The sequence below is a fragment of the Armigeres subalbatus genome, chromosome 2 (assembly GCF_024139115.2).
Source record: "Armigeres subalbatus isolate Guangzhou_Male chromosome 2, GZ_Asu_2, whole genome shotgun sequence".
Classification (NCBI taxonomy): domain Eukaryota; kingdom Metazoa; phylum Arthropoda; class Insecta; order Diptera; family Culicidae; genus Armigeres; species Armigeres subalbatus.
Window position 1 is genome coordinate 42,616,642 of NC_085140.1, and position 116,618 is coordinate 42,733,259.

Genomic DNA, 116,618 nt, shown 5'->3' on the forward strand with positions numbered 1-116,618 from the left:
GTCCATCTGACAAGAAACTGTTGCCATCAACAGCAATAGGCCCTCATGATTTAGACCCCACGTCTCAAGTCATTTCACAACCCATACAAGGGACCGAAAAACTAACACGTGTGAAAAGAGTCATCATTTTCCGGCCCTTGTTTGTCTATCGCCAGCAGCAAATCAAAAAGCAACGTCTCAAAGAAATGAGAGAACAGCAGATGCAACAACAAACGGCTACCCAAAAGCCTAAATATGCTGGCAGCTATCCATACTTCTAAGTATGACGCCTGTCGAGTTAAGTCTGATTATCTGACATTATAGTAAGACAAAATAGTCAACATATTTTTAGAATCAGCAATTGCGCAGTGCAAAAATTAGTTATAGATTTGCCCTCAGGCTGAGCTATAGGACTAGAGTCCTTCATAATATTATATTACATAATTTCCTGAAACTCAGATATTGATCGAACGAATCTACGACAGTTAGAAACAGGGACTATGATTAGCGTAGTGCTACTAAAAGACAAATAAGCTCTCAAACGCTCAAGGATGCCTATTCGTCGCTGGCGGCGCCAGATATTGATGTTTGCTAGGGCACCACTTGGTGCAAGATAGCTGCCTTTGAGAAAAGTAACGTGCAAGCGACGTGTGGTGCTACACAGCACTATTCGTTATATAGAGGCAGGCCGAAGGTGTAACTTTCAATATAGACTAATAAAGCTACCTGAAAGGGCTAGGCATCAATTAAAAACAACATTCAACACATTTTAAAACTTAGGCCCACAGCAGATATGCGCCTATGAAAATGTCAGTTTTGGAAACAGACTAATAGAATAGTGCGAACGAACTCTGGCGAAAGCTTGCCAAACGAAATTTATATTTATAAATGAGCTGTTCAAATGGACAGCCCTAAGGAATTATTAGCCATGACGCCACTATTGAGGTTTACGATTTATTCTAGTTAACACATCAGCGTGAAATAGTTCACTATTGAGATATCATAATAGTTTTAGTGAATAAACAGGAAAAGCAAACTTCTGATCTAATACCCATGGCCTCCAAGTTTACCGACGTTTATAGTAGCTGCTATATACACATTTTTTGATATTGTTTTGTAATAAAGATAATAACGATAGCTGGTTTTTGTTTTCTGTATCCGAAATTTTCTTGTCAGCTCAGCACGAGTTGTAAGTTTATCCTCGTTGTCTTGCCAAGTTGGATAAATACAACGATTACTGAAAAATCAAGTTTTGCAACGAGTTGCATACGCTATTTTCTGCAATTACGAAAAATGGGCTTGATTATGATAAATCTGCACCAAAATTGTACAGTCTAGTTTACTTCACATGATCATTCTTGCCAATAAATCGAGAACAATCAGATTCTATGTTACCGTGCCACATTGCATAGCCCGATAAACTATAAAGCGATAGATGAACTTGCCTTTGGAAAATTTTGATGTGATATCCATCAAACTATTTCATTTATTAGGCGACACAGAGAATACATTATTTGAACCCTAACTAATTCAGCAAAACGTAGTCATGTAACTACTGTTCCAACGTTGGGTTTATATTATAACATCCAAATGAGTGTTATAATGGATTTTATGCAATTCATTTGAGTCGCATAATGCTCATGAAACCCATTTCATTAATATGGAAGAGTAGGACGTTTTATCACTCAAACACAAACTGTAAACCTTTTATGATGATCAGAAATTGCAAGAAATATGTTTGAACTTCTGTATTGTTGTCAATTTTCATAAACTGACATGAAATTTAAAAAAAATAAGGGAATTTAAATTTTAATTTATGCCAATCAAATAATTATTATCCAAATGGATAAATGCATATGGATAGGTAAACGAAAACTGAATTAATCTACATAGCGATTATGATGCCTTTCTCGTGTGTTTAAACTTTTGTCTGTGCTCTGGGGTCAATGTGACCCCAGGCCACTTTGAAAGGCAGTTTTCAACCGATTCTCCTAATGTTTGGTAGTTTGGCAAAATTCGGCAAGATCTGTGCCCTAGGTGCAAATTCGCTCGAAAAATCTTAAAAATAAGCGCTAAAGTGTACTTTTACCAAAATACTTACATTGTATTCTCTGGGGTCATATTGACCCCAAATTGAAATCGTTATAACTTTTTTTGTTGTTTGGCCAATTTCAGATTTTTTGAGCTTTTTCGAAAAGAATTTAAGAAAGAATTTAATCATCTTTCAGGACGTTACCTAAGCTTAATCATATGTGGGCGGGTACCTCACAAAGAGTGGTTTTTGTAAATAAGGGTACAGAAACAGTGACTTTTCATGCTTTTTTTTTTACTTATATCTGAATATCTTACCCATTTTGAACTGCATCTTTTCAAAAAGGTTATGGAGGTTGGCGTGTGCTTCGACATGAGGCATTGGTTAGTATAGAACTTGGCCGCTAGATGGTGGTATATAGGGAATCATAATTTTAAACTAACTCAAGATATTCCGATGTATGGAATTTTCCACATTGCAAACATTCTAATCGCACAAATTTGTAAAGATAATGTCTTTAGACTGTTTTGTAACGGAAAAAATAATTAGAAATTTTACAAATTGGCGGCACTAATGTGCCTGCCGGGGCCCTCCTTAGCCGTGCGGTAAGACGCGCGGCTACAAAGCAAGACCATGCTGAGGGTGGCTGGGTTCGATTCCCGGTGCCGGTCCAGACAATTTTCGGATTGGAAATTGTCTCGACTTCCCTGGGCATAAAAGTATCATCGTGTTAGCCTCATGATATACGAATGCAAAAATGGTAACTTGGCTTAGAAACCTCGCAGTTAATAACTGTGGAAGTGCTTAATGAACACTAAGCTGTGAGGCGGCTCTGTCCCAGTGTGGGGATGTAATGCCAATAAGAAGAAGAAGAATGTGCCTGCAATATTCTTGCATTTGTGAAATATTGCCTAATATTGTTCGCCAAAAATACTAGGCATAAAAATAAATCAGATCTCGCATGGAACAATATACTCAAATATAACTGCCCACTAGCGCCACCCTTGGAAGAACTGCTCATTACACTGAGCACCGCTTTGGAGTCTTGGACATCATGAACACTTTTGACTAATACAACTTGGGTGTAGGTACGAAGGATCTAGAGCAATATTCCATACATGCATGAATATTGCAAGCACACTAGCGCAAGCTAATTGTAAAATTCCTAATTAATTTTTCCGTCGCAGGGCAGTCCATTCCCACCAGAAGAACTTTGCTTAAGACACATTTTTTTAACAAATTTCAAATTTGTGTGATAGGAAAGTTTAAAATGTAGAAAATCCCATGTATAGAAATATCTTGAGTTAGTCTAAAACATCCATCCAGTTTTACCAACAGCGACACGAACAATCAATTTCTTCGACCAACAATATCACACACGAACGACCGAAGCACCAACTCGAGCACCAACCATCAAAAAATATATGGGGGTTTGTGCAACTTCACTACAAATGCTCATACATGTTCGGCGAACCTTGACTCCACCCCCGACAACTCAAACCAAAATCAAACCGTTTTAATTTTTTCCAACCGAGCCGCCAACTGTCAAATGGTTGTTCGAACAACTTCATGCAACGTACACACCAGTCAAGCAGTTTGACGAACATTGACTCCGCCCCCAAGAAAACGCTTCGGTTGCTGGTCACACACGTTCCAAAAAGCAGCAACCGAAGCGTTTTCTTGGTGGTGGAGTCAATGTTCGTCAAACTGCTTGACTGGTGTGTACGTTGCATTATGCAACGTCAAGGTTCGCCGAACATGTATGAGCATTTGTAGTGAAGTTGCACAATCCCCCATACATTTTTTGATGGTTGGTGCTCAAGTTGGCGCTTCGGTCGTTCGTGTGGGATATTGTTGGTCGAATAAATTGATTGTTCGTGCCGCTGTTGGTAATACTTGATGGATATTTGAACAAACGAGAGGTGGAGTCAATGTTGGTCAAACTGCTTGACCGTGTGTACGTTCCATAATGCACGAGAAAGGCACAAACACCGGACAACATGGACATGTAAAAATAGTTTCTGTGTGGAGCAGAGAGAGCAGAGTGTGGAGAGAGCAGAGTGCCTACCAAATAAATAGACGAATAAAAAAAGAAGGCACTTCATCAGCACCTTTTTATATTCCACATTAGTCATAATGCTCAGAACGGTGAGTGCAATTAACATCCACAAAGTCAAATCAGAGACTAGCCCACAGGCAAGCTGGCGGCCATTACAGCTCGCGGAAATCTGGATAGCGGCTACGTTTCAGGCTTTCGACGTTTTTCGTAGCACGCTTAAGTCTTGCAGCTTACAGGCACGGACAACACTAGCTCTGTACACGTTTTTGATTTGCCCAGTTGCCCTATACGGCCATAAAACGTGGACATGGAAGAAAACGCCTGTCCATCAAATTTTTCGAGTTTTTGATGGCGTGGTGGAAAACAATTAATGGCACATACGACCTGTACAGAGCTGTATACGGAAGTATACGACCTGTACAGACCTGTATACGGAAGATTACAGTGGGCTACACATGTAGTATGTATGTCAGAGGAGGGACAAGCAAAAGGGTTGTTCAAAAAAACTGGCGTTGACTGTGTGCGAATGAGGCCGGTATGCAAAAAGAAAGTAACGATTGGCGGGAGTAAAAAAGGGATGATAGATGGATAGAGAATAGATGTGAAATAGAATAGAAAAATTAACATTTGTTTGGAAGATGCCTTAGCGTGTCAATTTTTTATGCCAAAATACTGATGAATACTGTTGAATGCAAAATAGAAGCGCGATCCTCCATATTGCAGTAGTCATCGGGAATCCATTGTGTGTTTGCCTTTTTTCACGTCGTGGAACACAGAAGGAAATTGACTAGTGTAGTTGAAAAAAGCACAGGGCTCCTCCTTAGCCGTGCGGTAAAACGCGCGACTACAAAGCAAGGCCATGCTGAGGGTGGCTGGGTTCGATTCCCGGTGGCCGGTCTAGGCAATTTTCGGATTGGAAATTGTCTCGATTTCCCTGGGCATAAAAGTATCATCGTGCTAGCATCATGATATACGAATGCAAAAATGGTAACCTGGCTAAGAAACCTCGCAGTTAAAAACTGTGGAAGTGCTTAATGAACACTAAGCTGAGAGGCGGCTCTGTCCCAGTGTGGGGATGTAATGTCAAGAAGAAGAAGAAGAAGAAGAAGTTGAAAAAAGCGCGATGCATAAGGTACAGCATAATGTTGATATTACGATAGTATTGTTATCTCTATATATTAAAATTAGTTTTTATTTCCTTTGAGGCATTATAACTCACAAACAGGATGACCGGTTTGCAAGATTTCCTCAACAATCGATTCGTATCAGGCTCTTCTGTGTTCTTTATATAAACTGTTTTAAGAAGAAAGTTGAGAAATTATGAAAATACAATGTTGAGGCGTAACCCAGTACGATCGCGCAAAATATGATCTAGAGTGCGGCGTCGCAATCAACGCAGGTAATGACATTTCGAGCATGAGTATGAGCATGATTGACCGCCCACGGTTGCTCCTCCGTTATTGCCAGGTCAGCTTTAATTACACAGAGAACCAATAGATGATATTTGGGACTAACATCATCTTCAAAGTGTAGGCACTGGTGACTAGAAATTAAACAATACCAGCGCCGGCCGTGTCCGAATGCAGGTCAATTAAGGAATGGGTAGAAAGATGTTGACGAGATACTCGCTTTGATGGAAGCTGACGAGTCATCTGATCTTCCACGAGAAATCACAGAGATGTTGGATATAAGGGGTAGGTGATGTAGCAGGGTTCGTTTTGGTTAACGGAATGCGGGGTGTGGCGTATAGTTTGACCAACGTTAGACAAAAATACAATCGAACGCGCACTAATTAATTGAACTATCGACCGCACAAAGCTGAACCAAATATTTCGATGATCGCGCGATCGTTCTGGGTGGTCAACTAAACACGATAGGACACGTCCTGATTCTTATTAGCTGTTTTATTAACTCACTCGCACAAGGCAGAACAAAGTATTCCGATGATCGCGCGATCGTTCTACGTGATCAACAAAACATGATTCCTATCGCACTCACTTAAGTTAGTTACAGATTATCATCTATAAAAAAACTGCAAAATTAGACACAAATCATCTATAAATTCATTTTTTTTAAATTTTCTGACTTTTCCTTTCCGGATCACGGTGGCGTAGTCTAAGCCAAAACTATAATAAAAAGTAAAAAACGGTTTATGCTGAAATTTGACGCGAGAAAAACAAAACATATCATTACTGAAACGGGGTACACTTCGATACTCCATTTATACGATGTATTCACTCATTAAACACAGAAAAAATAGAGAAAAACGTGATATGATGACATGAATTTACAAGGAATAAAATTAATATATAATAGATACAAAGGAGGAAAGAAGTATAACAGATATTGATAATGTAGAAAGGGAGATCTATAACGATATGTTCCCTAGTAACATTTTGGTTTTATGCTGGTTTTATAACATTCTTGAAGAGTAAATTATGGTCTTCAAGAGCGTGGCATCCATGAATGAGTGGCATCCACATATAGTTACAAATATAATCCAAGTATCCCAAAATAAATTATTTTTTCAAGTGATGTGAAAATTTGATGTGTGTGACTAGGACCAATCTGGGTGCTGGTATAGCGAATCTGCACCTGCGAAAGCACAAATTGCTGGTTTTGGGAGAGTTGATAGTTATTATCAGTGCAGAATTGAGACCCATCTGGGCGCAAGCAGTGTGACTTCGTACCCGCGAGAGCAAACAATGCTGGTTTTTGGGTGAGTTGATAGTAACTGCGGGAGATTAACTATTGCGGTATGGCAAACTATTTTTTTCTCACATTCAAACATATCGCTCAGATAGATGAAAATAAATTTTTCCATTTGGTAAAGCTCCTTAGTTGTACACCCGGTTCTTTTTTTACACGGGTGGGTTTTAGCTGATTACGACCTTCAGCGTTGATGAAACTATGAGTTAACCCCATGAAAAAAATCACAAAAAATCAAAGAAAATTCAGGTGGTATTTCAAAAGCTGTAAAAATCAGGTTAACCGGGAAATTAAAGAATACCAACCGTGTAAAAAAAATATTGGGTGTAGACTAATCGTGACCAAGCAGGACGGCAGGGCTGGTTACAATAAATACACCCACCCAACATCCTCCAGACCTCCCTCCACAACTCCGAACAAGAACCCACAAAAATTCATATGTAAACCAGGCACATGCGAAATTTCTAGACTCTTGTTCAAATATTGTATCAGACCTACAATCTTGCAACAACTTCCCCACATGCTCAACTCCCGCACAGACCCCTGCAGGCTCCGACACAGAACCGCATGAAAGTCCAACAGTCCGCTGGTTGGCTGTAGCATTAAAAGTAGAATATTGGATTGATCTCACTAAATTGCGGAACGTTCAGTAAGTACGAAAAATCGGGTATTGAGCGGCTGCTTTCTACTGCAACTGGAAACTCATTACATAGTACGACCGGACAAGATACACTAACGCCAGAACACTTAAACTACGCGAACTTCTTCTATGTCCTATCTATTGAAATGTGAAGAATCTGTCCACTTTGACTCAATCAAATTGAAAATTATCAGCTTGAAAAAAAACGTCACCAAACACAAAACATAACCGATCGCGATCAAAGCGTAGAAAGTAAAAAACCCCGAGCAATGCAATGGGTACGTTCTGCTAGTTGTATGATATTGTGCCTTGAAACAAAACGACAACTTCCAAGGCTCTCATAGATGTATAAAATTTCTCCGCAGAACAAAAAGCACGTGCTCTTGGACTTCACTCATAGCTCCGATATTCATCCCACGAAAAACAAAGCAATGAAAAGGTATTTAATTTGTTTCTTTTTTTTGTGATTTTTTAAGCAGTGAGCACGCATGTTTGCAAAAAGAAGCGACGAAATTAGTGCCGTATTTCTTTATTTCCCATTTTTTTAATGCATTTTTGAAACAATTTTTTATGCATATGGTTTGAACAAACAATCGTCAAAGCGTTACAACTTTTTTGTGAACGTTCCAGCAAAGTTTCTTCAGCAAAGTTTTTTTTTTGTTTTTTGCATTAACTTCAGCATTTTTTTTCGATTTTGAATTCCGATGAGGACCCTTGGGGAAAACCTTGATTTTTCAATAATTCCGAAATGCAATCGGGCCAATTTTCAATAGCAAACAATGGGATCGCATTCCCCGTCTAATGGAACTTGTTTCAAGTGAATCGAGTAAGTTCCAAAAAGTGTGTCTACAAAATATGTACACATACACACACGTACATACATCACTTCAGTGCATCGAGCTGAGTCGTTCAGTAAATAACACTATGGGTCCCCGGGCCTTCTATCAAAAGTTATTTTTTGGAGTACTCCTATAATAGCCTTTCGATACAATTTATTGTACGAGAAAGGCAAAACTGTTGTAATAAAATTGAACATAAGTACTGTGTCCCTATTTATCGGAAAAATGCATCAGTAAAGGTTTACCTGTTATAGGGCGAAGTCCAACTATGCAATAACAAATAAGATTTTGTCATACTCGTCATTTTACTATTGAATAAATATGAATAATCCATCATGCGTCACACAGAATCTTGCTAATTGGATGAGCAATAATTCGATTTTCCGGTGGAAGTAAGACGAACTCTTCCTACAGGTTTTCCAGCCAACTGAGTCAGTAGTTATCTACTGCTAGAAAGAAGTTACTGCTAGAACTACGCATAGCATTTTTAAATCCGGTAAAAAGTGGATTCTGGTGGGGTGATCTACAAAAGTGCGAAACACGATCCTCTGCGATAAAGTATGTATAAAATGGAGGGGACACACTACATAGCAGTTAGTCGTTGAATAATAATCTCCGGAAGAGATACTCAGCCAAGCATAGTGAACGAAAACTTATCGAACGAGAATACAGATCAGAACGAAAACGAGATAGTGATTTTCTATAAACGATATATTATTATTTAAATTTTCCAATACAAACAGTGCTGTGAACATAAACATGAAAGCAATAGCAAAGGTAAGGTCCGTAACATAAAGGTGCTAAATTTGAGGTGAATAAAGTGATTAATTGACTTTGTGGTATTGAGTAATTTCAAATGGATTAGAAAAATACTTCTGCCAGATACAACGATCAATTATGTAAAAGTGTGTATGCTTTGCCTAATGCTAGACGAGCTTCAGTTTTATCTGCTTCGAATCCAAGTATGATCAAGAACATCTGGATAAATCTGGCTGCTTAATATAACAAAATTATTCAGACTTCGATATGACATCATTTTCAAAATACTCCGTTTAGCACCTTTTTAGCATTCATCACATCTCTTCAGTGGAATGCCCCTTTCTGATCAAATTTTATATTCATTTCTTCAACAGGTCATCATTTTTATAGCAGGCGTTTCGCTAGTAGCATGCATCGTCGGTGCTGCCATATATATAGAAAAACATGGCCTTCCTCACACAGAACTGTTTACGCTCAACGCATGGAAACACAACGGCACTAATCAAGAGCCAAACGATACAAGTGGACGCAACGGGACAACCCAAATGCCGAACGACACGAGTTCAGAAATAGAAGTTGCTGAACCTACCACAACATACGATCCGGAACCCAGTCAGGAAACAGAACATCCAAGACGTACAAAACGAGCCATAATTTTCCGACCCTTATTCGTCTACCGTCAACAGCAGGTCAAGAAACAACGCCTCAGAGAAGCGCGAGAAGAGCGAAGAACCACAACCACGACTACACGGCCGAGAACGCAGAGACCTAAATACGCATCCAACTATCCATACATGCGGATGCGATAACCTAATCTAACGCGCCTCGCTATGTCATACTTCCCGAAAACATGATAAGTACATAATGCCAAACAATCCATAAACAGGGAATATGATTGAGTTAGTGCTAGGGAATAGATTACGTAACCATAGAAGCTCTCAATCCACCAAATCACTTCGTGTGGAGCCACCCAGACTGTTTTGTTGTGCTTGAGTTATCATATCCTAATTTGCGCATTCGTGTGAACCGGTTGAAAATCTTGCGATTAAGACGTTTTCCATGCCATGGTGGCGATTAGCATATGCGGATAAACAAGTATGGCGGAAATAGTGGCTTGAAATGTGATAAATATGTACGTCAGTGACATTACTTTTTACACTTCCTGGTGTTCCTTTTATTTATTATGTCTTTTTTAAATTTTTGTAATAAAACTGTTTTGTAAAAAATAATGATTCCTATTAATAGTATCCGAAATTATGTAAATATTTGATACAAAGGTGACAAAAAATGAAAAGAAAGCTAATAATAATTATTATTACTAAAGAACCATTATTATTACGAAAATGGTCCTTTATGTTTTTTGTCCTTGCTCGTACGGCAATCCAATCCAAAAATTTATGGTGCGAACATTGGAAGTCAAGATTCATAAATAGTTCATATCTACTACTTGAGATCATTGTAATTGAATCTGTAAATAATCAATTGAAATACGTATTGAACCCGATTGTGAAATTGGCCTGCAAAGTTTCTTATTCAGTGCCGGGATGTCAATTGAGTAACATTTGTCTACTAATTGATATGTACCAACCAACACTGTGTTAAAGTGGAAAAGAACAGTGTAAAAAATTGCTGACCGGATTTATTTCACATTGTTCAAATGAATGACTCAAAAATAAATTTTCCCATTGAATTATACTGTTTTTTTCTAGAATCGGACATGTTTATTTAATAGAAGGTGAAAGTAAGCAGAAGGCCATCAGAGAACAATTTGAAATCGCAACATAACAGCCAAACGTCCACGTAGGAACAGCGCACAGCGAACAGGGTCCCATTCTCGGTGTAGGTTCAAAATTATATTTATCAAGGATCATCCGCAGGCTAAACATCTGATCCGTCGTTGATCGACCCTCACGAAAACCTGCCTGGTATTCGCCGACGAAGGACTCCTCAAGCGGTCTCAGTCTGTTAAACAGGATATGCGGCAGGATTTTGTACGTCGAGTTCAGAAGGGTGATCCCTCTGTAATGAGTCTGTGCCCTTTCTTATAGATTGGGCATATGAGGCCATCCAACCAGCCGGCAGGCTGATCTTCATCCTCCCATATTTTCTGGATAATGTGGTGGATTGATTGATGCAGCTGCTCACTTCCGTGGTTGAGAAGCTCGACCGGGATCTCGTCCTTCCCAGCAGCTTTACTGTTTTTCAGCTCGTTTAGAGCCTTCTTTACCTCGTCCAGCGTTGGTTGTTCCACAGTTTGACCGTCGCCGACTATGTCCATCCTGCTCCTTAATCAGGGCTGGTAGCGACCGAAGCCTCTCAAAATAGAGACTTTAGGGACCAAAGATGACGAAAAAAGAGACCAAATAGTGACTTTCAGTTGCAGAAAAAGTGACCAAATAGTGACTTCCAATTTCAATTGCAAGTTCGATGAGACGAAATCGAGCGTTTTTGAGTTGCAGTTAAATATTATTTTCGTAATTTGTGGCGGAAAACATCTTTCACTCACCACTCTTTTCTCTTAGAACGAACTCAGAAGAGAAACGTAAATCATACTCGCTAACTTTTATCTACTCAGTGACTAAGTAAAATTATTGCCCTCTCTTTCAACCCCACGGAAATTTTACTCAATATCAGTAAAAAACAGGACAACTCAAAACTATGAGTAGTCTGCAAGCAAATCAATTTTTTACGCCACTGGAAGTGAGCGAAATATGGTTATCACTCTTAACACCTGTTTTTCTTTCCTGAAAATTATTTCTCGGCGAAAATCTGCGTGAATGAGCATTCTCTTCTCGTGAGAATGAGTGAAAATTACGATCATTGGATTAGCTGAACACCTACTTAAGAAAGATGCAGAGAACTCAACGATTTGTCATAGGTGCCACGGATGTTTTTGGAATTTTTAGTGAGACAGGAACAACAGTAGGATCGTTTTGGTAGAAAACGATACAAAAATTATGAAGATTCATGTACAACGAGCCTGGGATTGAACGCTCGACCTCCTGCTTGTAATGAGGACCATGTTCTCTGAACTTTTAAATATTTTTACTCCAAAATATGCAGATTTTCCGACTTGCTGTGTGAATACGCAAAACCAATTTTTGCTATGGAATTCGACAGCGCATGCGATCTTCAAAATTGTTGAGACTTGATCGCCTTTCTATGATATCTACTCAATAAATGTAGAAATTTTGGCTATCTCAGTCTTTAAAACCATTAAACGATTAGCGTTTTACTCTGCCCGACGTTTCGGCCATTGGATGTGGCCTTTTTCAAGGGAAAAATTGGTCAATCGTTTTTGTCCTAATTTACAGTCGTTGTTATGTCGAGCACTGTGACCGTTGATAAAATATCAAATTGTAGAACAAAACCACCGCAAAAAAGCCAATACTATGACCATACGACACCCAGAACGACATGTAAATTAGGACAAAAACGATTGACCAATTTTTCCCTTGAAAAAGGCCACATCCAATGGCCGAAACGTCGGGCAGAGTAAAACGCTAATCGTTTAATGGTTTTTAAGACTGAGATAGCCAAAATTTCTACATAAAAACTATTTCCAGTCGTTTCCAATACCATATCTACTCAATAAATCTCGGGTACTTATTCAAAAGGACGTATGTGATTTTGTAAACAAAGATTCAAACGTCGATTTGTCCAATCTGATAGTACTTCCACGCAAACCATCACCACAGACAGGTAGGGGAAGCCTTCGGCTACCTGTTGGTGGTGTTGGTTTACGTGGGAGTGCTATCAGATTGGACGAATCGACGTTTGAATCTTTGTTTACAAAATCACATACGTCCTTTTGAATAAGTACCCGAGAAATATTTGTTTAGAGCAAACCCTTCATTACATATCTGTCAAAATCTACAAAAAATAGCCGCTTGAGAAAAAAATATATTTTCTGGATTTTTGCCTTTCTCGTACAACAAAGTTGTACCGAAAGGCTATCATTTCACTCTGAAAACAGGAACTTTTTACAGGAACATCTGATAGTAAAGTTTCTTAAACCATTCGACTCAGTTTGATGATTCGAGGTGATGTCTGTGTGTGTGTATGTATGTGTGTGTGTCTGTATGGCCACTTTTCAACCTCAAAAACTCACACGATTTTCATGTACGTAGACTTAACTGATTGTATCGCAACAAGTTGCATTCCGCAGAGCCACTCTTCTAATTACATGCTATTTAATTTCATCAAGATTGATTAATGCGTTCGCAGCTGACAAGGAAAATGGTTTAGGCAGTTTTCCATTTTTCCCATATAATCGGGACTACGAGCATTGGGCAGCTACCATGCTATAATATAAATTACGTTCGCTCGATGGGTTAGAAACCTCGCTACGGCAATATCGATAACGCTAACGCAACGAGCAAAGCTTTTTAAAGCTTGCAATGTGGAACGTGTTGAACACGAAAACTAATCGACGAACAACGTACGCGCTTTTAAGTTTAGAGCCGACTCGATGATGTTTATTGCCATTATACTTTATCGAAGCATTCGCACCAACACAGTTGTAAGTTTCATCGTTGGCAACAGAAATTGCACTCGATAGCGACACGATTAACTGCTGGTTCGTACGCTCGTGGCCATGGTGGTGTTTGCGTTTGTTTTGTGTCATACATTGAAAGGGGAAAAAGAGGGGTTTCATTGATGCTTCAACATGCTGTTTGGTTTGGGTGGTGTGGAGTTATGGTGAAGTTTGTGTGATTTCAAGGGCAAATTTGAATATAGTTTTCGTTTTATACATCTCCTTATTTCCATATTATATTATGTATGCGGTTTTGTTTGTCTTCTAAAAATATTTATGAATTGTTCAAAAATGGCATCGTGGCCTTGGCGAAGGGGGGTGGGGGTGTCGTTGGTTGAATAATCTTAAATGTATTTGACGTCATATTCTAGTCGGCCTTGAGAATTATTGGCTCAATTTTCAAAATGTTCGTGTACATTTCACTCCGAAATCGAACCTTTTATAGAAGTCTTGGAGACACATGATGTTATATACCAACCCGACCAGTTAGTCATAACAATTATATCAATATGTGTTACAAATAACAATACCGTCGTCGGGGTGACAATGGGTCAAATGGGGGTGAGAATGGGTCACTGTTTCAAGTACTTAGAATGCTAGTAGAACAGAATGAATGTATCTGACGGCAAGAAGACTAAAATATAAGAGACCTTTTTGAACAATTTTGCTATCCGACCTCCAGGCTGCTGGTGAGAGCGATGACCCATTCTCTGTCAAAAATGGATGCAATAAAATTTTACGATCGTCATAACTTGATTATAACATAATGTATTATGCTTATTTTACAGAAAAACAAAATTGCCAACATTTTTGGTAGATAGGAATTGGAAAAAAACGAAGTTACCACCTTCAGTATATCTTGATTTAATCGAGAAAGGCATCGTCACCGCTAGGTGGATTAATTTGGGTTTTTTAGACAAATTTTCATATGGATGCCTAATGAGGGATAAAGTCTCCTCAAATTAAGGCAACAACTCAAAATCCAAATATCCTGAAATTGTGGTGGAATGATGGCATTTTTATCAGTGAAGATCATTTAGGATATTTATGGATTTGTGCTGTGAAAAAATGATAGCATTTGGTCATTATTGGGAGAAGTTGTTCTAATTTTGTGTGGCCACTAAAAAACATCTTCAGGTGGAACAAAACACAGTAAATAATAGTGTAAATAAGGTTGTCAATTTAAAAAATAATGCCACATAACGATCATTTATCTAGATCTATCCTCCCCACAAACTCAATCATTTCCAGCTTACCACAGATAAGCAAGATAGTAAAGCCTATTTCACTGTTGTGGGATTAGATCCATTAAATTGAGCTTTGTGAACGATTCACAGGCTTTTTACAAAATGAACAAAAATGCGAGTGTTACAAATATGCGATCATGGGCAGTTTAGTTCTTGGTAAAACAGAGAAGAATCAAGTCTCCCAAGGAATCAAGTCTCCCCACCTTCCCCTACTGCATAAAGTTTGAGTTAAAAAAAACTCGAAATCGACAGGTCTCCTGCTTGCATGACTGTATACCAATTTATGAATTGTGACGTAAAACACCTTTAATTAGCTACTGGTGAAATGCCAATAAGAGCAGCGAGTTAAATGGCTGGCGATGTTTCAGAGTGATCTTTTTTCCAGGATCCGTAATTTCAATTACGCCATGAAAAAAGCATCTTCCGATGGATCTTCTTCTTCTTATTGGCATTACATCCCCACACTGGGACAGAGCCGCCTCGCAGCTTAGTGTTCATTAAGCACTTCCACAGTTATTAACTGCGAGGTTTCTGAACCAGGTTACCATTTTTGCATTCGTATATCATGAGGCTAGCACGATTATACTTTTATGCCCAGGGAAGTCGAGACAATTTCCAATCCGAAAATTGCCTAGACCGGCACCGGGAATCGAACCCAGCCACCCTCAGCATGGTCTTGCTTTGTAGCCGCGCGTCTTACAGCACGGCTAAGGAGGGCCCATCTTCCGATGGATACATAAAACTTTATAATAAAATCTTAGTCAATAGTTTCAAAATTGTTGAAAATAGTGACTTTTTGCGAGAAAAAGTGACTTTAGTGACTTAAGGTCGAAAAAAGAGACTTTTTAATGACTAGCCCGAAAAAGGTGACCAAGTCACTAAAAAGTGACCCGCTACAAGGCCTGTTAATACACCTTCATTTTCACCGTTCAACAAATCTTCGAACTGCTCATTTTACCTGACTGCCACCATAGTCTTGTCTGTCAGCAAATTCCCCTCTCGGTCATTGCACATGACGGGCACTGGCGCAGTCTTATGCCGCGCGCCATTGGCAGTTGCGTAAAACCTCCGCATATCGTTTCTATCCATGTTCTCCTGCGCTTCAGCTATCACATTCTCTTCTCGTTGCCTTTTTTTCTGCGGTGGATTCGTTTCTCTTCTGCCCTTGCTACACTGTACCGCTCTCTGTTGGAACGGGTACGAGCCACTAGCATACGACTCCTAGCAACATTTTTCTCGTCCGTCACTCGCTGGCACTCCTCATCAACCCAACATTTCTTGCGCTGATGTAGTCACAGGTTCGTGGATATTTTCCCACAATCTGTTGACGTCGCCAGATCCGGTGGTATCTCCTATCCGCTCGTCCAGCTTCTGGTGGTACTGTTGAACAACTCCTTCAACCAACAAGCATTGGATATTGAAACGCATCGTTCTGTTGTTTCGTGAATTCGTTACGGTAGAAAGTCGCGCCCGAATTTTTGCAAATACAAGATAGTGATCCGATTCGATGTTCGGATTTCTGAAGGACCTTGCATCTATAACATCCGAGAAATGTCGTCCGTCGACCAGCACGTGGTCTATCTGTGAGCAAGTGTCTCCACTCGGATGTTGCCAGGTGTGTTTGCGGATATTCTTACGTGCGAAGTAGGCACTGCTTATTACCATTCCTCTAGCAGCAGCAAAGGTTACAAGTCGCAGACCATTATCGTTGGTAGCGGAATGAAGGCTTTCCGTACCAATGCCAGGGCGAAAGAAACTTTATCTCCCGATCTGTACATTTGCATCTCCGATGACAATCTTTACATCGTGTGTCGGGCACTCTCCTTAGGCCTTATCATAGGCTCTCATAGAACTCATCTTTCACGTCATCAGGCTTATCGTTCGTTGGGGCATAGATGCTGATCAGGCTATAGTTAAAGTATTTGCCATTTATTCTCAACACGTAAATGCGGTCGCATAACGGCTTCCACCGGATAACACGCTTTATCTGCTTCCCGATCACCATGAAGCCAACTCTACGTTCTGTTCCGCCGCTATAGTAGATGTGGTACTTGAATGAAGTGTTCGTTATTGGATTCACCGCCCGGAATTCATGTTCTCCAATATTGGCCACCGTATTTCCTGGATTGCTACCACACTCACGCCGACCTTCTACAGCTCACGACCAGGAGCCCAAAACGTGCGGGTTCATTTAAAGTTCTCACTTTCCTATGGTTGTCCTTTATTCGTTGCTGGGTCTGTTGCCGTTGAATCAATCCGTTTGCTCTACTTTTGCCTTTCTTGGTAACTGTAGAATTTTCGGTAGGCTACCTTACCAGGGTTGCTCTACCTACATCGCGTTGAAAAGGCTGGCTTCTCGATGCTGACACGATGCAACATGGTGTGCACAGTTTAGTTAAGAGTCCCTCGCTAACACTCGGACGATGATCAGCCGACCCCAACATGGAGAACAGACGCTCGATCAGAGGAGCAAATCCCCCCTTCCCTGTCAGCATACAACCATAGTGCCCACCGGGGTTGATTACCCGATCTTCCCTAATGTTGCTCGTATCCCGGCCAGCGCCACGAGGAGGTAGGGATAGGAGTGATTGAACCATTACGAACTTTTAAAAAAAAGTTCTCCTGAAATATCTTGAAAAATCATCAGGAATTATATCAGAAATTCATCCTGAGTGATTCTTCCGGAAATTTCTTTACAAATACTCCGAAGGAAACCTTTAAAAATACTTTCGAAATATTCTTCGGGAATTCCTACTAAAGTACCTACCTTTAGATATTCTTCAAAAAAATATTTCTGGAAATCCTCCGAAGAATCCATTTCCACGGACATTCTGTTCTTTAGGAAATTTTCTCCAAAAATTCCATAATTATTTTAAAAATTTCCTTATAAGTTTTTAACGCTTTCTTTCTCACGACTTTTTTCAAAGATTTCAATAGGAAGGAAACTCCTATAAAAAAAATACTAAAACAAGAGTTATTTGGCATGGCTTAAATTAGTGGAACACGAAAAAAAAATTGATTCTAAATCAATAGTTACTTAACTGTTTTCAATAGTTTCACTACTTTTACTCAAAATTGATTATATTTGCAGTCTGATGAAACCATAAAATTGTGTCAAATACTGTTTTTTATTGTTGAAATAATTTGATGAATGTTGGAAGGTGCAAAATGTTATGGAGCTCTACCGCTACCGTGGGAAGGAAAGGGTTAAAGGAATTTCAGAATAAATTCCTCAAGAAATTTCAGAAAGGATTCCTCCGCAAATTTTCCCAGAAATTCCTTTATATTTGTCTTCAAATGTTGCTTCGAAAATTCTTTTAGGAATTCCATCAAAATTTCCTTTAGGAACTCTTTCGAAAACTTCTTTGGGAGTTTTTTTATTGTCTTTATTAGGGAAACATTCAGCCCGAGGCTGGCTCGTCTCCGAAGTTCTTTAGGAGTTCTTTCTGGAATTCTTTTAAAGTTTGCTTAAGAAATTCCCTTAGGAATTCCATCAAAAACATTTTCAGGAAATTCTAAATGACTCTGCGAAAACTTCTTTAGGAGTTCTTCGGGAATTCTTTTAAAGTTTGCTTCAGAAATTCCTTAAGAATTCCATCGAAAACATTTTCAGGAAATTCTAAATGACTCTGCGAAGGGATTTTTAGTACACCAATATTTTTTTCGCACTGGTGGAATTCGTTCATTTCTCGCTTAACCCGAACTTTCACAGCTTTTTATATACCACCTGAATTTTCTTTGATTTTCTGTGAATTTTTTCGTGGGGTCAACTCATAGTTTTATTGACGCTAAGGTCTTAATCGACTAACACTCATCCGTTTAAAAAATGAACTGGGTGTATATTTGGAATGTCTTTCAAAAGAAATTCCTGAAGAAATTTTAGAAAGATTCTCTAAAGGAATATCCGAAAGAATTTCTGAAGTTAAGATTGATACAAGGTTAAGAGCCAGTTCGCGAGAAGCGCGACCCCCTTTCCAAGGGAGGTTGCAACGATGTTCTCCGATTTGGATGAAATTTTCAGGGTTTGTTCATATATGTAAGAGAAGGAATTTTGCAAATTTTCAGATTTTTTCATTGAGGGGAAGTGGGGTAAAACGGCCCTTCAAAAAATATTGTTCAAAAATCGCCCAAACCAAAAAAATGCAATAACTTTGGCAATGAGTGACCGATTTTGTTTAAATTTTGCACGTTTTTTCTACTTAATTAGTACTTTATACCAAGTGGTTAATAGGGTTATAAAGTTGTTTACTTTAGGAGAAAATTGAATTTTTCGATAAAAAATGGTCGTTTTTCCAAAGGGAATATTTTTCACCAACAGATCTAGGATAAAAAACTAAACCCGTAAACCGTCTAAGACGAATTAAGTACTGTCCATTTAATTCCACCAGTTAATTTTCGTTATCTTTGCAGATACGTATTTCGACCACAACTGTGTGGTCGTCTTCAGTGTCTTGTACTTGACTCGACTTCCAAGTCGAAAGTCGAGTCAAGTACAAGATTGAAGACGACCACACAGTTGTGGTCGAAATACGTATCTGCAAAGATAACGAAAATTAACTGGTGGAATTAAATGGACAGTACTTAATTCGTCTTAGACGGTTTAATACATTCCACTAAACGAGCTTAATATATTTTTCTAAACCCGTAAGGCAATTAAGGAACTAAAGAGCTTTCATCTCATATATAATTCAGAAGCGCCAGCTCAAGAACTTCTTAGAAAATCGCAATTTTCTGCAACACTGTTTATTCTTAAGAAAGTTCGCACAAATTTCAACCCTACTTATGTTGATGTTTTCCGATCTGGTGAAAAGTGTCCAAACTTTTTTGTCTCAATTGAAATTAAAAATCAGAATTTTCTATTAGGGGAGTGTAGGGTAAAATAGTCCCTTAAAAATTAATGTAAAAAAATACATATTTTTTTTATATGAGTTCTAGCAGACAATACATAAGTTTAAAAACACTATTTCTTCTTCCTTTCAATTCATCTATATTTTTCGTCTCAATAGATACGTATAGTCTTCGCTGATCTATATTAGATAGCAAACTATTTGCTGAACAATTTTCAACAGAAGTAAAATAGGTCCAAAATAAGTGCCTTAAACATTAGCACGTCTTTCGCAAACTGAAACAAAAATGAACGAATTCGGCGAACGTTCTTGTTGATATTTTTTTGAATAAGCTACAATTAATTTGGGTACCGGTAGTGATGTTGCTTTTACATCTATGCGAATAAAAAACAATTATTCTTAACGACAAATGAGCAATTTCGGTAGATTGGCTAAAATAGCCTTGTGAAAATAAAATGTCAAAAATTCATAAATTTTTATATGTGAGCTCAAGCAGAATATACATCAAACTTATTGAAACTTATTTCAGTGCGCCGACTTAAGGTCACTCCTGACGGAATCCAATTTTCAAAGTACTCGCGTTTTCAAGGGCACACCATTCGATACGGAAGCAACGCACAACTGTCATTTTTATTTTTTCACGCATGCTGCGACGCAGCAAAGCTAAAAAAATAAAAATGACAGTTGTGCGTTGCTTCCGTATCGAATGGTGTGCCTTTGAAAACGCGAGTACTTTGAAAATTGGATTCCGTCAGGAGTGACCTTAAGAATAATCAATCAAATTATGAATTTCTGCACATTGCACTGTTTGTTTGCAAGCCAGTTTGTGAGAATCGCAACTCCATTTTATCGATGTTTCAGCATCTGGCTGAAACTTACAAGGTTTATTTCTATATGTAGATGAAACTATTTGGTAAAATATTGGGATGGGGAGAGAGGGGTAAAATAGATCTCCAAATATAAATAATGTCACGAAACAAGATATTCGTAACCACACTTCTTAGATTTGATTATTCCGATCCAACTGGCAACTAATCTAGTGATTTTGCTAGTTTGCTTCGAAATTCTTCCAAGCTTAGTATTTTTATGGTTTTCTATCTGTCAACAATTAAATCCTTCACAATCTCTCAATCTCAAAAAATAACGTGAACTAGTCAACTAGTCATGTCATTTCTATAATATTCCGGCGGAGGTATTGTAAACTTTGCGCTGTCTTAAACTCCCGTTCAAAAATATTGTTCCACCAAAATATACTCCCACCAGTGACGCCCCTCCATGGTGACGTCTTAATTGCAAGAACGATGCATGGTTCAAGAACGACGTAAAGCAAAATCCAATGCTTTAGCTAGTTTCCATCCATTCGGAAGTGAGAACATTTGTTTTGGTACTTTGTTTGTTACACTGGTACTTCAACACGGTAGTCTATTCCTCGGTGAAAAAAGCAATAGATAGATTTCTCAAAAAGTATTGCAAGCTGTTACTACCCAAGTACTACTTCTTAGCAAACCACACCTTATGGTTGGATGGAAATATGTTCATATAAGCAAGAGAAAAAGGCTGACATTTAAGGCATCCTTTTTACAATCAACTACACAGTTTTGTTGAGATACTCAAGCACTTTCAGGTGGTGTAAATTGAGCCGAGAATAAAACAGTTTTGCTTGGTAATCTCTTAATTAATTGATTAAGCGATCTACAATTTACATACTTTATCTATAAGTGTAGAAACGTGTATCCTAAAATTTGAAGTATTTTCATGAGGGGTGTGTTTTTAAATCGTCAGACAATTGATACTCTATCCTATTCAATAGTATACACATTACATTGTTACGCTCTCCTTGTAAAAAATCAGCTCGTTGTAGAAAAAAAAGGTTTCTCCCGTATTGTGCAAAATGAATGCAACTTTGTTAAACTTTGGAGTGTTTTTCACACAGTTGTGTAAACATAGAATCGAGGAAATTCCATTACCTATGAGATAAAATTGTCCAACTCTTGAAAATATATACACCCGATTAGAACTGGTATAGTCCATTCAGTCAAACATTTTGTTTAGATTGTATCTCTGTAATATTAGCTAGCAGTTTGAAGGTTAGTAATTCAAAATGTATGAATGGTACACGGTTTGACGTTTTTGCACAATAAACTTGCAGAATTTGGTTTGAATTGATAATGATGGAGGATGAAAGAGAGTTATGAATACCACACAATCGTTACAAGCTACAAAAATAAGCCTATGGTAACCTGATGCAAGTAGGTACAAAAGAAAAATATAATCTGAGAAGTAGCTCCACCAACAAGCTATGTTTAAACGTTACGAAATTGCTCATTTGCCGTTAAAAGCAAAAGCAACATCAGTACCGGTACCCACAGTAATTGTAGCTGATTCAAAAAAAAATATCAACAAGCACTTTCGTCGAATCCGTTCATTTTTGTTTCAGTTTGCGAAAGACGTGCTAATGTTTAAGGCACTTATTTTGGTCCTATTTTACTTCTGTTAAAAATTGTTCTGCAAATAGTTTGCTATCTAATATAGATCAGCGAAGGATATACGTATCTATTGAAACGAAAAATATAGATGAATTGAAAGGAAGAAGAAACAGTTTTTTTAAACTTATGTATTTTCTGCTAGAACTCACATAAAAAAATGATGTATTTTTTGACATTTATTTTTAAAGGACTATATTACCCTACACTCCCCTAATTAAAAATTCTGATTTTTAATTTCAACTTAGACAACAAAGTTTGGACAGTTTTCCCCAGATCGAAAAACATCAACTTAAGTAGGGTCGAAATTTGTGCGAACTTTCCTTTGAATAAACAGTGTTGCAGAAAATTGCGATTTTCTTAGAAATTCTTGAGTTGGCGCTTCTACATTATATATGAGATGAAAGCTCTTTAGTTCCTTAATTGTCTCACGGGTTTAGTTTTTCAACCTAGATCTGTTGGTGAAAAATATTCCCTTTGGAAAAACGACAATTTTTTATCGAAAAATTCAATTTTCTCCTGAAGTAAACAACTTTATAACCCTATTAACCATTTGGTATAAAGTACTAATTGAGTAGAAAAAACGTGCAAAATTTAAACAAAATCGGTCACTCATTGCCAAAGTTATTGCATTTTTTGGATTTGGCGATTTTGAACAATAATTTTTGAAGGGCCGTTTTACCCCACTTCCCTCAATGAAAAATCTGAAAATTTGCAAAATGCCTTCTCTTACATATATGTACAAACCCTGAAAATTTCATCCAAATCGAAGAATATCGATACAAGAGGGGGTCGCGCTTCTCGCGAACTGGCTCTTAAATAAATTAACGCCGGATGTCACCCAAAAAACAAATCTAACAATTATTGTATAAAATCTTGGCATATAGAATTCTGTTAGCTTTTTATACAGATATTGTATTAAAAAATAAAATCTGTATAATTTCAATACAACAATTGTATTAAAATCTTCCCAAATTGTATATGCCAAATTATTATACAATTTCTGTAAGGTTCTTATGCAGAATTGTATAAAAATCTGCCATCCGCTGGTTGGGTATAGGAGCACCAAAGTATTTGATACTTATCAAGACTGCTATCGCCGAAAGAAATTGATGTTAAAAGCAAAACTTCAGTCGCAAACTCTCAGATAATGAATTTCTAAAGTAATTTTCCACTGAATGTAGCGAATACCTGAAGAAGAAACTACGAAGGAATTTCCGGAGGATTATACAAAGGGATCGTTGAAAGAATTTTCTAAATTAGTTTAAGTAAAATTCAGGAGTAATTCTTAAAAAAATCCAAGAGGTATTCCAAAAAGAATTTCTGTCGGATTGTTGAAAAAATTCTTGATTCTTGAAGGAGAATCTGAAGGGATTTCCGAAGAAGTTCCGAAAATATTTCTAAATACGTCCAGGAATTCCTACGTCAATTCTTGCAGGAATTTCTTCAAAAAATCTTACAAAAAATTATTATATTGGTGAACATCTTTTTTTTTTCATAGAAATCTTGGCGTACCTACTCAAATTTGAAGAAAAATATTCAATTTGGTGGGTCAAGTGCCCCAGTTAAACTTCGCCAGTGTTCAATCCCAGAAGAAACAAATTCTTTTCTTCTTCAATTTTAAGGCGAGTTGTTTGACAGCTTGTTTGTGAATCACTGCCGGCCTATGACACATGCATTATTTATTCTTGCATTAAAACGTGTATTTACGACTCCTCAATCGAACATTTGAATAAATTATGTGAATACTACATGTAGGGGAAAGTGGGGCAAGATGGCCATACTAAGCGGTAACCCTTGTAAAATAGTGACACCGCTTCAAATTCTGCTGATTTCTCCATGAAACACCTTTATGATGACCCGTCTTTGACATAAGTATCAATAAACACTGATTAATAAAGTTTCACTATCTTATAAACGGGTTTTAAAAATGCTGTTTTTATGATGCCTATATTTACCATATGGGGCAATATGACCACCCCCTCGGGGCAAGACGAGCCTGGACCAAAAACTATATCAAAAGTGTGCTAAATTTATTTAGAATAGGGGACACATTTCTTGCACTTCTATGGATTATATTCAAATGATGCTTCGTTTAAAAATGTCGTATTTCATGTTGATTTCTTGACAACTGGCACTACGACAATATCAGAATTTGCCTAACACTAATTTCTACTGTTAAAACCATATCCTTTGTTTTAAATCATCTCTAATTCACGCAGAAACTATTTTGATCATTTTTTAAATGCATTTAAGTGTTAGGCGACTCTTAATCCTGGAGATGACCTTGTTCCTATACAGTTGGCAATACCGCCCCAAGCCGACGTATATCCAAAGATTTTTATCCTATCAAACCTAATTACTGTGAATCTCCTCAAATTATTATTGTATATATGCTATAGTTATATAAAAGCTTTGGTAAATATAAATTTGTCCTGAAAAATGAGTAATTTAGGCTTCAATTGTTAAATTATGTAACTAGAAAATTATAAGAAAATTCGAATTTCAACTAAACCATCTTCAAATCAATATTACAAGAACAAGTGAGGTTGTCAAAGTGCATTTTTCAGTTGTATAGCCCTTTTACATTATTGTGAACCATCCCTTGTAATAATAATGTGAATATAATGCTCACTTAAGGCATAATTAACGTTGGCTGTCTTGCCCCATATGGCCATCTTACCCCACTTTCCCCTACACTTTGTCACTTGCTGATTTCCCTGTTTTTTCCAAGAATTCTCTGAATATTGCTGGTTGACAATAATTCCCTCAGAAAAAATATTTTAAGCTCCTTTTAGTGAAATGTATTCAACCGTCTAAGACGAGTTTAGTACTTTCCATTTAATTCCACTACGTTTTGTTATCTTTACAGATACGTATTTCGACCTCAACTGTGAGGTCGTCTTCAGTGTCTCGAATAGTTCAGCGTTGACCGTTGACCGATTTGTCCAGAGCCTTTATGACTGTGTTCTACAAAATACAACAGGGCACGTGTTCGAGTGTTCAATGTTCATGCACGAGCAAAATAGAAAACCGGAATCCAAGTTATTTGTTTCGAAGCTTCCATGATATATAATAGACAATGGATGACTTTTGTTATAAAAGTTTATATGTAGTTTTTATTTATTCATCTTTGTGATATTTTCTTATCTGCAATCTTTATACAGCAAAATTAATACCTCTTACTGCTATCCACATTTGTTTGTTCCTAAATAACCAATAAATATTTAAATTTATAATAATCTATGATTGAAACTATGTAAACGATCGAAAATCTTCAATCGATTCCAACAAATTCATATGATGGAATATATTATCCAAAATATAGTAAACAAAACTTTTCTTTCATACAATATATGTGCTCCTGCCGATGCTTTCTAAAGCCAAAAGAAAAAAAAACATTGCAGTCTATAACTCCTATTTCTATTCCTCAAGAAAGGGGACAACTTTCGGACGAATGAGAATCGGTATCGGCTTGAGCTTGGCTATTTGCATAATATAAAACACTCATTCAAAGGACACTTTCTCGCTTTCTAATTTCATCCCTTGCCACCCATCATACTGCCGCTGCTAAAACTCACTTAAACGCCAAAACTAGACGCAAAAAATTTACAGGAAGAGGAAATCTTCATGGTAATAACCTTTTGTTCAGTTATCAAATTGTTTCTAAATTTACACTAAAATTAGTATCAGTCCTTAATGAGTGTTTTTTCCTATGTTTTCCAACTCAACATAAACCCATGTTATGTTTCTATGATTCTATGCACTACTTCCCTGGTAATGGTAAAATGAGTTTTAAATAGACTTATGGACTCAGTCTGGGTGCGTACCGTTAGTGGATTTTACTTATTTACAGATACGGTCGATGGCTGCGGGTGTGATGTAGGATATTGCGGTCTCAAACACTCTAAAACTGTGTTGGGATAGATTTGTCAAATCACCTCACGTCCATGTTACATGGATAGTGCATGCCACCCGATGCGGGATTTGAGAATACGTCATTGCGCTTTGCAATGGGCGCATTTGGCTCAGATCGTGGCACCTTCACTGATGTCATGAATGGTCGAAATGTAGAGGGGGAAGCTGGGGTTGTCGCGAACAACCCCACCGGAACTTAGTGTTGTTCCATATTTGCGTGTGATATTGTTTTTTTTCCTAACCCGACCACGGCTATCACTAATCGGAAATGGAGGAATTGGATGTCGAGCTATCCAAACGGGCTGCGGACGAACTGGCAGCTTGACTTTCTGTAAGAATTATCGAAACATACATTCAGTTAGAGAGTTGATTTCTAAAGAGTGGTAATGGAAGTAATGAGATGATAGCAAGCACAAAAAGCACGATGTTAAGTAATATCATGAATATTAGCTCAAATATGTAGTTACAGAACAAATTATTAATACAACAATTTAAACCAAATGCAACTCTGCTGCTTAACAACTTTCATTTCGGTTCATACTCGGGAAGTTTTAGTTTAGAGACTATTTTTACTTCCTCCATAAAGGCAAACGTATATAAACAACTTTACTAATTTAAAAGGTGGGAGGAGGATTTGAAAACCCAGAAAAAAAAATCTTCACATAATTAGTTTATCGCATTTTAGCAAGTATCATTGAATATATGTGAACAATTTTTGCTAAACATATTATATAATAGACTTGCCGAGTTATCACAAAAACGATACAAACATAAAAACACGAAGAGAGAAAACACATATCAACGGCACACGGCAAACAGGTAAAACGAACCACACAAACAGAATGAAAATTTATCGCTAGTGGTTGTTCACACTAACCTAAATGACTATAATGGAACAATGCTTGACTTTGGTTTGATTCTGGTTGATGCCATTGGACCCTGTGACCAGCGTGAGCGGAAGATTTATCTTCCAGTTTCAGGATCCAAATGACACTACCAATTAAATTATCTCAATCGGCGGTTGCTGTTAGGGTGAGGATGGACGAATTGCCCCCGAGTGTTGACGTTGATGATGATAATGATGGTCCCGATGATGGCCATTGTGCTGCGGTCGGCTACTATGATGCACCGATGTCGACTGATTCGACCGTGGCTCTAGTGTTTCCGAACCGGATGAGCTTTCGCTGAGTTCCAGTTCGCAATCTTAGCACCATATGGGTAGAAAAGCAAACGCACATTTTTCGAATGAGAATAACAAGGTTTTTTTATACGTTAGCGACTAAAATATGAGAAACACCGACCGATACGAACGAATGGTTAGCGACATTATCTAGAATTCTGATAAGGCGGCGAGAAAGCGTTCTTGAAAACTTGATATGGATGATTCGTTGCGAGAAAGCGTCTTCTTACCTGCCACGGCTCGTTCGACGTTCCTTCGATCTTGCAAAATGTACATCGCCGTCATAAGGAACATTACACCGCCAATTATTTCCACGAAACTAGTCGAAAATAGGGCGTACTGCAGAGCACGGAACTGGATGGAGGCCGAGTCTTCATCGCCTAAGTGTGGAAGAGGGCTGATGGTAGTGGTGGTCGTTGTACTGGTTGACGTCATCGTAACATTTTCCGCTAGTTGCGAGTAGCTTGTTAGATCCGGCGGGAAAACGGCAGCAACGCCGACGGCCGACAGCCGTAGTAACCGTTTGATGGCCTCTGAAATCTATAGAGGAAAAACATATTTGATCAGATATTATTTTGTAAAAGATGAGAAACGGAAACGAAATTAGAAATACAGTGTTGACCCGATTTTGTCACTCCCCGATTTTGTCTACCCCCGATTTTATCACGTTTTCGACCCGATTTTGTCACCCCAAAAAAATTTGTCATTCTTTTTATTTTCGTAAATAATACCACAAACAACATTGATTTTCATGAAATAACTTTCACCGCCTGTAGTTTATTATGAACGACTTCTGAGTACCTGGGAAATATTCTGTAAGCAATTTCGACAAGAAAAAACAAGTACCGTTCACTCTTTTGATCTTTCCAAGGCATAAAATGATTCATATTTGAGGAATGAATTAAAAAAATTCAAAATATTTTTTTTCCAATTTTGTCACATACCCTGTTTTATCACCCCAAAATTCACCAGGGGGGTGATAAAATCGTGATATTACTGTACAACTTAATCATAACCAGTCTATGGTCGCTTTGCATATACATAAACGCATTATTTACCCCTCTAAAATATTGATGCGACTGAAGCTTTAGAAAAAATCCCAAATCATCTATTAAAAAGTCAATAAGAAAATTATTTTGAGCTTTTTAGTGGAATGTTTTCACCTGTCATAAGACGAGTTTAAACAATCCCATTGAATTCCACCACTTAATTGTATCCTGACAGATACGTATTTCGACCTCAACAGTAAGGCCGTCTTCAGTGTCTTGTACGTCGAGTCTTGTAAAGTCGAGTCAAGTACAAGACACTGAAGACGGCCTTACTGTTGAGGTCGAAATACGTATCTGTCAGGATACAATTAAGTGGTGGAATTCAATGGGATTGTTTAAACTCGTCTTATGACAGGGGAAAAAGTCAATCCCAATATTTATTCCTAACAGCATTTGAATCGCTGATTGATCCACCTGTCAAATCCCAAATCGCTTAGTCTTATTTCAAAATTCCTGATTCTGAGTACAGCTAATAAACTTGTTTTATTACACAAAAATGATTAATTATACAAAAAACGAAAAGGAGAAAATTTTCGTAATGGTTCCACGGTCCCCTTGGCACGGTCTCGCGGCCCCCAGGGAGTCGCGGACCACCGGTTGGGAAACACTGAGCTAATCGATGGTTTCCTCAGTCCCTTCAATTTACATACATTTGGCCTTTCTATATCTTGATAACCTCCTTATCTCGATATCTCTCTAAATCAATGTGTTCTGATCACATTTTGTTCAGGATTCACTATCCTTATGTCGATATGTTCAAATTTTTAGGCTACTAGCCCATCTGGAAGATAACAAAACCATTAACAACAGGATACGACATTATTTTGTTTTGTTGTCGTTTTTCATTGCAACGAGCTTTTTTAAATCTAGTACTCATTTAAATTTTCCTTACATTCCTCGATCTCTCTCTATCTCGATGGTCCCTTCAATATCGAGATGTGGAGAGGCGACTGTACTTGAAAGTAAGCATTTGGGATATTGAGATGAAAAGTAGGCTTTGAAATTAATACAACACAAAACCCAAACCAAACGGCACCCTCCAAACGCGACGTTTTTGGCGCCATTTGTTTGCGTGTAGAACATAATTGAACCAAAAGTAAGTGTGTTTTAATTGCAAATTGTGACTAATAAAGTAAGCTGAACGTAATACAAATCAAAGGGGTCGCTTCTCAAGGTCCGTAGTTTACAGTGGTTTAGTCAAACAGTATACCTCAATATAAACATTTAACAGGGCTGGTAGCGATAAATGCCGTTCAAAATAGTGACTTAGTAACCAACGATGACGAAAAAAGTGACTTTCAGAAGCAGAAAAAGTGACCAAATAGTGACTTTTGTATGAAGTACTAACCAGATAGTGAGCTGAGTTGCATTCGTATTGTTAATGTGTAACTCGTAGTAGATCGGAAACTAGGGATATCATGTTTTTTCAAATCCTTATTAAAATGCTATCAGAAATCAAGATAAGACAAAAATTACAAAATCATGAGGATTACTACTGCTGACCTTGTGCATCTTCACCCTAACTAGGGAGAGAATGGATCTTAGCAGGGGACAACCGACTTGGCGAAACCATCATAAATACCACAGAGTTGGATATTGAGGAAGGTATTCGTTGGGACATCCAGAGGCTAGCAATATGACCATGGTAAACCTTATTCCGCAATACACGGGAGCAGGTAACGAGTTGTTACACTAAACCATGCTTATAATTTCAACAACGATTTTGAAGCAGTTCTACAGCATTGTGGTAATAAAGTTTAACATGAGCTCGAAGTTTTTCGTGAAACTGCAGTTTGTGTATGAAAAAGGCAGAATGAAGTATAACAAATTTTGCAAATATATTCACAAAAGTTTCACCATATATAGATGATTCAGCTGCAAGACAGTATGAAAAAGTGCTCGAACGATGTTTTGGATTGGGCTTTCGCTAATTTTTATGTAGTTAGGCGTGTGAACTTTCGTTTTGGCACGTTGAGAAATTAACATTAAGGTTTGTCGGCAAAAAAAGAAATAAAATGATCTAATCAATTACTAGACAGATAATTATTTGGAATCACAAAGCTTATGAATCTTTATAAGGAAACATTGTTAAAAAAAACTTAAAGAATCCAAAATTATGATGACATTTTTAAAATACGATTTTTAATAATTAAAAATAACACTTAAAAAAATAAAAATGACAGTTGTGCATTGCTTTCGTATCGAGTGGTGTGCCCCCGAAATCGCGAGCACTTTGCAACTTGGATTCTGTCAGGAGTGACCTTAACTCATATATAACATGAATTTTACCGAACCCAAGTTTCCTAAGTTTCAAGTTTCAATGTGATCCAAAATCTTGAATTTGATGCAGAAATTGCTTTGGAAAACTCTGAAATTTTTTAAGAAATTTCAGCGGAAGTTGATTTTCTGTGGAAAACCTTGTGAAAATTTCTAGGATTTTTTTTCAGAATTTGTGCAGAAAATACTTCAATCCTTGTGAAATCTTTCTCCAGGAGTTCAAACGGAAATTCCAACATAAATCCGATGGCGAATGTCAGCACAAAAACATCCGGAAATTCTTTCAGCTTGAGCTTGATTGACTGCTCGTAGTTGCTACTCCATTATGACCAGATCAGCTGTTCTTGCACAGGGAACCAACAGATGTTTGCTTGGGACTAGCACACATCTTCAATGTACAAGTACTGGTGATCTCATTTGTTAGGTCATACTGGCGCCTGCCACGTCAGAATGCAAGTCAATGTAGGGAAGGGGGAGAAAATGATGTGCAATCACTCGCCCACTGCAAGCCGAATATACCTCTGCACTTGCCACGAGTTCATGCGGAATTTGTTGGAATTTCTGGGTTAGGTTGGAGAGGCAGAGGTCCGTCTTGGTTAACGAGCTGCCAATGTGATAGATAGGAGAAGGTAACTGATGGAATTTCTAATTGGATTTAGGAAACGAGCTCTATACGTTCATTTCCAATTCTAGCAGATTAATGTTAGAATGCTCAAATTGAAGGTATAGGAATAGTAATGGAAACGGTAGTCCATTTCCAGTTCTAGCGATTGCTAGAACATGAGGAATAAAGAGAAAGATACAAAGTAGGAGAATGGAACGGACCTGGGATTGAACCCACGACCTCCTGCGTATGAGGCAGAAGCAGTAGCCATATGACTACCAAGCTCGCTCAAAAACATCCGGAAATTCTTTCATACCATAAATTCAAGGCAGAATATTTTGTAGACATTCCTGCTGTCTTTCAGGAAACTGGACGTCAATTACTATAAAAACTTCTCCGCGAATCCCTGAAAAGAAAATATCCTTCAAATACAAGCGGATTTTTTCATGAATTCCGGTAGAAATCTTTTTGAGAATTCCTGTAGATATTGTTTGGTGAAAAGAAAAACCTTCCGAAAATTATTTCCAAATTCAAGGCGAAATTTTTACGAAGTATAAAGATATTGTTTGGTGAAAAGAAAAACCTTCCGAAAATTATTTCCAAATTCAAGGCGAAATTTTTACGAAACATAAAGATTTATGCGGTCACCGCTACAGAAATTACAGTGGAAGTTCCTCTAAGAGAAACAAAGTTAGGAAGCTTTTTATAACGAAGGTGGATTTTTCTCTAGATACAGGCAACTTACCCAACTTAGAAAGTAGTGCGCTAGATTCGCCTAAAGATGCGCTAAACAACGCATCAATTAATTTGACAGATAAAACTTCGAAAGAAAGTTCAGTTCGGAAGTCCCGATGTCCGAATTCTAATGTGGTGCTACGCCGACAATATCATGCTGTGTGGTTCGTCGTAGAGGGGTTAATCAATCAGTAACTAAGAAGTATCTCGGAATTATGGCAAAATTGACGTGACAAAAAATGGATATTCAGAAACGATGAGAAATGACAACAAGTGAAGTTCTTACCCTTATAATGCTTGTTAAACGAGTGCTCAAGAGTATAATGCATTCAATAATGGCTTGGAAATATGGGTAAGCATAGACTTCAAATGTGAAGTCCCTTCTCAACGACATTTTGCTATCAAAAGCAAAACCCTACGCTCCTTATTTATGAAATTTCCACCCAAAACTAAATCCGCGCGAAGCCTCCACCGTTACGTAAATCCGCAAAAAAATAGCGAAAACCGCGAAATCCTCGTAGTCGTAACAATCCTGCGCTTTATATACGGCGTTGTTTAAACGTATGCCCAAGCTTCGCTGTGTGGTCTGTCTGTGTGTCTCTCGATCCCGAAGTCCATGGTTCGAACCCATTCTGCCTTTCATAAGACGACCTTGGAGCAATTTTTAAAACTTTATATATTTTGCTAACAGATTTACATTTGATTTGGTTGATGATAATGGTAGGTACAAATGATTTTTATTTTGAACTTTTTTTTACAAACGGTGGTGCGAAAATAGTGACTTTAGTGACTTTTGGATGCAAATAAAGACTTTTTAGTGGCTCAAAATAGTGACCAAGCCACTAAAAAGCAGGCTTGACAAAACTCCTCACCCTCGCTAGAGTCAAATAAAATCATTATCAGCAAAATGCTGCCTTCGCATCCTCACAATTGAGTGGAAGCGTAAAAAAAAGGAAAAGCAAAATAAAAACACATGTGAGTGAGGCGTCGGGCAAAAGAGCACTCATTGAGCCTCCGGAGCGAAGCTTTGTATATGATTAAAATCTTGGAGGCTGTTTTGAGTGTGAGTATGAATGAGTGACGTACCACAAGAAAAAGATGAACAGATAGACTCGCTCTTGTTTTTGACGCACAAGCTCGAATTAAAGATGCACAATGTTGTGAGTTTTGATGCGTATTTCTGCTCCTCAAAAAAACTCTTGCTCTTGCTCATTTTCTACTCGGCGAGGAGTTTTTGGCAAGCTTGCTAAAAAGTGACTTGCTAGAAGAGTTCAGTGCGTGATCTCTCTTGTTCCAGACAGCAGAACGATCGCGCGGTCGGCCGAATTATTGTGTTCTGCATTGCGCGGCCGGTAATAAAATTAATCAGTTCAGTGCGTGATCTCTCTTGTTCCGGACAGCAGAACGATCGCGTGGTCAGCTGAATTATTGTGTTCTGCATTGCGCGGCCGGTAATAAAATTAATCAGTTCAGTGCAAGTTCTATCATGTTTCGGACAGCAGAACGATCGCGCGGTCGGCCGAATTATTGTGTTCTGCATTGCGCGGCCGGTAATAAAATTAATCAGTTCAGTGCAAGTTCTATCATGTTTCGGACAGCAGAACGATCGCGCGGTCGGCCGAATTATTGTGTTCTGCATTGCGCGGCCGGGAATAAAATTAATCATTTCAGTGCGTGATCTCTCTTGTTTCGAGGCGGGCTTGGTAGTCATATGGCTACTGCTTCTGCCTCATACGCAGGAGGTCGTGGGTTCAATCCCAGTTCCGTTCCATTCTCCTACTTTGTATCTTTCTCTTTATTTCTCATGTTCTAGCAATCGCTAGAACTGGAAATGGACTTCCATACCGTTTCCATTACTATTCCTATACCTTCAACTTGAGTATTCTATCAGTAATCTGCTAGAATTGGAAATGAACTATAGAGCTCGTTTCCTACATCTAATTAGAAATTCCATCAGTTAGCTTCTCCTATCTATCACATTGGCAGCTCGTTAACCAAGACAGACCTCTGCCTCTCCAACCTAACCCAGAAATTCCAACAAATTCCGCATGAACTCTCTCGTGGCAAGTGCAGAGGTATATTCGGCTTGCAGTGGGCGAGTGATTGCATCATCATTTCCTCCCCCTTCCCTACATTGACTTGCATTCTGACGTGGCAGGCGCCAGTATGACTTAACAAATGAGATCACCAGTACTTGTACATTGAAGATGTGTGCTAGTCCCAAGCAAACATCTGTTGGTTCCCTGTGCAAGAACAGCTGATCTGGTCATAATGGAGTAGCAACTACGAGTAGTCAATCAAGCTCAAGCTCAAGCTTGCTAAAAAGTGACTTGCTACCAGCCCTGAATTAAAAAATAGTTGTACGGATAATACTCCTTTGATTAGAAATCCGTCCATGGTGGGCGGTGCTGGAGTTGTTGATTTAATTCATTAATTTATCATACTTTTTAATGTGTAAATGCGGAACACTTCAAAAGTAGAGGCCTTCGTCCTCCTGTATCAACGATAAACTCTTCTCTTCCGATTCATATTTTCTAGAGACTTTTTCATATACTTTTATATACGTGTTTCGATGCCACACGGTACTAGAGTAAAACTAAAACATAAAAAACATCAGGTGTTCTGCTTTATTCACTCTGCTTTCAAGTTGCTGGGATCGAGGAGAGTTCCATACTAAATTTTCCTAATGTCTGAAAAGATTTTTCAAACAGCAAGCGGTAACAACTCATTGTTGAGCAACCAAGTGATTTGCTTCGCTCAATTGTTTCCCACGGGTGAGCGATGAAGAACTTTTAACTTTGATTCAACGAACGCCAAATTTCAACGATCTAGAAAGCATCATCGATTAGGCCGCAGTAGAGCACCAAGCGGATTTTTAGCACCACCAAGATTTTTACTCATGATCTGTTTTTTTTCTAATGCCTAGCTTAGGGTGGCGATCTTTCCCTGCCTTCCCCTATGTATTATTAAAAGGTTGACAATGGAACATTTGTTGGTCTGATTCTTTGTGATAATGAAGGAAATTATTTAAATCACCCAAATCAAATCAAATCAAATCAAGATAGATACTCGTTATCAAGTAATATAAAAGCTCACAGTATAAGCAAACTAGAGGAGAGCAAAATAATCATTAGAATCAGATGCACTTGTTTTAGAGCTCGATGATTGAGTTGAGTTCAAAGAATGATTTTACCAACACGGTGGGTCACTGGTGTATTAAATTAATTAAGTAACTAGCTCTATCGTCATGATTTTAGGTTTAGCATTCCATCAGCCACGCCTACATAATAATCTATTAATTTCTTTCTAATTTGTCTTATTTATACTCAGTCAATCCCTGATTTATATACAAATTGTTATCTCTTATCTATTACATTAATGCTCTATCCATTACTTACCAATCCAACAAAGTATGGACTGCCGGCATCACCGAAGGCATGGGAAATCAAAATTTGGAAGGCTTCTGCGGTGGAGCGGCGTGTGGGCACGACAACGTACTGTTTGAAACGATGAATGGGGGAGAAAGAAAACGCAAATCAATATTAGTACCCGGGCGATTCGTTCCAGTGTGCAAATGGTAGTTGTCGAATATTCTCACAGAGGGACATATGCAGCTTTAGCACGAAACAAAATCTCGATCGATATGCACACGGAAAACGTGCGAAAATGGTTCGGCACTCGGCTGCTGTTTCGCAACTAGACGAAAACAGATACCGCTAGTGGTCATTTAGCGTAGCAAGGGGCGAAATTAGTGTCGAACAGTTTCGGGTTTAATAGTGGTTAGTGCAATTAAGTAGGTGCTGTTTAATCGTATCGGAACAGTAGTTTGTTAGTTCTGGTTCTGAAACATTAGGATCAAATGTTTTTAAATCGTTTTAGGTTACTTTTTACTAAGTGTTAGTATCTTGCGTTGACTCTACTATCTACGTTAACATACGATTCTAGGATTTTTATTTGCAATTCAACTTAAAGCTAACACTGTAACCTATTAGCTTTAATGCAATCAGTTTGCCCCCAATTGGACAAAGGTGCAAGATACTTTACCAGAGTTCTCTTTTTGAATGAACTTTGAACAAATTTTGAAATGCAATTTAACATAAGGTTCAAAAAAGCGTGCCACACACGTTGATAGGTAACACAATTAGCAGCGAAGTTACAAAAGTTAGCAACGAGTGGTAGAGTTTAAAATGTAAAAAAAATGAATGTGCAATAGTAAAACATTCTCTAAACGCTGTTGTGTTGGTGTTGTGGTGGTTGTTTGGTGGGTTATTGTGAGCTGATGTAGTTTCAGTTCTTCTAACGACTTGAAGTGCATAATGTCTTTGTCTGGTGCCAGTCGTCTGGCAATGAAGACCATTCCTCAACGCAAAATGAAACGGATATAGATTCTCGTATTCTGCTTTGTCAGTAGACTTCCTTTTTCAGGCATGCTTGGGATTGGTATGAAAAGCATAGCAGAGGGATCTATTATCGTTTGATAGTTACACGCGACGCGTACATTAGTCTTGTCGTCGAGGATGATGTAAATCGAAGGGGTAAAGGAAATGATAAATTTGCGTTCTTGACTGTTGAAGTAGAGAATGAGGGGGTTTTGGTAAAGTTCGGTTGTGTGAGCGAGCGCCATACTTTTTTATTTAGTACGAGGTCAGTACTTGCTAAAGAGCACATAGAGTATAACTTATATTGGCGCCGGCCGGCAAAACCATGCGATTTCGATTGGAAGGTAGATTCGAAAGGATGAAACACCAGTGAAGTTTATTGGGAGGTGAATGTTAGCGTGATTGCTGAAGAAAATTTAATATGGTTGGTTAGATGAATTAATCGGAAGTGGCTGCATAATTCCAAACAATGTAAACGGAAATTTCGTAATATTTAGATTGCCGATAAAATAAAATTCTAAACAAAATGTTTCTGAGTTGCCGTAATCTAGAAAATATCGTGGCCAATATTATTTTGTATGCAGAACATTGACTACATACTGCATAATATGTATTACAAATGCTGAAGCAAGAATTTAATTAAGAAATTTTGCAATTTAAAACTGCGGGAATTGTTGCGACTCGCGAGGCAGTTGAATGCGATGCGAAAGACGAAATGGTGTTTAATCAACGTAAAACCTATTAAAAAAATCTTAATCATTTTTTTTAAATATTTCGCACACAAAATAGGGAATCAACGAATTTTTGGTTGTTTTATGATATGAATCGAGTATTGTTATCGTTTCATGGGTCAATTTGCGTTTTTTACTACTATTTGAATAGTCTAAGACTTCAATGAGAAGATGCAGTAGGAACAAGAACATGTGAGTAAACTTATATCAATGATAAGGGATGATAAATGAGATTTTGGCATCAGGTCAATTTCTTGAAATTATTTACATTTGTAGGCATTATGTACAATGAACAAAACAATTCAGTTAGTCGTACCATCACCAACAGGTTTAGAGAAAGCAACAGAAATTATACATACAATTTTGACAATAGGATGAAAGTCACAACATTTTCCATAAAACAGACAAACAATTGCCTCGGTAAACGGCGCAACTGTTCATCGATTTTTGTTGTGAACGCCGATCTAAATTACATCACACCGAACCACTTGCGCACGGAAGCTTCAAATCATTTTTGTTAATTAAGTGCATTTTGTCTTCAAAAGCGATGCAAAAAGTTCTGTGTGCCGAAAGAAAAGTCACATCGCAAATCAGCGGCTATCCGCGACTGCAAGTGCCTCCTGCCCTCTCTCTGTGAATATTTGGCTGGGATCTGGTTACCATTTGAACGAAGCATTCTCATAGTCATTTTCATCGCTGAGGAAACTATTTGCTTGCTCCGCAACGCTTTCTTACCAGCAAAATATCCGCCACAATTGCCCAATTGAGATTCAGTGTTAGCTCTGCGAAAAATACTAGAACGTACGCCAACGTCGTGTTGACGTTGACCGTGAGCATCGCGCCGGCCAGCAGCGGGGCACTCAGGATCAACCCAATGGCACAGATGTACGCATCCGCTCGTGGATACTTGCGGTTGTAGCGCCGCGACAGGTACGATCCCAGCGGCACACCAATGATGCCGGTCGCCATCGTGATTGCACCGAAGTTAAACGATACGCTAGAGATTATCGGAGGGAAAAAGTAGTTCAAATGATTAATCATCTCGATTGAAATGGCTTGATCTTTTTTAAAATGAGGAAAAAGATATAAGGATTTGCGAAGCGAGTTTGTCCATGATGTCTGCGGCTGCCTCTGTTGGCTTGGAGAAAATTCGACGTATATGGCAGGGTCTTACCAGCAGCATATCGGCCACAATCGACCAGGTCAGATTCAGTGAAACTTGTGCGAAGTAAACCAGAAAGAAGCACCAAGCTCTACTGTATTTGGCCAAAACCAAGGCAAGATAGATGAGAGGTGAGCTGCAGAACAATCCGGTCGCGCAGATCATCGGGTCACATGAAGGATACCGTGGACGAAGCCTATTTGCTATGTAGGATCCCGCTGGAACACCAATCAGACCCGCTAACATTGCTATTATACCGAAGTTATAGGAAACGCTTCGAGAAGGATAATTGTTACATCCTGAAATGGTATTGGAAATACGGTAAAGGGAATGGTTTGATACTTACTCATTGAGCGTGATGTTCTCATTGCCCGGCTGGGAAACCAATCCTAGGTAGATGAACTTTGGCCCCCACCAGGCCAGCGCTCCGGCGACGAAAGCAACGCACGTAAATCCTGCTGTGGAGAGCATGAACGAGGGGTTTCTCACGATGTCTTTGATGTCTTCTCTATAAGATGTCGCTTGCATGTGATGAGATCCTTCGCTTTGCCCTCGCTCTGGATCCCGAATGAGTCCGATTAGAACAACGGCAATCAATCCCAACAGGGGAGTGACACGGAGGGCATAAGCCCAAGAACCGAAGAATTTGGCCGTTTCAGAGCCAACGATATACCTGTACGAGCATGACAATTTTAGTTTATTGTGGTATGTACCCAAAGCAATGTCATTGACACTTACCCCAATCCGGAGCCCACTGGAATGGCAAAATAGAACAGGGCCAACATTGCCGATCGCATATCTCCGACGAACAGATCGGAGATAATCGTCGGCGCTATCGTACTGTACGATGCCTCGCCGATACCGACCATGGCCCGAAACGTGATGAACCATCCGTAGCTGGTCATGAACGAACCGAGCAGGGTCGTCGTACTCCACAGAAGCACCCCCAGTGCCATTATCCACTTGCGCGAGTACCGGTCGCCCAGGTAGCCGAATAACGGCGCGAACAGCATGTAGAATATGACGAATGCCGTCTGCAGCAGACCGCCCTCATCGTCGCCAATCTGGAACTGGTCTTGGATGTCTTTTAGCACGCCTGCGAATAAGGATAGGGACAAAAAATGGACATGCATTAGATCTTGAATTGTTTGGACTTATTCAACACATATTATTTAGGAATGAAATAATCAAAGGCAAACGGTTTCGAATATCGAAAGGAGTCAAGTGCTTGGGTAATTTCAGGCCAGATTTTATTTAGAAAATGTTTGTTTCCGTATTTTCACCTAGAACTCCTGCTAGCTGCATTGTTGATACCTTGAGTAGTTCCATTGCTCGTACGATCTGCGATCAATGTCGCTGTAGCGAAATTTGCTATAGTTTGGCTCAAATACAAGTCTAATACAAAACGAGTTATTTGTGAGCTGAACGAAATAATAGGGATGAAGTAGATAAAGGTCCGATTGTATACCAGGGGTGGCATTTCGATTCGATCTCAATAACGACTTATCGTTCGAGTATAGGTCGATCTCAATAACGACTTATCGTTCGAGGAAGTACAAGAATATCGAGGGGTTTTGGCATTATGGATACTCGATAACACATTAAAAAAATACTCAAGTAGAATGCAAAACGACACCTTCATTGCTTTCAAGTGTTGTTCGAGAGTTATTTCTGGTTGAAAGTTTTTATTTATATTTGTAATTATTTCTGTACGTGAAGAGAATAAATGTTTTATTATTGTATCTCGAATGAAAGACTGTCATTAGTATACCTACTTTTATCGTTTCTAGACAATATGCTATCTCTAATTACCCAGAAATCTACATAAAAATGGTTTCTCGCAGTTTTCACGTATTCCTCGACACGTAAAATATTTCTAGGGAAAATCCACGTAAAAAAAGTCACGTAAAATTGAAGATAGAAGCTCAGGGGGAATAGAGTGAAGACCAGAATTATTCCGAAGAAGACGAATAATACGATGAAGACTCCGAGGAGAATAGCGCCGAAAAAGAAGGAAGATCCAATAGGAATAAGAAACAATATTGCAAAGTTGTTGCACACGGGCTGGGGCGTCAAATTGCAAGACCTACAAATGAACAGATTGTAGCGCGTAATGGTATCTCCAGGAAGCTTCCAATGTTCTCTGGAAAATCAGAGGAGTGGCCGCTGTTTATTAGCAGCTACGAGGCGTCGAACGAAGCTTGCGAATACAATGATATCAAGAGCCTTGTTAGATTACAGGAATGTCTCAAAGGCCCGGCACTAGAGAGTGTTTGTGGAAAACTGCTTTTGCCCAAGTCGGTAGTTACGGTGATCGAGAAACTGCGTCAACTCTATGAACGACCAGAACAGCTTCTTCAGTTTCACTGAGGTAAGGTAAGCCGTATGGAACCCCCGAAATCCGAAAAGTTGAGCTCGTTTATTCCGTTCAAAAACGCAATCGAGCAACTGCGCGACCACCTCGAAGCCGCGAACTTGAAGGAACACCTAGTAAATCCATTGCTACTACAAAATCTGTTGGCCAAGTTGCCGTCCTCAGAAAAGTTTGAATGGGTACGCTTCAAGTGCAACAAGAAAAAAAGTGAACTTACGAACCTTTTCAAACTTCGTTTCCAAAATTGTTGCTTAGACTTGCGAGGAAACGCATGTGTTGCGGCCAAAACGAGCAACACACGCTGCAGCAGAATAAAAGAGGGATGCACGACAAAGGAGCAGCTTACAGTCATAGTATACCTGTGAATCCAAGAGTCACTCCTGTTGGACATGTTGCGGAAGGGAATATGAAGCCTTGCAGAGTGTGCAGACGCACAGACTACCGATTGCGATTCTGTTAAGATTTCAAAGCAATATCGTTGAGTGAACGAATGCAGATCGTCGAGAAGTGAAATCTGTGCAAATTTAAAATCCGTTGTGATATCGGAGACTGCCGGAAACGTCACCATTCAGGTCGAGGGTCGTTATGAACACTCATTCCCAAGTACAAGGCACCATTCTATTTCGATTGATTCCAGTATCATCATAACACTGTGGCAACAGAGTAGTGAATACGCTAGCATTTTTGGATGAAGAAGCGTTAATTACTTTGGTGGAGAAGTAATTGACCGGTAAATTAGGTATTAGAAGGGGTGCATGAGCCGCTCACGATCACCTGGACTGCAGACGTTACACGAAGGGAGCGAAATTCGACGAAGATGAATCTGTTAGTATCATCGTGTGGAAGCGAAGGAAAAATACTATTGAAATCCGTACAAACGGTAAAGCAGCTCCTCCTACCCAAGCAATCCGTTAATGCCATCGAAATTAGAAAAGAGTATCAGCACCTCTGCAATGTACCATTCTCGTCTTATTCGAGCCAACCACCTGGTATGCTTATTGGGTTGAACAATCTCCACGTTATCGTACCGGTGGAGGCTAAGATTGGTGAAATAGGCGAACTGATCGCTGTCCGATCTAAACTTGGCTGGGCAGTCTATGGCATGACTAGAAAACATCGTATGAGTCAGCATGTTGTCGCTCATCACCACGCAAACTCCAATGAACACTTCCATGATCTGTTGCGAGAGCATTATGCGATTGAGGAGTCAGTTGTGATCGTGTCACCAGAGCCGAAGGATGAGAATAGAGCACGTGAGATCATGGAGCGAACTACACTCCGCGTCGACGATCGTTTTGAGATTGATATGCTGTGGCAAACAGAAAATGCTAGGTATCCGAATAGCTATTCTCTGGCGGTGCGCCGTATGAAGCAGCTGGAGCAAAAGTTAAGAAAGAATTCAGAGTTGTTCGCTAATGTGCGCAAACAAATCGATGAATACCGGCTGAAAGGGTACACGCATCTGGCGACAACAGAAGTATTGATGACTTTTGAGCCAAACTCTTCCTGGTTCCTTCTCCTCAACTTAGTGTTAAATCCAAGCCTGGGAAAGTACGATTCTCGCTTTGTTTTCGCTCCTTTTGTGTTGGTTACTGCACAGCTGTGCAGAACAAGTTGGAATACATCATCAGAGCCAGTGCTCCCCGCATTTGGAGCTTTCTAAAAGAAATTTATCATGGGGTATAGCCTCTCGAATCAGTTCTCTATCATGACAGCTTGCGAAAAAAGTCTCTCGCGGTATGCTACATATCGTATATGTGAGAGACTTGCTCTTTCTCTTTAGGATTCAATCCCTGGCCGAGTGTTATACACTCAGGTTTTTTTTACACGGTTTGGTTTTGGTCATTTAAGACCTTCAGGGTCAATGAATCAATGAGTTAACCCCACCAAAAAATTCACAAAAAATCAAAGAAAATTCAGGGGGTATTTGTAAAAGTTCAGGTTAACCAAGAAATTAATGAATTCCAACCGCGTAAAAAAAAACCTGGGTGTAAATCGATTTCGTGAACGCTCAGTAGCCTTCGGTGGAGACATACGTGAAATGTTCCATTAGCTTCTGATACGACTAGCTGACAAGAAGGTTCAGCAGTTCCTATTTAGACACTCTCCGAATGAAGCTCCAAGCGTGTGTGTAATGGACGTCGCTACATTTGGATCCAAATGCTCCTCTAGTCAAGCACAATTCGTGAAGAATCGAAACGCGATGGAGTTTTCCACTCAGTTCCCAAAAGCGGCAGAGGCGATTATAGAAAAAACATTATGTCGATGACTATTTCGATAGCGTCGATACAGTTGAAGAAGCCATCATCAGAGCGAAAGAGGTGCGTCTGATACATGGAAAAGACGGCTTTGAAATAAGAAATTAGATTTCGAACTCTGGCAACTCGAACTCTGCTATACTAAAGAAAATTCAATTCGGACTGTACCAGACACTTGTACATATACATATTAAAGATAATAATCACAACATTTCTTTATAGATCCCAAAAGTTTTGTACGGTAACGAAATTCTTAATAGCCTAATCAGGCGACAGGTTTCATCATCTATGATTTCATTCAATTCTAGCGAGTTCGAAGCGTTTTGTCAAGTTGGGTATTTTGATGTCAAAGTTCACATTTATTTTTGACGTAGACTACGTCTAAGGGGAAGACTCGGATACAGGGTGTAAAATGAAAATTTCAAAATTGTGGACCGTCACGAAATCATGTAAGATTTGTAACATTAATAGGTCCTCTATCTTTCAATGGATTTTAAAGATTTATATATCAATATCAATCGATTCGCAAACTCTCCACCAATTTGCCAGTACTATTAAAACTTTTGAATATTATTGCTAAACTATTGAAAATTTCAGTTTTTTCATGCATCATGCATTCCCTATGCAGGTAATTGCCTACTTTTAGGGTATTATTAATTGTTGAACTGGGAAGTATGAATGGGGTGGCCCAGCTGCTAGACAGTGGGTTCCCTACTCCCTCACAGAGTTGGAGATGCTGCTAAAGCTGGGTAGTAGTGGGTAGTGATGGTTCCTTCTCTTCTAGAGCGGAATAATTGGTTCAGTGTACTATATTTGGTTTTACGTAGTTTACGTCGAGCGGTCGTGTCTTGTATACAACCCTTATTTTTTATTATACCCCCCCTCTTGACCTCTTGTAGGCCAGTAAGACATAATTTTAATAAAATATTTGTAACGGCCTAATAGCATTTCATCTTCACATCTTTTAATTCAATTTTTAAACCGGAATCTTCATAGGATATAATAATTCCATAACAATCGTAATATGTACATTGGAATTGTATTTAAACAGGATAAACTAAAGCACGGATCTTGCAAGAGACTTAAGATCAATAATTATTTTAAAACCTAAAGCTTCGTTTTGGGTTCTAAAATACCTCGATCAAAAGTTTCTTTGAAATATTAACATCACAAATGTGGTGAGACAGATTCAAAATTACCAAAATATTTGAAAAACAATTCTCCTTATTGGAATCTCTGAAGTTTATAGAATTTTCAATGTCAAAATTGTCATCAGAATCAGGGACAGAAAAAGTCACTTCAATTACACTCAAACAGTTGACATCCAACACACAATCAATTCACCAGTCTTTCACAAATTTGAATGTGCGAATGAATAGGACGGCATGTGCGTGAACAATAGCAAGCGTCGACTATACTAGGTGTCAGTATTGGTGTGTGCGGTGTGAAAATGGATCTTCAACTTGGCATATTCATATTTAATTTAAAATCTCAAAATATGAACATCATTACATACTGCATGGATTTATTTTGAAGCCAGATTTATAAAAGATATGCATCTGTCTAATATATAAAATAAAATAATCATTTATCGGTGAATATCAACAGCAATTCAAAATATTCATTTCAGCCCCGATAGATATTCATTTTTTTACGCTCGATGATCATCCGGCTATTGAGGATCAGGCGGCAAATTTGGCTTGGAAGTCTGACAGCATGCGCGAGATATTGCCGAGCATCTGATCAAAACAAACACGAGTCAATGACGAAGCTGTCTATTGAGAGTCGATGCAAGTGATAGTAAAACGAAGATTTCCGTCCCTGAATTCAGAATATATTTCGAACAGTGTAAGTAAATTGGGTCCATGTAGCATGTCTCACAATATCAGAAATCATGAACAGTGACATATAACCACTCTTATTAATCACTGTTTAAAAGCTAATAAAAAATCGAGTTAGAAGGTCAAGTGTAAGTTAAGCTTTGAAGCATCTTTAAGGCTAACAAGTTCCAAGCTTTCAATTTCCTAGATTCGCCATTTGATTTGAGCAACATATTATTCGACTGGTACATAATAAAAAAAATATATTTTTGCCTTTCTCGTACAACGAAGTTGCACCGAAAGGCTATCATTTCACTCCTAAAACGAACTTTTTATAGAAGCCTCTGAGACCCATAGTGTTGTATACCAATCGACTCAGCTCGACGAACTGAGCACATGTCTGTCTGTCCGTGTGTATGTATGTGTGTATGTGTGTGTGTATGTGCGCGCACAAAAGCTATAAAAAACATTAGACAACTTTTCGTATAGTTATTCGTATAGTTATCCTTAATTTTCTCGCAACAAGTTTTATTCGACAGTGGACAAAGCCTTGTTGATCACTATTGAATTTCATAACGATCGGTTATAAACCCCATATAAGGTTGGTGTCTCAACTAAATACGAGAAAGGCACCACCAACGCTAGGTGGATTAATCTGGGTTTTTCAAATGTAATCCCTGAATTTCGATCAAAATTGTTGAAAATAGTGACTTTTGACGAGAAAAAGAGACTTCAGCTCGAAAAAAAAAGACTTTTTAATGACTGATCCGAAAAAGAGTCACTAAAAAGTGATCCGCTACCAGGCTTTTGGCTTAGACTTACACGCAGGGGTCTGCGAAGCGGCCATGTTTCTGATGCCAGCATTAAAATCATCGATTAATTTAATACGAAGACGTAACCATAGTCGTTGAAACCTGCTATAGAAAATATGTTTTAAATATCACGAGATTTTGGCGAAGTAGAGCGCTTGGTGCCGATTGAAATTTTAAAAATTATTAAAAGCATCATATTTTTGTTGAAATACACCTCGCATTCATACTTTCGCACAAGTTCTTAAAAATGATGAAAATAATTACGTCTATTTGGAAAAAATCAATTCGGAATAGTTGTTTGTTTATAAAATAGAATTGTCAGTGGGAAACCCAATTTCAACCGAACAATGGGAAACTCAAATATGTTGGCTATTATGATATGGAAATGCTAATATCATCTTCCAAACTTGGACGTACATGTTCATGATAGCATTAGAGGCGAAAGTATAGAATTGATAGTTCCGTTAGGATACGGCAGGCATGAAGAATGTTTTTATAGAAGTCGATTTGAAAGCGAGCGGAGGGCAATATTTGTGATGGCACATATCACACGACCTTCCTTCTGCCAAGCTCCCGTATGAAGGGGGAGGGAAGAATATCAGCTTCCACACTGATATTCTTCCCTCCCCCTTCATACGGGAGCTTGGCAGAAGGAAGGTCGTGTGATATGTGCCATCACAAATATTGCCCTCCGCTCGCTTTCAAATCGACTTCTATAAAAACATTCTTCATGCCTGCCGTATCCTAACGGAACTATCAATTCTATACTTTCGCCTCTAATGCTATCATGAACATGTACGTCCAAGTTTGGAAGATGATATTAGCATTTCCATATCATTGTAAATCGTTTAACTTCACGTAGAAGTAACACACACGAAATCATTAATTTAATGTTGGCTATTGTCAAACGTAGCGGGTAGGATTGGGGGTGCCAGATACGTGCTTACACGGAACCGCGAAACAACTCAGTTTGCGGTTCCTTTCACTCAAATTTGCCCTTATGTGGAAGAAGCCAAAAATAAGTAAAATGCGAAAAAAATTCGGTAAGAACTTTACCTTTACTCCCGTGTTAAATTTTTATCGACTATGAGGTTTCACCAACACCAATTTAAGTTATTTTAACTCATCCGAGACTATGGTGAAAATAACTCAAATTTGTCTTCTTCCACGGAACAGCACACGTTGAGTCGATGCAGCTCTCTTTGTTTATACTAACATTCAAGAGAGAGTGAGAAAACTACCTACTATTAAGTTAAAAATTTGAATTTCATACTCAAAGTTTAGTTCTTTAAACTTTTTTTAGGTTCTTTATTTTTTCTGTGTACTGTACTTATGTCAATGGTTGCTACTCCATGATTGATCAGGTCTGGTGTAAATTGCACTACGATCAAAGTGAATAGAGGTTGGGATTGACCAGGCATTGAAAGCATGAGTGAAGTGGACGAGCATTGATCTAATTGAATCATATTATCCTATGCCAGTGAGTGAACACTGAACAGCCTTGCTCAGATGGATACCAAACAATAATTATTCCCAATCGTTGCTGCGTAAACAACGAGCAACAGGGTTCTACTACAATAAAACCAAAACACATAAGGTGTTCTGCTTTATTCACTCTGCTTTCAAGCAGCTGGGATGGAGGAGTGAAAGTATCGAAGCCTTCGATGCAGTGTATAAGAGTTCCATTCTCATATCGCACATAATTTTCCTCATGTCTGAAAAGATTTTTGTAACAGCGTGTGGTAACAAAACTCATTGTTAGGTTACCAAGTGATTTGCCTCGCTCAGTTGTCTCCCATTGGTGAGCGATGAAGATCTTTACATTGAATCAACGAACGCCAAATTTCAACGATCTAGAAAGCATCAACGATTAGGCCGCAGTAGAGCATCAAGTTGGCATGAATTTAGCCGATTTTTACTCATGATCTGATTTTTTTCAATGCCTGGGATTGACCACATATTCTTGAAGTACACGTTTCAGCAGCTCATTAATTCAGTTCATTAACGGCGCCGGCCAAGTCCTTACAGTTAGTTGGGAAAGGAGGGGAATGCCAGTGTGTAGTTTATTGTTGCTAATAGAGACCGAGAATACCTCTGCATCTCCACAATACCAGGAAGTCTAATAATACGAACGCGTTCAATCATGCAACGCGTTTAATGCGTCCTAATACGAACGCGTTCAATACATGCACTGCGAGCATGCCCAATCGCGAACTATTTTATTTACTCACCGTCCGCACACGGCATAAACTAGGATTTTGCGACAACTGTAACATTTACCTTAGAACCCTATTAAATTATTTAAATCTATTTCGCCTTCAATTATACTATAATCGTAAACGACTTAAGCTACTCGAACCTACCAATACTTTCCCATCCCAAACTGCTCGATAAGAATAGTCCATATGTGTAGGCAAGAGAATTGAAACTAGATCTAAAACTTTAAAGAGCACTAAAAGAGGCCAAATAATCGTTCAAGGACACGATCGAACAATCTATAGGTACAAATTTTTACAGCACAAATACATTTGATTGGTGGATGAAAAACCAAATCACTTTTATTGGAGTGCTTGGATGAAATAGTTCGGTATCGCAGATTATAAATTTTATTATTCGCAGTGAATAGCTGATGGTGAAATTCAATTCTAAAAATCAGTTGTAAGTGCCTAGTAGCTAGAAAACCAGAACCTAATAATTTAAAATGTTATTCTTCACTAGCCTAATTAGACGCTAAATCCTTAATTGTCGAATAAGAATAGGCACGAGTGTAAAATAGTTAGGTCAAGATCGAGGTAAGACCACATGGTGTCAAGATTTCCGAATATTTCCGAAAAGTAAGACCCTAAATCACGTTAACAGGTTTCCCATTAACGTGGGTGCTCGGTCGGAGCCCATTGCCTCTAGGAAAGAGAGCAGGAAAGGCTAGTCGTCGGTGAAAAGTTTTTGTGAATCGCCTTCGTGAAACCGTTTGGGAAATCGGTAACCCGTACTACCCTAGAAGGGAGAAGCTTTCAAGGCAGCCTCGTCGAATTGCCACCCCCCACCCGACGGAAAACTCGATAGCTTAACGTTAAGCTCGATTGGCGGCTGATTCTAACCTCTCGTCAACGGACCGAGAGTAACCGAGTCGTGCACGTGTAACGCATGCAAAGCTTCCTAGCCAGAACCTCAACCAGCCTCAGGTGTCGCATCATCGCCCGTCTCGCCGTAGAGGAAAGCTCACCGAATGCATCGGCGTGGCGTTAAATATAAAGGGTATCGGAAATCAGGTCAGTGATCACTGTTAACAAGAAAAATGAGCTCAATAAGTTAAACTGAAACAAATCCCGGGTTAGGTATTGAATAGATCCATGAAGTAAATTCAATGTGAATACGCGAATCGATTAAAGCCTTGTGATTTTATTTTGATTAAAGTAAGTTTTGCAATCCTATACGAGTAGTTTGCGTTCGTAAAAATTTAAAATAAAGGTTTTCGAAAATGAGCTTGATTGAGATTTTCAGTTAGTAGTTTTACGAAATTGGTAAGAAAGCGTTTCGATTGACTCGCCCACAGATTGGGAGTTTCAGGCCGGGCATCCCTAAAAAAATCTCCGCTAACGACCTCCTTTAGGAGTGGCGCGTAAGTCGTTTGCAGGTTCAAAAAGAAACTTTTCCCTCCGTTATTTTAGGGACTTAGCAATGCAACGCTCAGTTCGTAGGTAAAAGGTGAGCGTTACATTTTGGCGCCCAGCTTCTGGGTCTTAGGCTGAACAAATTTTCAAAAGAGCTCAAATTCGTTTTGTATATTGTGACTACTTACGAGTAAGTTTAGTAAGATTAGTTTTATTGAATGAAGATGAATGATTGCGAATGAGTGATTGAGATTTAGATGAGAATTAGTACGTTATAGATTTCCTTTTGTTTCAATAGTTAAGTAAGTTCGCTATGATATAGAAGATTTAGGGTTAGTTTTTTCTCCTTTTTTTTTATTTTTTTTTATTATTCAATATTTTATATAAATTGTATATACGAACCATGGATAATTTTCTTAGAATTAATTTGGACGATCTTGAATACGAAGAACTGACGTATGAGCTTGTCCTTAGAGGAATTCCGGTAACAGGATCCATAGATGCTCAAAAAAGAGAATTGCGAGCCAGAATGCGTAGCGAAGTTAAAAATAATATCAGACTAGAGAGCTTTCGATCATTAAGAGAAGAATATGAAATAGTTCCAGAAATATTAGATCAGATGGAGATCAATCTTAATCTGAATTCTGAACCAACATATGAATCTAGACTTTACCATTACCTTGAAAGAGTAGCACGTGCAAAGGAAATTGATGATGTAGATAGAGATAACAAACGGATTTTGCTTGAAATAATTTGTGAAATGGTCAAATTGCATTTTAGACGCGATATAAGCATAGATGAAGATTCATTAGAAGATCCGCAGGAGGTAGGTGCAGTTGGTGGACACAGTTCAAACAACTCGCTTAACAACGTACAACTCCCAACAGCGCGGGAAAATACTCCAATTCCAACAGGAACAATCCCGAAGTCAATCAGAAATCGGCTAGGAAACCCAGACCTTGAGGGGATAAATAAGCCAATAACCTCAAAACTTCATAGTATGGTCGCAAATCGAACGACAACTAATCAGAATAATATACCTAAACAAAACATAAATAAAGAACCCCGTGAGTACTGGCATATTTCAGAAATTGAAAGTTACATTACTGCGTGTGTGCAACAAAAAGTAAATGAACAATTGGCAAAGCAGAAATCAGGAAGTCGAACAGTTGAAGAATTGACAAAAAGATTCAGAACGGTAGAAATACAAGACAAGCTAAACAACAGAGATTCTCCACCGAATCGTCAAGGCTCCAATGAATTCAAATCTGTTATCCCAAATAATTTACAAATGCCAGAATCAATAAGAGCAAAATTTCGAATTCATTCATTAAATCATTCCATGGGGAACATGAACAATAACCCGCAAAACAGGCAAACAATAAATCCAAACAAAAGCTTTGACAATACTTTCAATCAATTTCAGCAAATACCTAGATCTACAGATTTCGGATGTCTACCACAGCCAGGTTCACAATTCAATCCGAAAATTCATAGTCCACTGCGGACTCCGAATAGATATTTAAATTTGAATCAGGATCAAAATTACTCGCGAAGGCAACCATATCACACTTGCAACATAGTGGAGAAATGGCCGAAATTTCACGGCGATTCAAATTCAGTACCATTAGTTTCTTTCCTGAGAAACATTGAAATACTATGTAGGTCTTATGGAATTGACAAAAATGAACTAATTAAGCATGCACATTTGCTGTTCTCAGGAGATGCTAGCATATGGTATACTACCTACGTAGAGAAATTCTTAGATTGGGATAGTCTAGTATATTACCTAACTCTCCGCTACGACAACCCGAACCGCGATAGGTTCATAAAAGAAGAAATGCGTAATAGGAAACAGAAACAAAATGAGCTTTTAGTGCTTTTCTAACAGACATAGAATCTCTAGCTCAAAGGCTAATTACGAAAATGAGTGAGGAAGAAATATTCGATATAGTAGTAGACAATATGAAAATGACATACAAAAGAAGACTAGCCCTTCATCAAATAGCCTCCATTGAAGATCTTGCGAATATGTGTTACAAGTTTGACGCACTGGAAAGTTCATTGTATGCACCTAGAGGTAAACCACTTGATATACACAACATCGAAAATGTGGATGAGTCAGACTCAGAATCGGAAGAAATCAATGCCTTGCAGAAAATACGTCCAGGAAAAATACAAAATACACCAGATTTCAGAAATAGAACAGAGCAAGAAAATTCAAATGATGTAATATTTTGCTGGAACTGCCGTGCCAATGGTCACTTCTGGAAAGATTGTTCTAAGCAGAAAACAATTTTCTGTCACGTGTGGCATGGTAGACAAAACAACAACCACGTGTCCTAAGAAACATCCGCCTTTTGACCTGACAGTAAGGAATTCAAAAAACTTGTAGAGGGATGGAGTGTTCGGAATCGTCCTCTTAAAGCTTCCCTAACAGAGATTCCACAAAACGATTCATTTTCATACTTCAACCAAATCTTTCAAATTAATATTGTTCCTTCCCGTTGTCCGCATATAAGCGTCAAAATACTTGATTGCGAAATTGAAGCACTTCTTGATACAGGAGCTGGAATATCGGTCATTAGCTCAATTTCGTTAATTGAACGACTAAATCTTACTATTCATAAGTCAAACTTGAAAGTATCGACAGCTGACAAAACATACTATAAATGTTTGGGATATGTCAATATCCCATACACGATAGATTCAATAACCCGCGTAATACCTACAGTGGTTGTTCCAGAAGTATGCAAAGATTTGATTCTAGGGGTAGATTTTCTCCATGCTTTCGGATTCAATTTATCAAGAAATCAAAGTGATGAAATAACGATAGAAAATGGAGAAATAGACATTTTAAAAATAGGATTTGCCGAAAACTACTTTTCAAACAATAACGACATTTTTTCATTGACAGTCTCGCCAATGAAGACGGTAGTAGAAACAAAGACCGGTGATCTTACAGAAGATGACAGTTTAAACATACCAACAGTTGAAATCCCAGAATCGAAGATTGAGACACCTGAAGATATTGAAACTGAACATGAGTTACAACCAGAAGAGAAAAGGCTACTGTTCGAAGCAGTTCAAGAGTTTCCAATAACTGAAAATAGCAAATTAGGCCGAACACAGGTACTTGAACATAAAATAGAACTTTTACCTAATGCTCAACATAGAAAGTTACCAATTTATCGACAATCCCTTCAAAAAGAAGAAGGAATAGAACAAGATATACAACGAATGCTTAAGTTAGGGGTTATAGAGGAATGTGAAGGAACAGTAGATTTTTTAAATCCTATACTCGCGATTAAAAAACCAAACAACAAATGGAGAATATGCTTAGATAGTCGAAGATTAAATTCGTGCACAAAAAGGGATGATTTTCCATTTCCGGACATGGTAGGAATATTGCAACGAATACAAAAATCGCGGTACTTCACTATAATCGATCTTTCAGAGTCGTATTACCAAGTACCTTTAGATAAAAACTCTAAAAACAAAACTGCGTTCAGAACGAATCGGGGATTGTACAGGTTTACGGTAATGCCTTTTGGGCTTTGTAACGCCCCAGCAACTATGGCACGATTAATGACGAAAGTACTCGGTCACGACCTTGAACCTTTCGTATACGTATACCTTGATGATATCGTGATAGTTTCAAACTCGTTAGAAGAACATTTAAAACTGATTAAAATCGTAGCTAAACGCCTGAAACATGCAAATCTCACGATAAATGTATTGAAATCAAAGTTTTGCCAAAAGCAAATTCAATATCTAGGATATATCCTTTCGGAACACGGCTTATCGGTAGATAGTTCAAAGATTAAACCAGTTTTAGACTACCCTCATCCACAGAATATTAAAGATGTGCGTAGGCTATTAGGACTTTTAGGATTCTATAGGCGATTTATACCAAATTACTCAGATAAAACTGCTAAAATCTCAGATCTTTTAAAAAAAGGAAAGAAAAAGTTTATTTGGACAACGGAAGCAGAAGAGTCCTTTAAACAGCTTAAGTCAGCTTTAGTAACAACGCCTATCCTAGCGAATCCAAATTTTTCGTTGCCTTTTGAAATAGAAACCGATAGCTCTGATCAAGCCATAGGCGCAGTGCTTACACAATATCAGGAAGGGGACCGTAAAATAATAGCATACTTTTCGAAAAAGTTATCAAGTACGCAGCGGAAATATAGCGCGACGGAACGCGAGTGCCTTGGAGTTCTCCTAAGTATAGAACATTTCAGACAATTTGTCGAAGGTACGAAATTCACAGTTAAAACCGATGCGATGAGCTTAACGTTTCTCAAAACAATGTCGATCGAATCAAAATCCCCGCGAATAGCGCGATGGGCACTGAAGTTGTCGAAGTACGACTTGGAGTTACAGTATAAGAAAGGCACGGATAATGTAACCGCGGATGCACTTTCGCGAATCGTCAATGTTATTAATCCTCTTTACCGGACGAATATACAGCCGCATTGACAGAACAAGTCTCGAAATTTCCCGAAAATATAAAGATTTTCGAATTGTAGATAATAAACTTTACAAATTCATAACTAATACCTCACAATTGGAAGATGCAACGTTTAAATGGAAATACGTCGTTCCATTATCAGAAAGACTAGAAATTATTAAACAAACTCACAATGAAGCTCATCTCGGGTTTACCAAAACATTAGCCTCGATTAGAGAACGAAATTATTGGCCAAAAATGTCTACAGATATTAGGAATTTCTGCGCGTCATGTATAATCTGTAAAGAATCAAAAGTAGATAATTCAAATCCGTTACCTCCATGCGGAAAGCCTAAACTATGCTCGAGACCATGGCAAATGATCTCATTGGACTTCCTTGGGCCGTACCCGTGTTCGAAACAAGGAAACGTATGGGCATTAGTAATCTCAGATTTTTTCTCTAAATTTGTCCTCATTCAGTGCATGCGGAATGCAACAGCCGGACCTGTTAGTCATTTTTTAGAAAATATGGTTTTTCTTTTATTCGGGGCCCCGCAAATATGCATAAGCGATAATGCAACGGTTTTCCTATCAAAAGAATTTAAAAAACTCCTCGATAAATACAATGTGAGCCACTGGAATTTGTCGGTATACCATCCGGCACCGAACCCAACAGAACGGGTTAACAGAGTTATTGTGACGGCAATCAGATGCGCTCTAAATGAAAGTTCATCCCATCGTGATTGGGATAAAGAAATTCATGTCATAGCGAAAGCTATTCGTACGTCGGTACATGAAAGCACAGGATTTAGTCCATACTTCATGAATTTTGGAAAAAATATGATCAGTTTAGGAAACGAGTATGAGCATATGAGAGAATTTGAAAATGCGGAACAAATGGCAGGGAAACAACTGAATGATCGATCTGAAAAACTATGTGAAATTGCGAGAAAGAATATTTTGAAAGCATATGAAAAATATTCAAAGTCATATAACCTAAGAGCAAATTCAAAAAAGGAATATAAAGAAGGTGAAATTGTATATAAGAAAAATGTGAATCTATCGTCAAAGGAAAAGAATTGGGTAGGTAAATTTGCTAAGAAATTTTCCAAGGTAAGGATTACGAAAAAGGTAGGATCGAATACATATATTCTCGAGGATATGGAAGGAAAAAGGATCCCAGGAACTTACCATGGTTCGTTTTTAAAAAAGTCATAAGTAATATTTATTAAAATAGCTATGATTGCACTTCTGCCGAAAGTGCAATTACAATTCAGGTTTACACAAATCCAATAAGAAATACTCTGAAGAGGTGTAACGGTCAGGCCACGTCAAATAGAATCGATTATCCCTTCATTCATTGTCGGTGATGGTCCACAATGACCTAAAATGAAGCGAGAATTATTGATATTGAACAAAACACCGCAATGTAGTGACGTCACACAGCTGTTTCCACTCATTGTTGGTTGAAACTGAAAAGAAAAAAATATTAATTTCTCGGGTTCGGTTTGATAAGCTATGTACATAAACAAATGCACAACGAAAGTAGTCGCAACAAAAACAACCATAGATAGGTTTATTGCCTCATAAGCTTCTCGGAAGTTTATTGTACATAGCACTATAGCAGTATATATCGCAATTTAGGATAGGTTTAGAATTTACTGATTTACGATACGTAACATGAAGCACTTTCCTTTTTCATAATCCGGTCCAAATAGGTGATGCTGTGTGTAGTATTTACGGAGCTGCATCGAATAGTCCATCTCATATTGTCCATTTCAGGCCGTATTTAAATGCAGCAGAACCAGATAGATTAATTTTTCACTACACCAATAGGATCGAAAATACTTTACGAATAACACGATTAATGTCGACTGGAATGTAAATATACTTTGACAGATCGCTCCGTTAGGAAAGAGTAAGCGAGATGATTTCACTCTCGTGAGCAAAGCTACTCGCGGAAATCAAAACGTTACATGCGTTAGTGAGAATAAAAGCACATAGGTAGGCATCTTATGGTAGGCGTAGTATCAGCGGCATATAAATTACATAGGTGAGCATAGGGCGTGAATGAGCGTGAGAGTGGTTTTGAATAAGGTATTAGAATGTATGAATGAGTTTAGATATGACTTGAATTGTTTTACCAGTAGTAGCTGGTGTCATTAGTAAATGCGTTCGAATAATATATTTTTCGTAAGTTTACGGAGTTATCATTAGGTATATTTTCCGTTGTACTACGGAGTTAAGATTTGCATACTGGAATGAGAGATAAAGATAAAATAGCTACTTGTCTGAGACAAAAGCAGAACAAGTAGAATGGGCATTGAAAGTTCATGAATGAAAGGATGTTTTAATAAGCTAATCTTACTACGCAACCATTAGAAGCATAGCATAATTTAGATAACATAAATAACATCGTGAGCCATATTTCGAAATAGAACTTAGACTAAAATTTAGATTGATATTTAAATATAGAATAATTTAATAATGGTTTACCGATGTTAACTAAAGTTTAATAAAAATTTTGAAATATTTATTTCAAAATTTTTATTAAATAACAATGGTCGAATGTAACATTTACCTTAGAACCCTATTAAATTATTTAAATCTATTTCGCCTTCAATTATACTATAATCGTAAACGACTTAAGCTACTCGAACCTACCAATACTTTCCCATCCCAAACTGCTCGATAAGAATAGTCCATATGTGTAGGCAAGAGAATTGAAACTAGATCTAAAACTTTAAAGAGCACTAAAAGAGGCCAAATAATCGTTCAAGGACACGATCGAACAATCTATAGGTACAAATTTTTACAACACAAATACATTTGGTTGGTGGATCCAAGGTCATGGGACCCTAAAAGAGAAGCCATTCGAAGAACCAAATCACTTTTATTGGAGTGCTTGGATGAAATAGTTCGGTATCGCAGATTATAAATTTTATTATTCGCAGTGAATAGCTGATGGTGAAATTCAATTCTAAAAATCAGTTGTAAGTGCCTAGTAGCTAGAAAACCAGAACCTAATAATTTAAAATGTTATTCTTCACTAGCCTAATTAGACGCTAAATCCTTAATTGTCGAATAAGAATAGGCACGAGTGTAAAATAGTTAGGTCAAGGTCGAGGTAAGACCACATGGTGTCAAGATTTCCGAATATTTCCGAAAAGTAAGACCCTAAATCACGTTAACAGGTTTCCCATTAACGTGGGTGCTCGGTCGGAGCCCATTGCCTCTAGGAAAGAGAGCGGGAAAGGCTAGTCGTCGGTGAAGTTTTGTGAATCGCCTTCGTGAAACCGTTTGGGAAATCGGTAACCCGTACTACCCTAGAAGGGAGAAGCTTTCAAGGCAGCCTCGTCGAATTGCCACCTCACCCGACGGAAAACTCGATAGCTTAACGTTAAGCTCGATTGGCGGCTGATTCTAACCTCTCGTCAACGGACCGAGAGTAACCGAGTCGTGCACGTGTAACGCATGCAAAGCTTCCTAGCCAGAACCTCAACCAGCCTCAGGTGTCGCATCATCGCCCGTCTCGCCGTAGAGGAAAGCTCACCGAATGCATCGGCGTGGCGTTAAATATAAAGGGTATCGGAAATCAGGTCAGTGATCACTGTTAACAAGAAAAATGAGCTCAATAAGTTAAACTGAAACAAATCCCGGGTTAGGTATTGAATAGATCCATGAAGTAAATTCAATGTGAATACGCGAATCGATTAAAGCCTTGTGATTTTATTTTGATTAAAGTAAGTTTTGCAATCCTATACGAGTAGTTTGCGTTCGTAAAAATTTAAAATAAAGGTTTTCGAAAATGAGCTTGATTGAGATTTTCAGTTAGTAGTTTTACGAAATTGGTAAGAAAGCGTTTCGATTGACTCGCCCACAGATTGGGAGTTTCAGGCCGGGCATCCCTAAAAAAATCTCCGCTAACGACCTCCATTATGAGTGGTGCATAAGTCGTTTGCAGGTTCAAAAAGAAACTTTTCCCTCCGTTATTTTAGGGACTTAGCAATGCAACGCTCAGTTCGTAGGTAAAAGGTGAGCGTTACACAACTTTTAATATAAAGAAATTATATCTGAAAGGGCCCAAAACTCCCATGTTACAAAGCATAAAAGCATAAAAGGCAATGAATTAATTTGGCAAACTGGCTTTGTTCCCGAAAGAGAATATAGCCGTCACAATTATCGCGTATCCCAAAAGACCAGTCATCGTACGAGAACACGAGGTAGGGCAGATACGACACCGAAATTTAAATTGCTAATATACTTCCGCTTTTTTACCCATAGACAACGACAGCGTTAATGTTTTACAAATGCGAAAAATAAACGATTATGTAAAAAGAGCCAGTGCGAATTTGAATATGCACTCGATAACAATTTCTCAATAGATGCGTAAGTGGTGGCAAGTGTGAACCCCGTGTTCGTCGATTTTAGATGCAATTAGCAGCGCAAGCCGTGCTGACGCTGCTGGGATCATCGAACGTTACGTTCTGATGTTCCAATTCCAATCACAAGGTGCTTATGTAATGGGGAGTTTTACGTCTTCGCTGCCATAAATTTACAACCATAACGAATGGGATTGGACCTAATAAAGAACGGGGATTGATGCATCCGAAAGTGGCTGCAACTGTTTCTGGTTAACGAATTTATTGGCCGTCATAAAGTTAGCCTACGGATCCGATGCAGATGAGCCGAGAAGAAAAGTGTGATCGGACCAAACATTTTTACAACCCACTACTTAGTCTTCGCTGAGACGTTATGAGGAGCTGATGGAATCCAGATCATAGGCTACATTTGCATTTTCAATGATTTATCTAGAAGTGTGGTAATAGCTTTCAGCATACTATAGAAGAAATGTGCGTTTTATGATGGTAAATGAAATTGCTCAAATTTAACAGACGATGGCCATCGATATCATCATAACCAGGGCGCATAGTCTTTCTCTAATACTATACTCAACTCCAACATTCTACCAATCTACCCATTTACATCATTGCCGCATTCGAATGCAATGGAATGGAGACCATACGCCAACGCACGATTACTGTAACAGGCCGCCCGGAAAAAATCCATTTTTCACTTGACTTTTGAAAGGATCAATTTCAGATAAGTCAACAGAACGAGACAGTTCATTAATGAAAAAACTAGCGCTTGAAACCGCCAGGAAGGCACCTCATCATAAGTGCTCCGTAAACCTCCCACCATCATTCTCATTTGTGTTATTCTTTATGAGTGGGATCCAATTTTATTGAATAGAGGAAAAAAAGTCTACACCACTAGTCTTTCTCTATTTGTTAAACCAACGAATCCACCCAGGTTTCGGTTTCTGTTTGTGTTGTTCTAGTTGATGTTGTTTGGACGATTTGGAGAATGCATTTCAAGCATGATGCGGACCAGGCCTCCACCGGAACGAGGAGTGATACCGTATCTTGTTGCAACAGCGTGTGTCGTGTTTTCTAGCAATAAATTAGCCTTTAATATGTTTGGACAGATTAAGTTATGCTGCTGGAGGGCCCACTTAACTGAACGGACTGACGCTTAGATAGCATCAAAGGGTTATCGATCTGAGTGTTTTGAATTATGACGGGTTGAAGTTTCTCCCCAGATGAAATTTCCCACAGGTGGCGGCTGCTGCAAAACTTTTTAGGGATTACGTTGAAAGCATTTTGCCTGAGGCATATGGGATCTATCGCCATCACGACATACTTTCATTCAATTAGGCTATCGATGTCGCCTACTTTCTTTCAGCCGGCATATGTCACTCAGTGTGCCACTTAGCATAGGGGCCTGTCTTCAATAGTCACCATTATTCTATACTATGCATATCTTCGCCTGTCAACACTCATCTCCACACCACGATTATATCTCTTGGAACGAATGCATAACCGCTTGCACAATCTCTCAATATTCTGATCCGTCTTTTGTCGGAGATTCTTTTTATTACCACCACAAATTTCGGCGTGGCGAAAGGTCGTAAAACAGCATCTTGTTAGATTTGGTTTGCCGTGATAGTGGCTTATGAGGCCCGTTCTCAAAATGTTTATTTGTTATTGAAATTTCCGGCTTCGGCCTGGGGGAATCTTGTTCTATCCGAATTGCGAAGAGACGATGTAACTGACAAGTATGTTATTATATTTTAAATATATCTAGACCAACATTTGAAAAGGGCGTAACAGCCTACATTTATTCCTTCTGATTCTTCGTCCACATATATAGCTGTATATGTGGACGAAGAATTAGAAGGAATAAATTTTGGCTGTTACGCCCTTTTCAAATTTTGGTCTAGATATTAGACAAACTCGAATGATGTAGCAGTGGCAATAATTACAAATTTTAAACAGCAAGCAACATTACACCAATACAATATAATGATTTTAATAACTTGAAAATCTCTAAACAAAATAAATAATGCTTATTAAGCTTCATCACTGTTGACGACTTCTTATCAATTCTCAGGCGAGTTTATTTTGATTATTTTCTTATGCATATAAAGCACTCGTAACGAATTCAATTCGGGTAATTGTCTGACATCTGAACTGGTTCGACCGGTGGATCAGTGTTCGATTGAAAACAAGTGTGTTAGCAACTGACTGAACGGTTGCGAATCACAGCTGGATTGCTGAAAATGGTAATTTAATTGAACAATCAATTATAAATTGAAATTCGAATGCAGTTTTGATTGTTGCGGTTGTAGTTGACCTCAGCCAAAAGTTTGATGTTCGGTAGGATGGTTCTGAAAACTATTGATACATTTATTTCAATCAGGAGTACAACAGACTGATTCTCTGAAAAAATTGAATTGAAACTCCAAATTGAATTGAGATTGAGATTTCAACCTGTGCCATGCGAATAATCATTCACTCAATTTAGCAAACGCAACTCTCACACGCTACGCCGAACTAACCTTTTAAACTAATCAAATCATCACAGAGAGCAGAGATGCTCTACTAATGGAATCAATTAGATCAATGTCGCAATTGAAATCACTTTTCGCGAATCGCCAATTGTCAATTGACTTTTAGGGTCACCTTTGGAGAAATCTTGAGAACATTGTGAGCTGTTCACGGTACGTATCTTTTGGACTAACCGGAATGTCTCTACGACGGCGGCAATGATATCAGCCCATAATTGTACCATTTTTTTCAAATCGAATTGGCAAGAATTTGATAACGCCATTTATTACATTTTTGCACACGAGTCCCACGATAATGTGGGTGCTATTTAAAGCTGTGGGTTGAAAATAACCATCAAGTTTGGCACACTTTCGAATAGGAAATGGGTATTGTTATGTACAGTAAAACGGGGTATGTAGTTTATCATTTCTTTGCTACTTTATTGTTACAAATGAATTGAAAATTTAAGTTTGTGAATTACCCGAAAAAGCTGATACAACTTACAAATAGATACTTGAGTTGTAAATACGTCAACTTGCGTTTTAAAATGTGTAACTCAAAAACAAAAAAGAGTGTTTTCGGACACAAATGTAACAAAGTCCAAAAATTCAACTTGACCTCGGATTACGGCACACATATTGCCTTAAGTAACGCGGATTAAATTAGATCGGTAGCGAACCGTACCATACTCGTGTTTGGCAAGCATGCTTGGAATGAGAGATTACATGATCGATCGAATCTTCGCGCCAGTTAAATCAATGTTTACCAAAAACGATGATTACAAAGTACAGCATCGATTAGATTCTAAAGAATTCGCCGCTAGATAATGGCCAACTCCCACCTAGTGGTAAACATTCTTTTACTTACTAAGTGGATAAATGTGAAACCCCAGCTTTAACCGGAATAGCGCAGAGTAGCTCCAATAAAACAAAATGTTATCGCTCCCTATCGAAACGCACCAAAATCCTTATCTTAACCTCGCCATCATCAGAGGTCCGTTTCTCTACCATGACGCCGCAATGTTCACCCGTAAGGTAATCTAATCTGATGTTTTCGGTTATAGTAATTATCGCAAACAATGTACGAATGCCCAAATTACAGCTGTCCCAATCGTTCCAAATATAATCGACATTCGGATCACGCCACCAACCCGGTCGTGAAATTGTTGTGCTTTGGTGATGCAATATGAGAAATGTTGCTATTACCTTCGAAGTAAAGTCATCTAATCTGAAATTCTTATGAACTGTGCTCTCCCAACGCATGTTCAGATGTATGAAGCGACCGGTCCGTATATTAATGGATACTAAATTGACCGCCTTTGAACCCAGCTTGACGAGATTGTTTCGTAACTTTTCGTAATGTGACTCTCGTGTGCACTTCAAAAAGGCGTTTTCTTACGAACATATACTGATAGAAGTTGGTAGATATACAGCAGACAAGCGGTAGTTTGGTAGTTTGGCCTTCACGTCAACGAGCGTCGCTATCGTTCGGGCACTTGACATCTGGTTGCAGCGAACAGTGGGGTAGTCGCTCCTATCAGTGCGCTGATGAACTTGGATCTATCTCGAGATTATTATCTTGCACAGTTACGCTGTGTCAAATTACATGCTCTACTAGAATATTGATGTCCAACCTGATTTCTGAGAACACTTGTTAATATTGGTCGGAAAAGATTTAAATTACTTTGATATTATTAGACACATGAAATCTACTGAGCCATCTTACTTTATAGTAATATAAATAACCGCACCCTAATCTAGGGGTTATTAATTAAGATCGAACTTCAATTTCCTCTGTTTTTCTCGAAAGTGAACTTCGATTTCCATCACCAGAGAGAAAAAAAACTCTGGTCAATTGAAAAGAATAACCTTGCTTCGATCGTGGTCGGCAATTAGACTATTCGTTCCGATGGATGGAAATTGGTACTGCATGGAGCGCTTTCCAACCGATTATGTCATGCGCTCCGAGGTAGATAGATGGCGCGGTGTGTTTCTAGCGAATGGCCGAATCAGGCGACTTTAACAAGCGTGTATTTCTAAAATCAATCTTTGGTTCATTTACTGTCCTCACGGTGCATCATGAAAGTGTACAGAAATAGTTTCACGGTCAAATTAAAGCCTTCGTGGGCAACGTTTGATTGTTTGTTTACAATTTGCAAGCAGATTGGAAGCAGATCTGCAATGGAATGAAACGTCCCACACGAGCCAAGAATAAGTACATTAATGGATGTTGTTTACGATTCGATATTGGTATGACTGTTTATTATTTAAGTATATAATAGAAAACAATCATAGACAATTTGTCGAATAACGTAAATTCAAATATAGAAGGAAAGGAAAAACGAATACACACCACAATTTAAGTTTTCACATGAAATCATGTAAGATATCAAACTTACTGGAATGGATTCAAAACTAAAGTAAATAGGATTCATTCTATTATTGATACCAATGAAGAGTGGAAATGTTTTCGTTGCAATTAATCCATTTTTTCGACCTTCCAGAAAATTCAACACTATCAACGATAAATCAATCAAGTCAGCCTAAAGAAGATCGCGGGAGCTGTATACAATGATGCAGTCGTGGTACAGGGCTAAGAAGCCTAAGCTAAAGGCAGACTCTATAGATATTAAAGTGAGGGCAGTTATATGGAAAAACGCAAACTTCATCTAATAGTCAAGTGAAATCAAGATTTTTCTGAATCGTTTTGGGACTCCAAGGTGAACTCTACAAAGAATGGGATCGATTGGTTGCGTCCCCGCTTTCCGCAACGCGTTTGAATTTTAGATAAAAACTAGCAGACCCGACAAACTTCGTTTCGCCTGAAATTGATTTATTCTCTGATTAGTTTTTGAGTTATGCCGAACTTTATGTTTCATTTGTATGGGAGCCCGCCTTTACAAAGAAGGGAGGGGTCTCGAACTGTCTTAAGAACCTTCACCACCCCTAAAGGCCTCTGCATACAAATTTTTACGCCGATCGGTTCACTAGTTTCCGAGTCTATAAGAGTCAGTCAGATAGAAATTCATTTTTATGTATATAGAAGATTAAGAAGATTATTATGGGAAAACGTGAAATTTGCCAAATGCCGAAAAACTTTGCCGAATAAGGTACGTGGTTAGAGCGTCTACAAAAAAAGTTATAACGCTTCGAAGAATAATTCTACAAGCCACATGCAAGAAATCAATGTTCCTGCCAGCACTACCGGCATACCTATTATAGTTAGAGAGCAATACCCTTTTTCCTTTTTGTTCGAATTTTTACTTGCAGAAATGATACCGCTTAGTGAACCTACATTAAGAGATGGGCGAATTCTTTTCCAGATGATTTAGCGACGCTGGTAATTTCATAAACAAACGCTGTCAGCACTTGCCATAGCGTAAAATGTTGGAGCTTTTCCCAGACTTTGCAATTGATGACACTTTTCGATTATGTTATCTATTCTCCAAACGTGCATTTTCGCCAAAATAAAAGTGCAGTACGAAAGAATAAAATACAATACATAACCTAGACTACTTCTACTTGCAGAAGAAAAACAAATTATTCATTCGATAATTTTTTTTGACAAATCTATTTCTTTTTTCTCCATTACAATTGCAATACCCCTCAATCTGCCGCAATAACGATGTTCATTTGGCTCAGATTTTGACAGTTCTCAATGCTCGATTGGATCAAAATGGCCGCTTTCGCATTTCTCTAAATGTGGGATGCCTAATACCGAGTAACTCCAAGAAGCACTCCAGCCCAATAAGATAAATAATTTAGAAATAACATTCAGTTGAATTATTGGTCCAGGTAGTTGAGCAGTGCTGACAGAATAAACGATATTTTGCATATAAGTGGCATATAAAGCTTTGAAGCGTTATATCTTTTTTTTGTAGACGTTCCAACAACATACCTTCTTCAGCAAAGTTTTTAGGCATATTGTGGGGGATAATTTAACGTAATGTATCACTTGGTTTACGATGGACTGGAACCTCCAAGAGTAAAAATGTGAAATACTAATTTCCACACACACTTTAAACGCGATGGGAAAGCTAGGATGCAACCAATCGGGTTGAAGCTATGTACAGCTGTTTGGGACTCAGAACGGTTTCGAAAAATCATTGATCTGAAAAACTGACCTTGATACCCCACTCTAATAGATATAGATTCCTGGATATAAAATGGCAACCAAAATAAATATTTTGAGGCATTAAATTATCAGAGTTCGTAAAGTAAAGTTTACACAACCAAGTGACTTAGAAGCTGGTTGCAAGGGACGTCAACAGCTCCGAGTATGAATCGAATGAGCAGCAATCCAGCGAGAGAAAATTTACCACGGATTCAATCCATGCGGAAAATGAACACAATAAGTTTGTGGAAGCTGAGACGTATCGTATACCTACACATAATTTTAACACGATATTTTACTGTTATATTTCAATACTCCACTAAAATCTTTGTAACTCGTCTTAAAACATCTCAAATAATTTCTATTTCATGTTATACGCTTTTGAGATGAGTGTAGTTTTAATCGTATAAAAAGAAAATTCTGTATATTATAAGTTTGTGAAATGTAAGAGGCTGATTGACGAAAGAGGTGGATAGATTGCATGCAAGATTAAATCAAGGTTATTTGTATTACTTTTTCTCTGATTCATATAATAATGTTCCTTTTCTGACAATTTGCTGATATTAATTTAATTATTCAAACATATGGATTACATAAACTTGCTACATAAACATCAGACAACTACAATAATGTGATCAAAGGACAGAAAAATAACTGATTAATATTTTCATATCGTTATCATTAAAAAAATATGATTCAAATCACCAAGATAATGCAAATTGATTTAATCGTGTTGCACACTAGCACACTTCCACGAACCTACAATATATTTTTTCGAAGTTGTGAATGTAGTAATCAGAGATGTTGTTCTTTTTAATAAAACGCTACTGTTATAATGTTTGATGCTGCTTCTGTTCTTTTTATCTCATCTTTTCAGGATTACTAACTTGTATTTTTCAAACATTGAATACGTTCTGCCTCAAGATATTGGCTCTCCAACAATCAATTCGGAAACATACTGATATTGAAGAAAGGATTCCGTGCATCCTGGACAAACAAATAAAAATTTGGTGAGAGAATTCCATTGTATATACAAATAATTGAATTAAAGCTATTTTATCAACTGCATATGAAATAACCATCAGGGCACCCGATTGAAGCGATTTGGATAGGAAGAGTGGAATCGCCAACTTCCTATTGTTAACATTTCGTGGATAAAGGGCGGGCTCTTCTCCCCATCTATTGGGTCAATCTGGGAAACGAGGGCGTGTTTGTATTATTATTTGTACGAACTTTCTTCTGGAAGGAGATTCTCTATTCATCCCGTGGATTTCGCATAAGTGTCTCTGCTTATGGAACCACCCCACCCATTTTTGGCCCTTCATACAGGAGTTTGATGAAATGCAAACAATAATATAAACATGATCAAATCGTTTGTCAGATATGGCCAGTGCTATCGGCAGGTGCCTTGCTACAATAGATGGTAGTATTATCATCATCATCATTAAATTATCAGAGTTCGTAAAGAAATATTTAGTATGGCAAGCTATCTAGACAGAGAAACAGTACGGCAAGCAAATAGAACTTTTTTCAAATAGGCTAGCAGTCCTCAACCTGGGGTACATGTACCCCTGGGGGTACCTTCACTGGCCCTAGGGTGTACCACGGACAGAAATGCGTAATAGCGGATGTATTACAATTCCAATCAAAATTTATTAATAAAGTGTAATGTTTTTAATTTTAAAACATTCTCTTGAACATAATATGCATAACGATCAGTAATTCAAAGCCTATTGAATCCTGCCCTCCACAACTCGCTCAGTGTATGAAGGACTGTGGACAACAGATCAAAAGCACACAACGTCGAATGAACAAATTTTGAAAATTTCAATGCGATCTACCTGATTGAAACAAAATGTTGAATAATATGTTAAAAATATGCTTCCAAACTAAAATCTCGAAGGTCCGGAAGCCACAATTTAAGAGGCATGAAGTTTTTTTTTGAAAAGCTCAGTTGCTTCTTTGCAAGAAGATTGGAAGCATCTTTCTACGCTTGTCGAGACTTCTTTCCAGCAGTTCAGAAGCCTGCTTTCAAGAGGCTCGGATGACACCTTTTAAAAGATTCGGAAGCTTTCTTTCTTGAGTTTTGGAAACCTCCTTTCAAGAGGCCCGGCAGCCTCCTTTCAACAGGTCCGAAAGCCTTATTTCAAGAGGTCCAGAAGCCTCCTTTCAAGAGGCCCAGCAGCCTCCTTTCAAGGGGCTCGGCAGCCTCCTTTCAAGAGGCTCGGCAGCCTCCTTTCAAGAGGCTCGGCAGCCTCCTTTCAAAAGGCTCGGCAGCCTCCTTTCAAGAGGCTCGGCAGCTTCCTTTCAAGAGGCTCGGCAGCCTCCTTTCAAGAGGCTCGGCAGCCTCCTTTCAAGAAGCTCGACAGCCTCCTTTCAAAAGGCTCGGCAGCCTCCTTTCAAGAGGCTCGGCAGCTTCCTTTCAAGAGGCTCGACAGCCTTCTTTCAAGAGGCTCGGCAGCTTCCTTTCAAGAGGCTCGGCAGCCTCCTTTCAAGAAGCTCGACAGCCTCCTTTCAAGAGGCTCGGCAGCCTCCTTTCAAGAGGCTCGGCAGCCTCCTTTCAAGAGGCTCGGCAGCCTCCTTTCAAGAGGCTCGGCAGCCTCCTTTCAAGAGGCTCGGCAGCCTCCTTTCAAGAGGCTCGGCAGCCTCCCTTCAAGAGGCTCGGCAGCCCTCTTTCAAGAGGCTCGGCAGCCTCCTTTCAAGAGGCTCGGCAGCCTCCTTTCAAGAGGCTCGGCAGCCCCCTTTCAAGAGGCTCGGCAGCCTCCTTTCAAGAGGCTCGGCAGCCTCCTTTCAAGAGGCTCGGCAGCCTCCTTTCAAGAGGCTCGGCAGCCTCCTTTCAAGAGGCTCGGCAGCCTCCTTTCAAGAGGCTCGGCAGCCTCCTTTCAAGAGGCCCGGCAGCCTCCTTTCAAGAGGCCCGGCAGCCTCCTTTCAAGAGGCCCGGCAGCCTCCTTTCAAGAGGCCCGACAGCCTCCTTTCAAGAGGCCCGGCAGCCTCCTTTCAAGAGGCCCGGCAGCCTCCTTTCAAGAGGCCCGGCAGCCTCCTTTCAAGAGGCCCGGCAGCCTCCTTTCAAGAGGCCCGGCAGCCTCCTTTCAAGAGGCCCGGCAGCCTCCTTTCAAGAGGCCCAGCAGCCTCCTTTCAAGAGGCCCGGCAGCCTCCTTTCAAGAGGCCCGGCAGCCTCCTTTCAAGAGGCCCGGCAGCCTCCTTTCAAGAGGCCCGGCAGCCTCCTTTCAAGAGGCCCGGCAGCCTCCTTTCAAGAGGCCCGGCAGCCTCCTTTCAAGAGGCCCGGCAGCCTCCTTTCAAGAGGCTCGGCAGCCTCCTTTCAAGAGGCTCGGCAGCCTCCTTTCAAGAGGCTCGGCAGCCTCCTTTCAAGAGGCTCGGCAGCCTCCTTTCAAGAGGCTCGGCAGCCTCCTTTCAAGAAGCCCGGCAGCCTCCTTTCAAGAGGCTCGGCAGCCTCCTTTTAAGAGGCCCGGCAGCCGCCTTTCAAGAGGCTCGGCAGCCTCCTTTCAAGAGGCTCGGCAGCCTCCTTTCAAGAAGCCCGGCAGCCTCCTTTCAAGAGGCCCGGCAGCTTCCTTTCAAGAGGCCCGGCAGCTTCCTTTCAAGAGGCCCGGCAGCTTCCTTTCAAGAGGCCCGGCAGCCTCCTTTCAAGAGGCCCGGCAGCCTCCTTTCAAGAGGCCCGGCAGCCTCCTTTCAAGAGGCCCGGCAGCCTCCTTTCAAGAGGCCCGGCAGCCTCCTTTCAAGAGGCCCGGCAGCCTCCTTTCAAGAGGCCCGGCAGCCTCCTTTCAAGAGGCTCGGCAGCCTCCTTTCAAGAGGCTCGGCAGCCTCCTTTCAAGAGGCCCGGCAGCTTCTTTTCAAGAGGCCCGGCAGCCTCCTTTCAAGAGGCCCGGAAGTCTCCTTTCAAGAGGCCCGGCAGCCTCCTTTCAAGAGGCCCGGCAGCCTCCTTTCAGGCCCGGCAGCCTCCTTTCAAGAGGCCCGGCAGCCTCCTTTCAAGAGGCCCGGCAGCCTCCTTTCAAGAGGTCTGGAAACCTCTTTTCAAGAGGCCCGGAAATCTCCGTTCAAGAGGCCCATAAGTCTCCTTTCAAGAGGCCCGGAAGCCTCATTTCAAGAGGCCCGGAAGCCTCCTTTCAAAAGGCCCGGAAGCCTCCATTCAAAAAGTTCGGAAGTCTCCTTTCAAAAATCTCGGAAGTCTTCTTTCAAATGGCCCGGAAGCCTCCTCCCAAAAGGCCTTACAAAACGCCTGTAATCCTACTTTCAAAAGGCTCCAAAGCCTTCTTTTAAGAGACTCGGAAACATTCTATTAAGAGGCTCGGAAGCCTTTTTCAATGGCTTCTTTCAACGTGCTCGAAAAGCTTTTTTTAAGAGGCTCGGAATCCTCATTTCAAGCGGCTCAAGTGATTCGAAAGTCCCCTTTCAAGAGGCTCGAAAGACTTCTTTCAAGAGGCGCCGAAGCCTCCCTTCAAATGGCTCGGAATTCATCTTATAAGAGGCTTTGAAGCGATATATCAAGATGCTCAGAGGCCTCCTTTTAAGTGGCTCGAAAGCCGCCATTTAAGAGGATCGGAAGCCTTCTTACAATAGGCTCGGAAGCCTCCAATAGTAATGAAAGTCCTGTAGAAAGCTTAATCTATAAGCTTACGGAGTAATGGTTCAGCCAACTTTTTAGAGAGCCATACATCCCCCCAAGCAGCACGCGCAACATCTTTCAAATAGGCGTTTGTTCCTAATAAATTGCATTGAAGACACTGGCAATACATCGAGTCACATTAAAGCCACTTCCCAGTTTCAGAAAATCACAATGTTTCATTTCCGTTTAAGTGGCGTCGCAATATTCTACCCATCTGACTGCTTGGGTGGTTTAAAATTCGATGTGTTACATATCAGAAACAAAACAGATAAGTTGTAGAATTAATAACACTTCGGTTCATTGCTGTTACGACATTGTTTCTGATATGTTGCAAAACATTTCGTGCTCAGCTGAGCAGTATTTTATTTTTGACAGTCCTCTGTCCTCTGCATGTTCCCTATAAGATACAATGAAGTTACAAATGACTTTGTTGTTTATGTAGTGCACTTGTAGCAGAATCTCCAAATAGACTTGTTGGTGTGATTGTTATAATAGAAGGATGCAAATCTCAAGGTCCATGGTTCGATTCCCGGTTGGTTTTTGTGTTTTTATATTCATTGTAGCCGCAAGATGTTGCAAATAGGCTCCACCTCTTGCGCTTTTTGTGTCACAAAGGAGTTCCAAATACGACGCATTGTGCATAAGTCAGACCTTTAGTAAGTCACACCAAAGTTGTTGTTACTCACTGAGAAACAAGAGGTGTTGCTTGGGCCGTTGGGTTTCAGGTCCATTTTTCATATACGTTATGATATACTGAAAAAGTTCGAAGGGGTACTTCGCAAGTAAAAGGTTGAGACCCGAAAATGTCATTTTCATTGCCACCCTAGTCCTCATCTTCAGGATGAGATCCGATTAGCCAACCAGATGGCTGAACAGGGTCTACCGAATGATGTTTTATGAATAGCTCTGCTGAGCCCTGATTGGTTGGACTGGAATTGATCTGGAAAAGTGACGTATGTGCCAAATTACAACATACAGGTTTTCCATTTTTTCTGTTAAATAGCTCGATGAGCATTACTCATTAACAATGTTTTTGGAAAATGGCGTAAGCGTCACTTTTCCAGATTACGGCAGTAGGGCCGAAACGTTGACATGGGACAGAAGTTAAGCGCTGAGGTGATGAGGAGCTGCCGATTAAGGTAAAACCTGTCCTTCAACTCTCTTGCTTGCCCTATATTTAGTTGATCATGAATATTTACTAAAACGCAGAACATCTTCTTCTTCTTCTTATTGGCATTACATCCCCACACTGGGACAGAGCCGCCTCGCAGCTTAGTGTTCATTAAGCACTTCCACAGTTATTAACTGCGAGGTTTCTAAAGCCAGGTTACCATTTTTGCATTCGTATATCATGAGGCTAGCACGATGATACTTTTATGCCCAGGGAAGTCGAGGCAATTTCCAATCCGAAAATTGCCTAGACCGGCACCGGGAATCGAACCCAGCCACCCTCAGCATGGTCTTGCTTTGTAGCCGCGCGTCTTACCGCACAGCTAAGGAGGGCGCAGAACATCCTGGACTATTATTGTCCGGACAGAAGGGCAGATAGTGATCGCCTTTCAAAACTCGAGAGCATTTTTTTATGCCTCGGGTAATTTTTCGATTACATATTGTGCAGTGGCATACAAAATGGAAATCTTGAATTCGGTCAGACGAACATGTGAACCAAACAATTCATGTGATGGGACAGAAAAGCAAGTTGAAGGAGCTCTCCACAGAACTAACCATAGAACTGTAGTAAATTATTGTTTGATAGTTGGAAGGGTGCACACTTATTATTTTTTTGCCGGAATCTCAGCAAGTTGTTACACTTTTACCGAGATTTGCATAGCCGAGCCTCAACAAACTTTTTTTTGCTGAAATTTCGCTGCGGCGAAATGACAAGATACCTGCCCCACGCCATGCATATTCGGCAGATGTGCGACCGAGGAACGAAAGACTCCGTCCGTGGTTTCCGATAAAGACTTGAACGAAATGTTCGCTGAGGAAGCTCCCAGCAAAAGTCAGAATATTGCCCGATAATTCCTATTCGCTAAGATGCTGAAATACTAAAAGTGTCCACGTACGATTGGACACCTTTCAGATGTCAAGGCAGAGATGCATTTTAAACACGAGAACGCGTGTTCGTCTTCACAACATTCTGAGCACAGCTCACTGTTCAAGAGCACTGACCTAACATAGCAACTCGTATCTTAGGAAAACAAATTCTAGCAACGGCATGGCACTCTCTAAATTTCATCTACTCAGTGACTGAATAAAATTGTATTGCCGTCTCTTTTCTTCCTACGGAAATTTTACTCAATTTCCGTCGAAAGCAGGGCTGAGTTGTGGTCCCGCTTTTGACGGAAATTGAGTAAAATTTCCGTGAGAAGAAAAGAGGGCAATACAATTTTACTCAGTCACTGAGTAGGTTAAAGTTAGCGTGTGCAATTTTTTTTGCTGAATAAAGAAACATATGGGCTGGGCATCTAACGGATATAAATCAATCATGCTCGTACGTTTTAGCATATGCCCAATACTAGGGAACCTTAGTTACCACGATTGTTTTTGCTTTCGTATCAACCCAGTGTACATTGAACTGTGTTCAAAGTTTAAAACGAAGAACACCAGCCACGCTTTTGGCTCATGTTCTGTTCAGAATGCATCTCTGTGTCAAGGGATACCAAGTCAGATGTTTATTGTCCATTCTGTTTTGCATTTATAACTTTTAAATTCAACCAAAAATTGTATTCGCAGTTTGTTCAGCTCACTGATCGAGATAATCTTGTGTGCGCTGCGAATAATGAATCATTTATTTGCCTCATTCACTTCACTGATTCAGCAACTGATAAGAACCGTAACATCCCGCTAGACTACATGCACACAAGAATTTTTCATCGGAAATACTCGATAAGCATCTACCTACGATGCAACCCTTACATGCGTGTCATACCTACAAGCAACTTTAATAATCACTAAAACAGACAAGCCCTTCTAGTTATAATTTATTCGTCCTAATTGCATTCACTCTTTTCAAGGCGATCAACAGAACAAATTCTTCCCCTGACATGTTAGGTAGTAGAGAGAAAAATTCTCGTTGCGGTGGCCAATATGAAACGCCCACCTATCGTGTCTAAACGATGCCACTAGAATAAATAATCTTAGGGAAGGGCTCATCATCACAGAGCGGGTCGACACTCGGACGGTGATGATGGCATGGAGATGCATTTCAACGTCAAAGATTGCTACCCTCAGTTATGGTACTCAGCCACTTGAAGGTTCGAGGTAGGTAGATATAAATTATAATTTTCTTTAAATTAAATTGTCTAGTTTAAGTGGCATCCCGTTGAGGTTCGGTGTCGCCTCGTCACAAAGAAATAACATTTAGGATCAAAGCCCTCGACTCGCCCTGTATAGAAAACCCGGGTCATAAACAATTCTAATAATTACGCTGGAGCTCATAGGCATCTTCGGCCCAAATCGCCGCCACGCCGTATTAAATGTCGTACAGCATGTGTGCCTTCCCAACATTGATTTATGGTTGCCTAAATACCACGTGTCATAAGTGTTTCCATTCAATTTCTCCATTTACGTATGCATAGTTTGTTTTTCTGGTTTGAAGCCTTCCTATAATCGTCAGCGGACATTCGAACGAATAGTTCGGCTAGATTCATTATCACTGGAATGCTAATCCGACGAGAAGAAGATATGGCCGCCATTGCACTAAGGGCAGTATCTGTACAAGCTGGCGGTCAAAATTGTTACTTGTAACCTGAATGCCCTGACTTAAGGGTGTGCAAGTACGAAGGCCTCTAATAGCGATAGTACATTCTATTTGGCTAGATTGATTTCTACATAACATTTTAACATGTTTTTATTTTACAAACATCATACTCAGATCGAAAACAAATTTCATGTGATAAAACTTCACAATAAATGTATATTTGTTGTATAATGTGGATTAGTTTTAGTGGTTTTAGAATCACCTTCTAAGTACATTCCAAGCAATATCCCGTGGAAATGTTTAGCTATTTGCCATGTTGCTTAAACATTAATTAAGGTTAAGGTCTATTTTTATAATAACTTTTTTCAGCGCAAGACTGGTTCATCTCTGTTAAGGTTTAGCTTTTAAGTGCGGTTTTGATACAAGTTTCAAGCATAACTGTTTATTTTTAAATATCACAAATAGTCTTGCGAGAAAGGGTAAAATTAAACATCATTTGGGGATCATGAAGAAAGTTCAGCTCACGATTTCTTTGACGTGACGAATCTTCGAGTCAAACCAAAACATTCCAAAGAATATTCCGAATCAAAGGATAGCTTTCTTCTATAAGACTGGGTCAAATGTATCATTTGTCGAAAGGTAATGCACCAAGTTGTTTTTTGTTTTTGCATGAGTCATGCACAGGAAAAAACCTATTGTATTTGTCCACCAGTCACCCCATCGTGCGTCGATCAGGGAGAAAAACAACCAATTACGCGCTTGAAAGAATCACGTTTCCTACGAAATTGATTCAGCGACGTAGTCGCGCCGCGGCTCATGTTCCGTTATAATCACCAACAGCCAACATAGATCACGATAATGAGACACGTGTCCACGCTGACTGGTGGAACCTGACAGGTGACTGTGCCACATCCTAATCCAAACAATTTCCGAAAAATAAAATAGACAAACATACCCCCGTGGTACGAAATGATGCGTTTATGTGGCGTTTGATTCGTTTGTTTCGATTTGATTTGTTTTGCTTGGTGCAGTCGCGGCAAGTGGTAGTCACAACAAATGCTGGCTGTCTGTAGGCCTGATGTGGTAGAACGCATGTAGAAAGGCGTAGTGAAGTGTCAATCCCACCGACTGTGAGACACATTACTGGAATATCACGTTACATGGCTTCGTCGGTGGTTTGTATTACCTTTGCTTAGTTATGGAGAACAGCAAACATTCCTGATATTTCTCGGTAACAGCGGCGCTTACAGCAACTGCTACGCTTTCGAAAAAAAAAAATGCTAGTAATTGGTTACAGGCAACCAGCATTAGCATTGGGATTGCTGGAAATGTGATTGATTTACATTTTTGTTGCTTTCTATAGCAGACATATTTTGCTTAGAACAAATTTAAGCCGGTTGAATTACCGTCTGCATTTAATAGAGTAGGCGCAATAGGAGACTTTGTTTAGTCTTATTATCAGTGGACCACAAGCGTTGGAAAATCGATACGTATAAGAAACAAATTTACTTAGACATAAAACAATAAGATTCAAAAAGCAACAATTGGGTAGATTTTCAGATTCCTACAATCCGATAAAACACACATATGGTATGGTTTTCTTACCAACGAACCACTTTATATAGGATGTTTCAATTATACGTTTTATCTTTGAGTAAAGACTGCATTCGGAATAAAATTTTGACTGAAACTAGCTAAGTATGTAATGTTTACGATTGCCGGATTTCATCACAATATGACAAGTGATTACCAAGATGTCATCGTATGAAGAGCAGTTAAAAAAATCAAATGTATGGAACCTTGGGATCTATTATTCGACGATGTCAATGGTGGTGAGATCGTTTAATATCAAAAAGGCTTAGATGACTCAGCGGTGGGCAGGTAGAGACAAAAATCGAAGAGAGTTTAAGCGGTGGAGACCAGAAAGGTGTTGAGTCTGTTCATACGTCGGCTGAATTTTCTAAACAACGTGTCTAGGAAGAAGTCAAATGTGTCCATCTGCTGGGCCCTCCTTAGCCGGCTACAAAGCAAGACCATGCTGAGGGTGGCTGGGTTCGATTCCCGGTGCCGGTCTAGGCAATTTTCGGATTGGAAATTGTCTTGACTTCGCTGGGCATAAAAGTATCATCGTGTTGGCCTCATGATATACGAATGCAAAAAAGGTAACTGTGGAAGTGCTTAAGTGAACACTAAGCTGCGAGGCGGCTCTGTCCCAGTGTGGGGATGTAATGCTAATAATAATAATAATAATAATAAGAAGAAGAAGAAGAAGAAGAAGAAGAAGAAGAAGAAGAAGAAGAATAAGAAGAAGAAGAAGAAGAAGTCCATCTGCTTTGTTCAAGAAACGATTAAACGTACTACATATTATCCACGACTACGTAATCCGAAAGATACCGAACCGGACGAACAAAACAAGGTGATCAAAATCTCCGCAGGCAAGCTGAAGCAAAGATTTTAAATATTACTAATAATATTTGGCTAAAGTATGACGCCGAGTTCAGAAGTATAATCCTTCTGTAATTGGCACACTGTAGTCTGTCACACGTCCAACCAGCAGATAGTTCTTCATCCTCCCATAATTTTCGAATAATGTGGTAGCAGGTGGCATCAGAACTCTTCAAAGTTTGAGAAGCTTGACCGGATTTTGAATCTTTTTTCTACTATTTTTTTAGCTCATCTAGGGCCTTCTTATCCTCATCCAGCGTTGGTGGTTGCACGGGTAGACCGTCGTCGACTATGTTCAAACATATCTATGCAAGGACATAAAACTGTCTAGTTTTAAATAAACGTAAACTATTTCAGGGTCTTCAAAACGTCCTGGAGCTTAAAACATGTGATCTATCCGGTAAACCAAGTCCTGAACGATGTATTCGTTCAACGCTAAATATATCAGCAGGTCCATTGAGCCGATAGGATTTCACTCATAACTTTCACAGGCTACTACAGACCTTTTCGGTTCTCCGAAATGTCCTGGACATACAATCTAGCTGATCAACCAAGTGTTGAATAATATATGCATGTATCGCTAAATATCCAACGAGTTGATAGCATTCAACTCAATGGTTTCACAAGCTATAACAAACCTTTTTTCTGGAAGAACTTCCGGAGGAATTCCTGGAGGAGCTTCCGGAGGAATTTATGAAGGAACTTCCGGATGGTTTTTTTGGAGGAACTTCCGGAGGAATTCCTAGAGGAACATCCGCAGGAATTCCTGGAGGAACATCCGCAGGAATTCCTGGAGGAACATCCGCAGGAATTCCTGGAGGAACATCCGCAGGAATTCCTGGAGGAACATCCGCAGGAATTCCTGGAGGAACATCCGCAGGAATTCCTGGAGGAACATCCGGAGGAACTTTCCGATGAACTCCTGGAGGAACTTCCGGAGAAATTCCTGGAGCAACTTCTGGAGGAACTTTCGGAGGAATTCTCGGAGGAACTTCCGGAAAAATTCCTGGAGCAACTTCCGGAGGATTTTCTGTAGGAACTTCCGGAGGAATTCCTGGAGGAGCTACCGGAGGAATTCCCGGTGGAACTCCTGAAGGAACTCCCGGAGGAACTCCTGGAGGAACTCCCGGAGGAACTCCTGGAGGAACTCCCGGAGGAACTCCTGGAGGAACTCCCGGAGGAATTCCTGGAGGAACTCCCGGAGGAACTCCTAGAGGAAATCCCGGAGGAACTCCTGGAGGAACTCCCGGAGGAACTCCTGGAGGAACTCCCGGAGGAACTCCTGGAGGAACTCCCGGAGGAATTCCTGGAGGAACTCCCGGAGGAATTCCTGGAGGAACTCCCGTAGGAACTCCCGGAGGAACTCCCGGAGGAACTCCTGGAGGAATTCCTGGAGGAATTCCTGGTGGAATTTCCGGAGGAATTCCTGGAGAAACTTTCAGAATCTTTCGGAGAATTTCCTGGAATATATTCCAGAGAATTTCGTGGAGGAACTTCCAGAAGAATTCCTGGAGGAGCTTCCGGAGGAATTCCTGGAGGAATACCTAGAAGAACTTCTGGAGAACTTGTTGAAGGAACTTCCGGAGGATTTCTTGGTGGAACTTCCGGAGGAATTCCTGGAGAAACTTCCAAAAAATACCTGGAGAAATTTCCGGAGAAATTCCTCGATAATTCGAAAATCCGTGTAAAAAAACTCGTAAAAAATCTGGATGTATGCTTATTTAATATTTTTTTTATTTAATTAAAGACTCTTTAAATAGTTATTCGAGTCTGGTGTATGCTTATTGAACCGGTTTGGGAGTAAACCGATGATAAGGACAAAGCAAAAGTGCTGATTGATCTGGTAGGTACCTTGAGCAGAACTCGAGAACGTTTTGCGGGTGAATTCATGGAGGAACTCCTAAGGAATTCTTGGAGGAACTTCCGAAGGAATTCCTGGAGGAACTTTCGAATGAATTCTGGAGGAACTTCCGGAGGAATTCCTGGAGAAACTGCCGGAGGAATTCCTGAAGGAACTTCTGAACGAATTCCTGGAATATCTTCCGGAGAATTTCCTGGAATATATTCCAGAGAAATTCGTGGAGGAACTTCCAGAAGAATTCCTGGAGGAGCTTCCGGAGGAATACCTAGAAGAACTTCTGGAGAACTTGTTGAAGGAACTTCCGGCGGAAGCTTGAACGTTCAAGACGACTAAACTTGAGTTTTCAGTATAATCAAACAATGTGGTAAAGGAATTATTTGTTTTTAAAAAAAGTTATACGTTTTAATGTTTCCGTTGAGCATTTCGCTCTTTGAAGGAAGCACTATACTACACAATAGATTAGCATGCAACGTCCGTTGGCTCTGCCGAACACTTTTATTTACGAAAAGTGTTGCGACTGAAATGGAAATCGAACCCCCATTCCGCACCACAATGCAATGGAATTTCAGATTAATTTGTATACTGCTCTCAGAAGCGAAATATTCCAAAGGTATCCGATATCCGAGTCTTCAGGGATTAAACGAACTTGACCTTCGATATTTTCTCTGTAAAGCCAATATAGTGATGAACAATTTTGCTGAAGAAAGTGGGGCTCTCTTCTGTGATTCTACACAGCCAATTTAGTACGTTGGGCATACATGACCATGACCCATTGGGCCCGAAAGGGTTATATGGTACCAGCCGACTCCGATTTTTCTCGTTTGCCACTCACTGGTGCTCGCTTTTACTGTGGTATTCTACCACAAACTGTTGACGCCACCAGATCCGTTGACATATCCTTCCTTTTCCAATAAGCTTTGAACAATCCAGAGTCGCAATAGAAAAGCATTTTTATTCTCGAATTTTTAGGAATTTAATGCAAATTAATTGACCTACATCCTTGATTTCCAAGGGTCTGTCACATTTAATTATTAAACTCAAGTTAAACTCAAAAGTGACAGCTCAACAATTATGCAATAAACCTGCTCGCAGAGCAGACTACTTTCGACAGATATTGAATAATTTTGGTATCGATGCCTTATTGGTGTTGCTGGGTAGTACCAGCCATTCTTATGACGAGGTGATTTTTTAATTTTCGATCTGATCATTTTAAGTTAAATTCTCCAAATGAGACAGACCCCAAATTAATTACAGAAATCAAACAAACGACTAAAGTAAAAAACTGCCGATTTGACTCACATATGCAATTAACAATGGTAAATCGTCTATTGCGCTGAATGCTTTCATGTGACAAAAATTCGATGCCGTAATTTCATTTTGCCGATTTTTTCGCACTCCTCTTCGTAATATTTGGGATTCACTACAACGCACCGGCACCACCCATACCATCGAAACATTCGTAACCCTCAAACCTCCCGCAGTGTATGTGGCCATACTTCGAGCTATTAGGCGTTGATAAAATGCAATTCATGTAACGGTTCGTTAAACAAATCTGACTTACGAGCGGCTGTTCTGGAAGGTTTACCTTACTGCTTCAGCCAGCATCATCGTCGTTATTTTTTATATCAAGACAAGTACACAGAAACAGCAACAACTTTCTTATCCGGTGTCTGTGATCTTCGGATGTCTATTTCAGAAAGAATCTCTCATCGGATTCAGTCGGTGAAATCATCCTCTGGTTCCGGCAGGGTGAACGTGTAGATCGTTCAAAAACAAGCTAACACTTGATACGGTTTACCAAACCAACAAGAGGCTGATGCATATGCAATGCATTCTCGATGTCGTCGTACGTCAACAAAGATCAGAGCGTAGCGCAACTTTAGTCGGTGCCTCCAACTCATACCATTCGATGTGATGGTGGCCCCATCATCCGTTCGTCGCCGTGTGCTTAATCTAAAGCGCCACAACTACCAACGTTTAGCGAAAACAGAAGCGTCTGCTAGGAAAACGTAAAGGTTCCTTGTCCTTTTATTGATTGCAAACTGCTTCACTTGGTCATTGCGATTTCTCGGAATAGTGTTGGCACCAATGTTCTTTACTGTGAGGTTTCTAAGCTAAATAATAGGATTTTTTTACTCTTAAATATTTGGTGACACTTATTATTCAAAAAAATGTTTGTGCTTTTGAAGATATCCATCAGCGGTCAACTTTTGTCGCATAGACGCATGCACATAGATGTTCAAAACAATCGGTAGGAAACCAGCTACTGCTTGTGATTCATCATTGCATAATTGATCCACCCCTTCTTTGCCAAAACATTCCCAACCGCCTATGAACCGACAGCCAAGTGTTTTGATCATCGTGGTTCGCGAATCGGTCGTTTCGTTGGCTGGCACGTTGCCCACGTTGGCATGGACGAATGGTATCTGAGCTCAGCAGCACTAGCGTTTGAACGAGCCGCTCCACCACAAAGGCAGTCGCAAGGCCGAACGATGATGGTGGCGGGATGCGCGAGGAGCACGCAAGTGCGCACGCGGGGTGTGTTTGTGACGTATCGGCATCTAATTGTACGCGATTGGTTGGTTTTGGATCGCGCCACTTGCTTGCTCATCGCTGCTCAACCGTCGTCGCGTCGTAGTCGTTGCGGTGGGAAGAGAAAATGTAGGCATTGCGCGTGAGACATCCATGGTGGTGATGATGATGACAGGGAGTTTTCCACCACTTTGGAGAGGAATGTTTGCAGACGACGATGGTAATGTTGCGGCTGTTTTGCGTAATACGATTAAAACAGTCTGCAAAAAAACTCGTGACTTTGAAATTGTGGCTTTGAACAGCCCCAAATGGGAACTGAAATAGGTGAAGCGTGTAAAAAGTTTTCAATCGTCCAGCACCATTGCTGATCTTTGATGTGACTGTCTGTGGTGTGGTGAACTGTCTTACGATTCTTGACGCGGTATTAATAACCACGGCAACGTTAGCAGAGACAGTAAAACTGAACGATGACCCGATGACATCACTGAGTACGAACAACTGGCATGATAAAGGCTGACGAAAAAAGCAAACAACAATGATTAATGTTATTAATTAAACGAAGCCATTCGGTAGATGTGGGAGCTTTGCAACTGTAACACTGAAGTATGTTGATGTGGTAGTTGGTAATGGGTCGGTGGTAGGTTGGGTGGAATGCGTGTGATTCACTCGACTTTGATAGAGGCAGAAGCTCGGCGATCGCGTGATGTCGACCGTGATTTGTTTTTTATTTGCTACTTCTGTGTTATTGAGCGCAAGCTCGTGAGGATGAACTTGCAAACCTGATAAGAATATCCGGATTTAGTGAGCATCGTTTGGAACGGGAAGAAAAATGTCTATTTATATTATTGATCGCACTCTTTTGAGGCATTATTGGGTTACTGACACTTAAAAGGTCATTTAGTAAAAGAATAATCAGCCAAGTAATTTGTAACCATGAATAAATAGTCACATATGACCTCAAATAAGACATCCAGTATGGTTCCACAATTCAATCAGAATGATGAAGTTAAAGAAAAGAATATGTGCTAAATGAGTCAGTCACAACCTCAGCTTACAATAATGAATAAATATCGTCTGACACATTCTCCTAAAACGTTTCAATTTTGAAAAAAGACGAAACCTAAGTTAGACGTACAATAGGATCATTACTAATTGTTCTGCTTTGAGGAGTTTTACACAAAAAAAATAAAGAAATGAAAAATTCGTCAGAAATGTTTATTTGTTTAAAAAAGTTTTGCACAAAAAATATCATTAGGTATACAGTAAATAATTTAAAACCGTGGAGTACCGTCAACGGGGGTGTCATTGGGCCAAAATGTGGTATGTTCCAAGTAAATTGTTGCGGGAGGAAAGGGGGAGCTCTTGACCGATTCTTTGTAGCAGTTCGCAAACTCCAAGGTTTGGTGCGAGTACAGCTTTAAGCTGAAATATTTTATTAAATGAAGTGCATCTTATTAATATTTATAAAGAACTTACAATTGTCGGTTATGAGCATTATAGATGTGCTCCCCTTTCTACTCTATACGTTTGTGCACAGTGTAAGTAACCTAATTTATAAATTGTAGGTTAGAATTAATTTGGCAATGAATTCAATTAGTAGCTACTAACTTTATGTATATTGGAGGTTTAGTTTTATGGATATAGTACTGGGTATAACAATATTAACTTGAATATGGATATTTCCTCAGAATCAACTAGTTCACTTATTGAGGCTAACAAACACTACAAATATCATGATAGGTATAATGCAAAGCCAAACTAGTCAACTGACACTTTTCGGCCTTCCTCATTCTCCTCGCTTCAGCATCCCAATCAATCCAGTTATGATGACAGCGCTAACAGTGTTGGCATCAACATAAATGTTACAAAGCTCTAGTAGTTAAAATTGGAATCACGTTTTAATTTGTTTGGTAGTTTGGTTTGTATTTGTTTTGTACCGTACAAGCTTGAATAATAAATTTACCACTGTATGGGGAAAAATAATAAATGAGGGAAATTCTTCAAAGTTATATGTTGTTCAAAATTGGCCCATTCTCACCCCTCATAGGGGGTGACATTGGGCCAAATAAAATAAAGTTCAGCGGTGACGATGCCTCGATTCAATCGTTTGGTTTCGGCTTAGTGTGATACACATTAAAAATAATTGCCTACATCAACCAAAGCGCATATTATTGGGCTTGGCCCAATCTCACCCCTTTTTAGCGTGCATTGCTCGCTGCTACGAAAAACCAGAACCGCTATATAAAATGTTCAAAAAAATTTGATAAAACAACAACAAATTCTCTTAAAATGATAACCAGCCCAGTCAACACAAAATCGTATATAATGCAACATAAGATGCTAAAGTGGAGGCGATATACGTACATATTGTATGGGGAAGTACCTATATGGCCTCCACTTTAGCATCTTATGTGACATCATATACGATCTTGTGTTGACTGGGAGGTATCTATCGATCAAAAAACTAGTTATGTAATAGATTTGAGGGGCATTACTGACACTATTTTCATACGGGTTCATTCGATGAATAGTTTTACATTCAAATTCCATGCATTATGGTACGAGCACAATCGCTGGTCCATGTATGGATTAAAATAGCAGTTCTATATTCATAGCAACAACAAATGGCGCTGAAAAAACTTTGTGTTTAGGGAACATCCATAAAATACGTTACGCTTAGAGGGGGTTGCTTGAAGTGTGTCAATCCATACAATATTTAAAGATGCTTCATACAAAAAGTGTGACATAGGAAGGAGGGGCATTGAAAATTACCGTTTTTGCGTTACGTAATTAATGGATCTTTCTTAATGATGAAATGAATATTTTTATTTTCAAAAGAATCACTCGGTGGCCAAAGTGATTCATACGCAATGTCATGCTCAGAATGGCGGGCAAACACCAGGTGAAAATGGTTCCTGATAGGGATCCGCAGGGGACAAGAAGGCGAAGTGCGTTGAAAGCAAGGTGGATCGATTTGAGGTCCCTTCGTGGACTGCAAAGTTAGCGACGTGCAACTACAGACCGAGTTGAATGTAGAAGAATTTTATGTATTGCAGAGGCCTTAGTTTGAATAAATCAAATGAAATTAATTCCGATGTTAGAATGTCAAATAGTGCTATGCGATGAAAATCATCATTTTTTGTTATTTTTTTTTTCATGGATGTTCCGGAATTTTCGGAAGGCCACAACATCAAGTGCATTTGAAAAATCTTGGTGCTTAACGATAAAATTTTTAATAAAGTTCTCATTTTTTGGGATCCTCCAGATTTCTCAGAGGACCACACGCCGCCGACAGTTTATGGCAATCTCCTTGAAACTCCAAAGAATTTCTCGCGAAAAAAGGTATTTTTCTTGAAAATTCCATTCCGTTGAAAAATCGAAAAAGCTTTTTGTAAAACTAAGAACTTTCATTGGAAATCCTGAAGAATTTCCTTCGATATCTCGAAAATACTACCGTTGAATTTTTTTGTAAATTTGCTTAAAAATTTGGAAGATGTTTTTGTAGAATTTAATAGAAAGGGACAGGATCACCGTCTTTGACCAGAGGTCACACAAACTGAATACTTAACACTTAGCATTATACAACGGACAGGACATTCACACAGCACCCAGTGAACCAGCGGAGCGTTTTCCGCTTCACGAAATGTTTTCTCCTTACTAGGGCGGGAATCAAACTCCCACTCCATGGCTAGTAAATACGGCCACGAAGCCCACCAGGTGCACATTCCAGAAATTTCCCGGGTAAATAATAAAGAATTTCCTTTCAAAATTTCTTTTTGTTGAAATCCACAGAATTTCACGTTGTAATTAAATGTTTTGACGGGGAAGGCCATTTGTTGTTTGGCCGAATATGTCATTAATCTGAAACTCGACTGACATTTGGCCGAAATAGACATATGGCCGATAATGTCGTTCGGTCGAACGAGTCATTTGGCTGAAAAGTCGCCTAAACGAATAGGTAATTTAGTCAAAAAGGCCTAGATGGTCGTTTGGCATAAAAGGGCCATTTGGCCGAAATGAACATATGGCCGAAAGTGTTGTTTGCCTTTTGGCCTAAAATGGTCGGACGAGGTGACATAAGGTCGAAAACGGTTTGGCCAAAAATGTCATTTGGCTGAAAGCGACGTACGGGTGAAGATCATACGGTCAAACTGATAATTTTGCCGAAAAGACGTTCATTTGTTCAAAAATAGCGTTTGGCCGAACGGGTCGACGTTTTTCGCCATATAATCCGATCAGCCGAATAACATTTTCGGCCAAATTGCCCTTCCTGCTATACTACCGTTTCGGTCAAAAGGAATTTTCGACGACAAGGCCTTTTCGACCAAACAACCTGTAAGAGCATATGGCTTTTTCTGCCAAATGACTAGTTTGGTCGTATTTTTACCGTTCAACCGTTTTCCACATAATAATCGTATCGAACAAATGGAATTCGGCTAGATAGTCAGACTTTCCACTGAATGATTTTCAACCAAACGACCCTTCGTCTTTTGAAAATTTTCTCGTAGAATTTTCGAAGAATTACTAATGGGCAACATAAAAAATTTCACGTAGAAATTCAAAGAAATTCCGAAAAAAATCCAGTTAAAATTCCGTTGGAAACAGTTTTTGTGAAGCTTAAAAAAATCACAAGGAAATTCTGTTTAGTGGAATCTCCGGAAAATTCTCGACCAGAAAAAAAAACGAAGCATGCATGCCCGGTGGCATAGGCAAACTTCGAAACAATTTCCCGTGAAAATTTCAAAGAAATTGAAAATTCGAAAAACTTGGGAGAATCTCCTGGGACAGTTCATTAGATTTTTCCGGCGAAATAAAAAAAATCTCTCGTTAATGTCTTAGAAATATTCTGAAAAAAAAAACTTTACGTTACGAACGTAATAAATAAATCGCCAAGCTTTAGACGACCAAAGTTATGACAAACGCCGCCGCCGACTATTTTCGGATCGGCGTTGACCTCTAACGGTAGTTAGAACCCATGAACGGACCAACGGGTTATTTTATTAGGTTTTATATAACTAGAATTAAGATTATTTGAGCAAAAGTTGAATTTTCAGCGACAACAAATAATGGCTCGATTATCCTGAGGGTTCGATTATCCGGAGTGATTTTTTTTTCAATACTCCGGATAATCGAGTCCGGCCTGTAATATAAAAACATGCAAAATGATCGAAAAAATGTGATCTATTCCCCTAAAGAGATTTTTGACCTATCTTATACAATTTTTTCCATCGGGAAAGTTTCAATTTGTAGCTCCAAGAGTTCCACAAAAAAAAATTCAGGAGTTACTTTTGGGAAGAACATACAAAAATTGCACAAATGAGTTTCTCAAAAAGTTCATTTTCGAGTGATCCTACAGGACAAAAGTTCAACCTACCAACTAGTTGAAGCTAAAGCTAGCAATAACCCAGTAGAGATCTTTCAACTGGTCGTTTGATTCACTCGTGGAATAGGCGTTCAAGAAATTTTAACAAACGGTTTAAAGAAAATAAAATAGATAGTAGAGCTATATTTCCAAAAATCAAATCGTGAAAAATCGACATAGTATGCAAAAATATTATTGAGAAAACGGGAAACATTTAAAATTTCAACAATTGTCAAAAAATGAAAAGTTTTTGCTTTTAGATAATTCATCAAAACAAATAAATTTTAACTTAACTATATTTATCTGGTAGGACAAGACAGAGCTTTACAATTCTGAAGCATTCACAAATGCAATCCGGATATAGGTTAAACAGAAAAACCTTCCAGGTTTTCTACAGCCGGGTCAGATTCCCGGGTTTTTTCCCGTTTATACCGGACACCCTGCCATTTTGGAACACTTACTATTGCATCACGTAGTAGAATCATTCTGGGTTCTCAGAAAAAATGTTACTCGCATATGTTGCTGCTTTCAATAGTAATGAAGAATCAACATATCCAACGGAGCATAATAAAAACAAGTATTTCCAAAAAGTAGCCACTTTTGGACAGTGAAATCTATTGTTTACTTAGGTCACGTTTTTCGTCTCTGTGCTTAGCACAAGCAAATATGGCGGTCCATGGGAGGACCAAATTGAAATAATTTTATTTGGTGTACTAAACCAAGTTCATTTTTTTAATTCTTTCGTGAAAAACATTCAACAACAATAATATTTTGTAATTCTCCAGATTTTTTAATTGTAAAAATTTGAAAACAAAAATAAGGCGCGAAATTAGGGCACATCACGGTAGTATTATGTAACGCGATACTCTAGTTGAAGGGTGTTGTTAATTCTAATAATTGTCGCTTTACTTTTATTTTGGTTTATAATATCATACAACTGAATAATTGTGGGTCTATTTTTATTTTGGTGAGTGATTATTGTGTCAGTTTTAAATTTAAATGTTTACCTGGTCTATGAACAGGTTGCGTAGAAGAAGCTCCTCTGCAATTTTAGAAGTAAATACGTCAAAAATTATACAAGCCTTAAGTTATTATGTTTAACAAGAACGTCTAGAAATCTCTACACTTGTATAATACCATAAATTGGCCCGCATTTATCAATTAAAAATGTGCAGCTCATATTATACACTAACAAACCGACGAAAAAACCCAAAACGTTTACCAAAATAAGAGGTCACGCCACATTCTGCTTCCGTCAGTCATGATCACCCGATATGCTATATTTTCGCCGTGTTTAATATAGACTGTAAGTAAACAGCTGATGTGGCGCTTGTGATGACGCACTTCAGCTTCCCCCGGTCCAAGCACCAATTTGCTTTTTTTTACATCAATATAATCACAAAACCAGTGACAGTGACAACGGAACTACTGGTTTAGTTTAATTTACACTTCGCTCATTCGATGTGTGAAAGTGATCAAACCAATGGCATTATGGATGAACAGGCGCCTGCTGGTTCCATTCAGAGCTATTTGGATCATATGGATGAATAATTTTGAGGTATTACACATTTGTTTCGATTGTTGTGGTATTAATCTACAGCGGATTAGTGGCTCGTAAAATTCATTCATTGCCATCCGAAATGTTAAGGCCTCTTTTCTATGGTTTTCTATTCGAACGGAGGGAAAGTGACCGTTTACCAAAGAGACGTTTTTGGCCTCGGTCGCTGTGGTGTTGTCGTCGTTTCGGTCGCCGTCAGCGAGCTGAAAACGACAAAAGAGGCGGGTGCGTTACGGTCCACCGGTATTGAGTACTTGTGAACTGGCTAACGAGGATCATTGCCGGCGCAAGAGTGGTAGCTAGAAATAGATCCATCCGTCGGCGCTGTTTTGTTTGGCATGCACGACCTCCCTGGCGGTGGCGCGATGGCGAAAAATAGCGTAGGTTAGCCAAAGATTATAACAGGTTGCCCCATGCCGCAGTCCGCAGTGCTTCGCTGGTGGTTACAGTTGGGATGAGGGAAAAATAATTTTCGAACTTTTCCTTTCAACGTTGGGTGAAGCGGTTTTCACTTGGTTCATAGTTGCATCATATTTCCCTCATCTCATGCATTCGAAAAGGGAAAAATGTATTTTTAATGAGAATCATGTTGAATGATTAGCTCAAAATTTGTAGACATTTTGAAATACCGCCTCAAATTGCGAGGTGGTAATTGTTAAAAGGTTAACGATAATGATCGTTCCGTCCATTGCTCCCACTGCCTGGTAGATTGCCTTGGTAAGTGGTGTTAAGCATTCCAACTCCCCTTCTGATCTTGCGGTACCATTGCATCGTGGTGCCATAGAGCAATAGACTCGTAATCGACCCCTAGATGATGGCCTATCCAAACAGGGCAATTATATTCAATCAACCGTTTATATCTTACTCTAACATTTGATCAAATCAAACGAGTATACCATGTGCTACGATAGTGGCTCTTGATTGATAGTTGTTTTTTAATAATTGTAAAATTATTAGCTCTGACTATCCACAAAAGTTATAGAAACCAATTGCAACAAACCCACACTCAGGTTGCAACGAACGCAGGCGGTAAATCACACACCATGGTCAACCAGTTGCAATCTTGCAGTAGCAGTTTTACAGTTGCATTATTGCCGGATGGACTTGCTGGTGTAAGTAATAGAGACTATCGTTGCTGCGCTTATTTTAGTATGTACTCATTTCTTGTTTTATGATAACGTTGCCGCGGTGGTATATAGCCGCGAAGAAATGTTGTTATCGATCTGGAGTGCTGCTAGATGACGTGAAGTGTTTGCTCAAATCGTACGATGTTGTTTATTGGGTTGTAACGGACATGCCGCTTGGCAGTACTTATGGGTACACTATCCACCATGAAAATGAACAGTGGATTCGTGTTTGGTACTATTCGATGCCAAAGTTCTGTTCTGGTCCAGTTCTTACCTGTAATAAAAAAAGAGAGAAAAAATCATTAACTATTTTTCACTACTGGAAAGTTATTTTCAAAAATTTGTTACAGTACTAATTTGATTAAGTAATTTGGCCAGTTAGATGATTGACTATCTCAGCCAGTTAGTCGGTTGATTAATATGTATGTCCTGCTGGATAATTGAACGAGTTCAGGTTCTTGTTGACCAATAAGGTAGTTTGACTTATTCGGTCAATATACCAATGCTAGGCAAAGCGATCTACTTGGTTAATGTAGTCAGCAAAATGATCTGCCAGTCTTTATTGACCAGTTGGATAATTCGGACATTTTGATTCAGACAACTAGTAAGGAGTAAACCTAAGATTGTGATAAGAACCGTTTTATGTATTATAATTCAACTAAACAATTTTTTTTAAAATTTGTGTGAAACTTTTTACTATTGTAAATTGTTAAGTTCCCTTATTTAATTAGTGAATTTTATCAGTTAAAATAATTTATTAGTTTGTCTAATTTGTCCACGAAATATGAGCACCCAAAACAAATCTTTACTCTCATTTGTAGTAATGTGTTACGTTAATCGTTTTTCCGACGGTAGACATATTAAAACAAAAGCACCCTTCACGTAGAATGTGTCACACCATTGATCAACGCTGTTTCACGTAACAATGAACGACTTGGGAGAGAGCCGGCACCAATTAAGTCAGCTTCCAACAAGCGTGGTCGTGGCGCGTTCCAAACGAAAGTGTCTGCTTTCCATGTTCGTTTGTCGTGTATAAGCGGTCCACCGGCAACGCAATACATAATTGCCAGACCGAGCCTAATGGTTCTGGTTCTACAACACGCCGGCAAGCAGCATGTCGTAAGATCTCACGCTTTGGTTTCTCCAGACGCCACCGCTGTCATCTTGGTTATCTCTTTCTGCATTGACTGCTGTTTTCTGTGTAGAGTAACATTTATCCATGATTGCACATCAGTCCCATTCGTAAACTAAATCTAGCAAAGATGGGACCGATGTACGATCACAGGCAGTAAATCTTTCCCAGCGAACATGTAGTTGCTAACAAGTGCAACTTTATGCAACACACATGTAAGAAAAAGAAAGTTTCTTCACTCTCATTCGGTTGTTGATAATTTGTTCAACATGTTCATCGTCACGTTCTGGGATCCAACGGAGAAGCTGTCCCAACTTGGAAGTATTAGAATACGGTGCATTTCGATTCCACAGTAGAACAGATGTATTTCAATTTCAATCGGTTCTACGTTGTGGAGTCACCGTGTGCACAGAATTATCCGCACAGACACAGCATAAATTTGTTTATTTCCATCCTCATTCCAAATGGAAGTATGCGAAGAACGGGTTGTTTATTCAACGACCGTTGGCAAATATATCTTCAGCACTATCTCAGCGTAACAAAACATGATAAATGAATAATTCCAAACGCTAGGGCATATTTGACTCCGCCGGTGTGGAATAGTTTTCAAGAGTCCTTAAAACAACCAAAGAATCCACCTGTGTGCACAATTTGCTTGAAGCTATTTTTTTTCTTTGCTAAAGAACGAGTGCCACTGCTTGCGGCAGTACTCTAGAAGTGTCAAGAGAGGTACAGTGGACTCATATAAAGGATCAACCTGTTCAGAAATGTGGGGCAATAAGACAACACAAACAGGAAGACGAAGGCTCTTCTAAATTTTTTCAACCAAGTAAGGGTAACATGGATGGGTACCGTTTTGATTAACCTGCTGAGAAATTTTTAAATGAATTTTTTATATATATCGCATATGCTTTACAAATTTTTTTGATGGTGTCGACTGCTAGCGATGTACTTTTCAATGATTTATTTCGCGTTTCAGTCTGTTATATGAAAACAACTATTTGTTTTCATTCTTCAACGTTTCGATTCTTATTGGATCTTTTTCAACGATTCGAAGTTATTGTCTTTTTTTTATCAAGTATCCACGCCGACTAAAATCAAATCCGGAAATCGACGGAAAATTTTCAGAAACTACATGCGAAAATGCATCCATGAATTGCTGCGGAAATCGCTTTGCAAATTTCAGCAAAAATTGGTTGGTGACGGCGCAATTTCTGGGGAAAAAATTTTCCATGAATTCCTGTGGAAATCGATTTGAAAATTTTGGCAGACATTATTTGGTGGATTCCTTCCGGGAATTATTTTGTAATTTCAAAGCGGTGTTTCTGCAGATTTTTTGCAGCAGTTCCTGCGGTAATCGCTTCGAGAACATCAGCGGAACTCCTCGAAAAATTTCTCCTTATTTTTTTTATATAAAATGTTGCAGAAATATTGAACTCCTCATAAAATCCTTGAGAAAATTTCTCAGGAGATTCCTCCGTATTTTTTATGTGGGTATTCCTCGGAAAATTGTTGCGAGTCTACCGGATAATGTTAAATTCCAAAATAGTGCTGTCCAATGAGCAGCTCGAAGTAGCTCGAAGTTGTTCCCGTCCTGCTCGCTCTTTTTTGTCAACAAACGGACATGAGCGTGACAGGAACAACTTCGAGCTACTTCGAGCTGCTCGTTGGACAGCACTAATGTGTGTCTACAAAATTTGTACCCATACACACATACAGACATCACCCCGGTTCGTCGAGTTGAGTCGATCGGTATATAACACTATGGGTCTCCGGGGCATCTATCAAAAGTTCTTTTTGGAGTAATCCTGAAGCTTTTCGGTACAACTTTGTTGTACGAGAAAGGCAAAAATATACGTTTTACAAAAAAAAAGACTTTTTCTTAAGACATGTGATGTGTGAAACTGAACGAATTAAAGACAATTGGCAACGCTTTGTTTTTTCCAAAAAAATAAATCAACATATTTTCGCAATATTTTCAATCGGAAATAGAGCATTTTCTGTTACGGTTTGAGTGGAAGCAAAACAATTTAAATATGATTTGATTGATTCACTTCGGATGGATAGGTTAGTTTTCCTCATCATACTTTTGTATTTCAGCTGGAATTTCCGGACGAAAGCCTGGAGGTACTTACGGAGGAACTTCTGGACAAAATCCTGAAGAACTTCCGGGCGAAATTCTAGAGGAACTATCGGACGAAATCCTGGAGGAACTTTCGGAGGAATTCCTGGAGGAACACCCGGACAAAATCCTGGAGGAACTTCCGGACGAAATCCTGAAGGAACTTCCGGACGAAATCCTGGAGATACTTCCGGACGAAATCTTGGAGGAACTTCCGGATGACATCCTGGATGAACTTTCGGCCTGGAGGGATATCCGGGCGAGAACCTGGAGTAGCTTCCGGACGACATCCTGGCGGAACTTTCGAACTAAATCCTGGAGGAACTTTCGGACAAAATCCTGGAGGAACTTCCGAACGACTTCATGGATAAACTTTCGGGTGAAATCCTGGAGGAACTTCCGGACGACATCCTGGAGAAAACCTTCGGACGAAATTCTGGAGGAACTATCGGACAAATCCTGGAGGAACTTCCGGACGACATCATGGAGGAACTTTCGAACGAAATCTTTTTAGAACTTCCGGACGAAATTCTGAAGGAACTGCCGGACGACATTCTTGATAAACTTTCGGACGAAATCCTGGAGAAATTTCCGGAAGAAAATCTGGAGTAACTTCCGGGCGACATCCTGGAGGAACTTCCAGACGAAATCCTGGAGGAACTTACGGATGACATCCTGGATGAACTTTCGAACGAAATCCTGGAAAAACTTCCGGACGAAATCCTGGAGGAACTTTCGAACGAAATCCTGGAGATACTTCCGGACGAAATCCTGAAGGAACTTCCGGACGACATCCTGGATGAACTTTAGGACGAAATCCTGGAGGAATTTCCGAACAAGAACCTGGAGGAACTTCCGGACGAAATCCTGGGGGAACTTTCGGATGAAATTCTGGAGGAACTTCCGGACGAAATCCTGAAGGAACTTCCGGACGAAATGCCGGACGACATCCTTGATAAACTTTCGGACAAAATCCTGGAGAAATTTCCGGACGAAAATCTGGAGGAACTTCCGGACGACATCCTGGAGGATCTTTCGGATGAAATTCTGGAGAAAAATCCGGACGAAATCCTGGAAGAATTTCCGGACGACATCCTGGAAAAACTTTCGTACGAAATCCTGGAGGAACTTTCGGACGAAATCCTGGAGATACTTCCGGACGAAATCCTGAAGGAACTTCCGGACGACATCCTTGATGAATTTTAGGACGACATCCTGAAGAAATTTCCGAACGACATCCTGGAGTAACTTCCGGGCGACATCCTGGAGAAACTTTCGAACGAAATCTTGGAAATACTTCCAAACGCAATCCTGAAGGAACTTCCGGACGACATCCTGGATGAACTTTAGGACGAAATCCTGGAAGAATTTCCGAACGAGAACCTGGAGTAACTTTCGGACGACATTGTGGGGGAACTTTCGGATGAAATTCTGGAGGAACTTCCGGACGAAATCCTGGAGGAATTTCCGGACAACATCCTGGAGACATTTCGGACGAAATTCAGAAGGAACTTTCGGACGAAATCCTGGAGGAATTTCGGACGAAATCCTGAAAGAATTTCGGGACGTTATTCTGGAATAACTTTCGGGCGACATTCTAGAGGAACTTTCAGACGAAATCCTAGAGGAACTTGCGAACGAAATCCTGAGGAACTTTCGGACGATATCCTGGAGGAACTTCCGGACTAAATCCTTGAGGAAGTTCCAGGCGAAATATATACTTTCGAGATACTTCCGAACTTCCGGACGACATCCTGAAGGAACTTTCGGACGAAATCCTGGAGGAATTTCCGGACGGAATTCTGGAGGAACTTCCGGACGAAATCCTTGTGGCAGTTCCGGACGAAATCCTGGAGGAACTTTCGAACGAAATCTTGGAAATACTTCCGGACGCAATCCTGAAGGAACTTCCGGACGAAATCCTGGAGAAAATTCGGACGAAATTCTGGAGGGAAATCCGGACGAAATCCTGGAGGAACATCCGGACGACATCCTGGAGGAACATACGGACGACATCCTGGAGGAACTTCCGGGCGAAATCCTTGTGGCAGCTCCGGACGAAGTCCTGGAGGAACTTTCGAACGAAATCTTGGAAATACTTTCGGACGCAATCCGTAAGGAACTTCCGGACGACATCCTGGATGAACTTGGAGACATTTCGGACGAAATTCAGAAGGAACTTTCGGACGAAATCCTGGAGGAATTTCGGACGAAATTCTGGAGGAGCTTCCGGACGAAATCCTGGAAGAATTTCGGGACGACATTCTGGAATAACTTCCGGGCGACATCCTGGAGAAACTTCCGGACGAAATTCTGGAGGAACATCCGGACGACATTCTAGAGGAACTTTCAGACGAAATCCTGGAGGAACTTGCGAACGAAATCCTGTAGGAACTTTCGGACGAAATCCTGGAGGAACTTCCGGACTAAATCCTTGAGGAAGTTCCAGGCGAAATCCTGGAGGAACTTTCGAATGAAATCCTGGAGATACTTTCGGACGAAATCCGGAAAGAACTTCCGGACGAAATCCTGAAAGAACTTCCGGACGACATCCTGAAGGAACTTTCGGACGAAATCCTGGAGGAATTTCCGGACGGAATTCTGGAGGAAATTTCGAAAAAAAATCCTGGACGAAATCCTGGAGAAAATTCGGACGAAATTCTGGAGGAAAACCCGGACGAAATCCTGGAGGAACATCCGGACGACATCCTGGAGGAACTTCAGACGAAATCCTGGAGGAAGTTTCGGACGAAATCCTAGAGGAACTTTTGAACGAAATCCTAGAGAAACTTTTGAACGAAATCCGAATTTCCGGGCGAAATCATGAAGGAACTTCCGGACGACATCCTGGATTAACTTTCGGACGAAATACTGGAGGAATTTCCGGACGAGAATTTTGAGGGTCTTCCGGATCACATCCTGGAGGATCTTTCGGATGAAACTCTGAAGGAACTTCCGGACGAAATCCTGGAGGAATTTCCGGACGACATCCTGGAGGCATTTCGGACGAAATTCTGGAGGAACTTCCGGACGAAATCCTGGAGAAACTCCCGGAAGACATCCTGGAGGAACTTTCGAACGGAATCTTGGAGAAATTTCCGGACGAAATTCTGGAGGAATTTCCGGGCGAAATCCTTGAGGAAGTTCTGGACGAAATCTTGGAGGAACTTTCGAACAAAATCCTGGAGATACTTCCGGAAAACATCCTGGATGAACTTTTGGATGAAATCCTGGAGGAATTTCCGGACGAAATTCTGGAGAAACTTGCGGACTAAATCCTGGAGAAACTTCGGGACGACATTCTGGAGGAATTTCGGACGAAATTCTGGAGGAACTTCCGAACAAAATCCTTAAGAAATTTCCGGAAGAAATATGGAGAAATGCTTAGAGGAATTTTTTGATGAACTTCCTATCGAACTTGAGGAAAAAAATCCTGAGGAATTTGTTGTAGTTCTTTCGAAGAAAATCCGGAGAATTGTTGACGCCGATCATTAACGGCGTAACGCTACCACGCTGCCGCTTCTGGATGAAAATTATCACCAACGCCGGTAAAATTTCAATCGGCGCACAGGTCTGCCAAAAATAGCCTGTATTAGGTGGTATTATAATTATTATTTCTTTTAGTGGTTGTTGATACAATGTTGTTTGCAGAGTAAATTTAAAATGATTTAAAACCTTCAAATCAGATTTAATTCGGCGTAATCCACGGATAGAACTATCTGAGTAACGATAATAATCACCAAAAAGAAGGTAGAAGGTATTTCCCGGAAACACCCACTTCTGATTTTTGTCTTCAACCTTCTTTATTACGGTTTTGGTGAGAGGTACAACAATGGCATTTATCAGTTGAACGTGTACCGCCCACATGCATCAAACACCACTCCCACACTTACTGCATACAGTATCGTGTGCCCCGATCGGAAAAGCCATTCCCAGTCCCACCACAACCATGTTGCTTGTTCGCTGTTCGACACTCCATCGTCGAAAGCTCTTGAACCAAGAAAAGAATGCATGCACGTAATCTACATTAATTTATGCTACCTAAGTTCTTTGCGCCAAATCCAAAGCAGATACACCGTCGAGGGATATAAGATATTGTCTCGGATGTCTGCGAAAACTTTCGTTCTTGTCTCGTCGGCCCTACCCGGAGCTGGCAGAAGTTCTTTGACCGCGACGTAATGCAAATTTAATTTCTCGCGTGTAAACTGCACCTTGGGCACCGACCGGGGCCAACGGAGACGCCCAAGATGGCAGTGATGCAAAATGTTGCGATAAAAGCATCGAGCATGAAATTCGGTTGTGGTTAAAGCGGTGGATGCGCGTGAGAGGATTAATGCGGCTTGGCAACGCATGGTTGGTTTGATCTTGGCATCAATTTCCTCGTTTCAGAGATACCACACCGCGGGTTGATTTATGTCGGAAGGGATAAGCCCGATGTTGGATGATGAGGCTTAACTTTCCAGGAATCGGCTTGCAGCAGCAACTGCTGCTGTTACAAGTATATTAAATACTTCGATTTATGTGCGTGCATCCGCAGAGATGTTGGGATTTAATCCAGATAAATGCTTCTACGAATTCTAAATTTGAGCCCCGATGCGTTATGTTTCGCAGTTGGTAACGAATTTTGATTCCGCTGTTTGGGGGGAAGAGGACAGGCGATTATTATTTATTGTATTTTCATCGAATAAATTACGCACCGGAGCCCTTCTTTTCCTTTACGGATAGGGGAATCGTTAAAAAATATGAACCAACGCACAAGCGAGGGTTCAAAAACCAATAACAATATTGAACAATATGTCATGTCAGAATCCTTTGGCACCCTCGCCTCTTCTGTACCAAAAAACGATAAATTTCCTCATTTTATGAAGCGAATGCGGTTTCGGTGCAGGAGGGACAGATTCCCTTTAATGCATTATTTACCATGACCAAATCGCACAGTCAGTGGAGGAAAACGGAGGAAGAGGTGTCATAAATGCTTCATTGATGGCAAACAGAGCAGAACACTTCCCCCGGTGACAGGAGAATGGGAACCCAACGGGAGTATTTCATATTTGTCAAACATTCACACAAGTGTCATTGGCCTCGACGAGTATGGAATGACAACAAGGAAGATGCCACCAAACGGTGACGCCATCTAATCTATTCATCCATTCGTTCTCAGTGTGTCATTAACCCTTAAAGGCGCAAGGGGATTTTTGTAGATTTCGTCGGAAATATTTTAACGTAAATAACCATTGAAATCATTAACATTGAACGTATTTTTGGTTTGTTATTTTAAAACAACATTGCGCATTAAGGGTTAATTCGTTCCGGTTGGATTCTTTCGATGTTGCAATGTCAAAATGCGCTCGTTATCGTGTGGTGCCGGTCTATGCTTAAACAAACAGTGATATCCGTTCGGCGGAGACTGAATGGAGGGCAAGGGTGCACTTCCCAAGAAACCCGACCATGAAATGAGAATAAAATAAATTGCTAGTTAAGAACGTTGAAATCAGAACAAAATATTATAGGTATATGATATCTAAATGCATGCACATTTATTCCCCATATCGCCAATAAGTGTTTTTTTTTTCAGGCAACAAAAATGTTGCTATCTTATCAGAGCATATCAAATTGGGATTCAACTTAAGAATTGTTAATTGTAAATCAGAACCGACAGCCACTATAACTTACAAAGCCTGTCTTTTGCTTTAACTTACAATAAATTTTAAAATAAACCTAAAGTTAAATAATTTAATTCTAGACCCAAAATCATATATTAGAAACTCAATAGACAATTAGGAAAATTATAAAATTTCGTTGAATTCTTTTGAATTGAGAAGAAAATAAGAATTAAAAGAAAATCTTATAGTTCCAGGTTCTAATACAGAAGCTTCAAACCGACCATGTACATAAAGCTCGCTTGTTAACCTCCAGCAGATTCTTTGGAAACAATTCCATTCACAATCCAAGATTTTTTTCTAAATTTCTCACGAGGTTGTCCATCGGAATTAAGCAAACATCATCTGAATCCTATCCACAATTCTAATTTTTCTTCAACATAATAAAGCATTCACCATTATCTGAAATTATGTAAAACATTACTTTTACCCTGCATGAATGTTAAGAAGAAGAAACAGTGAGGCAGATAATTAATTTGGAAACCGTCAATTCAGCTGTCACACTCATTTGATTGACGATAGGAACAATACATACTTCAAGTCAGTCTTATTATGTTAGACTCATTGTATTCCCTAATGCATCTTAGTTGTTCTGTTTTCGAAAGTCTTAGAATCCTTCGTAGTCTCGATATATGTACGTTTCAAAGTCTGCGAATCTTTTCGAGCTTCTGAATAGATCACTCATATGGTTACAAATTGCGCAAAGACATTTTGTGGAAAGGGTTTGGGCACCAAAGAATAATATCCAAATTCTGATAATTGTATTGCTTGTCAAATTTGGGAGTTATTTGAATTCCCGCATTTTTATTACGATTTTTCAGTTAAATAATTCACTGTTATGTGATGTACAGAAATAAAGCAAAGTTGTATACGTCGTAGTAATCAATTTGAAATAATTTTGAAATCACATTTTCCTCGGGAACATAATTCGAAAACGGAATCCCAGCAACTGAACAAACAAGTAATTAATTGCAGTCCGGGTGAAGTTTGGACCATTTATCACTACCGCCACTGCCCTAATAGAAAATTGCTCCTTCGGTTGGGCGAATGAAACGGCTGATGCTGTCGTGCTTGAGAATAATCATGCGCCTCTCGCCCGAAATCAGTCATTTGTCAAGGAACGACGGATTTCCGACCAACAGTTTCCCTGGATGTCTGAGGCACGCAAGCTAATCACGATTACGATATGAAAGTGGCAGCCATCAGATGACAATCCTGGTCCAGGGTACGCTCATTGAAGCATATTTGTCAGACGACACGATCGTCGTCATAGCGTTGTTTTCGGGAGTCATCGTTCAACATGATTGGATTTGTTCATGTGGCGATCATCTGCACGCGCTTTACGGTACTGTGGATTGAGCGGACGTAACTCGATCACGAGGCGCATCACGTTGGTGTGATGGGCGGCGGTGGTGCTCAACACAACCAATGCTGCCGTACCGCTGATGATGCGATGGAGTCGTGCTGGCAACTGACAGATAATAAGTTTGTCCCATTGGTGCTGCTGACGTTTATCAACCGATGTTTATCTGCCACGCAGCGGTGTGGGCAGATAATTTGTCAATTTGGAGTGATAGGGTCGGTGTGGACAGTCATTGCGGCAATTGATACAATCGCATTATATGGTTTGATGTTCGCAAATGTTGTTAGGTTTGACGAGATGGGGTAAGAAGCCGTAGATTCAAATTCATGTATAGTGTATTCTTCGAGTTGAAGTTTTCTGAAGTTTTTCTGGAAATGGTTCCGTAGAAAACACAAAAATGTTTGTAATTTTATTTTATGTATCTTGACAGATACATATAAGTATAGGTAATATGTATAACATTGCCTAACAAACTATCATTTATCGTATCTCAGAATCCCTCGTGATTGACCGTCATGTGGTAGAGGTAGCTGGTCATTGATAATCTGTTGTGCAACCATTGCTAATCGATCCCTATTTAAATCTACATTGACCATGAAAAATGTGCTAAGTGCCACTTCTATCGAATAGATGACGGCTGGCAGTACCGCCCGTGCCGTCATTTTATTCAATAAAATGCTAAAATCTACATCTCATCGGAATAATGAATTAAACAAGAACTTATTTCTAAAACTCACTTTTTTCGTAACGCTTCACCATCCTCACAGTAATGTTTATGGCACGGCAAGTAATGGAGCAGAAGCAACGTGCCGTCATTGACATATTTTCCACATTATATTTTTCTCCACACTCGAAGACGATTCACAACGCGCTGCGGCCTAGTCGGCGAGGTAGTTACCGTAACGCGCTAAAATGTTGGCAAATACGAATTTTGCCAACTACTTCGCGTGCTGGTCGGTGGCGCGGCCAATTCAATACAACTCAACTGCGAGTGGACAACGGATCTGTGTTGGTACACGATCAAAACATCATATGAGATGACCCACTGAAAACTATTAGGTGACCAAAATTCAGCAAAAGTTACTACGTATTCGTTGAAAATTAGGAACCAAACAGGTACACCATATTTAATTTTTTAATGCATTGTTAACTCACAATTGGCTAAAGATTAAAAATGATTTTTTTCATAAATTGAAGGTCTGAATAGACCACCAACTGGAATGTAAACTGCCCAAAACTTGCTCCCTCGATGTTGATGGTACTACATTGGCGTGCAGATTCGTTAATCGGAAGGTACCCACTAACACAGTAACTGTTCATGAATTGCTTTGGCTGCGTTGAGGTAGCTCTCATTGAGAAATTGAAAATATATTTCAACGTGCATCACCTGCCCAAAGCGCAAGCGTAGAGAGCTGTCTATATTATGGATTAAACGACCGACAGTCGCCCAGGGCACTTTTCTGCATTTGATCGTATGCATTTGGTTGGCTGCTAATAATTTCGTTACATAAGAAACGTCAGAATCGCGAATCCGGACCATTTTGGACGTCACTCCGGGAGACTTGGTGACTATGAGATAAATAATAATGTCAACCCGACTAGAAGAGCATAACTGAAACTGAACACAATTTTAACATATTGTGATATTTATAACTTATTTTGATACAATTTTGTTCTCAGTAGCCATTATCTTTCAAATGTTGTAACAAGATTATATCATAATATGATTTGAAAAATGCTTAACACCGAATTGCCCAACAGTAGGCAATTAAAATAGATGTAACAAAGTCTCCCAGCCATAGATATCACAACGCTGATATAATTTGAGAAGGTTGCCTAATTTGTAGGGGAAACTGGACACACATGATCCCCACTTTTTGTTTAGCATATTTCTCGATGTAACATGCACAGATTTGCACGCTTCTTTATGGACTTGATAAAGAATTTAATTATCTTTTCAAAAACGTCATTGGAAGCCATTATTTGTTCATGAAAGTAACCAAAAAATCGATTTTGCTGAAAGATAGAAAATTTGGCATTTTCAAAACTTGCGGGAGACTTGATCCCCATATAGGGGGAAATTGATCCCGTTATGAGCTGACCATGTTTAGGTTCTTCCAAGTCTAATGAAAGGATGAATTGGTCTAGCCTCAAATCCTAACAATTCTTCATAGTCTGTCGTAATAGCAGTCCTACGAAAATTAAATAATGTTGGTATTAAGTAAGGCAAGTTTTTTGGTTCTCGAATAGAGTAATAGTGACAGATAGAATGTCTGCTATAGCAACAAAATTGGCATAGTGATGATGATTTATCTGCAAACCATTCACTCCATTAAAAGACAGTGGTCATATCACGACAACCATGATGTGCCCAAGAGGATCTCGTTTTGTGATTGATACAATTATGATTCCAAAAATGGTTGATCGATACATAAATATATCTTTGTAATTTTAGAATCCATTTTTTTTATTAAATCTCTGAAAATTGGCCACACTGCGAATGCCATGGCAAATGGTAAATATCCCTGAGTACCTGTTTTGAGATCAATAAAAAACTTGTGGTACATCTAGATCGCCAGACTATTTACTACCAATACCACAACCGTAATCGTACCAGGATGGTGACTTCATATATCAATATGGTACTATCACGCATCATCATTTTTATAGTGTGTGTTATTATTACACAAATGCGACTTCTCTTAAACAACTGACTAAAAGTTGTTGAATGTGCCTATTATTGAAAAATTATTTAAGAAGATTTACAAATAAATGGTGATTGTAAGCAAACTTCTCCTAGCTCAAAAGGAAAGAATTTAGTACCAGATAGAACAATACTGATTTTAAGCCCTGTGATTTGTTGAGTATTTTTAAAGCCTAATTTATACACTTTTTCATAGAAAATGATGTTAAAATGCATTTTATAAAGCTAATAAAAAATAAGTATGTTCAACTACATTTTCTTCTGGTTAATAAAATAAGGCTGTTGAGAAATTCAAATTGCGCGTCTGATTGACAAAATTAAATAGAAATAAATTTGTTTATACTTTTTAACTAGAAAAGAATTTTAACAGATCGATTAGTTTCATACAATACAATACACCCAGGTTTTTTTTACACGGTTTGGTTTTGGTCGTTTAAGACCTTCAGTGTCAATGAAGCAATGAGTTAACCCCACCAAAAAATTCACAAAAAATCAAAGAAAATTCAGGGGGTATTTGAAAAGCTGTAAAAGTTCAGGTTAACCGAGAAAATAAAGAATTCCAACCGTGTAAAAAAAAACCTGGGTGTAATATGCAACGGTATACAACAAACGCCTTAATATATGCAATTTCGGGATCAAGTGTGTCCAAACTGTGGGGATCAAGTGTGTCCATGTTGAGTATTTATCTTGTTTTGTTTTTGTATTCAATGGAAAATAAGCAATAGCTAATTGAATGAATTTATTCAATTCTACAATGATAAAACTTTGTTCAGTAAAAGTTTGGTACGTTTTGGTTGGACATATCCAAAGTTATTAAACTTTTATCTTTTGAAGAAAAAAAGGATTGAGAATGCTCAAATAATAAAACCTCTCTAAAACCCATATACATAAAGTAACTAATATAAAATGTTACTCAGATTCAATAATCTATCTAACGGATCCGTTTGCACATATCACTGGTATAAAAATGTGATTAGTTTTCGAGAAAACAGGGGGGGATCATGTGTCCCCGAGGATCATGTGTGTCCAGTTTCCCCTAATGTTGTTAGTTTCATGTTCTCGAAAAATATTCTTGTTCGAACAAAAACAAAAATTTCTGATTGTTTATCACAATCTGGAGACCTATCACAACCTGTAAAAATTCCAACGGCACAGAAACAATATATTTTGTATCTGATTCTGTTATAAATTTCTATCAAAATATGTTATTTTTATGATAAAGTTGTAACAAAATTTGATAGTTTTTTGTTTCCAGTAGTGTAGTTTTTGATAGAAATTTAGATATTTTAACAACATCCTGCACCATGTTTCTATCAAATTTTGTTATAAAAATTTAGTATAACATAATAACATAGGTTGATATAATTTTGATATGATCTTCTAGTCGGGAATACCCGGTAAGGTATAATCGAAAAAAAGACGAAACGTAGTAAGAAAGCATGGTACGCGCGAATTTGGCTTCAGAAATAACATTTTCAATTAATTATTTGTTACAAATTGATTGTCGAACAAATTTGGCACTATGGCGTTCTGTCCAGGATGAGAAGAATGATGCCATTATCACTGCGCAGTTCAGGAGTTGTGCGATTTTGCTGGCTAGGAACAAATAAGCAGTACCCAGTCAATGGAGTCTTAATTTCTATGACAGGCACGGGTAATTTTGAACCGTGAAACGGCAGAAACGTTCGAAACCGAAAAATAGCTAACCCAAGCCATGATGAGAATAGAGCTAAGACAGTACAAAGAACTAGAAAGCGAATAGTTGAAATAAGCAGCCTAGAGCAGCAAAACGGGATGCAACAGAAGGTGGGAAAGATTGTACACCGTTGAACTGACTCCGAAACGATGCTTTCTAAATAGGTTGTGCAGATTTTAAAGATGACAGAGACGGTTTGCCAAGCTTATAATCTGGGGACTGCCAAATAAATTGTACAAAATGATGGTTTATCCACGATGTGGAGAATGGTTTCATTATCATTATCATTGCAGTCCATTTCTAAGAGGAGCTGGGTATGCAATATTTCTCGCTTAACTTTTCAAAAGGACCTAAATAACATTTTTTTCATTAATTAATTCATGATTTGTTCGATTCTGCCACCGGCATCCCAGAAAGATGGAGTAATTTAACGACCACCCAGTACCCAAGATTTCGTGATGATTTGTTAAAGAATGAGTACAATATTGTTATTTTGCACTAACAAATACGTTGCTAGGATGTTTACCGTTATCTTTGATCGTTTTGTGTCTTATTCAGTGGCGTAACTCAGTAACTAGATTTCGATTGTATTAAACGACTCTCGATTATTTTATTTTCCACTAGCAGACTCGACGAACTTCGTTTCGTCTAAAATTGATTTATTCTCTGTTTAGATCTCGAGTTATGCAGAAATTTCTGTTTCATTTGTATGGGAGCCCCACTTTCCAGAGGAGGGTGGGGTCTTTAACCATCTTAAGAACCTTCCTCGGCCCCAAAAACCAAATTACAAATTTTCACATTGATCGACTTAGTAGTTCCGGAGTCTATAAGGTTCAGACAGACAGAAATTTATTTTTATGTATATAGAAGATTGGGCTATCAAAACATCAAAATATTCATTATTAGTATCAGTGCGCAGGTAAAAAGTGAGGTCTTACTATAGCTCAACGCCACTGGGCTTACTATAGCTCAACGGAATGATTTCCAAATTATTTTTAATTTCTCCCCAACGGAATGATTTCCAAATTACAATAATCCTATCATAGTGATTAATTTTCCTGCTTAGCATCTGTGACCATATCTTCTGATGAACAATATTTTAACTTTTGCGTACTATAAACTCCTTCACATAATGCTTTTATTAATACATTTGATCTTCTCCAAAATGTTCTAATAATTCCGTTGCCAATAATGTCTTGACATGTTTTACATGTATTCTGATTCCATGAAATAGTTCCTTTTTCATACAAGAAAACGAAACCAAGTGAATCGTCCAGCGCAACGGTAGATTTGCGTGTTGGACGATTCACTTGTAATTTCTTTGAAAACGATATGTCTCCAAGATCAGTAAGTTTGAAAAACATTCTCGGATGCGTATGAACATCTTGGATTTCATCTTCAGTTCCGGCTTCGACTAGGATATCATCAACATATACTACGAGGTAGATGATTCGGCCTCCTGTACACTTCTTGTATAAACAGGAATCATCTCAAAGTCGCTGATTCTAGCATCTTGCAGATTGCATGAGACCATATATACTCCTCCTCAATCGGCATACCAGCTGCTCTTCTCTCTTTATAATATGTAATATATGTGTGCTTGTTTATCCAGCGATGTCCTCAACGTTAAATTGTGCATGATAGGGGAAATATTTGCAACATAAAGCTTACTCAATATGCCGTAAAAACTCCATATCTTTTTAACATCATTACAAAATAAAACAATACAAAACATTCGACGGGTGTACCTTTTGTACAAGAAACGATTCCAAATCTTGTGATTGTTGCTAGCACGCGTCAATTGCGGCTCAATTAACAAGCAGCGTAATTTACAGTACTGTCTAAGAGATTTTTATCGTATTCGTTTGAGCAGTAGAAGGCGAGCATTAATCATGCTAATTCTTCATTAAATTTATGTATTGTTCAAACTTCTCTGCATCTTATCTACCTCTAATTGGCAGTTTCCTTTTTTGCACCAAGATCTGTGTGAGTTTACTCTCCAACTGAGTTCTGGTATCCGAATGTTTATGAAATTTCAATCTACTCATTTTTCTTTCATAGTGAACTCCACATTTACCTTGTTTATCACACTCTTTCATCTGGATTTCAGCACTAAGTTTTTCACTCACAATCTTTATGATGATGCCCGAATCACCGTTTCCAAATGATATACATTCCGTAGTTTTTCATGTCCCGCAGCTGTATTTCTCTAACATCCTAACATTCTTGTCGTTAAGGATTTTGCTAATCGGTTTTAGCTTCGGAGTATGATTTTTCCAAAGTAACTCTCGTTGCATTTCTATTTCTATCTATTTGGCACAAAAACTTGCGCTTGCGTCTTGTATCCAGACAAACAAGACTTTTGGCGTCATACTTGATATGAGATGTTGAACCAGAGTCGGATATCAGCTTCTTCGCCGTAGAATTTTCAGCATCTTCAACCCCTAAAACAAGCTTCTCTTATAATGATATGGAAATGCTAATATGTTTCATCTTCCAAATTTAGACGTGCATGTTCATCATAGAATTGAAGGCGTAAGTACAGATTTGACCTTTCTATCTGACCTTTCTTTGACTTTGTGATAATTTTTTTGCAGATTTTTTTCCAGAATTAGCCCACTTTGCAGAATTTTTTCTTCAATTCATAGAACTTCGCTTTACCACCAGTTGCTATTCTTTTTTTAATGGGTATTCAGTTGGAGCTACCTGGTAGCTTAGTTTGGCAAGGCTAAACCCGTTTCTACGTTCCCCTTACTAGGACACAGAACGACAATGGACTAGTAGGCCATACCCAGTCAACACGAAATCGTATATGATGCAACATAAGATGTTAAAGTGGAGGCGATATATGTACATATTGTATGGGGAAGTACCTATATGGCCTCCACTTTAGCATCTTATGTGACATCATATACGATCTTGTGTTGACTGGGTAATGGCCTCTTGAACAGCGTGTGAAGTACTTAAATCTTCTGCCGCAGTAGTTTCTTAAATTTGCAGTTTGCCAATAATAGCATTTGAATCATCGATTTCCAATTTCCATCAAACAAAATAAGCTCAAAAAGATCGATAAAAAATGTTATTAGGTCAATACCAATTTCTCAAAACGACGCATCCGCTTCTGCAGGCAAAAACTGAAACGTCAATCGGACGAATCCAACAGCAGTTCAACGCAGACACATCAGAAGCATTCTACTACATATTGATGACTGTGGTCCGCGTAAAAGTGCGACCATTCTCATCAAATCAACGTCCACATCTCCGCCCACAAAAACAGAGCCGCTTTGAAAATTTGGTATTGCGTTAATCATCATTCACAAGAGTCAGTTTAAATATTAGTTGATGATGAAGTAGAAAACTCTAATGGAAACGTATTTTAAACTATAGCATTGCATTCGATTTTGATGAATAACGCCTAAAATTTTAAAGATTATACAGTGAAAGCTTCTAAAACTGAATTGAAAAGCTAAAGCGGGCTAAATTTCAGAACCATTCACCAAGCAAGTGTTAAAAAATTTCAACTTACAGTTTCAACTACTACATATTCTAAAGCTCATTACAAGAAAACGCCGAATACTATCTTTATGGGCCTATGGTGGTCTTGACAGCATTGGAACCGCCTCCAAACAAGATTCAACTGGTAATAAGTTTTCAAACATTACATGAGCTTCAATTTGATGGTGAGCTTAGGAAGTCTTATGGTCGATCTTCATGTCTCTGGCAGAACCTCTTTGATGATACCGTCGCATAATTCCTTTCGAAACAGTTTGCCAGCCGTACATGGAACAAGTCGTCCAAAAAGACGCTGTTGCAACTGAATCGAAGGGAATTACGAGGTCTAATGCTTTTGTTCTCCTTTATTAACGTGATTTTTCTTATAGTTAGAGTTCATCACTGTTTTATTGTCAGAGAGTCAAAAAAATTGTCAGTTTTATGTTATTTAGATGTCTATTGTAATTATGGGCGCTCAAAATCTACCGAAGTAGTTTTTTCGACTTACATGGAACATGTTGCCCAATGCTTCATCGTAGTAACTGAATCGGAAGTTTTTTTTTATTATATTTGTTAAAAGTATAATTTTGAAACTTATTTGTCAAACGATTCGTTCTACATATTCGTTAATTTATGTTATTGAGTTAGTGTTAGACCATTGTACTGCCGCTAATCGCAAAGTGAGCACATCTGTATATGGAAGCCGATATACAGATGTGCTCGACTTGCAGTTAGCGGCAGTGTAGTGATCAATTAGAATGGTTGTTTTTGAACCGTCTAAGACGAATTAAGTACTCTTTATTTAATTCCATCAATTATTTTCGATATCTTCGATATGCAAAGATATCGAAAATAATTGGTGGAATTAAATGGAGAGTACTTAATTCGTCTTAGACGGTTGAATAATTCCACTAAAAGAGCTTAATATATTTTTCTGAAAAGGGGGTTGTTTTTGGTTAATATCGAATATTGATAACATTTCCTCAATGTGGTCCACGTTGCCTTGTGACTGATCTAGGGGACAATAGTTAAGCACTATTAGAATCATAACTTATATCAACTTTGCAAATGCTTATGAAAAGTTTTTGCGGAAGTTTTTGTCTAGCAGTGAATGCCAGATTGGACATCAGCTGACTGGTTTGTTCAAAACTAGAGCGCAAAGTTCATTTTAAGCTTTTTAGACAAGTCTGGATAAATTGAAATGAATTTAGTTATTATTAAATGGAGTGTTTAAGAATTAGGTATCAGCTGATTACTATACATAGCAGAATATTCAGTCACTACACAATAGGAGGCTAAGCAAAACTGATTGACTATTGAATGGCTTTTTATACAATAAATTCAGTCGAATTTTGCCACTCCTTCCATAGCTTTGATCCGCGACCAGTAGCAAGCGCCCTGTAGGTCTTTGAGGAAACCGAATGTTTCATGCAATTCCAATTTATTTATTTTTTTCTACCATCTGTGTGTCTAGATGGGTTCCAAAAAAACCTAGTTCGTAAACTATTACCAGCTCTGAATTATATACTCCTTGTAGTGATGAATTTAACTGCCTCACTCAACTATCACAGTATGTTTGTGTAGTTTATGTTGAAAGATGATTATAATAAAGTTCATTGAATTAAAGTCATGAAATTTGAAAATTGAAATTACCGATGAGACAGTTTGTAATACAGAATGATCATCACCACATTTGTCTCCTGGAGAATTTAAATCCATAGCCCAGGGAAAAATCGTCACAGCGTGTCTAGTGTAACAATAAGTGAAGAGATGTAAAGTACAGGTCGGACTCGATTATCCAGAGTAACGATTTTTATTTTACTCCGGATAATCGAATCATCAGAAAAAAACCCTGATTAATCCACCTAGCGGTGATGGTGCCTTTCTCGTGCATTATAAAAGTAGTATTTTGGTCATTACTCTTAAGCCCATAGTCCGATCTGGCCAATTTTCAATAGGAAACAATGGAAGAGTATTCTGCGTCGAATGCAACTTGTTGCGAGTAAAACGGTTAACCCTTTCCTTCCCATGGTAGCTGCAGAGCTCCATCAAATTTTGCACCTTCCAACATTCATCGAATTATTTCAACAACAAAAAGCAGTATTTGGCACAACTTTATGGTTCCATTAGACTGCAAATATAATCAATTTTGAGTAAAAATAGTGGAACTATTGAAAACAATCAAGTAACTATTGATTTATAATAAAAAACTTTTTTTTCGTTTTCCACTAATTTTAGCTATGCCAAACAACTTTTGTTCTAGCATTTTTTCCATACACGATTCCTTCCTATTGAATTCTTTGAAAAAAGTCATGGGAAAGAGAGGGTTAAGGATAAGTGCCTGAAAAATGAGTGACATTTTTTTACTCAATTTTTCTATAAAAAAAGTGGTATTTTGGCCATAACTTCCGAGCCCATTGTCCGATCTGAACAATTTCCAATAGGAAACAATGATTGAGTATTCTGCGTCGAATGCAACTTGTTGCGAGTAAATCGGTTAAGGATAAGTACCTGAAAAATGAGCGACGTTTTTTTTTTGGGTGGGTGCGCACAGACACACACATATACACACACACACACACACACACATACACACAGACATCACTTCAATTCATCGAGCTGAGTCGATCGGTATATAACACTATGGGTCTCCGGGCCTTCTATAAAAAGTTTGTTTTTGGAGCGATCATATAGCCTTTACGTATACCGTTGTTCGTGGTGACATTGGGCCTAGGGGGTAAGATTGGGCCAAAAACGAAAAATGTTTCAACTCCTAATATCTCAGAAACTGTTACGAATTTTGATGAAAACTTCAAACGGTTAGAAATTATATTAAAATTCACGTCTAGGAAATCACAAAACAAATTCCAAGAACTAATTGTGCTCGTACGATAATGCTTGGAATTTGAATGTAAAACTATTGAGCAAATGAACCCGTATTAAAATAGTGTCAGTAATGCCCCACAAATCTATTACATAACTAGTTTTTAGATCGATGGATACCTGGTTATCATGTTACGTTAATCTGTTGTTGTTTTATCGAATTTTATTAATATTTTTATAACGGTTCTGGTTTTTCGTAGCAACGAGCAATCCACGCAAAAAAGGGGTGAGATTGGGCCAAGCCTTCAGTTGATTTGCCTTACATGGTTGGTTGTTTGGCCACCTGGCCCTTCATCTTTAGTTTCGTTTCTTGTTTTTTTGTATAAATGTGTTCCAATTTTACATTTTAACCTTGAGGAGGCATTAAAAGTCCGATCCAGCCAATGGTCAATGCCAAGGTGCAAATAAAAATAGCTTGTCTATTTACGCGCATCCGAACCCTGCTAAGTTTCAAAAAATGTGTCTACAAAATTTTGCACACATGCACACACACACATATACATACATACACACAAACAGACATCACCTCAATTCGTCGAGCTGAGTCGATTGGTATATAACACTATGGCTCTCCGAGCCTTCTATTAAAAGTTTGGTTTTGGAGTGATCATATAGCCTTTACGTATACTTAGTATACAAGAAAGGCAAAAAACCATTCGATTTTGGCAACATACAATATTCCGAACGTGTTGCCAAAACCGAATGGGGCTGTATGAATCGACAAAGAAGTGGCGTACTGAGTGTCGTGGCAACAACTGACTGAATTGGAGAAGCTCTGTAATAGAACCTCTATTGTCACCGCAGAAAATGATAAGTATTTAAATGACGAGCAAGTTCTACAATCATAGCTGGTCAACAATATATTTTTCTGCTGTGCTTTACATACCTTTTTCGCCGTTTAAAGCATGCCGAAAAACCGAAACAGCCGTAATCTTTACCATTCTGTCAACCGTTTTCGATAAGCTAAACCCACTGCATTGCTTTTGCCAAAATTAGATAAGCTTGAGGTTGATGGCCCTCCAACTGAATTACAAAACACTTTTTTTGGTTTGTGAGATTTCCAAAATTATTTGCTGCTTCTATATTGTTTCTTTCACAACAGAAACTCGTTAAACAATACATAAACACAGAGGCGTCGCGTGATCAATTCTTCAACCTGTGCACTATTTTAATATTTCGAGAAAAACACATTAAAGGGACCTGAAATGATAAACAAATAATTTTCCAGCGCGTTTCTCAATACGTTTGCTTATTTTGTGGCATCTAACTGGTTCTTAGCTACTTCTTATTTTCTGAATTAACTCAAACTTAACTAAGCTTCAAAGTGATTTAAGTAAAATTAAAAATTACTATCATCAGAATCGTTTCCAATGTGGCAAATAAGCAATATATCTATTCGGAAATTATTTCAATTCTAATTTGAGTTATTCGTAAAATGAGACGAAGTTTTAAATACAGAAAAGGAATATATCAATCATGCAAAGACTTGACATTTGACTTACCCCGTCCCTAACTCAGAAGATGAAATGTCTGTTTAAAATATGTTAATATTATCGGATACTTCAATGTCTAATATAATAGGCGTATTTGTAAACAGGTTTTATTGCGCTTATTAACAGATGACAATTTCTGTTTAAATTGTTTAAATTGACATTGTCGTCAGGATTAGTGGATGTGTAAACGGGCAATCCCATTTAACATATAAAAATATAAAATATAAAAATATCAAAAGCGCTTTTGCTTCGCGTTGCTTATACAAAGCGGAACTTTCGTCATGGAACGCTTAGAGGAAGCAGAAATCCTCGCGCTTTACTCTTCTCTTTCGATTTTGTTACAATCGCGCTCTCTTCACCGAATCGCGCATGCGCTGTTTGAAGCGGTTCTCGATAGGCCCCAAACCGTGCATTGCCTGCGAGGAACGCTTTGACTACCTATACATCGCCGATTGCGGTTAGAGCAGATGATCCACACATACACAATAATGCGTGTATGATACATGCCAAAACGTTCTCGGCTCAAAGTTCCGTGTTGATACAACATGTGGTGTCGGTGGGTCGGTTTGGTATCGTAGAGAAAACTATAACGCGTCCCCATCGCTGCATTTGGTTGCCTCACATCACATGTCGCCTATAAAAAAACATGCATATTTTCCGTTTATGTATTTAATAGTCAAATTTGCATGAAACATCTTTCAAATTCACATAATTCAAATACATGCTTGGATTAGAAAGACAAGAAATCTATCTAGAGTTTGAATGTTGGGGATAAAATTGCAACATGTGCAGTGCACAGGTTGCACATGCGGACGCGACGCCTCTGCATAAACATGTATAGCCTAAATAGGTGTCCTAAATATGATTAAACTCATAAAAACCTTAGAACCATAAAGCTTTTCCATTATATGATTTTAAATACTTATCTTGAATTCCAATGTTGATGAATGTTCAAAATTTATAAATGATGCCAGAAAACAAAAAAAAATCATCGTTATAAAATATGTAGGTTTAATGAACAAACTTCGTGTTGAATCTAGAAAATGTTCTTCATCTAATAATAAGCATGGTACACTCCAGTCTTCAACCAGATTGTGTATCTGTAGCTCATCCTTTCATAAACCTACCTGCAATCGTAAACCGATCCATATAGTTGATGAGATTAACAAAACACAGCACTATCACGGTGAACCACGCCGTCAGGGGAACCCGTTCGGTGCTGGTACTGCTGGCTGTCACCGATCCGTCATCAAGGTGGTGATGATACGGCAGATGTCGATGTTCGCCACCGCCACCATCTCCGTCACCGCCACCAGGCGGCACTTCCAGCTCGGCTTCATCCAACGAGGACGATACGCTGTCTGAATCGGCAGGCATTAGTCGCTGTTGCGAATTGGTGGCCGGAATTTTCCCAGCCGGATTGCCGGTTACGACTGTCTGTGGTTCCGCCATTGCCGCCTTTTGCTGCTGACTGCCGGGCATTGTTGTGTTGCTTAACGAGGTGTTCCGTATGATCTCTGCCTCCGGGTCGACCGGCTCGGATGCTACCTTACGGTAACCTTGACTAGAAGGCATTCACGTAGAATGGATTTCCGAGATTCACGTACCGGAAGTGGGTGGGAAACGATGCAAAAAACACACCCGCAAAAACAGTCAACAGAATAAACAAAACGTATGGAGACAGAACACTGCCTTGGCGTTTACTGTTTTTTACTCTTTCGCCCACAGCTATGAGGCAAGCAGTTTGAATGCAACAAGAGATAAATTCAAATACAAAAGTGTTTATGTGGCGATCGTACGATTTCTTTTTCACTTGATTCTTCTTTTGCTATCTTCTTTGGCTTTCTCTTATGCCCACTGTTTCGCTTGAAACTTCCACGCTGTCACAGCAAGCAGTTTTACCAAATTTGATCAAAATTCGCAAGTCAACCGTCTTGCAATTTTCCGTTCTTCTGAACGATTGCAATTATTACACTCGATGCATTCAATGTTGCAGAGCGAGCCTTTCACCATTGGTCCCGCAGTTTTCCGAACAATAAAATTCCCACACAACCGGCAGGCAGAATTATTCTACTTTACGGCTGACCGATGCCGAAATTTTGCAATGCTAAAAATAATCGCACTCCGATGCTCGCGTACAAACAACAAATTCGGCACTCTTTCAAACCCGTCGTCACACTGATGAGCCGGGTAGAAATACGCTCTTCTTCACTACGTAAGGTATCACGCGATTTTCTGCTGCAATCTTCTTTTATTCGATTCCCACAACCTATCTTGAAGGATTATGGAACGATTTTATCTCACGCCACTCAGCCACACATCCGAACCACGGGACAAATGAATCTAGACTGAACCGACTGAACTGGCTGACTTTTCTGTTCTTTTTCGTCCAGTCGTCCGTTGCCTTTTGCTTTGCTTTCGCTCGGTTTCGCCCGAGCCGGTGTCAAGTGTGGTGTCATCATCATCAATAGACATAGCCCGCTGTCATCATTGAAACGCAGTATGAAAAAAAATATAGCCCGGGACATCCTGGCTACGATCTGGCGATGGGCTAAACAATAGGATGTCAATAGCCTGGTTTCGCCGCAGTGAATTCATTCATTTCTGACATCAACGTACTGCTGTGTGACACATGTGTGCGACAGAGTAAGCAGTTTGTTACGATGAGTGTGAGCAGTATAACCAACATGCAGTACGGGCAGTATGGCGATGCGTTTGACAGTAATGCTGTCCAATGAGCAGCTCGAAGTAGCTCGAAGTTGTTCCTGTCACGCTCATGCTCGTTTGTTGACAAAAAAGAACGAGCAGGACGGGAACAACTTCGAGCTACTTCGAGCTGCTCATTGGACAGCACTAGTGTTTGTATCGAAACTACCGTTTGAAAAACAAAGATGGGAATAACGTGGTCAGCATGGTACGAATGGGATGCAGCAGACAGGGAAAACCGTTATAAAAAGGCATGAATGAATTTATTTTGGTTCCCAAACTGTTCTAATAGTAAACACTGAACGAGAAATCTTGTGGTATAGCGTACACAGGGGCATAAGCGATCTGATTTATAAATGTTGTTAATTACGTCGTATTGTAATAAGTACTGCAATTTTGTTGTCGTTTGTGCCTGAAATGTTTCTACTTAACCCAGAATTTCGACGTATCAACAATATCATCGTACAGAACAGTCTAATAACCTATTCAGATTACGATCATTTACCTCGAGGTATTTGACATGATTAAATTAAAAGTATCTTGATATCAAAGTTTATTCATTCTTCATTTATTTTTTTCATATTTTATGACATAAATGCCTCGTAAATGCTCGTTCTATTTATTTATTTCTTTATTAAAGAGGCTTGCAGCCCTAGGCTGGCTCACCTCTGGAGAGGGAGTAAATGCTCGTAATATGAGCCCTTGTTGAGTGGTTTTGCTCTTCATTTTATGCCAACAAAGGGAAGAGGGAGGAGATGCAAGAGAAAAAAGTACCTAAAATTAGGTACTTTTTTCTAACCGTGTACGAATGGGATGGAGAGTTTAAAGGGCTGTGTTATTCATTGACTAAACCGTTATAAAAAGGAATGAATGAAACTTGTGTTGAAACTCGTCAAACTGTTCTAATAGTAAAAAAAGCGAAAGGGTGGATTCTATAGCATTTAGATGCAACTTGTTTCCTAAATTAGACTAATTTAAATGGGGCTACATGTAGGTACTATTATTTATTTATGTAAATATAGTGTATTATTTATTTATTTCTAATATGTAATTTTATCTCTTCTGTTTTTAGGTTCCCACTTCTAATTTCACGTGATAACGATGTGTATAATAGACATTGGAACTAGCGGTATGAAGGTCTACATAAATCTGAATCTAGATAAACTAGAAAGCACGAGATAGGAACATTGAAATGCAAACTATCAAGGTTGTCGTAGCCGATAGATTTTGGCAAGCTACTCTTCAATGGATACCCCAGTCAAAACAACACCAAATTTCATCAATGCATGATGGAGAATGGAACCGAAATAAATGGAAATGATACCCAGTAGCAAACAGTCCCTGAGGAAGATGAAGTCAATGCAATAATGATTGAAGTTCGTTTCATTTCTGTCACAGAATTGCAGGATGTTGAAAAGAAGATTTAAAAGGGTAAATTTTCGATACCATAGTTTCTCAATAATTAAGTATTTTTTGTAGGAATTGTGTGGCCCTAAATGTTATGATAGCAACTCTCCGTGGATGAGTGTGCACGCCGCGGAGATCTGACTGGAAGAGGCAGAGTCATGGCTTGCTGCTCGCTGATTGCCACGCAGGGATGTGAAATCTATAAACACACGCTGAAGGCATTTTACTAAAACCCCACATTCTCTCATTAAAAACGCAAAAAAAAATTCTGGCATAGGATGCAATGCTTGTTTTTCTCCTGGGTTAATTAAATGGAACGAAGGTGAACATCTGTTGCATTTGAGCAACCGGTTAACTCCATTTAAAACTACACAAAAAAAACTACACAACAAACCAAATTGTGGGTCGCGAAATATAAAACGTGATTCATACTTTCGTTCCTATTCCGTGCCACAAATCTATACAAGCTTTAAAATTAGGATCTTCATCTTCTTATTGGCATTACATCCCCACACTGGGATAGAGCCGACTCACAGCTTAGTGTTCATTAAGAACTTCCACAGTTATTAACCGCGAGGTTTCTAAGCCAGGTTACCATTTTTGCATTCGTATATCATGAGGCTAGCACGATGATACTTTTATGCCCAGGGAAGTCGAGACAGTTTCTAATCCGAAAATTGCCTAGACCGGTACCGGGAATCAAACTCAGCCACCCTCAGCATGGTCTTGCTTTGTAGCCGAGCGTCTTACCGCACGGCTAAGGAAAGCCCCTTTTATTGCAATGCTAAATTAGGATCTATCTAATGAATGAATGAATGATTAGAGAACAACAAATTTACGAAGTCAATGGCCTTCTTTTGTCATCTTTGTATTCTTTGTTATTGTGTAGCAAATACAAAGATTTTCCAATTTCTTCCAAAATTTCTTCCAAAAACGAAATTCAAATCATTCAAATTCAAATTGAATCTAACTCAAATCCAACCCAAATTTAATCTAAATTCAACCTAAATTTAATTTAAATCCAAATCCAATTTGATACAAATGCAATTCAATCCAATTTAAATCTAATCAAAATCCAAATCCAATCCAAAACCAATCCAAATCTAATCCGTTTCAATTCCAATCAAAATCCAATCCAAATTCTATCCAACCCAAATCCAATCCAGATCCAATTCAAATCTATTCCAAACCCAATCCAAATCCATTTCAAAACCAATCCAAATCCAATCCAGATTCAAATCCAATCCAGATCCAATTCAAATCCAATCCAATATTATACCCAAATGATAGACATGTAAACTTGTACTGCTAGCCAATAACTCCAAACTAATTTTACGCATAATAAATTTGAACTTCCGAATAGCTTTGTGAAATCCCGCAACCTTATTAATTTTGCAAAGTCAAAGATATGTGATCCTACAGGTAATCCAGCTATGGCTATTAATTCAGTACTTTCCAAGATGAATTTCCAGATAATATATTTGGCTTTCCGAACAGTTTTGAACAGTGCAGCATAGAATATTTCTCCATTTCTCTCAGATTTCGTTGCATTATAGCTCAACTGATAGTCTCATGTGCCGCCAAGTCGCTACATGAAATCTAAATTTGTTTCAACCAAAATCAATGCTCGTAGGACTTTGAGATTTTCTAGACTGTAAAAATTTTTCCGTTGGCCTTCCAAACGCACTTTGTACTTTCACAGACTGCAATACATTTTTCGGCCACCTTTCGGACACGCCTTATAACCATTTTCCACCGGTCTTCCCGACGCGCATTATGATTTTGCAAACCACAAACCGTTTTCGATAGTCTTTAAGACGAGAGACGAGCCATGTGGTTCTTTAAACCAGTGGTCCAGTGGTCTTTCGGATGCGCCACAACAAACCATTATCCGACGGTCTTCGAAACGCGTCTTGTGATTTAGCAAACCACAAACCATTATCCGACGGTCTTCGAGACGCGTCTTGTGATTCGTCAAGCCACAAACCATTTTCCGACGGTCTTCGAGACGCGCCTTGTGATTTTGCAAACTAAAATATAGGTCGGGGAGAACGGTCCAAAATGCACCCCTGGGGCAAAATGGCCTCACTCATAAAATCATTCATATAATCTGTTGTAGTACATTTATGAACGAATATCACCATTACAATTCATAATTAGTTATCCAACATTGAGGTCCATTGGAAAAATTTGGCAAAATCCCTTCAAATTCACTCAAATTTAACGATTTGCTTTTCTTCCACCACATCCGTAA

General features: G+C 39.2%; 2 protein-coding genes and 1 long non-coding RNA gene across 7 annotated transcripts; 2 read left to right on the top strand and 1 right to left on the bottom strand.

Moving 5' to 3' along the window:
- Positions 1 to 8,846: 8,846 nt before the first annotated feature.
- On the top strand, positions 8,847 to 10,246 carry LOC134214315 (uncharacterized). Its single transcript, XM_062693720.1, has 2 exons — positions 8,847 to 9,035; positions 9,392 to 10,246. Exons 1-2 carry the CDS (start codon positions 9,018 to 9,020, stop codon positions 9,824 to 9,826), a joined length of 453 nt encoding a protein of 150 aa, XP_062549704.1. The 5' UTR covers positions 8,847 to 9,017; the 3' UTR covers positions 9,827 to 10,246.
- A 14,972-nt stretch (positions 10,247 to 25,218) lies between these two features.
- LOC134218492 (protein spinster) lies at positions 25,219 to 112,604 on the bottom strand. Of its 4 annotated transcripts, none has more exons than XM_062697570.1 (8): positions 111,379 to 112,604; positions 38,905 to 39,262; positions 38,513 to 38,839; positions 38,179 to 38,440; positions 35,293 to 35,391; positions 27,460 to 27,769; positions 26,927 to 27,252; positions 25,219 to 26,378 (listed from the first exon to the last, which is right to left on the bottom strand). In XM_062697570.1, the coding sequence occupies exons 1-7, from the start codon at positions 111,824 to 111,826 to the stop codon at positions 27,077 to 27,079; spliced, it is 1,980 nt and encodes a 659-aa protein (XP_062553554.1). In that variant the 5' UTR covers positions 111,827 to 112,604; the 3' UTR covers positions 25,219 to 26,378; positions 26,927 to 27,076. The 4 variants fall into 4 exon arrangements, with proteins under 4 accessions (XP_062553554.1, XP_062553552.1, XP_062553556.1 ...); XM_062697568.1 differs by lacking the exon at positions 38,179 to 38,440 and adding an exon at positions 37,740 to 38,001 and having other exon boundaries at positions 111,379 to 112,602; XM_062697572.1 differs by lacking the exon at positions 26,927 to 27,252 and having other exon boundaries at positions 111,379 to 112,603.
- A 1,225-nt stretch (positions 112,605 to 113,829) lies between these two features.
- LOC134214316 (uncharacterized) lies at positions 113,830 to 115,073 on the top strand. 2 transcript variants are annotated; one of them, XR_009979734.1, is made up of 3 exons: positions 113,830 to 113,947; positions 114,030 to 114,388; positions 114,437 to 115,072. It is a non-coding gene; the product is annotated as an uncharacterized LOC134214316 (long non-coding RNA). The 2 variants fall into 2 exon arrangements; XR_009979735.1 differs by having other exon boundaries at positions 113,860 to 113,951; positions 114,437 to 115,073.
- The last annotated feature ends 1,545 nt before the right edge of the window (positions 115,074 to 116,618 follow it).

Bases quoted from the DNA above. Each gene is read 5' to 3' on its own strand.
- LOC134218492 (XM_062697570.1), bottom strand. From the start codon at position 111,826: ATGCCTTCTAGTCAAGGTTACCGTAAGGTAGCATCCGAGCCGGTCGAC. The intron at 39,263-111,378 runs GTAGGTTTATGA...CCTTATTCGCAG, and splicing joins GGATCGGTTTACGATTGCAG to GCGTGCTAAAAGACATCCAA. The intron at 38,840-38,904 runs GTAAGTGTCAAT...ATGCTCGTACAG, and splicing joins CCAGTGGGCTCCGGATTGGG to GTATATCGTTGGCTCTGAAA.